The sequence below is a fragment of the Hyaena hyaena genome, unplaced genomic scaffold, assembly GCF_003009895.1.
Source record: "Hyaena hyaena isolate Hyena2069 unplaced genomic scaffold, ASM300989v1 scaffold_32, whole genome shotgun sequence".
In the NCBI taxonomy this organism is placed as follows: domain Eukaryota; kingdom Metazoa; phylum Chordata; class Mammalia; order Carnivora; family Hyaenidae; genus Hyaena; species Hyaena hyaena.
In genome coordinates, this window is record NW_024080663.1 from 5,801,198 (window position 1) to 5,912,046 (window position 110,849).

General features: G+C 37.3%; 1 protein-coding gene across 1 annotated transcript; it reads left to right on the plus strand.

Annotated features, from left to right (window-relative positions):
• Nucleotides 1–34,295: 34,295 nt before the first annotated feature.
• ARHGAP29 (Rho GTPase activating protein 29) lies at nt 34,296–100,982 on the plus strand. Its single transcript, XM_039228469.1, has 23 exons — nt 34,296–34,368; nt 39,362–39,598; nt 55,049–55,183; nt 66,246–66,342; nt 66,692–66,764; nt 69,472–69,520; nt 70,145–70,282; nt 71,403–71,467; nt 71,851–71,961; nt 72,062–72,142; nt 72,576–72,764; nt 73,845–73,982; nt 85,058–85,215; nt 85,746–85,885; nt 86,372–86,476; nt 88,672–88,770; nt 89,785–89,924; nt 90,189–90,377; nt 90,632–90,769; nt 94,990–95,222; nt 96,456–96,786; nt 96,907–97,015; nt 99,084–100,982. The coding sequence occupies exons 2-23, from the start codon at nt 39,394–39,396 to the stop codon at nt 99,572–99,574; spliced, it is 3,414 nt and encodes a 1,137-aa protein (XP_039084400.1). The 5' UTR covers nt 34,296–34,368; nt 39,362–39,393; the 3' UTR covers nt 99,575–100,982.
• The last annotated feature ends 9,867 nt before the right edge of the window (nt 100,983–110,849 follow it).

Consider the following 110,849-nt stretch of genomic DNA (forward strand, 5'->3'; position numbering starts at 1 on the left):
GCTGCACTAGTCCATCTTTTAATGGACTACTGCTGGATCTGCCTGACTTTATAATTTGGTGGTACTAAATTGACCCAACTCATCGTGGATAGGTCTAGATACTAGGTACTTGGTATTCCATGGTCAAATAGCTCACGTCTACTAGGGCTCAGTAGCACATCAAGCACTCTTTCTCAAAAGGTGTATAATGTTGACATACAGATGGCATGACTATGCTCCAAAATTCCAGAAGCCTACATTGTGACTTTCCTCCTGAGACTTACCATAAACTCTACTTTTCCACTGCTGACAACTTGATCATCATAGATCTGTTGGAACATATAGCCCGAGCAGCTCAGGTGCTTATTTTGGACCTGGTGTAAAGCCATTTTCTGCTCTGGTCCCCACTCAAAACTAGTAATCTTCCAAGACACCAGGATATGGACTGGCACAATTTTTTAGGCATAGAACGTGTTGCTTCTAGAACCCAAAAGTGTTATCAGGCATAGTGTTTGGCTCCTTGTAGCAGAGGATGTAAGCTGCAGTTACATGTGCCTTGCATTGGAGGCTTATCCCAGCACACCCCTGACCATTGGACCCTGAAAACTTTATCGAAGTGGCAGATCCCTGAATCTCCATACAGTTCATTTCCCATCCTCTGGAGTGCACATATCTTACTGAGGTCTCCAGGATGCTAATCACCTCTCGGGTTTTTTTTTTTTTTTGCCTGATCAGCATGATGTTATCAATGTAATAATGTTCTGAGAGAAGTCCAGCTCTCTTCTTCAGACTATATTGTGATAAGTGGGGTAATTAGCATAACCCTGGAGCAAAACTGTAATATTGTTTTTTGTCCCTTGGCTTTCTCCATCTCCAACTTTCAAGTCTATTAATCTCAATTATACACTTGAGAACAAGGGAAATGACCCCCATTTGGATCTATGGGCCCAGTGGACCCACTGCAACTGGGCTTTAGCCAGGACTCTAATTATACAATCAAGCACCTACCTATTACTTACTCATTTGTTTACTTATGTCTCTCCAACTAGAATACAAGCTCTTTGAGAGCCACAACTTTGTAGGTTTCAGTCTCTGCTATATCTCCTGTACCTTCTATACTGCCTGGCACATAGTAGGTGCCCAATATTTTAAAAAATCGATTGTATTATTATTTTAATGTGCATTGCTTCAGTTATGAGTAAGATTGTATTGCTTGTTCTGTAAATTGCCTTTCCCTCACTAAAAATGTGATAATAATAATGTTAATAATAATAATAATGATAATAAAATGTGCTTCCTCTGTTCCTGGCCATGAGCGGTTGCCACTTCAGAGCAGTCAGAAGCGCTGATCCAGTGTAAAAAATCTGGTTATCTAAGGGTGAACTTGGCAGTAGTTTGCATTACTGAGAGACCTTGAATATAGCCCAACTCCTTGTGTACCTTTAGCATCCCATCAGCTGTAACGAGGCACTCATATTGTATTATAATTGCCTTTTTTACTTGTCTGTTACTAGTACTAGATTCCTTAAAGAGAGGAATTTGTCCTTTCATTGTATATTACCAGCACCTAGCACAATCCCTGACAAAGAATGGGAAATAAATAAGTTAATTAAATGAATGTTCATGAACAAATGAATCAAGTCAGCCTGCCAGGGCTAAACAGCAAATAACAACTTTAGATAAAAACAGATTCCTTCTGAGCTTTCCTCCAAGATGATGTACCATATTCAGGTACCACAAGGAAAGTGATTCAGTTGTGTAACTGGATCAGGGCCAAATCAGAACTCAACTCTGGGAGTTTTGAAAAGGACCCTTTTCTGGACTTTCACCCCAGGGCATTCACCCCAGGGATATGTGATGAAATATCTCTGTCTTTAAAAATAAGCATTCATTACCTCAAAATAGAAAAAAGAAAAAAAAAAAGGGTTACACTCTGTTGACAGGCTTGAAGGTTATTGCAGTATGAAAAAAATTTTTGATCTTCTTACATATGCATATGTATGTGCATTTCTATGCATATTATGTATGTACATATATGTACGCATAGATGCATATGCAGGTATATATAAATAGTTATTATTAAAGTTTAGTTTAGCTTAGCAGGAAAATAAGAAATGAGAAATAATGGCCCAGAGATTTGTCTATATTTTTACTATGGAGGATAATCATTTGGTAGTTCTTTTTTGTCATTAATGTTTTACTTATTTCTGAGAGAGAGAGAGAGAGACAGCGTCAGCAGGGAAGGGTCAGAGAGAGAGAGAGACACAGAATCTGAAGCAGGCTCCAGGCTCTGGGCTAGCTGTCAGCACAGAGTCTGACACAGGGCTCGAACCTGTGAACCATGAGATCATGACCTGAGCTTAAAGCCAGGAGCCCAACCGACTGAGCCACCCAGGTGCCCCAATCATTTGGTAGTTCTAAGTGGACCTGCTTTAATTAAATATGCATTGTATTCATTTAACAAACATTAATATTTACCATATTCACAGGATATCTGTGGCCCAGGCACTTTTCCAGAATTTGTGACATATTAATGAGAAGGAGAGAGAGAGGAAGAGAGAGGGAAAGAGAGGAAGAGAGAGAGAAATTTCTGTCCATGTGGAAACACACATTAGACATAACAAAATTACATAGTATATCTGATGGTGATAAGTGTGATGGAAAAAAAGTTGAGCAAGATAAAATGATTCAAGAGTGCTGGTGGAGGGGGTGCAGGTTGTGGCAGGAGTGTGGGAAGGTGAAAGCTTGCAGAGTTAAATGGCATGACCAGAGCAAACCCCATAAAAGAGGTGAGATTTGAACAAAAACTTATATATGAAGGAGAGGGAAGTAGTAAAGTGGACATCTTTGAAATTAACATATCAAATATTGTCTATAGGTCTTGCCATATAATACAAATGTTTTAATTAAATGAAGAGTTTCAATGGCTATATTTTAAATGAGTATCTAAATTAAGGCAAAGTTAATTTTAAAAATCAAAATATGAAACAAAACTATAATTAATAAAATTTACTAATCATTCTTTTCTGTTCATCAAAAGAAGCCTATGTTTAACTAAAGCTAACACAGGGTAAAAGTAACTAAGAATGAGGGAAAAAGTAACAAAACAAATATTAACACTGCCAGTATGCCAAAGAAATGCAGTTACATCATCTAGTAGCTTGAGTATCAAGGTCTCCTATTATATAGTGAAGACTGGGGTAGCTCAAAGGAATTGCAATAATCATAATAAAGTCAGGATAAAATCTTAGATTTGTTTGATGTCAGAATCCACCATTTCACTCTTGACAGTGTACTCCACTACATCCTACTATTATATTTGTGTCTAATGTGGGAGATAAAATGTAAGTGAATTAAATCTTCACAAGAACAGAAGAGAAATATAAATAAATAGGATTTAATAATCACATTGCACTGTTTAAGAAACAGTGACTTAAGGACATTATGGCCATAATTCACATTCCTGTGGATCCACTATTGCCTTTGGAAACCAAGGCTGTAAAATTGCATCTAAAGTGAGAACATACCAACAAGCACTTTCCAGGATTTGAGATTACTAGCGCACCTGTTGAGGATCTAAGATAATCCCATCATGCCCCAATTCTACACTTTAGCAGGCCACATTATTTTGAGGCTCCATTGTAGAAAGAAAGAAAGCCAAAAAGAAAATGCTGAAGAGGCAACTGGCCTATTTCTTAGCTAGAGAAGTAATCTCGACTCAAGAGACAGTGTTGCATAAGCCAAAGTGAACCAAGCACTGAGGATGGCATGATAGGATAATGCAAAGGTTCCTGGATTGAAGACAGAAGATCTGAGTTCTTGTCCTAGCCCTGATATTAACTCAAGTCACTTCACCTCTATGAGGCTTGGTTTCCTCATGCATACGAGGCCTAATGCTATAAAGATTAAAGAATGCTGATAGGTGTATTTCCTTTTGGGGTTAATGACAGGGTGTCACAAATAATTTATTTGTATATATTGTCTCTGGAACCAGAATGTTTGACTCAGAAAGCTGAGAATGGAAAGCTGGGGAGGTCCTGAGAGGTAAGCTATCGTGAATTTAGTAAGGATTGGCTAAAAGGAAATCTACTGACCTCAGAGTCTTTTTTAGAACCAGAGTTAGGGGAATAAGTTGGTTTTCCCAGCATCACTCTGTGGTCTACACCCTGAACTCCACCTCAGAGCAGAAGAAAAGAAACAAAGGCCATAGCACTAAGAGGGCCAGTTCATGAAGTGGGGGGAGAAGAGAGTAGAAGGGCAGAGATAGTATTAGGTTTCAGATCTATACAGTAAGCACAGGAAAAGTTAGACCCTATCTAAGGAGAGAGATTCAGAATCCCAGTAAAAGCTCTGATAATTCCTAACTTGACGGAGGAACAAGGGGGAGAAGAAGGGGAGAAATGGTGGGGGAAAGGGAAAGAGGCAAACCATGAGAGACTCTTGAATGCTGACAAAAACTGAGGACTGATGGATGTGGGGGGGAGGGAGGGATGGGCTTGGAGGAGGGCACTTGTGGGGATGAGCACTGAGTGTTATGTGGAAACTAATTTGACAATAAACTATTTGTAAAAAAAAAATCTAAAAAAAAACCTGCATTGCTAACAATACAGTTGTGAAAAATATATTTACGATAATAAAGTTGAGAACCAGGAAAAAAAAAAAGCTCTGATAATTCCTCAACATACTCTGGAGGGGAGAGAGTATTGATTCTGTTGAGAGCTGTTTTTCTGGAGTAGCATGGGCTTCGGGACTTCTCAGTCTTTGTTTAAGCAGGAGGGAGCCTGGGAATAAGCATTACAAAATGAGAGGAATGACAGTGACCAGTTTCCATTTAGTGCCTGGCATTTGAGCCTTGACCCACCCACTGCTCTGGCCACGTAAATTAGCCTGTCACCCCTACTACTGTCACTACTAGCTTTACCTCAACCAGCCCTTCCTCTCATCGCATTTGCCTGAACTCTGAGTAGGTTTCGGGTTCTTTTAATCAAAACTAGCTTGACTAGAAAGAATAACACCATGTGCCTTGCCTGCTGATTCATAAAATAGACCGGAAACAAGAAGAGTGTTTCTTCCCACTTTCCTTACCTCTGCTTTCCTGGTGCTGTGCCAAGTCTGTAACAGCTGCCAGAGTAGAAAGGCACCACACTCTTCTCCTGCATTTTTGGACTTTGGCTTCACACAAGAGACATCTCTTCACTCTCTTGGTTTTGGTGTTCCCCGTTACTTTTGGTGAGGTAGCCCCTGGCCCAGTAGCACTAAGGAAAACCAGGTACCCCCAACTTTGAAGCAGGGTGATTTAGATAGTCAGTAGCAGGTCTGAGGAAAAAGCTACCAGGGCTTGAGTAGTAGGCAGCAACAGCACGGAGAAGAGATCCCATTTGTGTGATGAAAGCACTGTGGTAGCTCCCAATCAACTGACAATCTAGAACTGGGGAAGAGCATCCCATAGTGAGATGATCGGGACATTCTAGGCAATAGCTGATAGTTTGTTTCTTAGAGTTTCTTCAGATCCGAGTGGCTGCCCCTATTCTCCACATTTCTTCCTAAGGTATGTCTCTGGAAAGGATTTGCTGGAAAGGGATGGTCTGAGCCTGAGCTGCCCATGTTCAAGTATTCTCTTTATCTTCTCAGAAGAAAACTGAGACTGGAGGAGTTAAAATATCCTATTCATGTGGCTCCTGGAACAGGGCCAAACCCAGGAGGAGGCAGGGCCCTTAGGAATGCTGGGGCATCCCTGCAAGGACAGCTTATGGATACGCTCAGAGAGAAGCCAGACCAAACCAGTAATGCCAAGGTAGGAGGGAAGAGCCAAGTGGGGAAAAGGAATAACATATGGTGGGCCACAGGCCAGAGGGAAGGTCAACCAAGGTACTGATGCCAGAGATGGAGCTTAAATAAATGGGAGGTAGGAAGGACCAAATGGATGTGGAGCAGGGAAGGGATAAGTTTGGGGAGTGGAACACAGTTTATTAAGATGAAACTGGCAATCTGCCATAGCCCTTCAGTGCTTATTTAGTCCACTCCCTTAAGCAAGGCCTTGAGCTCTCAGCTTCTCACTGGACTTGCAGCACACGGGCCAGGATGTGCTGGGAACAGAGAAGAAACCCTGAGCCAAAGTGAGAGAGACTGGCCAAAGTCAAGGGCAAAACTAGGGCAGAGGTGGCTTCCCAGAAGAGAGGATGTCAATAAGAGACCCAGACCAAGCAAAAGTATAGAAAAGACTGGCCCATCTTGTAGATATCAAATTCAAATGGATAACTAACACAGGGGAATTGCTAAAGGGAATGGCCTCAGTGGCCTCTGGCAGAGACCAGGAGTGAATGGGATGGAAGATTGTTGGGATGTAGGATTATGAAATATAGACCTAAATCTTTCAAGGAAATCCATTCAATATGAGGCAGGAAATAGCAAGAGATAACCCAGTCCCAGGAAATGGGGCAGGCAAAGTGATGCAAGGAAAGCAGATACCAGCTTGATTGTAGAGTACAAGCTGGGACTTCTCTGAGTGAACTCAAAAGCCCCAAAGAGGAAGAAGGCTATAGAGGGGTACCCAGCGACATCCAGGGAGAATCACTGTCCAAAGACATCCAAGCACCTGGGGCTTATTTCAGCCTGCGAGTCAAAGACCATTTCCAGACTCACACTGACTAGCAGGGCAAAGGTTATTGATGTTCTTGCTGACCGAAGCCTTCCCACTCTTGGGATGGAAGAGGCAGGCTTTGAATGTCTGGATGCCGATTAAAAACAGTGGAGATGAGATGAGGATCGGTATGGAACTTAACAAAGACTCAGGGAGGAGCCAGCAAGAATTCCATCGTTCAGTGGGACTTATGCTAACTCATGGGAGAGAGAAATCAAATGACATTATGGTGACATGGCCATTCTGATACGGCACTGCAAAGACTGTGAATAGTTATATTCTTCCTGGGGAATATATGTTGAAAGATCCATGAAAATATGCCTAATCCAAAACTTCCATTTTTTTCGTTCCTTTCCTTTCCTTTCTTTTCCTTTCCTTTCTTTTTTTCTTTTCTTTTTTTTCTCTTTTCTTTTCTCTTCTTTCTCTCTTTCTCTCTTTTTCTTTCTTTCTTTCTTTCTTTCTTTCTTTCTTTCTTTCTTTCTTTCTTTCTTTCATTCCTTCCTTCCTTCCTTCTTTCTTTCTTTGTTTCTTAGAGAGAGAGAGAGAGAGAGAATGAGAATCTCAAGCAGGATCCATGTCCAGCTCAGAGCCTGATGCAGGGCTCGATCCCACAACCCTGTGATCATGACCTGAGCCAAAATCAAGAGTCCAACACTCGACCAACTGAGCCATCCAAGCACCCACAAAACTTATATTTCTAGGGATTGGAATGATACAGGTGCACCCGGGTGGCTCAGTCAGTTCAGCGTCCAACTCCAGCTCAGGTTATGATCTCATGGTTTGTGGGTTTGAGCCCTGCATTGGGCTTTGTGCTGACAGCATGGAGCCTGGAGCCTGCTTTGGATTCTGTCTCTCCCTCTCCCTCTGCTCCTCCCCCACTCATGCTCCATCTCTCTCTCTTTCTCTCTCTCTTTCTCTCTAATATAAACAATAAAAAGGATTGATACAAACTCAGCTTTATGTACAAGGAAGCTCACTATCTTATTATTAATAAATTGGAAGCAATACAAACATTCAATGGTAGGGAACTGAACTGGTTATTTTGTAAGGAACTTCTGAAAAATGAACTATATGTGACCATACTAAATCATTTTTTGACAAATCCTAAATGGCATGGGAAAATACTTATGTCGTAAAATGCTAAGTAGTAAAGCAAAAGCAAAACAAAACAAACAAAAGTAGAAAGTGGTATATATAGGAAAATTTTGTGAAAAATTTAAGAAATATCTACAAATGCACAAAGAATAAATTGAGGAATACTAAGACATTAATAATCACTATCTTGAGTAGAGAAGTTATAGATTATGTTAAAATTCTCACCAATTTTCTAAAATGAAGCTGTGTTATCATACACGGAAAATAGAAACATACTATGTAATACCCAAGGGGGATTAGGGCATGCAGTGAAATTCATTACATTGAGGAGTTCTGTCTCTTTGTTTGACACTCCATAATTATACCTCAAAAATCACACATTTGCACATGGTCTGCAAGACTTCTAACATCTTCAGAGCACTGTTGTTTCTTTCTTTTTTTTAAGATGTTTATTTATTTTTGAGAAAGAGAGCATGATAGGGGGAGGGCAGAGAGAGAGGGTGACAGAGGATCCAAAGCAGGCTCTGTGCTGACAGCAGGAAGCCCGATGCAGGGCTTGAACTCACCTGAGTTGAAGTCAGACAGACGCTTAACTGACTGAGCCACCCAGGCACCCCGAAGAGCACTGCTGTTTCTGATTGCTGAGAAACCAGACATACAAGACCCCAAATCTTTTACTTCTAATTGCTGATATCTTTAATTCTGTTGAGATGTAGCAATACTTGACCCATATTTATAATACAGTAAAGACAAATGAGACCCTACCTTGTTGAAATAAACACAAATGCTTATTACTTCATCACCAAATGGAATCAGTATTATAGCCCATGTGTCTTGACTTATGAGGCACCCAGAGCTTCTGCAGCAAGTATATTGGCAAGGGGAAAGAGCAGAATAGAAGTAGGAAGGATTAGCCACACAATGTAATGAGCAGTCTTAGTGTCAGTGTCCAACAGTGGACTGGCTACTCAGGATCACTGTGAAGGTATCCAAGAATTCTAATTTGATAGGACTCAGCAGTGGCACATGATGGTTTCATGGCCTGGTGTTTCAAGAATAGAGATGTATTTACCTTAGTTAAAGGCAGGAGTTGGAGGATAAGAAGGGGGTGTTATAGGGATGAAAGGTATAAGGCAGTCAGGGAGCCCTCCTAACGGCTGCACAGCTATGCCTCACAGACTGGAACAACATTTAAAAACTAGAGGTTGCTTTAGAATACAAGGCAGCTTGGGTTTTCCTATGAGACCCTGGGTACCTCTCAGCCTGACTATAATGCTCCGTAATTTTTTTTTTTAAATATTTTTATTTATTTCTAGGAGAGAGAGAGAGAGACAGCGTGAGCTGGGGAGGATCAGAGAGAGAGGGAGACACAGACTCTGAAATAGCCTCCAGGCTCTGAGCTGGCAGTCAGCACAGAGCCCGACGCGGGGCTTGAACCCACGAACTGAGAGATCATGACCTAAGCGAAAGTCGGCCGTTTAACCGACTAAGCCACCCACGCGCCCATATAATGCTCCGTAATTCTTAAAGTGACACGGCTACGCTTGGTCTTTATTGTTACTATTCCTGCCATTTGCTGCCAACTTCATATATTCTTCTTTTTGTTTCATGGCTTCTGCTCACTAATGGCATCTGTCACTTTCACGGCTTCTACTTTCTGTGTATGTTTTTTCTTTCCAACTTCTGTCCATGCTACCAACAGTAGAGGTTCCCCAGAGACAAACTCTCCAACATAGAAGGTTTGGTTAGTGCTGCTTCTTACCTTTTTCCTCATTGGGTAGAGCTCTCCTGCCCGATTACTTCACAGAACACTACAAATGGGCTGCCCTTGGATGAGACATGCAAATGTGGTAGAATGTGCATCAAGGTAGCTGAGTCCAGGATATGGAAGCTGGACTAGCTTTCCTCAGAATGGACAGTGGTCATTCTAGGAATTGAAAGTATAAGAGATTTCTCTCCGTTGCACAGAGTCCATCCAATTTGAGACAGACCCTAGCCAGAGGGATCTGCCCTTAGAGAAATGAAAGCTGGTGAGGTGGGAATTATAGTCCCGCAAGGAAAACTGAGTCACATGCCAGTGTCAGATGGGCACACATGGCAGAGAATGGGAAAAGACTACCACACGCACTCAAATGTCTATGGCTCGTCCTAGCCTTATGGGATTTCAGACTTGGGATAATGTGACAAATGGCAGTAGATTGATTAGATGGACTTCCTATCGCAAGTCTTGGTCAAGATTAGCTCAGAATCAGCCACATGGACCCAACACACTGGATGCCTAAGGGCCTCTGCTGAAATTCCACAGATGCTTTCGCATTATCTAGGGAGGGTATTTTGCCTCTCAGAGGAATATATTCTTCAGCTAACAGTGTGTTAGGAAATACTTCCTGAACTTTTAACTTGGAAACTCTGAATTTAAATAGTCAACACAGATTCCTCCATTCTATTCTGAATGGGCATTACAATATTAAAATTTTTTTCTTTAAAAATTTTTTTTAATTTTAATTTTTTAATTTTAATTTTTAATTAATTAATTTATTTTTAAATATATATCCAACTTAGTTAGCATGTAGTGAAATAATGATTTCAGGAGCAGATTCCTTAATGCCCTTACCCATTTAGCCCATCCCCCCTCCCACAACCCCTCCAGTAACCCTCTGTTTGTTCTCCATATTTGTCTCTTATGTTTTGCCCCCCTCCCTGTTTTCATATTAGTTTTGCTTCCATTCCCTTATGTCCTTCTGTTTTGTACCTTAAATTCCACATGAGTGAAGTCATATGATATTTGTCTTTCCCTGACTGACTTACTTCGCTTAGCATAATAGCCTCTAGTTCCATCCACGTGTTGCAAATGGCAAGATTTCATTCTTTTTGATTGCTGAGTAACACTCCATTGTGTGTGTGTGTGTGTGTGTGTGTGTGTATATATATATATATATATATATATATATATATCACATCTTCTTTATCCGTTCATCCATCAATGGACATTAGGCTCTTTCCATACTTTGGCTATTGTTGATAGTGCTGCTATAATCATTGGGGTGCATGTGCACCTTTGAAACAGCATATCCGTATCCCTTGGATAAATACCTAGTAGTGCAATTGCTGGGTCATAGGGTAGTTCTATTTTCAATTTTTTGAAGAAGCTCCATACTGTTTTCCAGAGTGGCTGCAGGAGTTTGCATTCCCTATAGCAGTGTGAGAGGCTTCCTCTTTCTCTGCATCCCTCCAACATCTGTTGTTGCCTGAGTTGTTACTGTTAGCCATTCTGACAGGTGTGAGGTGATATCTCATTGTGATTTTGATTTGTATTTCCCTGATGATGAGTGATGTTCAGCATTTTTCCATGTGTCGGTTGGCCATATGGATGTCTTCTTTGGAGAAGTGTCTGTGTATGTCTTTTGCACATTTCTTCACTGGATTATTTGTTTCTTAGGTGTTGAGTTTGATAAGTTCTTTATAGATTTTGGATACTAACCCTTTATCTGATATGCCATTTGCAAATATCTTCTCGCATTCCCTTGGTTGCCTTTTAGTTTTGCTGATTGTTTCCTTACAGTGCAGAAGCTTTTTATTTTGATGAGGTCCCAATAGTTCATTTTTGCTTTTGTTTCCCTTGCCTCTGGAGATGTGTTGAGCAAGAAGTTGCTGTGGCTGAGGTGAAAGAGGTTTTTGCCTGCTTTCTCCTCTAGGATTTTGATGGCTTATGTTTAGGCTTTCATCCATTTTGAGTTTATTTTTGTATATGGTGTAAGAAATTGATTCAGGTTCATTTTTTTGCATGTAGCTGTCCAGTTTTCCCAGCACCATTTGCTCAAGAGACTGTCTTTTTTCCGTTGGATATTCTTTCCTGCTTTGTCAAAGATTAGTTGGCCATATGTTTGTGGGTTCATTTCTGGGTTCTCTTTTCTGTTCCATTGATCTGAATGCCTGTTTTTGTGTCAGTACCATACTGTCTTGATGATTACAGCTTTGTAATATGTCTTGAAGTCTGCCTCCAGCTTTGGTTTTCTTTTCAAGATTGCTTTGGCTACTCAAGGTCTTTTCAAGTTCCATACACATTTTAGGATTGTTTGTCCTGGCTCTGTGAAGAATACTGGTATTATTTTGATAGGGATTGCAAAATTTTTTTCTTTAACATATGTATTAGGTTCCTGTGATTGCTGTAACAAATTACCACATATTTGGATGTTAAAAGCAAGAGAAATGTATTCTCTTACAATCCTGGAGGCTTGAAGTCCCAAATGTAGTATTGGCACGGCCATGCTCCCTCTGAAGGCTTTAGAGAAGAATCTTGCTTCTTCCTAGCTTGTGATAGTTACCAGCAGCCCTTGGTGTTCCTTGGTTTACAGCTGCATTGCTCTAATTTCTACTCATCTTTGTATGGCCATCTTCCCTCTATGTAGGCCTCTGTGTCTCTTACTCTTCTGATAAGGATTTCAGACATCAGATTAGGGCTCATCCTAATCCAATGTGACCTTATTTTAATAAATTACATATGCAAAGATTCCTTTTCCAAATAAGGTCAAATTCTGAAGTTACAGGCAGACATGAGTTTTAGGGGGACATAGTCCGTCCAGCCCAGTATAATATGTTAAACATTCCCCAATGTTTCGTAATGTAAAGAAAATCCTATGCTTTTCTTAATCTCCATTGGATGAGGTCTAATTCTTACTTATATTTCTAAAATGGATACAGGACACAGAGATGACTAAGAGTATGAAACTGTAAATCTCTGACCAATTCTGTAGCATCACCATAGATTCTCAAGCAATCTGAGCAGAAGGGACACCTGGCAAATGAACACTGCTTATCACTAACTGGACTTTGGCTTTAAACTTCCAAGGGGCCTCCCATTCCAGGATTTGGACTGAACCACTTGTCTTCTGGTCTAAACCCCTAAGTAAAAGCAAGAAAATATCTTCTTATAGACCCAGAGTCAAGATTATAATTTTTCATAGTAACAAGAGGTCAAAAATGACTCACTCAAATGAAAAAAATGTCCCAAGGTGCGGGTGGTGGAAAGTTGATCTCTCTATGTTGGGTAGCAGCAGACACAGGGTAAAGGCGTGTGATTTGGAGTCAAGTTTTTTTTTTTTAATTTATTATTATTATTTTTTTTAATTTTATTTATTTTTGAGAGAGAGATAGAGACAGCATGAGCAGGGGAGGGTCAGAGAGAGAGGGAGACACAGAATCTGAAGCAGGCTCCAGGCTCTGAGCTGGCAGTCAGCACAGAGCCCGACGCGGGGCTCGAACCCACGAACCGTGAGATCATGACCTGAGCTGAAGTCGGATGCTTAACCGACTGAGCCACCCAGGCGCCCCTAATTTATTATTTTTGAGAGAGAGAGAGAGAGATCACGTGAGCAGGGAAGGGGCAGAGAGAAGGGGGTGGATAGAGCATCTGAAGCAGGCTCTGTGCTGCTACCAGAGAGCTCAATTCAGGGCTTGAACTCACAACCCATGAGATCATGACCTGGGCCAAAGCCAGATGCTTAACCGACTAAGCTACCGAGGCATCCCTGGAGTCAAGTTTGACATGAGTTCAGATCCCAATTTTGCCACCTACTAGCTGGGTGATCTTTTTCTAACTAATTGGTCTTTTTAAGTCTCAATTTCCTCATTAGAACAATGGAAATAGTAGTATCTTCCTCACAGAACTATTGTGAAGAGTAAATGAGATCATCTATGTAATGCATTTAGTACATGTGAAGTGTTAGCTATGATCATTACTAAGGCTACAACAACTGATCAAGCTGTTCATATCAGGCCTTTTATCTCATGACGCCCATGCTGATTTCCACTGGAACGTCCTAAAGCAAGAAGGCCTTTCTGTATAGGAATCACCCAAAGAACTTTTCTCACCAGCCAAATGAGAGAAAAATTCTTCAAAAGACAAACCAGAGAGCACTCTCATATCACTTAGGTGTTTTAACCTAGAGGTTGCAAACTAGCAGTTTTCATGGCAGTTTCCACCCCTCATGAGTTTTCCCCTTCTCCTGGACAAAGTTTTTACAAATTTGGAATTTGTTACCCACATTAAAAATCCAAAGATGTTCTTTAAAAAAAGCTCAACTTTCTGAGTTGAAAAATCAGAAGACCAGGCAATAGTATGCCTAAATTTTCCTTGACTTGAGTGCCATATGTTATATTTTACAAACTGGGACATTTTTGAGAGCCAGAGGAGGTTCTATTCATAATTATGCCTGAACAACAGGCATCAAGTGAAACTGCCTGAGGTAAGTAGGGATATGTGGTTGGTCACCCTACCCATGATCCCAGCGGTCTGGATCTAAGTAGAAATGAATGCCTGTCACCTGGCGCTCTCAGTTAGCCACTACCTCTACCTCTAGGGTTTTGAATTTTCAACCTCTATTTTATTTTTTTTTAATTTTTAAGTTAATTTATTTCTGAGAGAGAGAGAGAGAGAGACAGTGTGAGCAGGGGAGGGTCAGAGAGAGAGGGAGACACAGAATCCGAAGCAGGCTCCAGGCTCTGAGCTAGCTGTCAGCACAGAGCCCGATGCGGGGCTCGAACTCATGAATAGTGATATCATGACCTGAGCCAAAGTCGGACGCTTAACCGACTGAGCCACCCAGATGCCCCTCAACCTCTATTTTAATACCTTTGTATATCATGCGTAATAATTTGCCCTGTGTCGCCACAATCAAACATCTGTGACATGGGCTTCTGTCATCTTCCTTCTCTAAGAAGGAAAGAGTGTGAGGTGAGTCATCAGTCAGTCATTGCATACGCTGGACTTCATTCAGGTGCTATCAGGGATTCTTACAGAATTTCCAACATCATAGTAACACCTGTGTAATGTCATTAATGCTTTGTCATTATCCAGTGTCTTATTAATTAGACCTTCTCTTAATTTAAAGGGCATACATCATTGGGTTATGTCGTATATGTCACAATAATCTAGAGACATTGTAAGATTCTTGACGAGCCCCCTGACTCATAAAATGTTTGGTTTAAGAGTAACATAAACTAATTTTTCAAAAATTCTGAACTTTTAAGGAGTCCCCATCCATGAATGGATTGTGTTCCAAAAATTTACTTGTAAGTCTAGCATAAAGATTCAAAAGACATATTCCTATAAAACAATGCTGTCACCTTTCCACCCCTCACATACATATATATACCCAAAATAAAATGAATTATGTATGTTATAAAATAAATACGCCATAGTATATCTAAAGATTAGTACTGGGTAGTAATCTATCCCTTGGAATTAGTAGTTTGAATTCTATTAGGAAGAGAAGTATCTCCTAAGTATTCTTTTTTTTTTTTAAAGCACTCCCTCTTTAGGAAATCTGAACCAAGGTCAGTGGTGGGAGAAGTGATTTACTGAAGGGGTTTTGTGGACATTCTCTTCTTCTGCTCACTTGTATGTACAAAATGTTTATTCATGTAGTATTTGTAAAATAGGCACAATATATATAATTAATGTCAAAGCTCTTTATTACCTGGAATGTTCGATATACATAAATGTACATAATACAGAAGTATAGAGTAAATGTCATTCCTTGATGAAAGTAGCTTATTTGAAACTTACAGTGTGCAATAAGACTATTGGGCTGGTGGGTGAGTTGTAGAGTCCTGCTTCAGGTGAACTTGCTTTGATTTCAGTCTCTGCTATTAACTGATTGTGCAACTTTGGGTAAATAGCATACCCTCATTAAGAGACAGCTTTCTTATCAGAAATCTGAATAAGAATGATGACAATAATTCATATTTCGCAGACTTGTTTTGAAGATAAAATTGAGATAATAGATGTGGTGGAGCTTTGTACACTATGAAATGCTGTGAAAAAATACCCAAAAAGTAAATTAATACTTATTAAGCTCTTTTAATGAACCAAAAACTGTGATGGAATTACTATTATTAACTAGCTACCAATACTAATTGCAGTGGAAGCAATGGCATCCTTGAAATTGTCAATCTAAATCATCCCCTGTTAGATACAAATAAAGAGACCAGAGCATCCCTTCTACTCTGAGCAGAAACCAGTCTCCTCCCACTGAAAATGCTCACAGAACACCAGGCTTGTAAACATCCTGCCTTCTGATTTTAATGACAATATTACAATGGCAATGATGCTGCATCCTGGCCTACACCCTAGAGTAGGAGTGACAGTGACTCACTGCAACTTGTGAATATTATGAAGAAGACATACCTTAATGGCAACTTTCCGCCAGACTTGGACTTAATATTTCAATGGGGTTGGAGAAGGGAATGGTCTTGAGCCAAACTAGAACCCATTAAGCGTACTGTTATTTGATTCCCAGAACTTAAATGGTGTTAGCTTGTATGTTAGTTTGCTACAGATGCCATAACAAAGTCCCAAAGATTGGGAGGCTTAACAGAAATTTATTTTTTCACAATTCTGGAAACTAAAAGTCTAAGATCAAGGGCTTGGTGTGACTGGTTTCTTCTGAGGCTTCTTGCAGCTTGTAGGTGGCTACCTTCTCTCTGTGTCTTCTCATGGACACTTCCCTGTGTGTGTCTGTGTCCTAATCTTCTCTTCTTATAAGAATACCTGTCATCTTGGATTAGGACCCACACTAATGGTCTCATTTTTAACTTAGTACCTCTTTGGAGACCTTATCTCCAAATATAGTCACATTCTGACATGTGAGGGGTTAGGACTTAAATATGAATTTTAAAGCAACAGAATTCAGCCCATAACACTTTGTAAGATAAATCAGCGATCTACCTTGTTCTCCAGAAATTTTCCCTGTGCTCTCTATGTCCTTTATTTTTTCCTCTTCCCCATGGGCCTTCCCTGCCCCCACTACCAAAAACATCTAGCCCCTTCAGTTGCATAGCATTTCAAATACTAATTCATGAATAGAACACTGCTGTTGGAATTGGCGGCTCCATTTAACTGACTTGGTATTCAAGAAAAACATGTGTAAAGTACCAGTTCTCGGTGGAACATCTTCAAAGAGTCCTTCTAGAAGCCATTCTTCCTTGACCCACATCCTCTGTGTCTACTTATTTTAGTAGCTAAGTAACTCCAAGGTCTATATCAAGACCTCTTCTCTACCGGTCTACTCATTTCCTTAGATTCTGGTTTCTTGGTAAGTTTGTTTTGTCTTTTAGTCATTTTTCCAGAATGGAACTCTATTTTTTTTTTCTTTTGATCCTTAGTCATTACCCAGAAGGAAGTCATTAGAAGTTCGCTTAATCTTGTTCATTCCAACTAAGAGTATTTATCTTTATCTAGACACAGGAGAGATCTAAAGCATGTTTCACCTTGTAGTGCAACTCGGGCTAACTCCTAAGCACGGCAACTTACTGACTTGATGCCTTGTTTGCCACTCCATTTGTTCTCCACCCTGAATATACTAAGCTGATGGTTTCAGTGATGTTACATAACAGGTATTTCATCAGCTTTCTGGCTAGTAGCATATATGGTTATATTTGTGACCTCATATACTTTAGGGCCATGTAGCTCCCAGACAAAATTTAATTACACTGATGAGCATCCTAAACTGAATATGTCATCAAGCATAATAGGAATATCAAATCTGTCGTTGGCTAATGATATCAGTCCATCAATGATAATCAATTAATATTTTCCATGGTCTTTGAAACAGAAGTGTTTATACACATTTCCAGAGACCAACAGGAGTAAATAGAATTATCAATTCATAGAACTCTTTTTTTTCCTAAATCTTTTTCCTTCTAATTTAAGCCCCAGCTATTGAGATAGTTTCAGAGTAAAATCATTTAAATCCAGATATCTAAATGACTAGATAATAATAGTTCTTCTAAAGCTATGGAATGCAACCTCCTCTTGAATAAACTTAAAAGGACACTTTGTTGAAACAGGTTTGTAAAACTAAATATTTTTCAACTTTTACAAGCAGCCACTTCCCAATCCTCTGGCAAGCATGCCACAGGCAGCCACCCCTATATAAATATGCAGTTAGAAAGATAAACACTCATTAAAGTCCCTAGTGGTAGCATTGTTTCTCAGGGTTCAGTAATATTTGTTCAGTGGGTAGATAAAGAAAGAGATTAGCAATGTTTCCATTGGGCTTTACTCCTTCCTAAAACCAGCCAGACTTCTCCCTAGGAGAAAGGCAGTAATCCATGCATGTGTTCCAGAATATCTCAGAACAACTTTCTACTTCAAGACCAAACCAAACTCCTCACTGGGTCCATGCTAAGCCACCCATTTTTTTTTTTTTTGAAGGCCATTAATTTTAGTTACTTAATAGGTCAGACCTCCAAAATAATAGGAGTAACTTTGTAGAACAAATTTCCTATTTAAACATGTTCGTATAGCTTAAATATTTACACATGAAACAAAGAATGAGTTGGGTAGGTGCTCCAATATCATTTCATAGACTTACAGATTGTCTAAAAACGTAATCTATCAGTTGGTATAGAAAGACCTCTGGTCTTGGTTCCAGTCTAATCAGGGCAATGACTAACCATGTGATCTCTGGGAAAGCTGGAAAGCGGGGTTGGGCTTTCCTTATGGAATATGGGAGAGATGGACTAGTTGAACTCTAATATCCCCCTGACTCTGAAAATGTATAATATTCTCTTGGGAAAAACAGATCTCATCTTCCTATCTCATAAGGTTTGGGTGAGGATCGAATAACAGGATGTACTCCACAACATAATGTCATCCATGGAATAGAATGTACAGGTGAGAGGTAGCTATATTTGCTTTCTTATCTAGTCAGCATTTGGCAGAATAAATGAAAGAAAAACAATAGTAGAAAATGTTTGCCCCTCCACTTTAAAGAAGGAAGGAAATACTTTTAGATTCTAGAGTTATTTACGGCTCTTTCAGATAGAGATTGGGTGAAGTAATTAAACTTGTCATTTGTTAATATGCTGGTTTTAAGCAGCTAATGTAACGTCTTTGTCCAACAAAGCAGTATGGTTCTCCTATCAGATTAAAAATTTCAAAATGTTAACAAACTAATCTTTTCAAAAGAGAAATCTAGTATGTAGGCATATGCTATTTTCTTTAAACTTTTTCATGTGTTGGTTGATTTCAAGTACTTTTCCAGGGGCTGGGGATACAATAGTGAACAAAACAGGCACACTCCCTTCCATCAGGGAGCTTACCTTCCCACACCAGTGAGGAGAAATTAAAACTTGTAAAAATAAACTAATAACTATACTAAATTGTAGAGGGGTAAGTGCTATTGTAACATTTTTTTAAGTTTGTTTATCTTGAGAGAGAGAGAGAGAGCATGAGCAGAAGAGAAGCAGAGAGAGAGAGGGAAAGAGAGAATCCCAAGCAGGCTCTACACTGTCAGTACAGAACCTGACATGGGGCATGAACTCACTCACTGTGAGATCATGACCTGAGCGGAAACCAATAGTCAATGATTAACTGACACTTAATCAACTGAGCCACCCAGGTGCCCCACCGCCATGGCAATGTTTAAAACAGGGTAAGAAAGATGAGGAGTATCAAAGAGGAGACATACTGTTTTCTATAGAGTGATCAGGGAATATGTCAATGATGTGGCACAACAGTAGAGGCTGGGAGAGAACAGAGAGGAAGTCATGTAGATACATTCCACGTACAGGGAGCAGCAAAGGCAAAAGCTCTATGCAAGAGGGACTTTGGCGGTATCTAGCAAACAGCAAGAAACCCAGAGTGGAAGAGGAAGAATGAGAGGAATGATTATCCATTATCTCTTTCAAGGAAAGAATGATCAAACTTATCTTCATCTTAATCACGGGAATCTACTCCCAAAGCCATGCGCAAACTGTATGTTAGCTAACCTGACAATAAATGATATTTATATTTAAAAAAACTTATATTCATCTTAACATCAGCTTTCATTAAGTCCAGCAGAAACTCTTTATTGAACTTTTGTTCTGTGCCTCAGTTTTTCATTTGTAAAATGGGGATGATAATAGTACCTCATAAGGTTGTTGTGAGAAGGAAAGGACTTACTAAATATAAAGAATAATTAAGACAGCATCTACCACCAAGTAGACCATGGAGGACTAGTTTTATCATCATCATCATCTCTTTATTCACAATATTGTCAATAATTCAATTTTTGAGACCAATGGTATTATTTTGTGCCAACCACGAATTGTTGGGAGAGTTTCTTTATACGTGTTCTGAGGACATTAGGTAGGGTCATGGTATGTGGTGACTCAAGCACAGAGGTTCATCTCATCAAATGTCTTACAGAGACCTTAACATGAAAAAGAACTGAGGTTTGAAATTTAAAATGTTAATTTAGACATAAAATGAATATGATACATCTGTGTACTCACTTGAGTTTTTCTTTCTTTCTTTTTTTCCCAGTCAACCATAGTTTCCTCTCCTTGTGACAACACAGAATTTTTGGATGTTTGCAATCTCTTTCACATTCATTTCCAGCATGTGGTCTGAATTGATTCCTTGTTTCTCAATTACAACCATCATGGAATCAAGATTAATAACCTGCTTGGTGAGTTTTGTACACTTTGGAATCTGGAGCCTTTGTACTCACTGTGGCCTGTCGGGCTCTCTGTGGTTCTTTCTAAATGCTCCTGCAGCAAGGGTCAAGGACAATAGCAAAGAAGGGTAACATACCTGCCTTGGGGCCACCGCTACCAGCTTCCATGATTTCTTCTCTTCTTCCAGGCATTTTAATCATGGATGAGGGGAGTCTGGAAGTGGATTTAAAGTTCATTAATATAACCCCTGTGCTTAGAACAATGCCTGGCATATTGACATATTGGATGAACTCACTAAGTATTTGTGGAATAAAGAAACATAGGATAGGGCTGGTGGACCATGCTGCACTCTCCTAAACAGACCATCACCGAAGCATGACCAAGAAGTATAACAGCTGTTTATTGAACTCTTTTGTGGGGGATGGACTCTCATCTCCACTGGCCACATGGAGTATCCATCTTCATTATCAGGCCCTTCAACTTAGGGCAAATGGTACCTGGAATAGGCTTTACTTTTAGTGGCCATTGCAGTTGATTTCACTAGTTCCAACAGGTTAAGCAGAACTTATGGCAGAAAAAAAAAAAAAAGGAAAAAGCCTCTTGGAAGGATTTTTATTCTTGGGATGACTGATCATTCACTCAACATTCTTCCAGAAAATACTTAGTAGGGGCCCTTTCTGTATTGGACAGAGGCCAAGGTAACATAATACTGTAGGCCTTCATACTCTAATTAGTATAAATAAACAATCAAGTAGTTCATGAGAATCATAAGTGGCACAAAAATAGAATTCTATGTATCATGTAATGTCAAGTTGGATGATTGATTTTCAGTGAGAACAGGAAAGCTTCAGAACAGAAGTGGTAGTCTCTTTATCATGGAACGAATGAAGAACATTTTAATGGACATAGTGGTTATGTGTTATTAACAAATATAATTATAAAACAGAAATACTACACCATCTGTGAAAAGTTCCATTATTAATCCAACATCCAATATGTCTCTGACTTTTTGTCTGTGACTCTTTGTGCTTCAAAGCTGTGATTCTGCCCCACCATAATGTTTCTTTAACCAAGAAACATTTAGAGGTAAAAAAAAAAACACCTCGGCTTACAAGGCCATGTTCTGGGACACTGTTGTAGGATTTGGTGGAGGTATTGCCCTTTATTCCTTCTTTTATTTACCAAACACATAGCCGTCTGTCCCAGATTGCAGATTTTTGATGCTCATTCTTTCTTAGTTAAAAATTGTATTTATTGCTGAAATGAATTACCATCTTTCTCTGAGAATGCTTTCAAATATCATATTTCTCCAGACCAATGAGGAAATGTGGAGACGATGGCAGGTGTTTATTGTATTTTGAAAAAGATTTAAAGGGAGGATGAGATTGAGGGATTTTTTTTCAAAGTCCCTTCCTATAATTTTGCCCATTTATTTACCTAGTATTCAGGTGCCTGTTATATCTCAGCATAGATGACAGGAAGGGTATTCCCCATAAGATGTTAGGTGTTACTAATTTACACTCTATTCAATAGAAACTCTGTACTTTTTTCATATATGATGTGTGATCCAACATCTAGATAAAGTCTTTAGTTTTGGTTGTTGTTTCTTCTACAGCGTTGATGAGTCCCTCTCACTCAGGGGGCATCTAACAGTAAGAAGCAAGGAACATAATCAGGGGGACATACATTCAGCTAGTATTTAGTGAGCAACTTCTCTGAGCCAGGTACTATATATAAATTTTAATGTTTTGAATAGTTTATTTCCTGACCATGACAATCAGTTGAAGATAGAAGAGCGTGGGGTCAGTTTTAAAGTTGAGCACAAAATGTATTTTTGTTCTGAAGGAGAGAAAGAGGGTGTGGGAAGAAGGCGGACAAAGCAAGTTGAAGACCAGAGTCCCAACTGGGAGAAATTCAGTGCCCACCAAAGGAATGTCCACTTAAACAAGAACAGAGGACCAGCTACCTGCTGCAGGATGCAAAAGGTGTCTTGTGCCTAAGGTTCGCTCCGCCTGTCGTGCCGCAAGCTGCACCAGGTGGCCAACACGTCCTGCATGTTGGGGACAGACTGCCTCCTGGGGCCCAGCTGACAACCCAGCGCCCAGCGCGCCGGAGCTGGCAGCCGCCCCCACCTGCGGCGGGGCGCCAGAGCCCCGCCCCCCGGGCCGCGGGCCAATGGGCTGGACTCCAGGAGGCGGGCCGCGGCTGGGCGGGAGGCGCGAGGCCTGGGGGCGGGGCGAGCCGGGCAGCGCGGTGGTGGCCGTAGCTGCTGGGGCTGCGGCGGCGGCGGCGGCGGCGGCGGCGGCGGCGGCGGTGGCTTGGCCCGGCGTCCGCGGGCCGTGGGGGATGGGGGCGGCGAGCTCCAGCCCTCGGCGGAGGCGGCGGCGGCCGTGAGTGTTGGGCGGGCGTCCGCGTCCGGGACGCGGGATGGAGCGCCACGGTGAGTGTGGGGCGGCGGTGCTTGCTCCGGCTGCGGAGGCCGGGGCTCCGGGCTGGGGGTCGTCTGTCGTGCTGCCCGCCAGTTGCCGTCCAGGGTGTGGGCGGCCCCGAGCTGAGGCGGCTGAGCGCTGCGCGGGAGGCCCGGCGCGTGTCCTCGGTGCTCCTGTCCTCCCGGAGGGGTCCGACGGGGCGAACGGGGCGCGGCAGGAGCGGAGGAACCGCGAAGGGCGCGAGCAGTCGCTGCACTGGCACTTCGGACCCCGGATGGGTGTCCTGAATTAGGCGATTCCGCATGGCCGCGGGGCAGAGGCTCGCCGGGCCGACTTTCACCCCATTCCTGGTGCCCCTGAGCGTCCTGCAGCCCCTCTTCGTTTTCTGGCCACACGCCCTCATCGCTTCCGTGCGCAATTCAGGGGTTCCTTTATCTTTACCCCGTTGGGACTGCACTGGGACTTCACATTCGTCTTCGACACTTGGGATCTTTTGGCAGTTTGATGGCATTTGCTGAAATTTCAGTCTGACAAATGGAAACGATGAGATAAAATAACAGACATCTCGTATTCTATATCTACCGTTTCTTATCACACTTCACCTAACGTAGGCCCAGGCTGTTTATTATTTGGGGAGGCGGAGGAAGAACGGCAGGTAGAAAAACACTCTCCCTTTCTAACTTGAGTGCCCTACTCGTGCGTATCTGTCACTCTCTCCACACCACTCCCCTCCACTCTCCCTTCTCCCCACTCGTCTCTTTTCCCTCAATAACTGTCCCTTCACCATCACCTCCTCCATCCACCTTTTCCCAAGCCTTGGCTCTAGGACAAGTCCGGTGCTCTGCAAAATGGAATTGACAGGCGGGGGCTTGCAGCTAATAGAACGTATCCCCGTGAGTTTGTTTCCCTCGATGTCCCAGGACCCTGTGATCAATACTTGGTGCCTGGGGGCGGCGTTCCTTTGACCTGAAGAGTAGCCAGACACCTTCCTTGTCTTTGAACCCCTCTGACATGTCCAGGGTCTATCTCGCTTTTTCACTACCGCACCTCTTTACAGACAAGGGTGAGGTGTTTTTTGTTTTTGTTTTGACCACTGTTTTCACTACTACCCCTCCAAACATTGGGTTTTTAAAAAAAGAATTTTTTTTTTGACGTTCCTCTGTCTTCTAATGTTGAATCTTTTGGGAGTGTGTGTGGTTTTGTGTTTTTGTTTTTGTTTTTAATTAATTTATCTTTTGGGACTGTGAAGAAGTGTTTTGTGAAAGTTTCAAGACCGCGATGGAGCTAAAATTGCCAAGGAGCTTTTTGTTCCTCATCTCTCGTCCTTTCCTCTTCCTTTATGGGAATTAGCTTTCCCTCTTTATTCAATTTGGGGAAGGATACCCCTTGGGTATCTTCTTCAAGAAAAAGAATTCACCAGTAAAGGAGTCAGAACAAATTATGAGAATCTTGGAGACTTAGATTCCTTTCTTCAGAGGTGTCTTTAGGCAGTTTGCCAGAAATACGTAATTAGAAATGCTTCCTGATTGTAGGAAGGTGCAAGTGAGGAGCCTTGAGCTTAACTTCTACTAGCTTTATGGTACAAATAGCTCTGGTCTCCCAATTCTGAGAAGGGTTTGAGAGTGAACTTGAAGGAAAGTTAAGGTAGTCCTGGGTAGAAAATGTTTCAGTCCCCAAGTTGGTAGGAAATAGAACTTTGGCTGAGATGAAGAAAGCACTGTTCAGCACATCTGTGGTGGCTGGTCAATTCCCACCCTGCCCACCTGCCTAAAATAGAACATCCACCTAAATTATGGGAGCCTTCACTTCTCAGCTGTAGAAGCCCTTGACCTAGGAATGTGAGCTTCTACAAGTACTGCTGTTGGTCCCAGGAGTGAGCACTATGTTGAACAAAGCTCATACCCAGAAGCCTCCCCCCCCCAAGGATTTGCATTCCTGTGCTATCGGTGATTCATTCAGTATTCACCCAGAAACTTTAGTTTCATCCCACTCTGTTAGAGTCCTGTGGATCCTTTCAGTCTACTGGGTAGAAGTAGGTAATTTCAAATAAACAGGGCCCAAGGCATAATATATATTGGGTTACCCAAGAAAGTATATTGAATGTCCTATAGGAAAATAGAAGAATGATTTGTTTTCAGTGGCTTCTTGGAAGAAATGACGTTTTGTGTGAGAGTGAAATTAAGAGAATGATTTTAATAAGCACAGGCAGAAAGGCTCTTCTGAAGAGAATTGCTGGTTATCTCTATGCTTACCAGGATGCCACGGATTCTGCCATTTACTTACTTACTTACTTACTATTTTAGAGAGAGAAAGCATGAGCAGGGGAGAGGGGCAGAGGAAGAGACAGAGAGAGAGAGAGAGAGAGAGAGAGAGAGAGAATCTCAAGCAGGACCCACGTTTAGCACAGAGCCCAATGTGGAGCTCAAGACCACAACCCTGGGATCATAACCTGAGCTGAAATTAAGAGCTGGATGCTCACCTGACTGAGTCACCCAAGCACCCCCAATACATACGTAAGGACACATTCATGTGTAAAGAGGCAAGGAGGTTTAAAATGGGAGTAAGGAACTAGAATTTATGCTTTATCTTTATCATTACTCTGATTAAGCAAAAGAGCCATTTGATTATACTGCCTCCCTAGATAAGAATTTTTCTTAGAAAATGTTTCATATTTGTCATTGAGAAAGTTTTCAAGTACCATAGTCTTCCATCCTAAGGAAGAAGAAGGAAAATATTTTGAAAAGTGTTAAGGAAGGGAGTGAGTTGAGTTTGAGGGACTATTCAAAAGTAGCATTCTAAAATTTTATAATTTATGTATCTGATACTCCCATTGAGCACTAGTATGCTATTAGGTTTTTATACACTTTGAGTGAGTTTTGACAAATGTGTACACCATGTATTCACCTCCATAATCTAGATACTAGAATATTTCCATCACTCCAAAAAGTGATGAGCACCCTCATGCTCATTTGGAACTCCCTCCCATTCCCCCATCACACCACAACCTCTGTCCCAGGCATCAGATGATTAGGTTCATCTTTTCTAGACCTCATGTAAATGGCACTGTACAGTATATATTCTTTTGTGCCTTCTTTCATTTTGTATACTTTTGAGATTCATCCATGGTTTTGGTTGTATCATGGGTAGCTATTGTTAAGTAGTATTCCCTTGTAAGGCTGTAACACAATTTGTTTATTCATTCATCTGTTGATGGACATTTGATTTTTCTACAGTTTTTTACTCTCATGAGGAAAGTTGCTATGTACATTTGTGTACAAGTTGTTGGATGAATGTATGTTTTCATTTCTGTTGAGTTGTATGGTAAATGTATGTGTAACTGCATAAGAAACTGCCAGCCTGTTTTCCAAAGTGGTACCTTATGTAGCAGCAAAGTGTGAGAGTTTTAGTTGTTCTACATTCTACCCCAAATTTGGTATTTCAGTCTAAAATAAAGAATTTTAGTAGATATTTAGTGGTATCTCACTGTGGTTTAAATTTGCATTTCCGTGGTACTAATGATGTTGAACACTATTTCATGTGCTTATTGCCCATTTGTGTATCACTTTTTGCAGTTTCTGTCTAAATATTTTACTCATTAATTTATTGGGTTGTTTCTTATTGAGTTGTAACAGTTCTTGATATAATTTGGATATAATTCTTTTGTCATATATTTTTCCCAGTTTGTGGCTTGTCTTACATTTCTTAAGTTGCTTTTCAAAGACCAGAAGTTTTAATTTTCATGAAGTCCAATTTACCAATGTTTTCTTTTGTGGTTCTTGCTTTTTGTGTCTGTTTGATAGATTGTTCTCTAGGTTTTCTCTCATGTTTTCTTTAACAGAGGGATCCTCAATCATTTTCTGAAAGGACTAGATTATAAATATTTTAGGCTTATAGACAATAGCACCTCAACTATTCAACTCTTGTTATAGCTCAAAAGCATTTATTGACAATACATAAACAATAGGAATGGATGTCTTCCCCCAAAACTTTTATTTATAAAAACAGGCAGGGGCGCCTAGGTGGCTCAGTCGGTTAAACGTCCAACTTCGGCTCAGGTCATGATCTCATGGTTTGTGGGTTCGAGCCCCACATTGGGCTCTGTGCTGACTGCCAGCTCAGAGCCTGGAGGCTGTTTCAGATTCTGTATCTCCCTCTTTCTCTGACCCTCCCCTGCTCACGTGCTCGCGCTCTCTCTCTCTCTCTCAGAAATACATAAAACATTAAAAAAACAAAAAACCAGGCAGCCGCCTGCCCCTTTTGAATATTGAACTTTAAAGGCCATATGTTTAGGCCTATGATACATGTTGAGTTTAATATAAGGTGTGCAGTAAAGTAAGGGTCTAGGATCATTTGTTTTTCATATGGAGATCAAATTATGTCAGCACCATTTATTGAAAAGACTATCTTTTCCTCATTGAATTCCTTTGACACCTCTTGAAAATCATTTGACTGTATATATGTGGTTCTATTTCTGGACTCTATTCTGTTGGTCTGTCTTATATCAGTGTAGTGATCTCTTGCCTACTGTAGGTCTATAGTTAAGTCTTGAAATTAGGCAGTATAAGTCCTCAAACTTGCTCTTTTTCAAAATTGTTTTGGCTGTTCCAGTTCTTTTATTTATTTATTTATTTATTTATTTATTTATTTATTTATTTTTTAATGTTTTTATTTATTTCTAGGAGAGAGAGAGAGAGACAGCATGAGCAGGGGAGGGTCAGAGAAAGAGGGAGTCACAGACTGAAACAGGCTCCAGGCTCTGAGCTGGCAGTCAGCACAGAGCCCGACGCGGGGCCCGAACCCACGAACCGCGAGATCATGACCTAAGTGAAAGTCGGACACTTAACCGACTAAGCCACACAGGCGCCCCCCAGTTCTTTTATTTTTATACATTTGAGACTCAGCCTGTCAATTTCTACAAAAAGAAAAAAAAAACAGGGAGAATATTGTTTGGGATTGCTTGAAACTATATGTCAATTTAAGAGAAATTAAAGTCTTACCAGTAGTGAGCTTTCCAATCCATGAACATGGTATACTTGTTGATTTAATTTCTTGTTAAAGAAATTTCTTGTAATTTAACTTGTTTCTTTAATTTCTTGTATTAGAATTTGGTAGTTTTAAATTTAGGATCCTGCATGCATTTTGTTAAATATGTTCCTTAAAAATCTTGTTTTTTGATGTTATTGTAAATGGTATTAGTTTCTAAAATTTTATTGTCCAATTGTTTGTTGCTAGTATATAGAAGTAAAATTGATTAGAGTATATTGACTTTATATTTTATGACCTTATAATATTCATTTTTAGGTGTAGTAGTTTTTTTATAGGTTCCTTAGGATTTTCTAGGTACACAAACATGTCAATGTAGAATAAAGTGTTTTACTTTTTCCTTTTCAATCTCAATGTGTTTTCTTCTTCTTTTTTTTAATGTTTATTTTTTAGAGAGAAAGAGACATAGCACAAGCAGGGGAGGGGCAGAGAGAGAGAGAGGGACAGAGGATCCAAAGCAGTTTCTGTGCTGACAGTAGAGAGCCCAAAGCGGGGCTTGAACTCACATCCAGGAGATCATGAACTGAGCCACCCAGGGACCCTTCAATATATTTTGTTTGTCTTGTTATAGTGTACTGGCTAAGACCTTAAGTAACAATATTAAATCCTTATCTTAAGCAGAAAACATGGTCCTTCATCATTAACTATGATGTTAGCTATAGATTTTTTGTAGATGCCTTTTTTCAAGTTGAAAAAATCATTTTCTATTCTTTGCTGACTGCTTTAATCATGAATAGATGTAGAATTTTGTCAGATGGTTTTTCTCTATTCAATATTAAAATAAGCTTATATTCATGGGACAAACCCTTTTTGATAATAAGGTATTATTATCCTTTTACATATATTGTTGGATTTGACTTGCTAATCCTCTGTTAAAAAATTTGGCCTAAAGTTTTCTTGTAATGTCTTTGATTTTGTTATCAGAATAATGTTGAGCTCATAAAATGAGTTAAGAAATGTTCCTAGCTCCTCTATTTTCTGAGGGTTTTTGTAGGGTTATTTTATCTGGTTCAATAGACTTCATCATTGAGGCCATCTGGGTCTGCAGTTTTCTTTGTGAGACATTTGAAATTATGAATTCAATTTCTTTAACACATAAGGCTATTCAGATTTTCTATTTCTTGTGTTAGGTTTGGTCATTTGTGTCTTTCTAGGAATTTCCCCATTTCATCTGAGTTGTTGAACTGGCAACTTGTTTGTAACATTCCTGTTATTCTTTTAATATTTGTATTGTCTATATTGGTGTTTCTTCTTTCACTCATGATATTAATAATTTGCATTTTCTCCCTTTATTTTTTAACCAGTCTAGCTAGACATTTATCTGTTTAATAGATCTTTTCAGAGGCGCCTGGGTGGCTTAGTTGGTTAAGCGTCTGACTTTTTGCTTAGGTCATGATCTCGCGGTTCGTGGGTTCGAGCCCCGCGTCGGGCTCTGTGCTGACTGCCAGCTCAGAGCCTGGAGCCTGTTTCAGAGTTTGTGACTCCCTCTCTCTCTGACCCTCCCCTGCTCATGCTGTCTCTCTCTCTCTCTCCTAGAAATAAATAAAACAGTAAAAAAAATAGATCTTTTCAAAGAAGTAGTTTTTAGTTACATTGGTTTTTCTTTTTCGTTTGTTTTCTATGTCATTGATTTCCACTCTTTCCATTATTTCTTTTCTCTTACTTAGTGTTTAATTTGCTCTTCATTTTCTAGCTTCCTAGAGTGGAACATTGATTTTTAAGTGGATCATTGATTTTTAAAACTTTCTTTTTAAAAGCATCTAAAACTGCATATTTATCTAACTGTTGCTTTTACTGTGTAACTTACACATTTTGAAATGCTGTTTCATTTTCATTCAGTTCAAAATACTATTATTTAAAGGTGTATTTTATAATTTCCAAGTATTTGGGGGATTTCCAATTATTTTACTGTTATTCTGAATTTAATTTTGTTTGGGTCAGAGAACATATACTATGTTTCCTTTTTCTTTTTAAGTTTATTTATTTATTTTTGAAAGAGAGAAAAAGGCAGAGAGAGAGGGAGACAGAGAATCAATCCCAAGCAAACCCTGTAGTGACAGTGCAAACTCACAGACTGTTGAGATTATGACCTGAGCCAAAACCAAGAGTTAGATGCTTAACTGACTGAGCCACCTGGGGGCCCCTACACTATATGTTTTTGTTTCCTCTTAAATTTATTGGGACTTGTTGAATGGCCCACATATGGTCTATTTTAGTGAATAGTTCATGTACATTTGATTACAACGTGTACTCTGCTATTGTTGGGTGGAGTTTTATATAAATATAAATATCTGTCAGGTCAAGTTGGTTGTTAGTATTGTTCAAATTTTCTATATCATTACAGATTTTCTGTTAATTGTTTATCAGTTAATGAGAGGGGATTTAAATCTTAACTATCATTGTGATTAGTCTATTTTTCTTTTCATTTCTGTCAGTATTTGTCTCATATATTCTGGAGATTTTTTTTAGGTGCAAACATTTGTAGGATTGTCTTTATGATGAATTGAGTCATTTATCATTATGATACTCTATCCCTGGAAAATCTCCTTGTCTGATGTAATAGAGTAACTTCTGCTTTTTTATGATTTGTATTTTAATGGTATATCTATTCCTTTTGTTTTGCTTTCAATCTATCTCAGTTGTTATATTTCAAGTCTGTTTCTTATAGGCAGTATGTAATTAGGTTTTACTTTTCAATTTGATAATCTCTGCCTTTTTATGGGGGTGTTTAGAGTATTTATATTTAGTGTAATTATTGATATAATTGGGTTTAGGTCTGTCCTCTTGCTGTTTCTTTTTAATTTGTCTCATTTGTTTTTTCTCTCTTTTTATTCTTGTTCTGCCTTCTTTTGGATTAATTCCTTAAAATTCCATTTTTGTCTTCTATTGGCTTCCTAAATATATCTCTGAAGACTTAAATAAACCTTTTTGTTTCCCTGTTACAATTTTATTATCATATACCTTTAAATGATACTATACTACTTTACATATAATATAAGAACCTTATTGTATAGTTTCATTTCCCTCCTTTCTTACTTTGTGTTACTATTGTACATTTTACTTCTGCATGTCCTGAATGCCATGACACATTGTTATTACTTTTGTTTTAAATATTAATTTTTTTAATTTACAAAATGAGGCTTGTTTTAAAGCTTTTTTGGGGGGGTGAATCTAGAATACCATTTTTGGGGGTCTGGGTTAGGTATGCTTCTAACACTTGCCCTTTTGGGACCTATTCTTCAGTGTTCATCAGGTCTCTCAGTACTGGCTGGTGAAAACTCAGAGCTCAGTGGGAACCCTGGGAATTGTTCACTTACAGCTCCCTGGTAATTTTTTGCCTATCCTTGTGGGGTTTCACGCATACAGATGGAACTTTGTATTCAGCAAGAGGCTTCAGCAAGAGTTGCCTATGCAAATTTCTGGAGCTCTTCTTTTGCCTACCTCCTTCCTTTTTTGTACTCTGTCCTAATGATCCCAGCTGCCCCAGACTGCTCTGCTTGTCTTTCCATTTCCTGTGCCATGGTCTAGGATGTGTCTCCAGGCAGAATATTGCAGCAGTTGAAGGTCTACCTCATTTGTTTGTGACCCCATATCTCAAGGATCAGAGTTTTATGCTGTCTGTAGTCCAGCTCTGAAAAGGATATAGTGGAAGGACAAGTCTGGTTTCATTTATTCTTGTGCTTGATATATCTAAAAATTTAAGTCTTTTTTAACTTAGAGATTTTCTTTCCATCTTTTTCCTTGACCCACAGTCTAGATTTTGCTGGGTGAATCCTGTGATATAATTTAACATGTTCCTCTGTTTTCTAAATTGCTTATAAAGTAGTAATTAGGCCTGTAGCAAAGTTTTTCCACCTTGACATTATTTCTCAAACTTGACACTATTTGAACCTGACAATTCTCTTAGGAGTGGGTATATAATGGTTGGGGGGTACGCTCCTGTGCAAGTAGGATGGTTAGCAGCATCCTCGTTCTCTACCCACTAGATGTCAGTACAACCCCCTCCCCAGTTGTGACAACCAAAAATGTCTTCAGACATTGTAAAATGTTTTTAGACCCATGTTCTGGTATGAAAAGTAGGCTACGTAAAGTACAGAAATAACTTCAGGAATACAAAGACAGATATGTAGCAAAAATAACAATGATGACTATGTTAACCCTGCAGAGGACACATGAAAAAGATTTTAACAGTATGCAAGTTGAGACTTTATAGAATGGCTGACTCAAGAGCAGATTATAGAGGATATGAGTTTCTCTTTCAGAAGGAAAAAGCACTAGAGACAATAATAATGTAAACTGGCAAAAACACAAGTGGTTTATTCTCAGTTATGTATCTTCCATGTTTCTTCTGCAACTCGTTACACATTTTAAGATGTTGGACTTCTACAATAGATATAAGATGACTTTCCTTTTTCTTTCTTTTTGTCCCCGCACTTTAGAATTCATTAAATCAAGAATTTTGAACTTACAAAAAGATATTATTTGTGTGATATAAAATTACCTAAAACAAAATGCAAACTGGGGGAATTAATAAAATAACCCTTTTGATTTTAAGGTGAACCAGCATTTTTACAAATGTTTCCAAATGTTTTTATCCTTACTAAGGAATAAGAGTGAAGAAGATGACAGATAATTCATGTATTTTTAAAAAGATGTAAAAGGAGGATTAGGATTGAGAGACTTCTCAAAATTTCCCTTAAATAACCTTACTTATAATTTAACTGTCTAATATTCATTGAAGACTCACTTTTCACCCTGGGTTCTTATATTTATCTTTTTCATGTAACAACATAGAGGCCTAATTGGCATCACTTTCCTAGAACTGTGAGAGGTGGCCCTCATCCCTTTATCAGTTGGTAGTTTGTCAATTTTTCTATCACCTTTTTAAAAAATCTCTTTTCTTCTTTATTCTGTCTCCATCTAAATTCTTCCTTTGCCTCCACTTGTCTCTGCACCTTTCTCTGTTTTCTTTTCCTCTCTGCCTTTCTCTCCTCTTCACAGTTGTTTTTCACCTTCTCCATCTTTGTCTCTCTTCACTTTTTCCCTCCCTCCCTTCTGTGTGCTCCTTACTGTTTTTGTCATACCTCCAACTCCTCCTCACACACCCTTTTCCCCAACAGGATCTTATTCATGACATTGGCAGTGAGGAAACCTCCTTATTAAGGGTAATAGTGGATAAGACAGCACAGAGTAATAATATAGTTTAAAATAGATGTAAGGAGATGTTTGAGGTTGCATGGGTACCTCACATTTCTTCCCCTAAGTCTTATGATTTAATCAGTGTTGCACTGCTCCAATCCCCTTTTGGCTTGGGGACTCGGCCTCTCCTCTTACTAGCTGTTTCTCTTAGGGCATCATCAGTTTCTGTGATGAGAGTCCATGGTGCGGTTTTCTTTTGAAGTGTGGTTATAAGGACAGTTTGGTTTTGAAGCTTCCTGAGTATCCCTGGCATGTCCTTAGTACTGCTGTGTCTGGGGTCTTAAGGGGTACATTTGTATAGGTTGAGTCTGAAAAATCCAGTGCACAGCTAAAGAAACGAAGGAACTGAGCGTTTTCATATTTATCTTTTCCAGGTAGCATCTGAGGGGCCACATTTGCTTTATTTCCCCAACATTGTTTTCTCCAGTAGGAGTTCAAAGATGCACCACTTTTCTTTGTCCATGAGTATTTTCTCCTTCTCTCACTACTTCATTTGTTGGCTCTATCATGCTCACTTCTTTTTTCTAAGTAGGTAGTCTCTCTTCCTCCACTCTTTTATTTATCATTCTTATTTTCTCACCACCTTTTCTGCCTTCCTTTGTTTTTCCTCACCCTATGTCTGCACCCCCATTTTCTTTCTACTTTTCCTCCTTACACCCTCCTGTGTCTTTCCCTGCTTTCTTACATGGTGATATTTTTTCTGTCTTCACCACTACCCACAGCCACCTGCGCCATGTGCCTTGTGTTTCTCCATCAGTTCTTTCTAAATGTTCCAGCACTGAGACAAAGGACATTGCTTGTTCCAGTGTGTAGTAGGATATGGAAGCTTACCTGCTTTGGGCCCTTGATGCTTACTGTAATTATTCCTTCTTCCTCTGACATTTTTTTCTCATTCTGAGTGAATTTTGAGATTGTAGTTTAAGAAAGTAATAGAAGTCTAAGTGGAAAATATTTTCCTCCTTAGAGGGGACTTGGATCAGGCCTATGTTACACTTTACCTGTATGGAGCCCTGTTTTTGTTTTTTTCTTAAATGCTTTGGAGAGGTAAGAAGACGTACCTTAAAAGAAATGTAGATTGCTCCTCTGATAAACTCCTTTTAACCAGATCTAGTAATCAGGTGATTTGTGCCTGAGGTTCGCCTGTCGTGCTGCAAGCCGCACAGGGTGGCTAACACGTCCTGCAGTGTTGGGGACAGACTGCCGGCTGGGGCGCAGCTGACAGCCCGCACCCCGCGTGCTTGAGCTGGCAGCCGCCCCCCACCTGCTGCGGGGCGCCGGAGCCCCGCCCCCCGGGCCGCGGGCCAATGGGCTGGACTCCAGGGGGCGGGCCGCGGCCGGGCGGGAGGCGCGAGGCCTGGGGGCGGGGCAGCGCGGTGGTGGCCGTAGCTGCTGGGGCGGCGGCGGCGGCGGCTTGGCCGGGAGTCCGCGGGCCGTGGGGGATGGGGGCGGCGAGCTCCAGCCCTCGGCGGAGGCGGCGGCGGCGGCCGTGAGTGTTGGGCGGGCGTCCGCGTCCGGGACGCGGGATGGAGCGCCACGGTGAGTGTGGGGCGGCGGCGGCCGGGGCTCCGGGCTGAGGGTCGTCCGCGGTGCTGCTGGTCAGTTGCCGTCCAGGATGTGGGCGGCCCACGCGGCTGCCCGGAGCTGAGGCGGCTGAGCGCTGCGCGGGAGACCGGGCGCATGTCCTCCGTGCTCCTGTCCTCCCGGAGGGGTCCAACGGGGCGAACGGGGCGCCGGGCGCGGCAGGAGCGTTGGTCCAGAGCAGAGGACGATTAAAATTAAAGCAGACACATAGCCCGTCCCACCGTGCACGTACTGTTAAGAGTGCTCCACATTTTAACTTCTTTAAGCTCGCGACAGGTCCGTGATTGTTTAAGTCATTTTTTTATGCGGAGAAAATGAGCTTAACCTGCTGGAGCACACAGGCTAGTAATTATCAGAGTGTGGGTTTAAACCCAACTGCTCTAGAGTATGTACTCTTGACCGCTAAGAGTCTGGTCTTGGCTCTGACCCGGCCTGCTCCCACCTGTCCTGACAGCAGTCCTCACTTCAGCTGGGTCCCATTCCCGAGACATTTTAGGATTTCCGTGGTGCATTGTTCTCGTCTTGGTGTTTTGGGCTGAGGAGGGCTCTGTCCTTCTGAGGCCTCAGTATCAATGATTTTTCCCAATTCCGTTGTTTTGGGCTTGACTGTCGCTTTGGGCGTGACTTGTTTTATTCTTGGTGGGTGAGCTAAAGAGCCCTAGTGACTGACGGACGAGCCTTGTGTCTCCGTGTTAATCTTTTTCTACCCTCCTTCTCAAGAAGGAATTGGCCTCACACCATTTGGGAGGGCAGGACTGTTAGCTGCTAAAGGCAGGAGCTGAGCACCCCTTCCCCTGTCTCCAGCCGTCTCCGTGAAGGCGTCTCTTGTCCGTCGCTATCCATGTCCGCTGCCCTTTTTAGTTGCTCCATTTCCCCGCTCTGTATTTAAATATGACGATGGGGAGCGGGCTCTTTGGCATTGAGTAGTTTTGGCTGGTCAAGAGAGAGCCATGCCTGCCAGGAATGCTAGACATTCTGGAGGCGTGGGAGGTTGGGCAGCTTCCTCTTTTTTAAACGTGCTAGGTTCTAACTGCACAGGAATGAAGTATATGTGTATTGCATGCCTTTCTTTAGAAATTACAGTTATTTGCATATTAATGATGAAACCTTTTGACATGGCCATATGCTGCTTTTCTGGGGAGTGCTTTACAAAAATATAATCAAAGACCTCCAGAATGAATTTTTCTAATTTTTAAAAGGCGTCTTTAAGTAGATCCTTACCAAATCAGAAATTGTGCTGAAATAGCAGATTTCTGAAATATCTGGCAATTTTTCCTGACATAGGAATAGTAAGATGGGAGCTAGTAAGTAGATATTTGCGGCAGTTTTATACTTCTATTAAACAGCCTAGTGCCTAAAATGAAAACACTTCTGTAATGATGTGTTTTAGGGAGGATGTATATGGGGCATAGGACATTTGATTAATAGAGGCTACTCAGGTCTTGGGAAAGTCACATTCCAGGGTACTGGGAAGTTTGTGTTCACATTTTTAATGCACATATTGCTTAGAGTTTACAACATACAGAGAAAGTAGTTTTACATAGCAATATTTTGTTTGCTACAAAGTTCTTTGCTAAATGGTTAAAACATGTTTTAAATGTTGATGGTTTGAAGTTCGAAGAGAGGCATGAGAATTAGAGTTTCACAAATACTTTGCTCAACAGTCTGTTTACATAGTTCAAACTTCACTTGGAAGCCATTTAGTAGGTTTCCACAAGTCAGTTAAGTGTCTGGAAGTGTTTCCAGTGCTATATTTCTTGCTCGCAATCTATAGATATATTGTGGTAAAGCCACATCTTGTTCATTACTTAAGTATGTTAAAAAAAAAAAAACGCACAATCTGCCACAGTAAAGCACAGCTAGTCATAATGGCTAACAGTTCTTGAGTCTCTGTGATGAACCAGGCACAGTGTTAAGTGCTCTTTATATTATTACCTCACTTAATTAAATTGCCTGTTGCAGTATCTTATGTTAGTAACTACATTTTACGTTACCACCAACTAGAGGGTATTCATTTTGGGACGTGGGAAAGTAGTATGATCTTGGAAAGTGTGTATCTTCCAAATTTTTTCACTATCATAGTTCAGTTTTATGAAAAGTTGAATAAATTTTGTTCATATTTCCTTTCTTGTTCAGTTTGAAATGTGAAGAATAGTAAAGTGTATATAACAGAGTTAGTACATTACTCACCATACTGCTGACCAGAGGTGGAGTATAACTCTTTTTAGTTCCTTCTCTCCCCACCATCCCCCATTTTGTTTGCTTATAGATTTTCTTAGTCTTGAGTAAAAATGTTTAAGCGTTTTTGAAACACTTTTTACAACTTTGGGTTACTAATTTGACATGTGAAGATGATGAAATAGGTGAATTGCTTAGATAACTGAGGTGTTTTATTCGAAACTTATGATGTATGTCTTTAATAACCATGTTTTTACCTTTTTTTTACTAAACTAAAAGCTGTCAGAATTAATCAGAGTGACTTTAATAAGTCAACTGCGAAAGTGATGTTAGGAATAGTCTTCTCAATTAGTGATTTGTAAAAGCTGCCCACACAAGGTACTGTTTTGTTTTTATTGTTGATGGGAAGACTTATATATAATCATTGTACTAAAAAAATTGTTCAAGGCTCATGTTAGAAATTATTTACACATTCAAGGATTACTGTTAGATAAGTTGGAACTAGCTTAAATGTAGAAATCACCTTCTCAGAAATAATTTGAGATTAACAAAAATATTTAATAAAGGAGCCTTAAAAGCTAAGAGAGATGGGGAAACCTTATTTAATAGTCAACAGTAGGGAAACAAGAATAGAAGTCCAACTTTGATTCCAGTTTTGTGTAATCTTGCCTTTATTGCCTTTATATACTTGTTTTTTTCTTTTTTGAAATATACTTTTTTAAAGACAGATTTTTAAGAAATCATATATATTTTCCATTTAAAACACTGCAGTAATAAAAAATTAACTGTTTTTGTTTCTGTAAATATTAGTTGCAACGTTACAAATTTATAAGCCCAGTCAGTATTCACTCTGCAAATTCGTTTTTTCTGCAGATAGTTTTGAGCAGTTCATCCCTCCTGTGCCAAGCAGTGTGCTGTGAGCAGAGAACACCTGGTTAGCAAACTGAATCCTTGATCCCTTGAGATTATAGTCTAACTAAGAAAATATGAATAGTCTATTTGAACTTTGATAAGTGCAGTGATGAAAAGTATAAGATGCTAGCATGCATCTAAGAGGAGATTCTACTGTAGTTTGGTGGTGGTATTTACAGGGGCAGTGGTGGTCCAAGAAGATTTCTTTGAGGAAATGATCTTTGAGCTGAGGTCAGAATGAGTAAACAAAGGGGAAGGAGTACCCCAGGCAAATGGAACTGTATATAGACAGGACCCCAAGTCAAATAGTCAGTGTTTTTTAGGTCGTAGGGCCATGACCCATTATGAGTGTAAAACCAATTTGATGGGCTGCAACCAGCATTTAAAAAATGAAATGGGACAGAATAGTAAACATCTGAGTATATCACCTGGTTCCTTAGTTAGAATCTGTTTTATGTTTTATGCATTCCAACACACATACCACCTAGAAACATTCACAAAATTCACCTACTATAATAGTACAGATAGAAGTAGATAGATTAAAGATACTATAGATGAAAAAACTCTCTAGAGAAAATCTAGAGAGTTAAGTGAGGTATAGGAAAGAGTAAAATAAATCAACATGACCTGGAAGTGAATATTACATAAAACTTCCCACTGTAAATTTCACGGAAGTCCTTAGTAATTCTACCATTCTGAAAGCATCAAAATATTACAGATGAAATATTTGTAAAATGCCTTAATGATATGCTTGAGCTAACTTAATTTCTCCAGTAATTTCCTTTTTGATTTTAAGAAATGTAAACAAAATTAGGACTTTCAGTTCTGGAAAGATAAAATGTGAGGATGAAGCAGAAATAAGCTAAGATTTTCTTGAGTTCCAGAAGTCTTTTAATTTTGTGTCCCCTTTTAATTCTCACACAGCCTGTAAGCAAATTGTACAGGTCACATGTTTAGAAAGGATTCATCTAGAAGTCGAGTCTAAATCTTTCTCATTTCAAAAGATTGTGTTTTTACTATACCATCCTGAAATTAACAAAAACATTGCACCGAAATTCATTTGTTCAACCTATTAGGGTGTATCAGATTAGTGGACACCCTTAGAACTTGTTTTCAACAAAAAAATGTTCTTGCTGAAAATTTATAACCTCAAGTGTGTGTGTGTGTGTGTGTGTGTGTAAGTGTTATTATTGAAAACTAACTATAATTGAACTTCTTTTATGTGTTGTACACTTCTATACCATTGTCTCTTTTAATGCTTCCCATAATCTCACAAGGTATGTGTTGTTAGAATGTTATTCCCATTTTATTAATAAGCATACCAAAATTAAGAGATGATTAACAGGACACACATAGTAAGTGATGGGGAGGGGATTTTGAAAACAGGTCTTTTCTTTTTTCAGAGCTCATACTGCATCTTTATTTTTGAAGCTGATGTCATGGTGGTAGAATATGTTCTTCTAGCAAATGACATTTCAGAACAACTTTTGCAATTAAAAAAATTCTGTTCCCTAGAAGTTAAGAGGAAGTTATTAAGAGAATGGATTTTGGCAACAAGGCAGATCTGGGTTTTAAGTACCAGTTCATCATATTTTAGCTGAGAGCTGAGACAAATTATTTAACCTACAATGCTCAGGTTGCTTATTCGTGAAATGAAGAGAATAGTAGCTTGCACATCATAGAGTTGTCAAGATTACTGGCACTTAATAAATGGAAGCTGCTGCCATCAGTAGTACAGTGTTCTTAAAAAAATACTGAGGTGGGCTATGGGCTATTTGTGAAAACCTAATATAATGTTTCCCCTGGTTGATGTAGTATTTGTGTTTCTCTCTTTTATTTTTTCTCCCTTCTGCTTAAGGAATTCAGTTTTTGTGACTGCTCTGTGAAAGGATGATTGCTCACAAACAGAAAAAGACAAAGAAAAAACGTGTTTTGTCATCAGGCCAACTCTCTACTGATGTTACAACTCCTGAAATGGGGCTCAAGTCTATAAGTTCCAATTCCATTTTTGATCCGGATTACATCAAGGAGTTGGTGAATGATATCAGGAAGTTCTCGCATATGTTACTATATTTGAAAGAAGCTATTCTTTCAGGTTTGTCAACTGTTTTCTCTTGGCATTCTTACTGGATAGTTGGTAAAATTTTAAATGCCAGCCTAGCTTCAGGTAAATGCTTACACAGTGGTAGCAACAGGGTATTCTGCTTTAGTTACTTAATGGCTTTTCCCCCCACAGATGTTTGGCATTTGATGTTCGATGTTACGATGTAAACTATTTTATTATCACATATAGTATAATACATATTAGAAACGTTGGTAGGTGTGAGGAAATAAGAATACAAAAAACAAAACTCAGTCTTTGCTTCTTAGCAGTTGGGCCCATTTGACATGGAATAATTTTGGATCATTGGAATTTTAACCTCTTATTGATGGTAGCATAGTGCATTGATTGGTCTATAAAAAGCAAACTAATGTTTATAATTTACATTTTTGATACTTATGCCTAGATTTAGTTTCCTATATTGTTCCTAAAACTTAATCTAGAATGTCTGCATTTGGGTGAATTTTTTTCCTCAAAAATCATACTTAATTCTGGTTTGCTATTCTATATAACCTATTTAAAATTTTTTTTCAATGTTTATTTTTGAGAGAGAGAGACAGGGTGCAAGCAAGGGAGGGACAGAGAGAGAGGAAGACACAGAATCTGTCAGCACAGAGCCTGAAGCGGGGCTCAAACTCCCGAACCACGAGATCATGACCTGAGCCGAAGTCAGAGGCTTAACCGACTGAGCCACCCAGGCGCCCCTCTCATGTATAAACTATTTTAGAATTAAGGGGTGGTCACAAAATTTATTCTCTGCCTAGTTAGAAACGGACAATGAAGCACAAGACTGGATTTTCCTAAAGAGATACACACATCTACATTCCCCAACTTGATCTTAGCCCCTAAATCTTTTAACTTTTAATGCCTGTTTTATATTCATATTTGATGGTAGTGATAAAAAAGATAACAGCCCCTATTCTTTTGTGATAAATTGTAAATTCATTTCCATATTCATAATGGTAGATCTGGATGTAGAAAATGAAGATTCTAGTTTTATTTATATGAGACCTCCTTGGGGTTCATAGACATGAGTTTAATAAATATTTTTTGTATATATGTTAAATATTCATTTTCTGATATATGTTCTAGAAATATAAAATCATATCTTGTACTAAAGATGCTTTTAGTACAATTATGCTGCTTTTAAGAGTTTATTTCTAACCTAATTTTCAATTTGAAATGCCCATAATAACTGGACTTGAATTGTAGCCTCAAAATTTTAGTATTTGAATTTTCTTTGCAATCGCATAAGTCATGTTTTTGAGACTATATATATTATTATAAAATGAAGTTGCCTTCCTGTGCATTTTAATAACTTGATTTTCAAGTGTAATTATGTTTGATTAAATGGTAATAAGGTTTTCATTTATTGTGAAGCATTATACTGGGAACAAATTTCTCCCAAAATGACACTATCTGCCATTTATTTAAAGAAGCATAGCTTTTAATAAAGGCTTATTCTTAATTGGGTTAATTGTTTTAAATTTGTTTTGAAGTTTCATATAGTAAGAGTCATTCTTTTTGATGTTAAGTTCATTAACTGGGTTAATTTTGGAAGTGAAGTTTAAAATGATGTCTTGGTTGACAAATCATTTACCTCAATTTAGGGTGAAGTATGATTTTCTTTAATGTATCAATTTAAGTAAGTGTTCATTAATATAAATAAGATTTTCAGTTATGATTTTTATTTGTTTTTATTTGTGTTTCTCAGGAGATTAATATCATTTAAAAATCCTGATCTTGCATGTTTATCCCTTGTCTCACAAATTTAAAATGATAGTAATTTAAAACAAGTTGCACAACTCTTTAACTTCATTGTTTATGTGAGTTTTAATTTGTTAATAGACAATTCAGAGACTAGGAAAGAAGAGGATTGAAAGTTGATTCTAAGTGAAAAAAGAGAAAAATTTATAATAAGTAAGATGGCAAAAGGAGGCTAACCCTTGAGATGAAAGGATGCATATGGAAATACAGTTTCATGGACATTTAATATTAAAATTTTGTAAAGATACTATCTCTTTAATAAGAAAGCCAGTACTTCACAATTTAAATACTCGACCTTATTGCTAATAATAAAAAAGCTTGCCATTTATGGCTGATAATTAATTTTTAATATGTAAGTACCATCCTTTGGATAACCAACCCTCATTAGTAAGCTGTGGCCAGAGAATTTTCATTATTTACCTTGGATTGATTTTAATGTTTGGTTCTTCAGTCAGAGTTAAGAGGATATGTATGTGCTATCTCAAAATAAATCTTGGATTTAACAAGAATTTATTTTCTGTATTTGGATCACTGTTATCAAAATCCAGAAATATACTAATTTTGAGTTGATAGAAATTTTTTTGTTTGTTTTTCTTAAACAAGGGACTATATATAAAAATATAAATTCACCTCTTTATATATAATAAGAATGCTACATAATATGCTTGTCTAATTTTGATCATGATTTCTAGCTTGTTAAAGTATCCGACTCTTCTTTAATAGAATTATTACATGAGTCACACAAGATATAATCTTCAGGAAAGCAGATAAAACATTGAAAATTCTGTAATTATTTAAGATGGTATTATCATATACCTATAGGCTAGACATGGGCCATGCTTTTGTCTGCTGTGTATTGAGAAATTTCCCTGGACTTCTCCCGTTCTTTATGCCACCACAGTTGTAAACTGACCAGACAGAAAAGAGCTGTTTCACTGTTTTCCTTTTGAGGTGAGGGAGCCTTGTCAGTGGCCTTGTCAATATTTTGTCTTTTGCCTCCTTAAGAGGAAGGATGCCAAATTTTTGGCATTATTACCCTTTAATTCATGTCAGTTGACTGTTAAAATTGCTGAAAAGTTAGCTTTATTAAAAAAATTTTTAATGTTTATTTATTTATTTTGAGACAGAGAGGGAGAGAGAGAGGGAGACACACGCACGGGGGAGGGACAGAGAGGAGAGACAGAATCCCAAGCAGGCTCCTCACCATCAGTGCAGAGCCCAATGTGGGACTTGAACCCATGAACTGCGAGATCATGACCTGAGCCAAGATCAAGAGTCAGAGTGCTTAACCAACTGAGCCACTCGGTGCCCCTGAAAAGTTAGCTTTTAAGAATATAGAATGTAGGTATACAGTTAAATCACTTTTTGGTTTAATCTGAATACCATTTTCTTTATATACGTTACCTGTAGTGAGTCAGTGATATGCAAAATCATTTAACTGTTGCTTCACGTGTTCATATTTTTGAGGCTAGGCTTGGGTTAATAGTTTTATGATTGGTTTATAGCCACATTTTCCTTTCCTCAAACTAGTTATAGAAATGAAATGTAATTATATATGGTGCTTTACATTCTACAGAGTACTTTTACATACAAATAGCATTAAATCACAGAGTTTTACAAAAGCAGGTACTTTTTTTTTTAAACAGTGATTTGTATCTTATTAAGTCACAGGGAATTTTATTTTTAATATTTAAAACAAAAATTTTTTAACGTTTTTTTATTTATTTCTGAGAGTGAGACAGAGAAAGTGTGAGCAGGGGAGGGTCAGAGAGAGAGCACAGTCTAGGACCACAGAGAAAAAATTGATAGATTAGGGTACCATGAAACAAGAAAGCTTGGGAACCTTTGGTCAGAATCCTCCATTTTATTTAAAATATTTTAATTATTTCTTAAAGTGTTTATCATTCCAGTCACATCTTCTATAACTCCTTTTATGAATCTTCTATCACAGTTAAACCGGTCTGTGCACAATCCCTGTTTAATATCCGCCTTATTATCCAACTTGTTACTGTATTTTTTTAATTTAAAAAAATTTTTTTAATGTTTTTCTTTATTTCTGAGAGAGAGAGAGAGGCAGTGTGAGCAGGGGAAGGTCAGAGAGAGAGAGGGAGACACAGACTCCGAAGCAGGCTCCAGGCTCTGAGCTGGCTGTCAGTACAGAGCTCGACGCGGGGCTCAAACCCACAAACTGTGAGATTATGACCTGAGCCGAAGTAGGACGCTTAATCGATTGAGCCATCCAGGCGCCCCTATTTTTAATACTTTTTAAATGTTTATTTGAGAGAGAGAGAGAGAGAGGGAGCACGCGCGGGCGCGCGCAAGCAAGCATGCATGAGTGGGGGAGGGCAAAGAGGGAGATAGAGAATCCCTAGCAAGCTTTGCACTATGAGAGCGGAGCCCCAGGCAGGACTCAGTCCTAAAAACCATGAGATCATGATAAGAGATGAAATCAAGAGTCTGATGCTCAATGGACTGAGCAAAGTACCTGCCAGGCACCCCCCAAAGGCAGGTACTTTTAGCTCCATTTCACAGATGAGTTGTATGTATAACTTAGGTTGTATGATTTCATCAACTTCTCATTGCTGGTATATAGTAATTTCATTTGCAATCTGGAGCTTATAAATGCAAAATGGTGTGTTCTTTCCATGACATCTCAACTGCTTCACATGGCAGGTACTTTAAAAATACCACTCAGTCTTCATTATTTCTTCATTATATCATCAACCAGTTCTGTTTTTAGTGGGGATTATCTAGACCTACACTATCCAATATGGTAATCTCTAGACATGTGGCTATTTAAATTTAATTAAAATAAATTCAGCTCCTCAGTTGCAGTACCCACCTTTCAAGGGCTTATTAGCCACATGTGGCTAGTGGCTATCATCTTGGACAGTGAAGATACAAATATTTACATCATATCAAATTTCTGTTAGATGGTGCTGGCAGAGACATTTGATCTTTATCAATCTCAAGAATAGTCAGATAAATTCTTAAACTATAAATATTTTTTATTTCTATAGCATTAAAAGAAACCTAGAAACAGTTATCAGAACAAATTTAAGAAAATTTTATGTAGAAATCGGAACTCTTAGAGTCTATTTGGAATCCTTTTAAGTTGCTTTTGAAGTATATAGCTTTCATGTCCTTCTACAATTTGAACCAGCAGATCAGTTTCCAGCCAGTTCATACAAACTGATAAAATTGGTAGTAATGGATGGCAGAAAGAGCTCTGGAAAGAGAATCACATTTTCGAGGTTCTAGGCCTTGTTCTGCTACTGATTAGTTTTGGAATATGGTTTAAGTCATTTAATGATTTAAGAATAAGATGCTATACCAGATGCTATCAGTTTTATAATTCTGTGATTCCCAAAATTTGATTGGAGTTGGAGATTCTACATTGTTCTGAATATTAAAGAATTCAGAGCTGGAGAAGACAGCTAAGTATGTGTTTTCAAACTACATAATGCATTTTAGAGGATGTCTGCCTCGCACCAGCCTACAGGATTTTTTAATTTTTATTAAGTTCTTTTAAGTGTATTTATTTTGAGAGAGACAGAGGCACAGTACAAGTAGGGGAGTAGCAGAGAGAGGGGGAGAGAGAGAGAGAGAGAAAGAGAGAGAATCCCAAGCAGGCTCCATGCTGTCAGAACAGAGCCCAATGCAAGGCTTAAACTCACGAACCTTGAGATCATGACCTGAGCTGAAACCAAGAGTCGGACACTTAACTGACTGAGGGCACCCACGTGCCCCTATAGGATTTTTTTAATGTGTGAGTTTTATGATAACTCTCTTATGTGTGGTATTTGTGAAAATTTCCTAAGTGAGAATGTGAAGCTCATAACGCCATAGTTGTTGAGGAACTGATGAGAGAAATAAGCGTCTACCAGAGAGCTCTGTGGTAATGCATAGGTATGCAGTTTGTCTCTGCTCTTTTTATTTACAAATAAAAATCGAGAGTTTAATGTGGGACATCAGAGGACTGTGAAAACACATGCTTTGATAGGATGACTGTTACAGTTTGTTGCTTCTCTGACCACTGTTTATTTCCAGGAGGAAGTTACCCTATAGTCTTGTGTAAGTAGCAGATGTGGAATTTAAAGTTTTAGATTTCTATCCAGTGTCATCAAGGTGCAGTATGAATAATTACAGGGCCAAATTTTACATTTTATATTTAAAATGCTGAAGGCACTCTCTTATACATATACTCTCTGTGTTTAAATATAACACTGCAGATTAACGTATGTGCTGTATAAACCACTTCAAGTCCACTGCTGTCCCCTTAAGGAATAATGTGTCCTGAATTCCAAAGAAAAGATTCATAAATGTTGTTCTAGTTCATATGATAATCTTAAACTCTGTGACATGCCTCCTCATTTCCAGGTAGAACACCATTCAAGGAGGCTCAACAGTGAATTTGAAAGGTGTAAGGGTTTTTAATTGGATTAGAAAGAATAGTGCAAATTACTTAATTTTTCTGTACCCAGTGCTTAGAAGTGTCCATTGCCACTGTAAAATATATTTGAAGGAAAATCAGTAGTTCGTCTAAAGCTTCTTATATCTTTTTTATTATATAACATTATTTTAAGAATGGATTTTAATAAAAGTTTACTGTTGTGAAAGTGGTGCCTCTGTTTTGTTTTGTCTTTTGTTTTTTTCAGATGTTTATTTCTGAGAGAGAGAGAGAGCAAGCAGAGGAGGGGCAGAGAGAATCACAAGTAGGCTCCCCTCTGTCAGTGCAGAGCCCATTGGAGGTCTTGAACTTATGAACCGTGAGTCATGACCTGAGTCGAGATCAAGAATCAGATGATTAACTGACTGAGTCACCCTGTTTTGTTCTTTAAATAGGCTAGGAAGGGAGATAAAACTTTATTATCAGTTTCGAATAAAGTTATCTTGTTTTAATAAAAGGCTTTCTAATTTAAGGATGTGTCACTTTTATTTTATAAAAACATAACTGAATCTTATAAGTGATAGCTTCTGATGAATTCTGTGTAGGTCCTGAATTTGGCAGAACTATAGTCACAAGAGGTATGTTAACTCTTAAAGTTAATTTAAAGCAAACTTTCTTGAATAGAGAAAGTTAGATAAAAAATTTAATTCTGGGGCACCTGCGTGGCTCAGTGGGTTAAGCATCTGATTCTTGATTTTGGCTCAGGTCATGATCTCAGAGTTCATGAGTTCAGGCCCTGCTTTGGGCTCTGATAGCGTGGAGCCTGCTTGGGATTCTCTCCCTCCCTCTCTCTCTGCCCCTCCCCTGCTCGCTCGCTCTCTCTCTCTCTCTCTCTCTCTCTCTCTCTCTTTCTGTTTCTCAAAATAAATAAACTTTAAAAAACTTAATGCCAGTAAGTAATACATTCAGTTATGACAGGGAAATTTTGCATAAATTTTCAAAGTTTTAATTGAGATCCTGTCCTGTTGATTAAGTTTTCCCCAGGTGAATATATAGGAGAATGTATAAATCTTTAAACCAATATCAATGAGTGATAATTTCACCATTGATGAATATTTATATTTAACTTAATATTTATTATTTAATTTTCATCCTCTATATTGTGCCAGAAATTTTGTGAAATATTGGAAACATTAGGTTGCTAGTTTCAGATATGTCCTCCTGTGCTCTTTTAGAAGGAAACCTCTCCAGAAGTGAATTCTAATGGATATCACTTAGGAGAAGTTCAGGTAAATGTTGATAGGTTTTGACTTAGAAGTGAACCTTTGAGGTATGAAGAGTGCAATATAGGTAGCTCATTTATGACACATGTGCCAGCTCTTAGGAGACTGTTTTTTTTTTGCATTTGCCTAGAATGGTTTGTATAATTTAATACCGCTTTTAATAGTAACTGGCATATTTGGTTTTTTTTTTTAATATTTTTTATTTATTTCTAGGAGAGAGAGAGAGAGACAGTGTGAGCAGGGGAGGGTCAGAGAGAGAGGGAGACACAGACTCTGAAATAGGCTCCAGGCTCTGAGCTGGCAGTCAGCACAGAGCCCGACGCGGGGCTCGAACCCACGAACAGCGAGATCATGACCTAAGCGAAAGCCGGACGCTTAACCGACTAAGCCACCCAGGCGCCCCGTAACTGGCATATTTGATTAGAAGTTAAAGCCTGTTAAATCACAGACTACAGAGTACCAGTCATTAAGCTATAACTTCTTTAAACATGTTACTGTATCCTAGTGATCGAGAGCACAAATTCTAGAGGTGGGACTCTGAGGTGGAATCCTCATTCTGACACTTGCTGGTTATATATAACCTTGAGCAAGTTACTTACCTTCTCAGTGCCTCAGGTTCTTCATCTGTTGAAAGGAAAAGATAGTACCCACATCACTGAGGTGGTGTGAAGATTAGAGTTCATATATGTAAAGCTCTTGGAATAAGTGTTTTAAAATGTCAGCTCTTTATTTTATAAGCCCCAAGTGGCTAGATAAAGAAAGCTGCTGTTCAGGCTTTGGTTTTATCCTGTAAATTCAAAAGTCATTACAGCAAAAAAGGGGAGTTTCCTAGTGATAAGTTCTGAAACTTATTTTCCTCCTTTTCATTGCTTTCCCAGAGAGGTTAAGCTGAATTAACAAGACTAGTTTTAAAAATTATTGTCAGGGTTTTTTTTTTAAATCAAGGAAAAGACCACAGTTTTTCCACTTATTTACTTAAGCATTTCCATGAAGTGTTTGCAATATAAACACCGTGGTATTGTGTTACTACATGAGAACCAAAAAATGGAGCTAGCTAATCTGTTTTCACTTGATAAGCTGAATGAGGCAGAAAATAAATGGCACAAATGAGCAAAACAATAAATTAAAATTCAGATTACCATATTACAGAGATGGTAGATAAACAAGCAAACATTGGGATATAGGAGTTTTACTCTTCTAGATAACTAGTATTAAGGTTTTGGCCAAATGTCATAATAATTGAATATTGAATGTCTTTGTAGTATAAATTTCATTGCATTTACAATGTGGGCACTATGAAACTTAAAAATGATCTTGTATTCCTTTATATGACTAAATTCAATACAAAAATAGAAATATTTTTATAAAATATATCCTTAATAATAACTTTATTTCCAGTTCACTTTAATTCACTAATTTAGACTTTATGTATAAAATGAAATTGAAACTTAAATTTTAATGTCTCTTTTCCATTATCCAAAATATTGTAGGACCTTGCTATAAGTGTATTTGTTGTTGAATGTAATTCTGTGTGAGACGAATCTATTGTCAAAAGGTATTTAGTTTGGCCTACAGGTGAAATAGAAATAATAGCTATTTATGTATATTAAGTCAGTAAAGCAGTTTTGTTTTTGTTCATTTATTTGATATTCACAACAACAGAAAGTAGCTAGAACAGGTGTTCTTATTAATTCTGTTCTATGGATGATGAATCAGGGATCAGAGAAACTAAAAGTTGCATGTGGTTATTTCAGGGAAGTGGAAGATCAAGCTTTGGAACCCAGGTTACTTGATCTAAATCCATTCTTTTTTTTTTTGGAGTAGGCACCACACCCAACATGGAAAATCCTGAGATCAAGAGTTGCATGCTCTACTGACTGAGTCAGCCAGGCCCCCCTAAATCTGTTATTTTCTGTCATACCAATCAGCCACTTAGACCTTTCTTTGTATTAGGGAAGAACAGTTACTAACTTCATTTTCTGTGCTCATTACTGCCACTGTTTTGGGGGAAGAAGAGGGTGTGGAGTGAGAAGAGTATTTACTTTTGGTGAAAAATCTGCTTAAATTCCTTAAACCCTTTTTAAAAAGTTACATTTTCAGTTTAAGAGGCTTTTTGCTTCATAAAAATAGAGATAGTTTTAGTCTATTATAAAGGAAAAGAACATTTGGTAAAAATGGATTTTTTTTTTACCACCTATAATACACAGTTAAGGCTTGCTAAATTATTAAGTCCCATTTGAAGTATTATCAGGACATACTGATGTTCTAGTAGTTAACTCATCTACTTAGGAAAGTTTATGAATTCTTATAATTAACATTTCTAAAAAGTAGCTGTCATGTTCATTTCTGTTGATTTATAGGCTTCAGAAATGTGTTCAACTACAAGAAATTGAAATTATTTATAGGGTAATTTGAGATACTTCTAAAATTTATTACTAAATAACTCAATTGCTGTTTTTTAGTAGTTTGATTTGAAACAACTTCAGTATCTGTTTATAAAGACTTCCTTATAGGATGAAAAGAATTTCAAGTTGATAAAACATTTATGTTAACAGCTATTGGAATGTTTTGCAGTGATTTTTAAGAAAAACCATAGTAGGGATTCTTAAGACCTCTTACACTGTTAATTATTGAGGATCCTGAAGATTTTTGTTTATGTGGGCTGTATCTGTTACTATTTACTGTATTAGAAATTAAAACTAAGAAATTGAAAAGCATATAATAATTTTGAAATAGATTTAATTCCACATATTCAATTTCCTTGGCTCTGAAAAGACCAGAATTTATTACCAGGTACCTTGGTACCTATTATTTAGGAACTTACGCCATTAGTATTTTGTAGTTTTTGCTTACCACCCAACACAAATTTTGAATACTGATGGTTGTTGACACTACAAAATCCAGCTCTTTTGACCTGAGACCTTAAAATAAGGCTAAGTATTCTTACAGTATTCCCCAAATGTATTAATATCTGTAGATTTTATTGTGAAATATCAAGAGTACAGGATAGAAATAACTGGCTTTCCTTTCTCTTTTTTAGGACTAACAGGTTTTATGATATTAGGTCATTATTCAACCTTGATTTTGATAAGTAAGCAGTAGTCTTACCATCAACTAGCTTTGTGTTTTATACACTATTTTTAAAAGCTATTCAGGTTAGGGGCGCCTGGGTGGCTTAGTTGGTTAAGCGTCCGACTTTCGCTTAGGTCATGATCTCGCGGTTCATGGGTTCGAGCCCCGTGTCGGGCTCTGTGCCGACTGCCAGCTCAGAGCCTGGAGCCTGTTTCAGAGTCTGTGACTCCCTCTCTCTCTGACCCTCCCCTGCTCATGCTGTCTCTCTCTCCTAGAAATAAATGAAACATTAAAAAAAATTTTTTAAAAAAGCTATTCAGATTATATTATTTTCCACAACTTTGTTTTATTTCAAAGTTATGAGGTTCCATTTCAGACCTAATCTATGTTATTAGCCTATTTCCACTATTGCATACACTAATAAAAATAGCTGTAAACATTTATGGAGGGCTTACTATGTTCTGGCTACCGTTCCAAATGCATTATGTGTTTTAATTCATTTAATCCAATCCTATAAAGTAGCTACCAATATCTTCCTTTTATGGGCAAGGAAACCGAGGCTCAGAGGGGTTAAGTAATGCACCCAAGGTTTATGAACCATGGAACTGAGGTTCAAATTCAGGCAGTCTGGTTCTAGAGATAATATTTTAACCAACCACTAAGCTGTACTGTTTCAACTAAACCTACTGAATGAGCTAACATCCACAATTATAAAATAGACCATACAGTGATCATTTAAAATAATTCTTTAAACTGCATACCACATTTTCCCTAGAAATTAAAACTTTTAACTATAAAAGTAACATGGGGAAAATTCCAACAGTATGTAAAATTCCTAATATTGCCCGTTTGTATTTCTTTTTTTAAATAGACCTTATTTTTTATTGTATGTATGGTATTTATTTATTTTTAATTCATTATCTTTAATTTACATCCAAGTTAGTTAGCATATAGTGCAATAATGTGTTCAGGAGTAGATTCCAGTGATTCAGCCCCTATATATAACACCCAATGCTCATCTCAAGTGTCTTCCTTAATGCCCCTTACCTATTTAGCCCATCCTCGCTCCAACATGCCCCTTCAGCAACCATCTGTTTTCTGTATTTAAGTCTCTTATGTTTTGTCCTCCTCCCTGTTGTTATGTTCTTTTTGCTTCTCTTCCCTTATGTTCATCTCTTTTGTATTTTAAATTCCTCATATGAGTGAAGTGATATGATATTAGTCTTCCCCTGATTGAGTTACTTCGTTTAGTGTAATACCCTCTAGTTCCATCCACATGTTGCAAATGGCAAGATTTCATTCTTTTTGATTGCCGAGTAATACTCCATTGTATGTGTATACCACATCTTTATCTATTCATCCATAGATGGACATTTGGGCTCTTTCCATACTTTGGCTTAAATAGACCTTATTTTTAGAAAAGTTCTTGATTTACAGAAAAATTGAGAAGTTAGTATTGAGTATTCCCTCATATGCTTATACTGAGCTTTCCTTATTTATTAATATTTTACATTAGTGTAGTACATCTGTTAATGAACCAATATTTGATACTAGTGATACATTCTTATTGATTAAAGCCCATAGGTTATTCATACTTCCATAAATTTTCCCTAATGTCATTTTTCTCTTCTAGGATCCTATTATACTACATTTAATTCTCATGTCTCCTTAGGCCTTCAATGATTGTTACAGTTTCTCACACTTTCCTCATTTTGGATGCCCTTGACAGTCATTTTATTTTATTTTTTATTTATTTTTTAATGTTTATTTTACTTTTGAGAGCGAGAGACAGAGTGTGAGCCGGGGAGAGGCAGAGAGAGAGAGGGAGACACGGGATCTGAAGGAGGTGCCAGGCTCCAAGCGGTCAACACAGGGACAGACACGGGGCTCAAACCCACAAACCATGAGATCATGACCTGAGCTGAAGTCGTATGCTTAACTGACTGAGCTACCCAGGTGCCCTGATGACCTTGACAGTTTTAAGGAGTACTAGTTATTTTGTAGGATGCACCTTGATTACAATTTGATGTTTTTCTCGTGATTAGATTGGGATATTGAGGAAAAAGATAACATATGTGAAGTACTGTTTCCATCATGGATCATATCAAGAATAATTACTGTAAACATGATATATCATTGTTAATGTCAACCTTGATCACCTGTCTTAATAGTAAAGTTTCTCTACTTTAAAGTTACTCATTTTGTCCACCTTACTCTACTGTATTCTTTGAAAGGAAGTTACTATGTGCATACTCCACATCCTTGAGGACAAAATATCTATATAAATTATTTGGCATTCTTCTGTACAAGAAGTTTCTCTCTTTTCTTCCACTTCCATTTATTTGTGTCAGTATATACTCCTTTATATTTATTTTATATTTTGTGTTATAATCCAGTACTACTTTATTTGTTGCTCACATTTTTCTAGCTTTGGCCATTAGGAGCTCTCAGTTGGCTCCTGTATACTCTTGGTATACCTTATTCAGTGTGAGGGTTAGTTTTTTTCTAAGCTCTTACTTTCTGGTTCTGCTTCTAACTCATCTTATATGTTTCCTGCCCCAGTCCTAGAATCATCCATTTCTCTAAGCATCCCAGATTTCTTTTATTAGAGATCAGTATTAGAAACCAAGTTAAGGGTGGTAGGTTTCATTTCTTTTAGGCCCTTTGAGCGGACAGAGCAAAGAAATATATGTGTGTATGCTAACCTGTGTTAATACACATATTGATAAATATTTCTATATTAGATATAGCTACCTGTGTCTCTATTAAGCTAAACATGAATTCTTTTATTTAAGATTTTATTTTCAAGTAATCTCTATACCCAACATGGGGCTCAAACTCACAAACCCAAGATCAAGAGTTGCATGCCCCACTGAATGAGCCAGCCAGGTGCCCCCAAACATGAATTCTTACTGAAGTATCCAACTGTAATCTACCACAATATGGATCATTATAGCATCCTTCTCCTGTTTGTTTGTGAATTTCTATTCCAACAGCGAGATACCTGGTTCCCACCATCCACCATCCATTTACCCAGTTGTTCAATTCTAGTATATGTGTAAAGCAACATCAGAATCATTAACCTGAAGCGTCATTGGAAATACTTTGTCAACCAGAGTATAATACTTCTGTGCATTTCATTTGCTTTTAGTATTAATAGGCTCACTCATTTCTAAGGCTACTTTGGCCAGCACCTTTATTTCTGTCATTAAAATTTACTGGGTGAATGAGTCATGTTTTCTCCTGAAGATATTCTGTTCTCTTTGCTTCCATCACTCCCTGAACTATTGTTTGCCTCTTCCACCTCCCCACCTTGCCTACACCTCTTATCATACATGGAATATTTGATGGATGATGGTAGAGTTTTTTTTAATTCTAAAAGACAGTTTTTCTTTCTAATGGTTATCTTTTTAACATATCTGAAGAATTTGTATAATTACAGGATGACATTTTATTTTTAAAAGTTTTTTTTTGTTTGTTTTTTAAGCTATTTCACTAGGGAGCCAGTATAACATTAAGAGCATGGTTTCTATAATTATACACCCTGGGTTTAAAATCTGGCCCCACAGTTTCTGGCCCCACAGGTGTATGCCTGTTGTGCTGGCATGATTATGGGTAGCATTCCCCTTTTTACTTGCTTAGAGTGTTTTGGTTTGAATGATAAATCATATGGCCAGTATTTATAGGGGGTTGGTGAACTTAAGTGTGCCTCAGTATTCTCAACTGTGCAATAGGTATTTTAAAATTATCTACCTAATTAGACTGATATGAAAGTTAAATGAGATAATACCTTTTAAAGTGCTTTTAACAGTGCCTAGCACCTAGGAACCCCTTAATAAATGTTAACGATTATTAAACACTAGGGCTATATGTAAGGTTACAGAAAGGGAAATTACATCAGAATATTGCATTTAAGGTAGTTGTGTTTTTAGACGTTTAGGGATTACTTGAGGGATTTTAAAGTTCAGGGTGATTATACCTTCTTATTTGCCTAGGATGGCAATCCAGGAATATGCCTGTTGTGCTGGCATGATTATGGGTAGCACTCCCCTGTTCACTTGGTTAGTGTTTTGATTTGAATGATAAATCATATGGCCACTTTATTTCCAGGGGGTTATAAAATCCTGCCTGCCTCCATCTGCCCAGAGTTGGTTTAAATGAGTAGAGCGGGCTGGGGGTAGACAGGTAGGGGCTGGGAAGGAGGGCGTACCTAATGGACAGGTAGGGACTAGGAAGGAGGGTGTACCTAAGGGAGCAGTACTGCTTTGTTACAGCTGTTTATGGCCAAGGAGGATGTAAGCCCACTATAACCAAGATTTTGAGTTTTCAAGAGAATGATGTCTCAATTTTTCATCATGACAACTAACTCAGTTTTTCTGAAAGTACACAAATTCATTGAACCATATAAAGATCTGTGTATTTTATCATATGTAAATTATATAACAAGTTTTTAAAATGGCCAGTTTAAATGGTAATTCTTATATGAGTTTTAATCTAATAATTACCTAATACAAAGAAACAATTTTAATGTGGAAACTTGACATGTAAGTGCTCTTTAGTATTAGTTAATATATTAGACATTGTAGAGCTTCAATTCTGTTACCATATATATTAAAAAGCATGGTATAGTCGAAACTATAAAACAGGAAAAACTGACCTTATAAAGTTGCCTCGAAAGAAATCTGGAGACATATTTAGACTGGGAAAACTGAAAAAAGGTGGTACTATACTATAACTGAAATCTTTACTGATTATGAATTTTTTGAAGGCTATATAAACTGCATATACTGATTGCAATGGTGCAAACACAAGTGAACATATAGTAGGCAAAAATTGTGGGGCCACTGCTTCTACTTAAAGTGTGCTTCAGAATCTGTCATAGTTTGCATCCCTGAAACTTGGTGGGAAATGGATATTTTTTTTTCTTTAAAGATTGTTTTAAAGAAGTCATTCATATACGTCTGGACGAACTTCTCCGTGTTTTAAAGTCTGTAATGAATAAGCATCAGAACCTCAATTCTGTTGATCTTCAGAATGCTGCAGAAATACTTACTGCAAAAGTAAAAGGTAAGAAAGCTATATTAAAAATGGGTTGGTGGGGGCAAAAAGCATCCAAGTGATACATTTTGGTCCATAATGACTAGAGTGCCATCTCCCCATATGGTATTGGTGTGATATATATCAGTAGTAGTTGTGTGTACTTCGATGTGTGGATATTCCCACGGAGTCACACCTAAAACTCTCTTCCTTTCAAAACTTAAAACTTACTTGGCAGGAAGCAGTCTAAAAATACTACCTGAAATAAATGAAATGATATTTAAAATTTTTGAGTTTTTTGAAAGAGTACATGCTCTTTGAAGTAGGTCATTAGTGTACAAAAAGTCTTTGTTTTGTGAGGACAATCGGTGCTGGCAAATGGTCATTTGTAGTAACTCCACTTAAAGGAGGGAGCTGAATAGAGAAAAATACTTTTTCTTTTTTTTAAATCTAAAAAAATGAAACTAATCATTTGTATGGATACACACCCACCCACATGTGTGTATTACATATGTTAATGAATCAAGAATTGGGATTTATCCTCTAATGAAATGTCTTGCCACTGAAAGTGTTAGAATGTATTTTGCTGAACTACGGTGTATAAGAAGGATTGAGGGTGAAGGGAGTACTTGAGAAGAATGAGACAGGGAGTTCAGTTAGATTAGTAGAAATAAGGAACTGGATGTGGATTGGCAGTCTGATCTAAGGCAGAAGCTTGAGTGTGGTGGAGTCGGAATGTGGTTGTTATAGAAGAGGAGAGAGATGTTGATTTGATGAAATGCGGGTTGATTTGATGTGGGTTGAAGGTGCGGACTTGAAAGGTGTGGTGTGTAGGTGGTAATGGAAGAGTAACCAACTCAGACTGTGCAGAGTATATAGGCTGAGTAGGAGATCCCAGGGACAGAGAAAGGATAGAAGAACCTGATGAACACCTACGAAGTAAGGAGATGGTCTGGAGAAAGATGTCATGAAATTTTAAAGTGGTTGTCAGTGTTAAATGTCATTTATAAGTAATATGAATTCAAGTAATGTTAATTCTAGAAAGAGCTTCACTGTGGGTAGAGTAAGGAAAGGAAAGGATTCTTTGAGGAAGGGGAATTACTTGTTTTGAGTCTCAGAGGTCAAGCGGGCATTTCTGGGTTGGGGTAGGCGGAGGTTGGGGACTGTGATTTGGGGCACTTGCACAAGAAAGCTGGATGTGAAGAACATGGTACAATTGGTGAACACACTGCTATCCAGAGAAAGCAAAGGGCAAGTGTCAAGGGATGAGGCATGAGGACGAAATAAAAAGCTTCTCAATAAAATATGGTCCATATACCTGAGAAACACTTCCTCTGCTTTTTGACAAAGATTTATTGTGTTTGTGTGGGTGTTTTTCCTTCTGTATTTCAAGCATTGAAAAACATGTAGATTGCTTTAAATGAGAAACATGTATAGTTTCTGTTGTGACTTTTGAAAATGTGCTTAGTAACCAAATTTGTTTTTAAATAGATTGTTTATAAGTGTCATTTAACTTAACTTAGATAGGGAAATTTGCGTCTATAGATAGTAAAATTTCCATGCTTGGAAATAGCAACCACAGTTCATTCAATTGTTGTCAGTAGCTATTGTGTGCAGTCAGGATGTCCTGGGGAAGGAGTGTGCCTGTGTGTAGTTGGTGTCCACATTCCAGAAACAGACTTGAAGACAGTGGCCTCTCAGCTGCCTTGGAGATCTTTTTTCCTTTGAGGTAAAGCAATCTTTTGAATATTATCTCCCACTCTGACTGTCTTTACCCTTGGGATATCTGTTAGGATTTTACTTTTGTGTTGGGTGAAATTTAAAAGATTACTTTGTTGTGCCGAAACTTAACTCAGTTTCAGTAAGGCTCCATGAGACCAGACAATTTTTAAAATTGTAGTTTCCTTGGTATAAATTTATGTTTTTAAATAAAACCTTTCTGGCTCACCCTTATTGTTGAGGCCATGTAAGAATATCACTGATACCTCAAATGAAAAATATTCAGTGACCTGGAAAGTTGAGGTCTAACTTAAACTTATTTAATTTTTTCTTTTAATGATAATTTAATTTTAATTTAAAGGCAAGAAGGAGGTAGAAACTGTTTTTGAATTTCTGTTCTCTAGCAATCTAGATGCTTTGCATTTGCTGTCTATTTTAATATTTTCAAAAAAACCTATCAAAGTGCATTTTTTTGTTTCTATAAAAGGGGAAAATGTAAAGAAAAAAAGCTATCATACATTAGGATGAGAAAGCTGTTAGGAATGTGGAGATCATTTTGTTTTAAACTCTTGATTACATTTAAAAGACAAAGGTGACATGACTTGCTCTGGATGTCTTAAGTGTTGATGCTTTGGCAAATATACCAAAACATTAAAAGATAACATATACAGAATAACTTTAGAATCAGAGAGGTATAATCTTTTTTGTGCTACAAAGGTGTTAGTGCATTGTCTGTCCGCTTCCTCTGCATACTAAATGGATTGGAATAAAATTGGAATCTTTGACTCCTTTTACTTTTTATTTTAACTTTGGAATTTACCTTTTAATAGCTTTAACAGAGCATTTTAAAACCTTAAGTCAAATTAAAAACTTTAAAAGATAAGGTTTTCCCCATTCATTCTAGTAGTGATTTGTATTTCCTGTGTCTCCTCCTGTTTCCAAGCAGGAAGTTCAGTCTGAAAAAATATTTGCAATATGGTAAGAGAGATACAGCTTATTTTTGAAGTAGATAAAAGACATCTTCAGCACTCAGTAATTTATTATGTACTTCGACAATTATTTTGGTCAGTCTTACTTGTAATATAAATTAATAGGACCATTTATTTAGGTTTTTCATGATCTGTATTTTGCCCTAGATGTAAAAATTGACAAAAAAGAAAAACTTTAATTTCATATCTAAAATTATAGAAGCCTCATGTCTTCTGTTTTCAAAACTTAATTTTTTAAGAGTCAGGCAGTACATTTAAATGGTTCATAATGCAAATAGCATAAAAGTATTCACAGTCAAGTGTCTTTTTTTTAATTCAGCAAGTATTTATTTTTTCAATTTGTTTTTTATTAAAAAATTTTTTTTAATGTTTTATTTATTTCTGAGAGAGAGAGACAGCGTGAGCAGGGAAGGGTCAGAGAGAAAGGGAGATACAGAATCTGAAACAGGCTCCAGGCTCTGAGATGTCAGCACAGAGCCCGACGTGGGGCTCGAACCCACGAACCATGAGATCATGACCTGAGCCAAAGTCAGACGCCCAACTGATTGAGCCACCCAGGCGCCCCTCAATTTATTATTTTTTTAATTTACACCCAAGTTAGTTAGCAATAGTGCAACAGTGATTTCAGGAGTAGATTCCTTAATGCCCCTCACCCATTTAGCCCATCCCCCCTCCCACAACCCCTCCAGCAACCCTCTGTTCTCCATATTTAAGAGTCTCTTATGCTTTGTCCCCCTCCCTGTTTTTATATTATCTTGGCTTCCTTTCCCTTATGTTCATCTGTTCTGTGTCTTAAAGTCCTCATATGAGTGAAATCATAAGAATTTGTCTTTTTCTAATGGACTAACTTTACTTAGCATAATACCATCCAGTTCCACCCACATAGTTGCACATGGCAAGATTTCATTCTTTTTGATTGCCGAGTAATAATTCATTATATATATATATATATATGTACACACACACACACACACACACACACACACTACATCTTCTTTATCCATTCATGCATTGATGGACATTTGGGCTCTTTCCATACTTTGGCTCTTGTTGATAGAAGTATCTTTTTTATCTCAGACACTTAGCTACCCTTTCCTATACCTAGATAAGCAACAAGTATTACTGATTTTTTGTATATCTTTCCAGAGACATATTATGCATACGTAAACAATACAATATGTTCTCTTCTTTACCCTCCTTTTTATACAAACGGTAGCATTTTGCTCCTTGCTCATTGTTCTGAGTTATGTTCTGTACATAAAGGGTTTTCTAACTCTTTTGTTGTGATTTGTTCTTTTTTTTTTCCAAAGCTGCATGATAATCTTTTATATTCATGTGCTATAATTTATTTAACCAGTTCATTAATAGATGTTTGGATTACTTCCAGTTTTTTTCTATTACATGTAATGCTTTGATGAATAGCCATATTCATTTGTATTTGTATTTTTGATATTGCTAAACACCCTTTGCAGTGGTTCTGCCCTTCTGATAGTAGGGCATCAAGGCTGATTTACCACCACACAGGTGGTTACCAAGCTTTGTTATCCAGTCTAATAGTAATCTAGAGTTCTAAACTACTCATTTTGAGTTCAGTTATCTTTTCAAATGCTTTAGAGACATTTATATATCCTTTTATGTGAACTGACCCTTTATTTTTTTTTTGATGATTGGTCTTTTTTTCTAGTTTGATTTGTAGAAACTATGTAAGTGAAATTTATCCTTAATCTTTGATATAAGTTGCAGACTTTCTTTATCTTTTGATTTGCTGATGGTGCTTTATTTTATTTTTGCATTTAAATTTATCAATCTTAGGAGTCTGGGTGACTCAGTCAGTTAACTGTTCCAATTTCAGCTCAGATCATAATCTCACAGATCATGAGTTCAAGCCCTACATCGGGCTCTCTGCTGTCAGTGTGGAGCCTGCTTCAGATCCTCTGTCTCCCTCTCTCTCTGCCCCTCCCCAGCTCTCTCTGTCTTAAAAATAAATAAACATTAAAAAATCCATAAATTTATCAATCTTTTGTGTGGTTCTTGGGTTTTAAGTAATAGGACTTAAATAGGACTTCCCTACTCTGTAATTATAGTAGTATTCTTCAGTGTTTTCTCATTGAATGTTGTCATGATGTCATTTATTAAATTTAAGTCCTTGATACATTCTAGAGTGTTTACATGTCCTGCTTATTTATCAAATGATTCATCTTTTCCCCACTGATTTGAGATGCCATTTTTATCATAAATACACTGAACTGTCACATACACTTATTTCTGTATTTGGACCTTATTATTTCCCACTGATTTGTTTACTCATGTGCTAATACCACACTATCCTTATTCTAGTTGTAAAGTATGTTTTAGTATATGGTAGGGGTAACTCCTCTTCTATTACTTTTTTTGTTCAGGATTTTATTTTTCCATCAGGAGTTTTGAAAGATATCTATTGGTATTTTTGAGCAGATGAGTAAAGTTTATAAATTTATAAACTTTAAAGTTACGAACTAAGGAGAGGTTACATACTTAGCATTTCTGAGAATACAGTATGCATTTCTTCAAGTTGTCTTTTATGGTTCTCAGAAGCAACTTACGGTTTTCATTTTGTAAGTCTTACTGCTTTTGGTTTGTTTGGTTTTTCACCTAAACATTTTTCCCCCATGAATATGGTGAGTATTTGCTTTCATTATATCTTTTAATTCAGTGGTTTTCAATGGAGGGCCCTGATTTATGACATCAACTTAGTGAATTGTGACCAGGATTTTTAAAATATGAAAAAGAATAAAAAAGAAAAATCAGAACACAACACTGTTGTATAAGATGTAAGGATGTAGGGTACCTGGGTGACTCAGTTAAGCCTCCTACTCTTGATTTCAGCCCAGGTCATGATCTCACAGTTCGTGAGATCAACCCCTGCGTCAGGCTCTGTGCTGACAGTGCAGAGCCTGCTTGGAATTCTTTCTCTCCCTTTGTCTTTGCTCCTCGCCTGCTCACTCTCTGTCTCTATCAAAATAAATAAACTTAAAAAAAAAAAAAGACATAAGGATGTTTCAGAAACTTTATAGGTGTTAATGTAACTTAACAACTATTACATGTGTATAGTATACCTGGTCATGATATAATATATATGGATTTCTTACTCAAGATTGTGGTCAGTAAAGTTTGGAAGTCACTGATAGATGATATGTATGAAAGCTGTTCATGTGATTTCTTAAAGAGTACTAAATGTGTCTTAATGCTTAGTGACTTAATAGAGGACCCAAGGGAGACAATTGTTTAAACCTTGAGCAAAATTTTGACGGAAGTTTGAAGAATGTCTAGTAGTGAGAAGAGAGTGGAGACAGACACCAATTAGCAGGTTGTTAAATAGTCCAACTAGAGGTAAAATGTGGCCTTTTGAACTAAGTGGCAGTGGGAATGGAAAGGAAGAAGAAAATATTTTGGAGGCATTTTGAAAGTAAAGATAATGAGCTAAGGAATGTATGGAAAAGAGTTGACTCAAAGGGCAGACTAGAAGAGAGTTCAGTTAGGACATGTTGAGATTATAATGCTGGTGGGTAAAGCCTGGAAAGTGGAAGGAATATACCAAACAGACCATTGGAAATGTGGATCTGGAGCTTGGAGGTTAAAACTAGACAGGTAGTTTAAGGAACGATTTACCTCAAAGGTATGAAAGAGGATGCGGTTCTGTGGACATTAATGTATAGAGAAGAAAGCCAAGGTGAGAACCTCAGGCTGAGTGGGAATGATTATATTAAGTAAAATTGTCAATAGATATAGAACATGAGTGCACCATGTTCACCATCAAGCACTGTACTCTAGGTGCTTTCATTTGTTTTCTTAGTTGTTTCTTTGAATATCACACCATTTTACAGATGAAGAAATTTCAGTGAGATGATATTTCCAGAATAACACAGGAAGTGGCAAAGGTTATATTTGAACTAACATCTGAAGACTACCTCCTTCTAGTTACTGTATATAACAAATTGCTTCTAAGAGTGCAGAAGACTTCAAGATGGAAGCAAGTAGTTAATATTTGTGGTAATCATAGCAGACATTATTGAGGATGTACTTCCTGTATGCTAGACACTGTTAAATTTTGCTTGGATTGTCCCATTAACCCGCACAGCAAATTTTTCAGGTCAGTACTATTGTTCTGTCAACTCCTATTTTGCAGATAAGGAAGCTGAGACATAAAAAGATTTGTCCGAGGTTCCACACAAATTAAGTGGTAGAGTTGTTGAGAGTTGCACAGTGGTCGGGTAGGATGAAAATTTGGAAGAAAAGAAGGCTCCAAGTTTGACCAATAGGTTTTTGTTGCCAATGTTGTTCTGTAGTTTTGAGTGAAAATAATAACTAACATTTATTGAGCATTTTCTGTGTAACGGGCACTGTTATAAGTTCATTCAGTTTTTATATCAGTTCTCAAAATACATTTATTGTTCATATTTTATAAATGAGGAAACTGAGGCACAGGGCAGTTATGTTATTTAACCTAGTAGAAGACAGAGTTAGATTTAACCTCGTCAGACTGGCTTCGGGGGCCCATCCTCTTAACCAGGCTCAGGAAACTACTTCTGGTGGGCCAAATCTGGCCTGCCTGTTTTTGTAAATAAAGTCTTATCAGAGCACAGCCACTCTTACTCATTTATGTATCACCATATCCCCTTCATTTATGTATGGTTCCATTAGGCTGAGTTGAATAGTTACAACCTATTATATGGGCTGAAAAGTCTAAGATATTTGCTATCAAGCCCTTTATAGACAAAGTTTTTCAACCTCTGATAACCTTTAAACTGGATGAAAAACCAAATCCTGGTGAATTTAGTCCTGACTTATTTACAGAGGTTTGGCAGTGAAAAAACAACAACAATAAAACCGGTTAAATTGGATGGTAGCTTTAAGAGAAAATATGGTAAAATTAAAGTTTTTTCACAAAGGAAAAATTTGAGTATGTTAGTATCATAAGAAGAAATGTTGAGTTGAGTGGGAGATAATAAAACTATGGAGGAAGGTGGCATGGGGTTTTGGAGAATGCAGGAGAAAGTGGGAAGATTTATTACTGGAAAGGAGCCAAAGACTTTTCTTTGAAATACTGAGTAGAAGCAAAAAAGAGAAAGGATATTAGAAATATAGAGCTGTTTTGAATTGGAGGGAAGGGCAATAATAGGAATTTTCATTGGATGGCTGTAGCCTCATTCAAGTAAGGATGAATAAAGAAGGAAGATGTTCAAATAAGAGTCTTTTCACTATTCATAATTACTACTTATTAAATCTCCCAGTCATCCTTAGTGCTATGAAAAAATTGTAGGAAAGAAATAATAATTACCAAATCTGGCATAGTGTCAAAAGGTATTTTTTTTTTTAAAGTCTAACAGGTTAAGGTTAGGAAATATAAGTAAGCTTTTACATTTTTACTGGTTATAAGTTGATTTAAATATACATTTAAATTACTATTTAGAGTGTACTTTCCAGTGAGATTTTTAAAGCAGGATATAATTGATATGCAAAAAAGTACACATATTTAAAGAATACAATTTGATCAATTTTGACATGCATACCCTTGTGAAACTGTCATAATCCAGATAATATGTGCTCCTTTGTAAACTCTCCTTTCTTTGCATGCCTGTGGCCCCTTTCATCAAATTTTTATTTATTTATTTATTTTGAGAAAGAGAGAGCATGGGGAAGGGGCAGAGAGAGAGAGAGAGAGAGAGAGAGAATCCCAAGCAGGTTCCACACTATCAGCACAGAGCCCAGTGCTGGGCTCCATCCCATGAACCGTCCGATCATGATCTGAGCCAAAATCAAGAGTCATGCACTTAACCAGCTGAGCCACCCAGGCACCCCCCCCCCCCACCATCAATTTTGGTATGCTGTGTTTTCATTTTCCTTGTGTTCAAAGCATTTTCTAATTTCCCTTTTTCTTCTTTGACCCATGGGTTAGTTAGAAGTGTGTTATTTAGTTTCCTGATGATATCTGGGGATTTTCCAGAGATCTTTCCATTATTTCTAATTTAATTCCATCTGGTCACAGACATATTTTGCCTGATTTAAATCTTTTTAAACCCATTTTGACTGGCTTTATGAAGCATAATATAGCCTATCTTGGCAAATATTCAGTGTGTACTTGAAAAGACACGTGTTCTGCTCTTACTGGATGGAGTGTTCTATAAATGTCTGTCCAGGAGAGGTGGCTGATAATATTGTTGAAGACTTCCATATCCTTGCTGGTTTTCCATCTTTGTGTTCTGTCAGTTATTGAGAGAGGGCTGTTGAAATCTCTGACTGTGAGTGTAAATTTATCTATTTTTCATTGCAGTTCTACTAGGTTTTGCTTCCTGCATTTTGAGTTGTTTATTAGGTGCATAAACTGTATAAAATTATGTCCTTAGTTAATTGACTCCTTCATTATTATAAGATAACCCTTATCCATAGTAGTTACCTTTGCTGGGAACTCTACTTTGTGTGATGTTAGGCAGTAAGCTGAGGCTATTATAAGAGCATCCCATGTTTGTTTCTTGTCTGTCAAGATTATTGTCCTTTGTTGCCTGATAACCAGTGTCTTGAAAATTTTTGTTTCAGTGTATTTTGTATGAGTTTCTTTTAGTTGTTTCAGGCAGAAGTATAAAAGTGATTTTCCATCTTGGCCAGAGCATAAGTCCAAAAATAGTTTTAAAATCATTTATTGTGGTTCTTAACTTTCTGTTTGTATTGGGGATACTTAGAAGAGTCTAATGAAAGATACATACCTGAGCCCCTCATATCTACAAAGGCTTATCCATGTAAAGCTTGGTTGTAATTTCATGAGGTTTTAGAGGCTTGAGGTTTCATTCGTCCTTACTTTCCAGCAAGCATTTTCAATCCCAGCTGCACATTAGAATCACCTGGGAGAGCTTTTAAACAAATATCTATGTTCCATCAGACCTTTGAAATCTGAAATTTTGATGGTAGAGCCCAGATTTTTGGTTTTTTAAACCTCCTATATAAGTCTGTCTTGCACCCAAGCTTTAAAACAGCTTGTTTTAAGCAAAGGATGGCTTCCTCTTCACTTGGTCTCTTTACCTTTTCTTTATTGGCTAGGATCCTAGGGAGGAGTGGATACAGAAGCCAGTTGCTCCTTAAATTCAATCTGAGTAGAAGGGGTTAGTTTAAAAAAAATTGCCAATTCTGCCTTCAGGTTTTGTCTTGGTAAATTATATTTGGGCTTTTTACAAAGGTGCATAGAGAAGTTACAGTAAGAAACTTCAGTTACATTTCACAATTTTCTTTTAACAAAATACAGAATGTTGGACTATCTCTCTGGCAAACAAGAGACAGAAATATATATCATATTAACATGAACCTCAGAGCCCAAGAGCCTGTAAAAAAAATAATAAGGCTATAAATAAATAGGAACTTAAATTTTCTACAGCATTGGGTGCTTATGTTGTATGCTTTGTATGTAGGATTTATGCTATGTCAAATGTACATATGATGTCAATTATTGGTCATTCTCAGTGAAAATATAGTTTATTGGACTAAAGTGGGCCCACAGTGCACTTAGCTATTTTTTAAAATGCCATAAAGCAATAAGCAAAGAGAAAATAGCACAGGGTGCTCTTAATGAGAGGTCTGATGTAACATGGACTCTGTGACTTCAAGACAGATTGATTTCACATTGCATCACTTTTTAGGTGTGTCAAATTATGTAATGCATGGAGTAGGAAGTTTGGAATGCCAGTTACTTTTATGCAAGATGATACATTTGTGTGATTTTTTAATGAAGAACTTGAACATCATATTCATTTTTCTTTTATGTTTATTTTTGAAGAAGAGAGAGAGAGACAGAGGATCAGTGGGGAAAGGGCAGAGAGAGAGAGAGGGAGACACAGAATTGGAAGCAGGCTCCAGGCTCTGAGCTGTCAGCACAGAGCCTGATGCGGGGCTTGAACTCATAATCTGTGAGATCATGACCTGAGCTGAAGTTGGACACACAACCAACTGAGCCACACAGGTGCCCCCATATTCATTTTTTATTTTAAGCTTTTCAGTTTCCAAATCTTCTAGTGCTTCTAGAAGTAATGGTGAATTTTTAAGACATTAAATGACTTTATATAAATCTAGTTCAAAATGTTCTTCCTCAGGGTGCCTGGGTGGCTCAGTTGGTTAAGTGGCCAACTCTTCATTTTGGCTCAGGTCATGATCTCACAGTTAGTGAATTTGAGCCCTGTGTTGGGCTCCGGGCTGGCACCGTAGAGCCTGCTTGGGATTCTGTGTCTCCCTCTCTCTCTCTGCCCCTTTTCTGATCATGCATGTGTTTACGTGTGCTCTCTTTCTCTCTCATAAGCATTAAAAAATAATTAAAAAATAAAATATTTTCTCCCTCATTTATTATAACCAACCTTTTCCTATAGCTGTGAACTTCACAGAAGTTAATGAAGAAAATAAAAACGATCTCTTCAGAGAAGTATTTTCTTCCATTGAAACCTTGGCCTTTACCTTTGGGAATATGTAAGTAGAGACTGTCATTTAAAGGATTTGGGGGCCTGGGTATCTCAGAATATGTCACACGATACAGTGGATACTTGGAAAGTAAATATTAACCAATATAAAATACTATCACAGTACTGGAAAAGCTACATTCATTATTGTTTTATTACTATATTTGGCAGTGTCTTTAGACTGTTCAGAAGCAATCTATTTGCAGGTGACTATGTGAATAAGTTCCTAGGAGTTTATTTCTAAGGTTCTTCCTTAAAAAAAAAAAATTTATTCTAGATGACATGTTGAATGTAAAGCCCATGACGGAACAATGTAATGACTTATCTATTCTATTTCTTTTTCCTCCTTCCTTGGATAGCCTGACAAACTTCCTTATGGGAGATGTAGGCAATGATTCATTATTGCGACTGCCTGTTTCTCGGGAAAGTAAGGTAAGCCAAGTTTGTGTGAAAGCAGAGACTTTAATAGTTTTAACATAATATTTCAATAATTTCCTGATTTTAAGCTCAGAATTAGTCTTTGATAGTTTTTGAGTTGAGCAAGGAAAACAGATCAGTTCATTTTAAATATAATTATGGTCAGTTTCTGGAGCAAAAATTTAATTAGACTTTCTAAGTGGAGCTATAATTCTAAAAGAATATCTCTGATAGTTTTATGGTGTTTCATATAATGAATCTATATGTCATATGGTCCAAAATTTTAGTAATTCTTAACCGTTTTTCCTTCCTGATATTGTCACAGATCTTAAAGATTGGTGGAAACAGAAAAATAATGCACGAAGTAGAGAGATTGTTAATCTTCTTACACAGCCTCTATAGTTCATTACCATGAAACACTGATTAGTAGGCCTGAAGGTCTTAATTCTGCCTAAGAGCAGTACGTCAGAGGATTATGGTTCTGATTCCCAATTTGAAGAAAAATTGCTGCAAAATAATAGAACATGAAGAATATTTGTAGAATATTGCTTTAAAGATGTATAGTAATAACATTTTTATGTGACTAAAAATTGTTCACTAAATGCAAGAAGCTATTTTTTATTTATTTATTTATTTTTAAATATTTTTATTTATTTCTAGGAGAGAGAGAGAGACAGAGTGAGCAGGGGAGGGTCAGAGAGAGAGGGAGACACAGACTCTGAAATAGGCTCCAGGCTCTGAGCTGGCAGTCAGCACAGAGCCCGACGCGGGGCTCAAACCCACGAACCGCAAGATCATGACCTAAGCGAAAGTCGGACGCTCAACCAACTAAGCCACCCAGGCGCCCCAAGAAGCTATTTTTTAAAACAGCAATAAGGGAGCACTGGGTGGCTCAGTTAAGTGTCCAACTCTTGGTTTGAGCTCAGATCCTGATTTCATAGCTCAGGTCCTGATTTCATGGTCAAGGGATTGAGCCCTCATCAGGCTCTGGGTTAACAGCGGGGAGACTGCTTGGGATTCTCTCTTCTCCCTCTTTCTCTGCCCCTCCCTCACTTGCTTTCAAAAGAAATAAATAAACGTTTTTTAAAAACTGCAGTGAGTACATGTTGATCATTTCTTGTTAAGGATGTTCAAATCCAAAAGAATTTCAGCAAATATTTGAAAATGTGCCAAGTATTTGTATTACATCAAAATAGTATAAAAACTTCAGAGCTTTCTTAAAATGATACAAAATATGAATGATTAATTGAAGCATTTGTTATATGTACAGTAATACTGAGAAAACAATTATGACTATTGCTGAAGCTATCCATTGATGAATCATGGAGGATAATGTATAAACTAATGAATAATTCAGACTAATTAGACCAATGAATAATTTTAAGGTCTTTAATTATTTTGGTATCATTTATAATTTTTCTTCAATTTTATCTTTTCAAGCATAACTACTAATTCAGAAGATACAATAACATTGTATCTGTGTGATAAGGCTCTCGACAATTAAAATTTTACATGTGAATCATATTTCCTGTTTCTGTGCCTCTATTGTGCACACTTATTATAATAATTCTTAATAGGAAAATATTTTTTCCTTTTTTCTTTTGTACCTTATTTTCCTTTTTGCAGTTTTTAATCTGAGATTGAGCTTTTAAAGCCATGATGATAGAATTCTAATAATAAAATGAAGTTACTTTGGGGAAAAGTTTTGAAAAACATCTTTAAATACTAGTTGCTATTTATTTAATAGGGTTTATTATGTACCATGCACTCTGCTAAGCCTACATCATCTTAATCCTTAAAACTATAAGAAAGTAGTGTTCTTATTCCCATTTTACAGAATGGCAAGCCAAAGTTACCTGAGCTTTAACATTTAGCCCAGTGTCCTACAGCTACTAAGTGATAGAGTTGGATATCACACCCAGGTCTCTTTGATCCCTTTTGCATTGAAATACTGCATAGTCTGTATTGCCCAACCAAATCAAATTTGTTTGAGATCTCACAATTTTGGTAGATATGTTTTCCTACACTATTCAGTAAGGTAATCACTTGCCACATGTAGCTCTTTAAATTTAAATCAATTAGGTAAAATTAAAAATATATTTTTATTGGGGATGAGCACTGAGTGTTATGTGGAAACTAATTTGACAATAAACTATTTGTAAAAAAACAAAAAAAAATATATTTTTAATTTATATTAGCCACTTTTCATATGCTCAAATAACCACATGTAACTAGTGTCTACCTTATCGTACAGTGTAGGTACAGAACATTTCCATCATCATAGAAAGTTCTGCACTAAGTTGTTCACTAGACCTTTAATGAAATGCTTATTATATGATAAAATGGTAAAAGATGGCTGGAAGAAACAGGTCTTTGTGTTCTGTTTAAGTGGCAGTCTACTTAGATTGCTTCTATAACTCCCTAATATTTTTGAAATTTGCATAATTTAAAGTTTTGAATGGATTTATTAATGTTAATTAATGCTGTTAGCAAACAATGAGATTATTTATTCTTGGATCTTGAGAACTGCAGTTGTAAAAAGGTATATAATTGTTATAAGATGTCATAGCATTTAAACAGATTTCTTAGGCCCTTTGAGTTCTAAATACTTGACATTCTTTAACAAATTATGTCACAGTAACAAAATACAGTGAAAAGTTTCTGAAGCAAAATTCTGTTAGCTTCTGCTCTAATCTTAAGTTTGTTTTCTTCCATGTGTAAGTCTTTTGAAAATGTTTCTGTGGAATCGGTGGACTCATCCAATGAAAAAGGTAATGCTTGAAGTACTTACAATCTTAGTCTAATTTTTTGTAATTACTTTTCATAAGTGTTTTGGATTATTTAGTGTCTTCTTGCTTAGTAACCTAAAGTGTTCATTTTTAACACAAAATGATGTGTAAAGCTTTACATAAAAACTTAAGGAAAAAACCTGCTAGAGTAGATAGATAATGGAGAGACTGATCAAGAACTCTGTAGGGCTTGGGGTACCTGCATGGCTCAGTCAATTAAATGTCCAACTTTGGCTTAGGTCATGATCTCAGATTTAGGCCCCACATTGGTCTCTGCACTTACAGTGTGGAGCCTGCTTGGGATTCTCTCTCTGTCCCTCTCTCTCTGCCCCTCCCCCACTCTAGCTCACACTCTCAAAATAAATAAATAAACGTAAAAAAATTCTATAGAGCTTGTAACTTGATGAATAATAGAAATATATATTAGGATTAAAACATCATTATAATTTGAAACCATTTTAAATTTACACTGTGACCTTTACATTTAAATTTGTCACTTGAATTTTTAAAAACAGTTTTCAATGAAGAACATACTGGGATTTGAGTGCTTCTTTGTTTAGAGTTATGTGGTGATATTTAATACATACTTGATATTTTTATTTTCAGGAAATTTTTCTCCTATAGAACTAGACAGCGTGCTGTTAAAGAACACTGATTCTGTAGAATTGGCTTTGTCTTATGCTAAAACGTGGTCAAAATATACCAAGAACATAGTTTCATGGGTTGAAAAGAAGCTTAACTTGGGTGAGTTGTGCTTTGGGACATCTGATTAGCTTTGGAGTGTAAGAACTAAATTGTTCGCACTTCGGGGCGTGTGGGTGGCTTAGTCGGTTAAGCGTCCGACTTTCGCTTAGGTCATGATCTCGCGGTTCGTGGGTTAGAGCCCCGTGTCGGGCTCTGTGCTGACTGCCAGCTCAGAGCCTGGAGCCTATTTCAGAGTCTGTCAGTCCCTCTCTCTCTGACCCTCCCCTACTCACACTGTTTCTCTCTCTCTCCTAGAAATAAATAAAACATTAAAAAAAAATTTTTTTTTAAATAAATTGTTCGCACTTCATTTTCTACAGGCAATGACTAATGTGATTCCAAATTAGCTGTTTTATTATAGTGATTAAAATCATTTCTATTTTCTCTTCTTGAAATAGGAAAGACTCTTATGATAAATGTACTTACTGAACATTACTGTGAGCCAACCACTCGATCTGGGGACACACAGACAAATAGTATACTGTCTTTGCCTTTAAGGAAGTCATACTCCAGTGGGTGAAAAGAATTGCAATCAGATAATATGGCTAAAGGAAATAAAAGCAACAATAGTTGTATGAGCACAGGCAATGGAAACATCTTAATAGCTAGTTTTTATTACCAGTGTTTTACAGTTGACAGAATACTTTCACATCTTGTACCTCATTTAATCCTTACCAAGACCCTGGAAAGAAGGCAAGAAAAGAATTATTCCCATTTTACAGCTCAGCAAAAAAGACGGATGATTTGCCTAAGGTTAGATAGCAGATTTGCATAAGATTATATAAGTAACCGGAAGTATATAGAATGTACCCAAAAGCTGTGCTCTTTCTATCACGTTGTTTGCTTTTAATAGGGAATGCCCATCAGAATCACCTGAATAACCTTATAAAAGGGCAGTACATAGGCCTAGGTTGCATCTCCTAAGAATTGGGGCCAAGCAAGTATATTTTGAAAGTTTCCTAGTTGGTTTTGACAAGCATTTCTGATTAAGAGTCACAGTATCATATGATGCAGACTAGTACATGTGCTCACTCTTTAAATTGGGAATTACAAATAATTTTAGAGTATAGGGAGAAAAATAAGTTAATTAACCTTCTGATGCTTTCATTGACCTTTTCAGAATTAGAGTCCACTAGAAATATTGTCAAGTTGGCAGAGGCGACTAGAAGTAACATTGGAATGCAGGTAAGTGTTAGTGAACTCCTAGGGTGTTATACCAAGAGGTTACCCAGATGAGCTCCTGATAGTGCCTCAAGAAATCAGTGGTTTGGCAAAATAAAATCCTTTTAAACTTACATAGATATCCATTATGGAAAAAAATGAGGAAATTCACAATTTTATGCAAATATTGATTGCCTTGTTAGCCATGTTAGCCACTAGTTTTGCTACCTAGTCTTATAATTAATATTCTTCTGTATTTTTTCATATAGTCATATTTATGACTAGTCATTTTTCTGCCAAACAAATGTCTAAACTTAAAATTTCTCCTTCTGAAGAAGAGTAATAGGAAATCTAGAACTTTAGTGCTATTTCTATTGGAAAATTTACTTTTCAATTTTAAATTGTAGGAGTTTATGCCACTGCAGTCTCTCTTTACCAGTGCTCTTCTTAGTGATATCAAGAACAGTCACCTTTTACAACAAACAATTGCAGCTCTCCAAGCCAACAAATTTGTGCAGGTAAAATGTATATGTGTAATACACATTTTTTTTTAACAACAGCATACCTTTAGATAACAGTTTTTTTTTCCTTTCTTATTTTAAAATGCTCTTGACACAGCCTCTACTTGGGAGGAAAAATGAAATGGAAAAACAAAGGAAAGAAATAAAAGAACTTTGGAAACAGGAACAAAATAAAATGGTTAGTATTATAATGGAGTTTCATCTGTCTACTTGTGAATATCTAAAATCATCTGCTGTATATAAGCATCTGTCCTGGAAGATGCATACCTTACTCTGTAGTTTTTCTAAAATGCTGTCTTAATTAACTTGTTGAATATGCTAAGGAAGGGGTGTCTGGGTGGCTCAGTTGGTTAAGCATCTGACTTCAACTCAGGTCATCATCTCACCATTCATGAGTTCAAGCGCCGCATCGGGCTCTGTCCTGACAGCTCAGAGCCTGGAGCCTGCTTCAGATTCTGTGTCTCTCTCTCTCTCTGCCCCTCCCCCACACCCGCTCTGTTTCTCTCTCTCAAAAATAAGTAAACATTAAAAAAAATTTAAAAACATGCTGAAGAAGCTTATATATTAGGGTTTGTTTCTTACTCTGTATTTAATAGTCTTTTTCTGTGTAGCTCGAAACAGAGACTGCTCTCAAAAAGGCAAAACTGTTATGCATGCAACGTCAAGATGAGTATGAAAAAGCAAAGTCTTCCATGTTTCGTGCAGAAGAAGAGCATCTGTGCTCAACTGGTGGATTAGTCAAGAATCTCAACAAGCAGCTAGAAAAAAAGCGAAGGTTGGAAGAAGAGGCTCTTCAAAAAGTAATCATCTTTTTTATTTGCAAGTTGAATTAGCAATAATCTGCTAAAGCTTTGGCTCTCAAACTGTTAGCATACATCAGGATTGCCTGGAAGGCTTGTTAAAACAGAGTTTCTGATTTAGTAGCTCTAGAGTTGGCCCCAGGCAACTTGCACTTCCAACATGGACCCAGGTGCTGCTGCTGGTGTGATCCACACTCTGAGAATCAGTATGCTACCAAGTTTTTGCCTACCTTCTAAATCTTTGGGTTTGTTTATGAAAGAGTATCTTAGAGAAAGCAGTAGTTTAATATTTTGACTTGATTGTTCAGGAGGTTCACCTTTTAGGTAACTGTGTGTATATGTATATTGATTCCAGTATCTGATAGCAAAGCTAGGCTGGAACTTCATATAGTTCATGAAATATAATTTGATAAGTTCTATAAGAAGATTATAAAGAAAATGGTAACTATAAATAAGAAAGGCTGTGAAATAGAAGTAAACATGTATTTTGTAGACAATATACTAATTTTAAGTCCTACTTGACTATCCATTAAAGTCAAGTGCCCATGAATCACTGACCAGAACAGATTATTTGTTATCTTTAGAAATATTCTCTTTATAGTATAAGGCTAAGCAAAGTAACTCAGTGAGAGAAAGACAAATACCATATGGTTTTACTCATATGTGAAATTTAAGAAACAAAACACACACACAAAAGAAAAAAAGAAGAGAGACAAACCAAAAAAGAGACTCCTAATTATAAAGAATAAACTGATGGTTGCCAGAGGGGAGGTGGCTAGGGGGCTGGGTGAACTCAGTGATGGAGATTAAGGAGTACACATATGATGAGCACTGGGTGATATATGGTATTGCTGAGTCATTATATGGTACACTTGAAACTAGTATAACATTGTAACTATACTGGAATTAAAACTAAAAAATGGAAAGAAAGAAAAAGAAATATTCTCTTTAAAACAGTATTTCAAATTTTTGTATGAAAAGACTTTTCAGTTATTTAAATTGAGTTTTATTATAATATGTATTTGTTTTAAAATATAAATTCTAGTGATCAGTTTTTTTTTTCCTGTGATATTCCTGAAGGTAGAAGAAGCAAATGAACTCTACAAAGTTTGTGTGACAAATGTTGAAGAGAGACGAAATGATCTCGAAAATACCAAAAGAGAAATTTTAACACAACTCCAGAAACTTGTTTTTCAGTGTGATCTTACCCTTAAAGCTGTAAGTATTTTTTTTTTTTTTTTTCAGTATTTTGAAGGCCAGGGGCAAAAAAGAATTTAAATAATCTGCAGAATGGAGAGGGATGCTTGATGGGTCATGATTCTAAGGGATTTAATTTCTGAGATTAATGAAACATTTAGAGTTTGAAAATTGACTTTTAGTTTTTCATAGCAGTATATGGTTTAGGTTACGTTTTTTATCTGGACCCCACCCCGTAGACTGATGATTTGTCCAATTAAAATTGAAGTCTGAGAGTTTGAAAATGCCTCTAAGCCACGGTCTTTCTTAGCTTGGTTGACAAAATGGATTTGACCATTGAAACTTGTCACACTATAAGATGTATTCTTCAAAATTTGAGTAAACTAAATATTAAAATTGAACCCAATGATTTGTTTGGGGGGAAAAAGCATCCTTCCCTCAAATATTTTCATTTGCCTCTTTAAAATGTTTGGTTCTTTATAAAAAGTTTATATACAAAATACCTTTTTTTGGTGTACATTTCATAAGCCTTAACACATGTATAAATTTATGGAACCACCACCATCATAATCAGGATTCAGAACAATTCCATTACTCCAAAAAAGTTTTGCTCACGCTGCCCTGTTGTAATCAGACTCTCTCTCCACCCCTGACCCATGGGAAATATTGGCCTGTGCTCTGTCTTTATAGATGGGTCTTTTCCAGAGTGTCATATAAGTGGGATCCTATAGTATATAACTGCAAGACTAGCTTCTTTTACTCAGCATAACGTCTTTGAGATTCATCGGTGCTATGCATGGATCAGTAGCTCGTTTCTTTGTATTGCTGACCAATATTCCACTATATGAATGTACCACAGTGTTTATGCATTTATCAGTTGGACATTTGTGTTGTTTCAAGGTCTGGGTGATTGTGAATTAGAGCTGCTATGAATATTTGTCTACAGGTTTTTGTGTGAACATAAGTTTTCATATTTCTAGGGTAAGCACCTAGGCGTGATTACTGGATGGTATGGTAAATGTCTGTTTAACATTGTAAGAAATTGCCAACTTGTTTTTCAGAATGGCCATAACATTTTTCATTCTAACCAGTAATGTATGAGATCTCCAATAGTTCTGCACCCTTGACAACACTTGTCAATTGTTTTTATATTTTAACTGTTCTAACATGTGTGTAGTGGTAGTTGTTTTAATTTGTGTCTCTGGAGTGACTAATGCTACTGAGCATCTTTTCAAAGACTTATTTGCAATTTCCATTTTGCCAGTTTTTAAAACTCGAGTTCTTTGTTTTCTTATTGTTGAGCTTGCATATTTTGTCTTCCAGTCTGAAACTTCATTCAGATATCAGTTTCTTTCAGGGAACAAAAGGTTTTAATTTTGGTGGAGTCTAACATATGAATTTCCTTTATGTGTCATGCTTTTGGCATTATATCTGAGAGTGTTTAACTTAATAAAAGGTCACAAAGACTTCTCTCCTATGTTTTCTACTAAAAATGTTATAGTTTGACATTGATACATGATCTATTTTGACTTAATTTTTATATAAGGCATGAAATATAGATTGAGGTGTATTTTTTGCATACGGATATTATATTAAAATTATACTCATGGGGGTTTTAATTTATGGAAGTGACTGATGCTGACATAGAGAGGTCAATGTTATTGAAAGATGAATTGCTTACTTACATTTCCCAAGAGAAGGGGACATGGTGTGCCATGCAGGGTCACAGAAGTACCCACTTTGGTGAAGCAGAGACAGGAGTGAGGGGAAAGCTGAGTACAGAGCCTTTATTAGGTTTTCAAGGGAAAAGCAAGGTAGGGCAGGATGAGCAGTATAGGATTGGTTGGCTTGAATAAGTCCGGTGTGCTTTGGAGTATAGGGGCGGTCTCGTTGCCTGGCACGTGGCCCTGGCATGACTCAGAGCAGGAGAAAACATCGACTTGGCGTGTGAGAGTTAGCTAATAGGGTTGTTCAGGTTTTATATGAAAGACGTGCCCCCTCCACCCTCTGCCCCTGGGCTAAGAATTAGTCCTGATTAGTCCTGGGAGGAGCAGACCCTCCCCAGCTAGCAAGCTTTTTAAGATATCAAAACATTAAGGGGCGCCTGGGTGGCTTAGTCGGTTAAGCGTCCGACTTTCGCTTAGGTCATGATCTCGCGGTTCGTGGGTTCGAGCCCCGCGTCGGGCTCTGTGCTGACTGCCAGCTCAGAGCCTGGAACCTGTTTCAGTCTGTGACTCCCTCTCTCTCTGACCCTCCCCTGCTCACGCTGTCTCTCTCTCTCTCTCTCTCCTAGAAATAAATAAAAATATATATATATATTTAAAAAAAAGATATCAAAACATTATAAAATAAGGAAAATAAAAAACATTATTACAGGTGTCCACTTGTTCCAGTACCATTTGTTAAAAACATTGAGCCATCTCCAATGATTTGCCTTTGCATCTTTGTCAAAAATCAATTGACTGAACTTTTATAGGTCAGTTTCTAGACTCTCTATTTTGTTCCATGGATATATGTGCCTTTCCTTTGGCCCAAATTCTACTGTGTTGATTACTATTGTTTTATATCAAGTCATTTTTTTACTAAAATTTTTTAATGTTTTATTTATTTCTGAGAGAGAGAGAGAGAGAGAGAGCGTGAGCAGGGTGGGGGTCAGAGAGAGAGGGAGACACAGAATCCGAAGCAGGCTCCAGGCTCTGAACTAGCTGTCAGCACAGAGCCTGACGCGGGTCTCAAACCCACAAACCGTGAGATCATGACCTGAGCCGAAGTCGGACGCTTAACCAACTGAGCCACCCACGTGCTCCATGTGTATCAAGTCTTAAAATCAAGTAGTGTAAGTCTTCAACTTTATTCTTTTTTAGAATTGTTTTGAGTATTTAAGATCCTTTGCCCATAAAAATGTTGGAATCAGCTTGTCTATATCTATACACAAAGCCTGTTAACATTTTAATTGGAATTGTATCAAATCTTAGATCAGATAGGAAGAATTCACTGTATATGTAGCATCTTAAATATATACATAGAGAGAGTTGTTCAATCCATGAAGACCGTATGTCTCTCCATTTATATAGAAACATGGTATTTTTTTAAATCAGAATTTTGTATTTTTAAACATAAAAGTTTTCCACGTGTTTTGTTAGATTTAAACCTATGTATGTTTGGATTTAGTTGGACGGCTATTGTGAATGGGATTGATACAAATAAATAGATTAAATACCACATCTAATTTATATGTATGTATCTATGCATAAACATTTCTTTCATTTCAAATTTCAATTGTTCATTGTTAGTATTCAGAAATACAAGTGATTTTTGTATATTGACCTTGTATCTTGCAACCTTGCTGAAACTAAATAGTTTAGAACTTTTTTGTAGAATCATTGGGGTTTTCTACATAGAAAATCATGTTATCTACAAATAGGGACAGTTTTGTTTCTTCCTTTCCAGTCTATATTCCTTTTATTTCCTTTTCGTTTTGTACTGACTGTGGCTGTGACAGAAGATAACTTTGTCCTATTCTGGATTTTAAGGGCAAAGTACTTAGTCTTTCACCATTAAATATGGTGATAGCTATAGATTTTTTGATGATGCCCTTTATCAGGGTAAAGAATTTCCCTTTTTCTAATTTGCGGAGAGTTTTATCATGAAAATATTAGTTTTTTTTAACTGTTGAGAATTTTTGGATTGTTATTGCAGCATAAGCTGACAAAACTGTCTGCTATAGCATATATCTAATCTATGTGTATATATATTCTAAATTCCTTTATAGGTACCCTTATACACGATTTCATGTACACCTGCATATGGAAGAAAAACATATTTAGAACAAATAATTTATAAGCAAAACTTACAAAGTTTAAATATGCAATATTTGCTAATTAAATTATTATAAACACTTATAATTGTGTCTTTGTTTTTAAAAAAGAGATGATAGATTTCATCAAATGAATTTTTTTGCATCATTTGATGTGATAATACAGGGGTTTTTTTTGTAGTCTGTTAATATGATGGATTATATTGATAGTTGAGGGTTAGATTTCTAATCTTTTATTCCTGGATAAGCTGCTTTTGGTTGTGATGCAGTTCTTTTTATATATATATATTGCTGGATTCAATTTGTTAGTATTTAGTATTTTTTTCTTTTTCTTCTCTGTTAATGAAAGACATTGGTATGTTGCTATTGCTTTCTTTCCCCTTTCACTGTCTTTTTCTGTTTTTATATCAGGGCAATTCTGGCTTTATAAAATGAGTGGGGAAGTGTGCCTTCCTATCATTTTCTGGAAGAGATTGTGTAGAATTGGTGTTATTTCTTCAGTTGTTTGGTGGCATTCTCTGGGCTTGGGAGTTTCCATTTTTGGAAGGTTTTTCTTCTTTAAAAAATTTTTTTAATGTTTTATTTATACCTGAGAGAGAAAGAGACAGCATGAGCAGGGGAAAGTCAGAGAGAGAGGGAGACACAGAATCTGAAGCAGGCTCTAGGCTCTGAGCTGTCAGCACAGAGCCCGACGCAGGGCTCCAACCCACAAACCGTGAGATCATGACCTGAGCCAAAGTTTGATGCTTAACTGACTGAACCACCCAGGTGCCCCTGGAAGGTTTTTCTTTTTTTCTTTTTTTAAAGTTTATTTATTTTGAGAGAGAGAGACAGAGAGTGAGTGGGGGAGGGGCAGAGACAAAAGGAGAGAAAGAATTCCAAGCAGGCTCTGTGCTGTGGGCACTAAGCCTGATGTGGGGGCTCGAACTCACAAACCGTGAGATCATGACCTAAACTGAAACCAAGATTTCGACACTTAACTGACTGAGTCAACCAGGTACCCTGTGTTTTGTTTTGTTTTGTTTTGTTTTGTTTTTCACTATATATTCAATTTTTATATAGGCCTATTTGAGTTAATTTTTCCTTTTGGAGTGATTTCTTGTAGTTTGTGGTTTTCATATAATCAGTCACTTTTATCTCGGTTGTCTAACTTATGTGCAAAAAGTTCATAGTTTTTCTTTAACCTTTCAGTATCTCTGTAGACTGTAGTGATAACCTTTGATTCCTGATATTTGTAATTGTGCCTTCTCTCATTCTCTCTCTGATTAGTCGGGCTAGAGGTTTATCATTTTGATTGACCTTTTCAAAAAACTAGCTTTTATTTATTTTTGATTTATTTAACAATGTTTATTAATTTTTGAGAGAGAGAAAGAACATGCATGTGTGCACATGAATACACAGGGGCACATGGGCGAAGAGCAAAGGGAGAGGAGGAGAAAGAGTCCCAAACAGGCTCCACTCGCTGTCAGGACAGAACTTGACGCAGGGCTTGAACCATGAGATCATGACCTGAGCTGAAATTGAGTTGGATGCTTGATTGACTAAGCCACCCAGGTGCCCCAGAACTAGCTTTTAATTTCATTGATTTCTCTATTGTTCTTTTAAAAATTTCATTTATTTTTGCTTGCTTTGGGTTTATTTTGCTCTTCTTTTTAGTTTCTTAGAGGTGGAAGCTTAGGTTGTTCATTGAGACCTCCCTACTTTTTTAATACAAATATTTATTTATTTAGATTTCTCTCTCAGCAATGCTTACATTCTACAAATTTTGAATTTTGTGGTTCTACTTTTGTACAGTACAAAATATTTCCTAATTTCCCTTGAGACTTCATCTTTAATGTATGGATAATGTAGAAGTTGATTGTTTAATTTTGAAGTATTTAAGGAGTTTCTGGATATATTCCTGATACTGATTTCTAGTTTAATTGTGAGAATGAGAGAAATGAGAGAAATATTTTGTATAATTTCACTTTTCTTAGATTTGTTATGGTTTGTTTTATGATTCAGGATATGGTCTATCTTGGTGAATGTTCCATGAGTATACTTTTAAAAATGTTTATGGGGTATTTTATGTCAATAGGTTGTTGTTGGCTTATGGTCCTATTTATTTTTCCTATATCTTTGATGATTTACTTTATCAATTACAGAGAAAGGAGTTTTTTTTTAAAGGTTTTATTTAATTATTTTTTAAAATGTTTGTTTAGTTTTGAGAGAGAGAGAGGAGGGGGAAGAAGAGAGGGAGAGAGAGAGAACCCCAAGCACAGAGCCCAACATGGGACTCAAACCCACAAACTGTGAGATCATGACCTGAGCTGAAATTAAGAGTCAGATGCTTAATTCACTGAGCCACCCAGGAACCCCTAAGTTTTTATTTAAATTCCAGTTAGTTAGCATTCAGTGTAATATTAGTTTCAGGTGTACAATATAGTGATTCAGTAGTTCCATACAACACCCAGTGCTCATCACAACAGGTGCCCTCCTTAATCCCCATCATCTATTTAACCCAACTCCCACTCACCTCCTCTCTGGTAACCATCAGTTTGTTCAGAGAAAGGAGTTTTGAAGTCTTCAACTTCCTGTATATTTTTAGTTCCATCAGTTTTTGCTTTATGTATTTTGAAACTTAATTGCTTGTGCATTAATGATTGTTACATATTCTTGATAAAGTAATCCTTTTATTCTTACAAAATGTCTCATTTTATCCTGGTAATTTTTTTTAGTCTATTTAATACTGATAAAGCTATTTCAGTTTTCTTTTAGTTATTTTTATCATGGTATATCTTTTCACATTCTTCTACTTTTAGTTTTATCATTTTATTTATTTATTTAAATTCAAAGTAATTAAAAGTCTTGGCTTCAGGAGCAGAACCCAGTGATTCATCTCTTACATATGACACCCAACGCTGATTCCAAAAAGTGCCCTCCTTAATGCCTGTCACCCATTTAACACATCCCCTGACCCACCTCCCCTTCAGTAACCCTCAGTTTGTTCTCTGCACCTCAGTTTGTTCTCTGTATTTAAGAGTCTTTTATGCTTTGCCTCCCTGTTTTTATCTTATTTTTCCATTATATTTAAAGTGAATTTCTTATATAGCATATAGTTCAGTCTTGATTTAAAAAAAAATCTGTTGATAGTCTGTTCTTTAAGTGAGATACTTAGACCATTTCTATTTAATGCAAACGTATGTTCAGATTTTTTTCCTACATTTTTTTTCTGTTTGTACCTTAATGTTTCCCATCATTTGTTTCCATTTTGTTGCCTTATAGTGGATAAATAGATAATTTTTAAAAATTACAACTAACCTATATTACAGGTTTAATCTATTTTTGTTTATGTATTAGAGTTATATATATATTTTTTTAAATGTTTAATTAGAGAGCAAGGAGGGGAGGGGCAGAGAGAGGGAAACAGTATCTGAAGCAGGCTCCATGCTGAGAGCAGAGAGTCCCATTTGGGGCTCAAACTCATGACCTGTGAGATCATGACCTGAGCTGAAGTCAGATGCTTAACTGACTGGGCCACCCAGACACCCCTCTCTTTTCTTTTGGTTGTTGTTTTATTGATCTGTCATCGAGTTCACTGACTCTTCCCTTTGTTATTTCCATTTTCCTGTATAGTCAAAATAGTAAATTTTTTTGTTTGGGATGTTATATTTTTCAGTAGTAAATTTTAGTTTTTAATAATCTTCCATTTCTCTGCTGAGACTTCAGTCTTACCATATTTCAAGATTGTTTGCCCTTACTTATTTAAACTGTCATAATAGCTGCTTCAATGTCTTTATACGATAACCCAATAGCTGTGTCATCTCAGAGTTAGTGTGAGTCTGTTGTCTTTTCTCTTGTGATTTGAGTTTTCCTGGTCCTTCATGTAACAAGTAATTTTGGATGATATCTTGGACTTTTCAGTATTACCTTATGTGACTTTATAACCTATACTGAATGTTGATTGTTAAAAATAAATTTAGCAGGCATTTGATCTAGTTAGGTTCACTTCATAGCTCCTAAAGAATCCCTTCCAGGTTTTCTAGCTGTGAAACCTAGTTGGCCTACTCTGCTGCTTTGAGGGTCAAGTAGGAAAAGTGTAAAGACAAAAAAGAATAGGGATATCAAATCCCTCCCTCTTCAGATCACAATTTATCTGATCACAGAGATGAATTCCCCTCAAAGTTTTAGATGCCTGCTCAGCTGCTCGTGCCACCACTGCCACAGCACTGCATCTCTGTGCTTAGAACTTGCTTTGGTGCTGGGGGACAAGAGAAAACAAACATACAGAAGAAACCAGGAGGTTCCCCCCCACCTTTCAGTCACATGTCTTTGAATAAGAGTTTAGTATTGGCTGGGAAGCAGCAAAAGAAATACAGGAAGTATAGCACCGGACTGCTCATACCTTGATTAGTAGTTTTCTTAATGTTTATGTATGTAGTTTGAGAGAGACAGGGATAATGTGAGTGGGGAAGGGGCAGAGGGGGAGAGAGGGAAGGAGAGGGAGAGAGAGGGAGAGAGAATGAGAATCTCAAGCAGGCTCCCTGCTCAGCACAGAGCCAGATGCCAGGCTCAATCCCAAAACTGTGAGATCATGACCTGAGCCAAAATCAGGAGTCGGGCATTCAACCGACTTAGCCACCCAGGCGCACCTGTTGTTTCTTTCTACCATCTTCCTGCTACTGTTTACTTTTCAACATTTTCAGATGGTTTGAGAATTCAGTGGGAGACTGGGGGCAGTGAGCCTATTCCATTTGAATCAGAAACTCTCCATAAAATGTTCCTGAGTATTTAAAATTGTATCTCATTCATTTACCAATTTCCAATTAATGTGTGATTAACCTATAGAGTCAATTTTAGTAAAATAATTTTAAAAAATGATAAAACCCCAGGAATTGAGATTACCTTGTGAGTCACTGAGGGTAACCCTTTACATTTAATGAGTCTTTTTCACCTCAGACAGTAGCTGATGTTAGCTAAGATTGAGTATGTACCTGCCAGTGTATTAAGTTCCTGGCCTACATTAACTCATTTAATTCTCACACAATTCCATTAAGTAAATATAACTGTTTTTAGCTCCATCTCACTGGGAAAGAAACTAAAGCTTAGAAAACCTTTCTTCTCAACATGTAGTCCTTGGGTCATATTCTCATGATGTTGGGAGCCTATGAGAAATGCAGAATCTTAGGTTTCAATTCAGACTTTTGGAATCTGAATCTGCAGTTTGAACAGAATCCCCCATATGATTCAGTTGCACATTAACTTTTTTGAAGTATTTGCTTAGAGAAGTACAAATAACTTGATCAAGGTCACCCAGCATGTAAGGTGTAAAGCTAGGAGAGAACTTGGCTGAATGACTTCAGAACCGGTGCTCTTAAATACTGTGCTGTCTTGCTGGATGATTATTTGGCCTGGGTGTGACAACTCCAAAACAAATACAATGTTTATACTGAGCAGAAAAAAATCCATGTTCTTGTGGCCCTTTTATAGTGTACTGTGATATACTCCCTCTTCTACAGAATAACACTTTAAATATTTAAAGATAATTGTTACCTTCCTTCCCTGGATGTGTTTTTTTCAGACTAAACACTCACAAATCAGATTTTGTTTCATACATCATAATTTTAAGCTCTCTTACAAGCTATAATCTTATTTGCCTACGTACCTCTTAAAAAACGATGCTATTTGGTGATCCAACAATTATGATTTCCTTTAATTTGAAGTAAATAATAGGTTACTTAATTTTGAATACAGCATGTACGTATTTATTAATGCCCACTATGTATGTAAAAGAAATTTAAGTCAGATATCTGCTCTCAAAGAGTTTTTCATATATTTAGGAAGAGAGAATTAACCCATGTGAAAAATTGGAGAGCAATACCTATCAGTGTATGAAGTAGACTTTCAAGTTAAAGTCTCTCAAACTTGGACAAATCCCCAAACTTAGAAAAATCTCTACAGCATGGAATGTATAGAGACAGCTAATGTATTCTGTGTATATATTTGTGAAACAAATGTCTTATTGGCTAGAGTTCTTTTGAACCAATTTAATTGATCAATTTTAGTTCTGTCTAGTATTTATTCACATGCAGATATAAACAGATACCAAATCCAACATTTAGTTTTTGGATATAGATATTATTTTCTAAGTAAGAACCATGACTTTCTCCAGATTTCATTATGCTCTCTTCTCCTCCATCAAGAGCAGAACTTAGGGACTTTGGTGACTTCTTTTTCAACACCATCTCTCAAAATTTTTTTAAATTTTATTTTCATTCTAGGACATACTGCATTTTTAGAGATTGTAAGAACAGACAAATTATTTGAGATACAAAGATGCTAGACACTCAGGTTCTCTCACTTTCTTAGAAAAGATACACAAATGACATTTATATCCCAGAAAAATTATAAATTATATCATGGACATCAAAGATTACTTCTGAATATCTGAAATTGTCTTGAATTATGAAGTATTGAAGGGTATGGGATAAAGATCATAATTACATTACTGAGAGGAAGAAGAAATGACCAGGTTAGTCATTAAAGACCCAACCAAATCAATGGGCTTTGAAGAGTGAAAAGAATTAGAACAAGAGTTATTTTGCTTCGTTTTTTGTTTTGTTTTAAAGTACATTTAAGAAAAATTTGTCTTTAAAAAGATACAGGGTAGAAAATTACACTGAACAAAATTGATTTTAGATTATTAATAATTTGTATGAGAGAAATATTTTTCCTTATTTGAAATTAAGTAAAATTCTATTTGGACAGCTGTCATCAGGATTTGCTCTAATCCAGGTACCCTGGAATAACTAAAAATTTGATGTAGGTGATGAAAGCTGGGCATGGAGTTTGAAGTCATGTGTGTTTGAGAGAGCAATACCAGAAAATGTGCAGAATTACAGAATGCCTTGGCTAATAACACTTCCTATTACTGTTCATTTGGTCATTTCCCCTTTATGAAGCACTTAAGACACTGTGCTACCATAGAGGACCCAGAAGAAAAGGACTAAGTTCCGGCCTCAGGGAGCAGATTGGGAGACAAAAAAAAGATTTGTACTTTTCAGTTTAAAGCCAGTTTGCTGGCAAGGATTACTTCTCAGTGTTGGATTAAATCTGGTTTGGTTTTTTTCCCCCCCCTAGACCTTGCCCAAAGTCAGGCATAGCATGCTTAAAATGATACTCAGTGTTGTATGCTTCCCAGTGTGGCCTTTTTCTTGGTGCCAGCACTTGAAATAAATGTATATTTACAAGGCATTCTGGATCGCATAAGTTATTTTGCCTTTTGTCTCTGTGACCATAGGTAACAGTTAACCTCTTCCAGATGCAACACCTACAGGCAGCCTCCCTTGCCAGCAATTTACAGTCTCTCTGTGATAGCGCCAAACTCTATGACCCAGGCCAGGAGTACAGTGAGTTTGTCAAGGCCACAAATTCAACTGAAGAAGAAAAAGTTGATGGGTGAGAACTAATGTATAGATGAAATTACTTTAAAAGATAAAATAAGTTTTTATCTGGTATAAGGTGGTGTCTTTTCTAATGGCAGAATTTCTGAATTTTTTTAATATCCAGATGTAACTCATGTAAGAGTAAAGCTTTTCAGTTTGAGACAAGGCACAGTTCTTTGAGATTTAATAATCCTCTGCGATTGACAAATCGTGGTCATGTCAATTTTGAATGCCCACAGATCAAACAGCCTCCATTTTCCGCAGTGGTTATATTAGAAACGTTTAACTATGACATGAATTATTGGCCATACTTTTGCTCCTCTTTTCCATGTTTCAGCTGTAACATGTTTGAGTGATTAATAAATTTTATTCACATCTGCTTTGAGAAGCTGAACCCTTATAAGAAGGTTTATTCTTGATATTCAGTTAATTTAATTAAATTACTCTGTTCATTAAATTAAGAGATTTCTCTGAAAATAGAATAAAATAGGCTGATTATTAGTTATTCTCCTAAATGATGAGTTTTATTTGGGTTTTCCTTAGGAATGTAAATAAGCAGTTAACAAATAGTCCTCACACTTCTGGATATGGACCCACCGACTCATTAGAGGACGTAGTGCGCCTTCCTGACCCCTCTAGTAAGATTGAAGAGGACAGATGCTCCAATAGTGCTGATGTAACAGGTAGCATTTCACATTAAAGAGAGTGTTAATTTATGAAAGATCAAATTGTTTAAATGTGATTATTAAATGAGTTGCAGCTCTGAACTTTAAAAATCAGGCTTTGAATTATAACTCTGTGAGACCTTAGTCAAAGTTGTAAGCACTGTGGCTGTCTTTCTTTTCTTCTTCTTCTTCTTCTTCTTTATGTTTATTTATTTTTGAGAGAGAGAGGGTGTGAGTGAGGGAGAGGCAGAGAGAGAGGGAGACAGAGAATCCAAAGAAGGTTCTGTACTGACACACAAAGAGCCCGGTGCAGGGCTGGAACTCATGAACTGTGAGATCATGACCTGAGCTGAAATTGGAAGCTTAACTGACTGAGCCACCCAGGCGTCGATTGTTAATCACTGCCAAAGAAATTTGACTTGTCTTGTTTTCTCTAATGTCAGTATTTTCCGTTATGAAATCCTTCTGTAGCCAAGTTTGACTTTAAATATTCTTTTCTTAAAGGTCCTTCTTTTATAAGGTCATGGACATTTGGGATGTTTAGTGACTCTGAGAGCACTGGTGGAAGCAGTGAATCTAGATCTCTGGATTCTGAATCTGTAAGTCCAGGTATGTAAGTATTAAAGTCTAGCAGAGAAAATTCAATGAAATGCTTTTTGGGGATATATTTTAGCTACACTATTTTTATAATGAACTGTGTCCTAGAGTATATATATATATACACATACAGTTTAAAGAAAAATAATCAAACAGATCCTCATGTGTTCACCACCCAGCCTATAAGAAATAAGAGATTATCAGTATATGAGAAGGACCCTGTGGACACCTCCTTGAAAACCTTGCCCTGTTGCCCACCAGAATAAACCATTATCCTGATTTGTTAATAATTCTGTAGCTGTTTTAAATGTTTTAGTGCCTGTATCTACTTAAGCTTTTCCCTCTTTGGAATGTTATACAGATGGAATTATATACTATATTTTGTGTGTGACTTCTTCCATCTTTTTTTTTAAAGATTCATATTGATGTGAATAGCTGTATTTATTTTATTTCATACCATTTCTGCTATAGTATACTATTCTATGAACATAACTGTAGTTTTTAGATTGCTTTGTAGTTAATTGCTAAGGTGAACAATATAGTTAACACCAATTTTTGTGCCTGTAATTACTTATTCAGTTTTTATAAATGCATCTTAAAAGTCACTTTGATAAAGAGAATCCAGGGCTCCTTAGAGAGGCAGGATAGATATTTTAAACTCTTCTTTAGTGGCTTCAAAGAAGATAACTTGCTGTACATAATACAGCCAGCAGGACAAAAAGGTGGCATTTGAACCCATAAGATTATTACTTCAAACCCATGAGATTCTTACTTTGACATTCTTTCTCCTCCACTCTTTTACCAAAGACTGCTGGAGTCCTGTTCTTCCTGGCCCTTCTCCTAGGTTCTTTGGAACTGTGGAAGATACGTTGCAAGATTTAGCCTACCTCAGAAGTCGAAGACATTTTTTAATAGTGTTCTACATATTACAGAAATTTTATTTACATAAATACATCTCTTGATTTTAAATTTAGAAATAACTTCCATGCAGCATTGGGATTTGTAGGCTTACTTTGTGTCTTCCTTTAAAACTAGCTCCGTTCAGGTGACACCCTGGAGATATGAGCCTAAATACTTCATATTTCTAACTAGCTTTGTAAAAACAAGATGGTTGTAGCTATCCCCCAAAATTAAGACCCAGACTAGGGCATGCCCTAAGTTATTTGGAATCCTATAAGACTTTATGTGATAGAGACAAAAATTTATAAACTAGTCACAAGATAGATGGTAAAGACCTGGGGATGCCTGCCTGGGAACAAGGACACTTGGGGACATTACAGCCGTCCTCACATACTGGAGTGTGAAGGGATTACAGGGACAGGGCTTGTCTGCTGCTTTAGGGAGACGTACCAGAGGCTGGGATTCAGGAAGCCATTTTACAGTTAGAATAGTTCTAAATGGAACATGTGACCCCATGATTTCTCAGTCGCTGAGAACACATTCAAAACAAAAACTAGGTGACCACCTATCTCTTAAGCATATTTTGAAGAGGAATCTTTTAAGGCAAAAGGTGTTGGTTTAAATCATCTCTCAGCCCTAAGATTGTTAAGGCCTTGAGGTGAGTGAAATCTTCCACTTACATATCGCCCTGTTTGTCATATCAGCAGGGAGCAGATAAACCTCATTACCTAGTCGGGCTGCTCTGATACCTGCACAATATCCTTTGCTGATGTACCTTATGTCCTGTGCTCTTACCTCCCTGCCAGGGATCTTTATTCCTACTTCCTCTTTTCCCATCTTCCTGGGCAACATGAATGTGATATTACTGTTGTATTGCTGTATTCATAGATTTTTATATATTTCAGACAGCTTTAGGTTACATTGTATACATTTCTTTGTAACTCAGTTCAACAAGTATTTAATAACAGTTTACCATTGTGCCTGTACTCCTTGCCCTTGTAGAGCATAGGGTCTCTAACACTTACTATCAGAAGTTGACAGTAAGGTAGTCTCATTGGAATGTTATGATTCCTCAATTTTAAATTTATGTGGGTAAGTCAGGTTTGGTTGAATTCTGTCACGTTCCTAGTAATAAATATCATAATTCCCCATATCCAAAGTCTGCAAATGGAAACAGCTTTTTCTATTTCTATTTGTTCTCTTGGGCAGAATAGTATGGCTTGTGTTATTCAAAAGGTTTTGTCATTACCCATTTCTTAAATTCTACACTGAATAGTCAGGTGACTGTATTCACAATTTTCTTTTAGGAGACTTTCATCGAAAGCTTCCACGAACTCCATCCAGTGGAACCATGTCTTCTGCAGATGATCTAGATGAGAGAGAGCCACCTTCCCCTTCAGAAGCCGGTATTTCTTTCACATGAATCAAATACCCACTAATCCCTTTGAGTCAGCAGCACTGCATGATATTAGGAAAATAGTGTAAAGAATTACTTTGCTGTGTATTAAAAGATATTATAATGACAAATATATCCCCAAAAATTATATATAAGTATGGATTGATAATGTACCAGTGAAATGTTACAATTAAAAGAATAAGCAACAAAACTACTAGATCTAAAATATATTTGATGCTAAAATAGGCTAGTTATTTTGATCTTTTATAAACCTAATACAGTGACTGAACTGTTAAAAGGTTGCAATGCATGAGAAACTCTGAAAAAGTCTTTAAAAGAAATAGTGCAAGAAGCTAAGCAAGAAAAGTAAATTCTTGAGGACAAGGAAAGTTATGGACGTTGACAGATATAAAAGATATCAGTTACCTTAATGACTTGACTTAGACTCATATAAATTAGTTTTGCACATTTGAGAACTTGATATACCTTTTTGGGCATCATTTACTAAAATAATATGGAATATCTGACCTCCATTTGGATGCTGATAGAGAACTAGCTAGTATTATCTATAATTTTATAATGAATTAAGAGTAAAAGTAGCTCTATCTTTAAATGCAAATAATACTCACAAACTAGTCTCATACAGCCAGTTTTCTTTCAAGCTTTAATAGGGGCATTTTCTAAGAGTGTAGTGCCACCTCCATAACACTCTTCCAGGCACTGTGAAGAGTCTATTAATGCCAGTGTAGATTTACTGATTCTGAAAACATTATACCATGCTATTTTAGAAGTATCTTACTGGTTTGGTGGTGATTGTGACCCATTGCTCCAATATTTAATAAATGTTTACCTTGTAAGAGATCTATAAATTGAATGCTTATTTTGATGTTACAGACCCAAAATAATAGCTTTTGGTAATGTATGAATTGTTACAAATTCTAAAGATATTTTTTAAACTTAGTATCATGTGTTATAATTTTTATGCCATTTTATAATTCTTATACTAATTTATTTCTATTTCAAGGACCCAACTCCCTTGGAACATTTAAGAAAACATTGATGTCAAAGGCAGCTCTCACTCACAAGTTTCGAAAATTAAGGTCCCCCACAAAATGTAGGGATTGTGAAGGCATTGTAGTATTCCAAGGTGTTGAATGTGAAGAGGTAAGATCTATCTGGAATTACATTAGCTCCTTTATGCTTTTTGCTGTATACTTTTGTTACTAATTTTATTGATTGAGATCTTGCAGCTATATTTTTAATAAATTAAAATACAGTGTACTTTCTGTAATCTTATATTTCATTTAGATATTACGTGTATTTTCAAACACCAGTGCCTTTTAAACTCGTTTTTGTTATGTTACCACTCTACCTAGTTTGCTCTGTTGTTCAGTTTTAAGGTGAGTTTTAACTGTTATTTTCTTATAGTGTCTCCTTGTTTGTCACCGAAAGTGTTTGGAAAATTTAGTCATCATTTGTGGTCATCAGAAACTTCCAGGGAAAATACACTTATTTGGAGCAGAATTCACACAAGTTGCAAAAAAGGAATCAGATGGCATCCCATTTATACTCAAAATATGTGCTTCAGAGATTGAAAATAGAGCCTTGTGTCTACAGGTACATTGTAACACTTAAAATTAAGTTTAAAAACATAAATGCCTATGTGATTTGCTCTAATGGTGAGACTTTAAAGGAAAACAATGCTCTCAATTTTTAATAAGTAACTGAATTTATTCAGATTTATTTGGAAAATAGTACCTCATTTGGCCCTCGTTTTTTCCTTGAATTGAAATAGACAATCAGATATATTTATATGTCTGCATTTAACCATTGGTACTAAAGGAGAATTTTGCCCAATTTTTTCATTTAAGGGAATTTATCGTGTATGTGGAAACAAAATAAAAACTGAAAAACTGTGTCAAGCCTTGGAAAATGGAATGCACTTGGTAGACATTTCAGAATTTAGTGCACATGACATCTGTGACGTCTTGAAATTATACCTTCGACAGGTAAAGCTTTTACCCTTGAAATGTACCATTAAACAGAAAAAAAAAATAGGACTTGTATTTTGCTGATAACATTTGCTACATATATATTTTCATTGACCAAATCACTGTGTCTCTAATTATTGTACAGATCAAAGAGGATATAAAATACAAGTATAAAGACCAATAATAATAAAAACATTCATTTCCCATCACGCTTAAGAAATTAGAACATTACCCTGTAGAAGGCTCCTGTGTGCCTTTCTCAGGTTGTAGCCCTCAACTTGGCCCCAGTGGTCTTTTCTTTTTTTTTTTTTTTTTTAAATGTTTTATTTATTTCTAGGAGAGAGAGAGACAGCGTGAGCAGGGGAGGGTCAGAGAGAGAGGGAGTCATAGACTGAAACAGGCTCCAGGCTCTGAGCTGGCAGTCAGCACAGAGCCCGACGCGGGGCTCGAACCCACGAACTGTGAGATCATGACCTAAGCGAAAGTCGGACGCTTAACCGACTAAGCCACCCAGGCGCCCCTCCCAGTGGTCTTTTCTAACCTTGTTAATACCTCCTTCTCTTTTCTTAAAAGTTTTAATACCTCTTGTATATTCCTACATGATGCATTGTTAAGTTTTAGGTTCCTGAGAAGAAAGCATAAATCTAGCTTTGTAAGCAAAGGCCATTGTCCAACTTCACCTTCATTGATACTCTCAAATAGCTAATGTGGGAGACCAGTGGGCAAGATCATGAATGCATCCTGGGAACATGAAGTTCAGTGTATCTGGGGCATCATGCAGGGCTTTCAAATAAGCTGAGTACTGGAGATTAAGCAGGAATATGGTCAGGGGTGGGCTGCTCTGTATTTCTTTTTATGCTCACTGTTGAATCTGGGGCTTTTAGGAGTAGATCCAAAGAAAACACTCCTATGGAGTAAAGTAATAATCGGCCTTCGTGGCTTCAGGCAGCAGCTCATGGAGGGGTTGCAGACACAATCAGCACATTGTCATGGTGAGCCAAGTACAAAAAAGATATGGGTCAAGTGCAGCTGCATTCTGTCCCTGAGCAAAAGTGAAGAGATTGTCACAGAGAGCCTAGCAGTGATGGTCTTCACCATTCCCATCTCTGGAGTTCTGTTCTGCATCCAGATCCTTTTTAAGTATTGTGAATATCTGTCATCCTGAGATCTCCCTTCTCCACCTTCTCTCTTCTGAGGGGAACACCTGTCTTCTGTGTCTTGTCTTCCTGTTCATGGTTTGTGCTCCTGTTTTGGTCGTGCTGTCCTTGAGCAAGGTGGAGGAAGACTAGATTCTTGAAATCGTATTTATCTGTAAATGTCTTTATTCTACTTTCTTGAATGGGAGGGAAGAGTATGGATAGTGTGTAAGGTTATAATAGTCTAGGCTGGAAATTCTTTTTCTTCAGAGTTTTGAAGGCTCTTTTTTGAGACATTTTTTTATTGTTCTCTTTGAAGCCTGAAATCTTTCCCGTTTCTGCTTTTTTGTATGAGGCCTGTTACTTTCTCTGAAAGCTTGTCAAATCTTCTTTTTCTCCCCATTGTTTTAAAATTTCACAACCTACACCTTGAGTGAGTGTATTCTCCTATGTCCTTCCAGGCATCCCACAAGCTCTGTCCTCCCTGGTCTTTTGTTCTTGGGACCTTAATTTTGTTGCTTATTTCCTCCTCTCTATTTTCTCTGTATTTTCTTTCTGGAATTTAAATGTGTATACTTGACACCTCGTGCTGGTTCTCTGTTTCCTCATCTTCTCTCTGTTATTCATTTCTTGTTTTGTTTTTGTTTCAACACTTTTTAAAAAGATTTCCTCAGTTTTATCTTCCACATCTACTGTGATCTATTTAATTTCTGAGACATGATTTAATTTCCAACAACTGGGCTGTCTTTCTTTCACAGCATCTTTTTTTAATGAATGTAATATCTTACATATCTGAGATATTCGTAGCTTTTTTCTAGAAAGGATTCTGTTTAGCCTATAGTGCTGTTCAATAGGAATATAATGTGAACCCTATATATAATAGTGAAATTTCTAGGAACCACATAAAAAGGTGAAATTAATTTTAATATTCAACATACTGAAATACCATCTGAACATCTAATCAGTATTTTCAAATTATTGGAAGGAAAGGTTACTGAGTCTTTGAAATCTGGTGTGTATTTTTCATTTAGAGCATACGTCAGTTTGGAATAGCCACATTTCCAGTTCTCAGTAGCCATATGTGGCTAGTGATTACAATATTGCCAGCACAGTTCAAGACCTTCAGTTGGCTTTTTGGAAACTTATTTTGATTTTTGTCTTCAGTGATTGTCTGCTTGAAAGAATTAGAAAGTGAAATCTCTGGAAGTTTTTGAATACATGAAAGCTTTAAAGATTCTGAGCTTTAGTGTCATCTAGAAAGGCTGTCTGGGAAACAGCTGATGTCTGTATCTCTAGGTCTGTGCTCTCAGGCTCACTTGATACCTCACAGAAGGGTCTATGCCTGCCTGTAGATGTGGTGCCAGAACTCTGTGAGCCAAGTTGGGTAAGAAGCCCCCAAGGGTCTCTGCCTCAGCATGCATAGTCACTAAACCCCTATCTGTAGAAGTTGACCACCTGTTGTTTGTGCTTCACATTGCCCATCCAGAGGCCCTCTGTTTTATACTGCCCAGAGAAGAAATCCTCACACTTCTGGGGAAGAGGTTGGTCAGAAGCATGGAGTTGAGACAAGGATCTGGAGATCTAATACTTCTTAAATAGTCCACCCTTCTTCAGGATCAGACTACATAGTGCTGACAGTCTCTGAGTCTCCTATAAATTGTATTGGTTCTCATTTCACCTTTCTCAGGACTGCTGTCATTGCTTGTTTATCTGCTCTTCAGTGGTGAAATGTTGCTTTTCTGCTAGTCTTGAGGGTTTAACTGTGTTTTAGTGGTACAAATGTTGGATCCGCCATGTTAGCCCAGGAAACTATTTCTATTTCTTTTTATAGGGTGTTCACATTTTGTAGAATTAGCTGAAAAATGGAGACAGAGTATCTCTCAATGGCTTTTAATCTCACAATGATTCATCCTTTCTCTCATCTAGCCAGTCAGGGAGAGGAAATAAGTGGGGTCAAGTACTATTCCATCTCAGGAATACTATGGGACCAACACTTTAGTTTGGGGAAACCATGCTCAATTCTTACAGTATTAGAGAGTAGTCTTCATTTTACTTCTATATGGGAAATCTGAAGGCTCAAGAGGCTAAGTGACCTCCTTTAGATCTGAGAGCAGTAGAGGTAAAAATTAATGTCAAGGCTTCTCTTCTCTGGGACCAGCTGGGACCAGGAGAGGTGGGAGCCAACCTCACCACAGATAGTACAGGACACCAGCTAGCCAGAGATATGCTGTTTCCATCACTGAGCAGTGGAAACATTAAAATCACTTATGTCAGTAGGGAGATCAAGGTGGCAGAGTTTGAGAGAGGAGCTTTTTCTTTAACCCACTTATGGCAATTCAAGTTGTACTTAAAAATTAGATAAAATGTTGACAGTGTCTTTCTTGTAAGCCATATTGTCTTATGCCGGTCTTCAATCTGGCCAAAGTAAAACACAAGGACCCCGTAGTAATTTGTTCTCTGTCTACCCCATACCCATAAAATTCAGATATAAGCTTTTTCGAATTAATGTTTTTAATAGGACTTTTAATATGGCTTTAATAAAACAGCTGAAGATCTTGCTCACTTTGGGGCAGTCATGAATGTAATTGGTATAGGATATAGCAGAGTTTTAAAATCCCATCGTGCAGCTTTAGGTTTTAAAAAGTTTTACCCGGGGCACCTGGGTGGCTCAGTCAGTTACACGTCAGACTTCGGCTCAGGTCAAAACTCATGGTTCGTGGATTTGAGCCCCGCATCAGGCTCTGTGCTGACAGCTCAGAGCCTGGAGCCTGTTTCAGATTCTGTATCTCCCTCACTCTCTGCCCTTCCCCCACTCATGCTCTGTCTCTGTCTCAAAAATAAATAAACTATAAAAATTTTTAAAAAAATAAAGTTTTACCAATTATGAATTAAATCATATTTAATATAGGTGTAATTTTTGGCAATGTTGTCAGATTCACTTTATAGATCGCATCGGTAACAAACTATATATTTATAATGAAGATTAACCTTAAATCCTGCGAATCTGAATGGACATGCTGAATCACTCCGTAGTATTCAGTAAATTATTAATGAGGGAAAAATGGACAGATTGATATTCCTAATGTAATTTTATTTCTTTAGCTCCCAGAACCATTCATTTTATTCAGATTGTACAAGGAATTTATAGACCTTGCAAAAGAGATCCAACATGTAAATGAAGAACAGGAGTCAAAAAAGGATAACCCTGAGGACAAAAAATGGCCAAGTACATGTATAGAAGTAAACCGAATTCTTATAAAAAGCAAGGACCTTCTAAGACAACTGCCAGTGTCAAATTTTAACAGTCTTCATTACCTCATAGTTCACCTTAAGCGGTAAGAATTTTGTACAAGACAGGCATTCGTTAGTGGGTGGATTATTGATCCGTTTTTTGGTTTTGCTTTTTTTGGTTTTTTAAAAAGTGTAGCAAAATACACATAAATTTACCATCTTAACCACTTTTCAGTGTACGGTTCAGTAGTATTAAGTACATTCATATTGTTGTGTTTTTAAAAGGAACATCTTATTTCTAATATGTGTTAGGGAAAGGGAGACATTGAATATACGTTCTTGCAGCTAACATCTTTCCCTCAGATGCCTCCTATGTGCCAGGCTCTGGCTGGGAAATCAGCATGAGAATGTAAGGTTTCTGTCATCTGTTGTGCTTGTCAGCTTGAGGGCAGACCTGCAGACAAGTGCAGCTGCATCATCATTCTTGTCCTAACGGAGCCATGCACAGCATGCAGAGGGAGATGGGGGGGTTCGAAGGTCGTGACTCAGAGAAGGTAGCCCCTTAGCCAGACGTGACAAACAGGGTGGTGGTTTGGTCCAAGAATCTGTGAAGGAGCATTCCAGGTAGAAGGTAACAGATACAGAGACACGAGATAAGCTTGCATTTGGGAAGTATAGGTAATTTGGTTAGGCTAGGACAAAGCAAGCAGTAGCTTGAAGTGAGTTAGGCAGAGGCCTGATAAAGTCATACATACCTGCCAGATGAGCTGACCGTCTTCCGTCTGTACCTACTGAAGAATTTTGAGCCAGGAATTTAACATGTTTAGATTCGCTTGTTAGAGCTTTCTGGCAGCCAAATGGAGAATGGGTTGGAGAGGGTCCTTTACTGCAATTCAGAACTTCTTGGGTAGTCTAGAAGTGAAAGGTGTAGAGAGCTTGAGCAGAGCCAGAGCAGCGGGAGTGGTGATAGGGCAAAGAGATCTTTAGGAGGCAGAATCAAAAGACTGGTTGTGGCAGTGAGAGGGAAATTGACAATGTTTACGTTTCCAGCATAAGCATCTGGAGGATGTGCTATATACTAAGATGGGAGCAGCTTTTAGGGGTTGTTTCTGCTTTTCTGCTGGTGAAACTTTATTAGTTCTTTCTAGTTACTTAAATTTGATCCTAATACTATGAAACCCAATTTGGTATGTGGTCAATATCTAATCAAATAAATATATCCTTTTTCTAGACTTCTACCACCCATTTTTCCTCCACCCTTCCCAACCCATAGTAAACTACCATCAAGGAAATCCAATAGGCGAATCCAAGACAGCTTTCTGTGTTCTGTTTCACAGAGTCGTGGATCATGCAGAAGAAAACAAAATGAACTCCAAAAATTTGGGGGTGATATTTGGCCCAAGTCTCATTAGGCCAAGGCCCACAACAGCACCTGTCACCATCTCCTCTCTTGCTGAATACTCAAATCAAGCACGGTTGGTAGAGTTCCTCATTTCTTACTCACAGAAGATCTTCGATGGGTCCCTACAGCCACAAGATGTAGTTGTGTGTAGCATAGGTGGTGTTGCACCTCATGTCGATCAAGGCTGTCTTCCAAAGCCTCTGTTGTCACCAGAAGAAAGAGACCTGGAACACTCTACCAAGTCATTGTTTTTCTCTTCAAAGGAAGTGAGTTTTGACCTTTATGGAATTGTGTTGGAACTTTGTAATGTTTGTATTAAGTGAGAAATCTTTGAATCGTTTTAAGGTGTGTTTTACTTCTTACGTTTGAAAATTCTCCATCAACAGGATATGCATACTGTGGATAGTGAAACCAAAAGTTTTGATCCAGCTACATCATTTGAGGAATCAGAACGAAAGCAAAATGTGTTAGAAAAATGTGATGCATGTCTCACCGGTGAGTGGCCATGTAAAATACATGTTTGCTGACTTAAAACTGTGCCATTTAACTATGTCTAAAAGCCAAAATGAATGAAGTTGAGAGAAACCAGAAAAAGAAACTTCAGTAGTAAAAATGGATCTGTACTGGCCATTAAAAAGTTGCTGTTTACTATACCTTACATTTAAATGAATGTCGTTCTTTACAATAAGACATCTTGGAGTTCATAGTTATTTTTGTCCCTTTCCGAAAAATTCTTTTTCATTTTTGCCATCAGTTAAAGTGAAGGCTGGAAAGTGTTGAGCAGTATGAATTATCATATGTCTATTATAGATCATTGTACTGATCTAACTACTCATAACAAGTCAACTAGAATCCTAAAATTAAAAATAGACTCCTAATCGCTTCTCAGCCTTTTGGCTAAGATCAGGTGTAAAAATAGACTCCTAAAACTCCTAAAATTTTTTTCAAAAGCCTTTACCTGTCACTTTTCACATATTAAGCACAAATATGTGTATATCTTTTTTTATTTTCTTGACTACAGTCATTTTATTCACTGTATGATAAGTTTAGTTGCAGTGATTAGTAGCTGTCAAGCTGGTGAAAGGCTTCCATTTGTTACTATAATGCTATATATCACAGCATTATAAGTGTGATATAAGAACATAAGTTCCAATTTTTAAAAATGTAGTGATATCCATTAAATTTGATGTGTAATCCTGTATCAGTGATCATCGCCTGATAGGTACTAAAAAGTAAGGGCGCTAACATTCATTAAATATATGCCTGCTCTGTGCTGAGCACTGTGATTATTGTTTGATTCCGTATATCTGAGTTGATCTTCCTAACAGTTCTGTGCTGTAAGGTAGGTAGTATCAGCCCCATTTGACTCATAGCCTCTTAGTCTGAGAGAGGTTAAAGTCAAAGGTCATGCCCCTGATAAATTGTTTAGTCAGTATTTGAACTTATATCTGTGCTTTTTTCACTGTTGTGATCTAGGGCTCCCAATTAGGAACAGCAGTTCTCATAAATGTCATTTTTTGAGTGCATATTATATACCAGATAATTCTGCACATTTCTTATGACTACATCATTTAGGCAACACCACATCATCATAGATACAATTATGATTTTTTTTTCTTGGTAGATAAAGACACTTAGGGACAGTGACAGTGCCTTGGCCGGCAAGTGGGCTTCAGAGCCTGCACTCTTACCCATTGCACGATAAGTTAGTCCCTCGAGACTTGAACGTATTTTACTTGGTGTCCATAGCCCGACTACAGCCACTCAGTTCCCTTAGAGGGGCCCTTACATGTGGGGAGGAACCTGGGAAGGCAACACGAGACAGCGTTGCCCTGGAAGCCAGGGGCAGACGGGTCAGCGGTGTCACGTAAGGAAGAGGGTCACCCAACATGGAGACTGACCAGTGATTCTGATGGCCTCCTGTCTGCAAAGCTCTGCCCCAGAGATGTGGGGGGAGGGCCTGGCAACAGGGGAAAGGGCTGCATGCTGTGCTCAGGGCAGCTGAAGTTCAAAGCCAGAATGGTGCCGAGGCACAGGCTTGTTTGATGTTTCCCAGCAGTAAAGAGGAACATGAGCAGAGGGCAGGAATTTTCCAGAATGGGAATTTTTCGGGGGAGACACTGCAAAAAGGGACAAGGTTTGAAGGAGCTGCGCACTCTAGTTTGATGAAACGTGGACCATGGGTCCAGACTCTATAGGAGAGAAAAGAAAGTAAGCCTGGGAGTAAACAGAAATGGGGAGAATGACATTTTGTTTCTGTTTTTGTTTTTTACTAAAACCACAACTATTCAAACTCAGTTGGACAGGATGAATGTTATAGTGCATTTATTAGTTGATCAGATAAGAAGGGGCATCTAAGGCATCTAATAGGATATGTTTTCACTGTGGGTTGAATGGAACTGAAAATAGCAGATTGAACTCTGCATAGATAATTGAGAATAACTTGGAAAAATACGTAAGACTCTTGCTGTTCTGATTGGCTGTTCATCTATAAATGAGTTAGACCTCTTATTAACCACATGCTGTGAAGTTTGATTTTTAAATAAATCTTTTCCTTTTTTAGACAACAAAGTGCGTTTGCTTGTAGACCAAGAGCTTGAATCAGCATCACAGAAGATGGAAGATGTTTGTAAAAGCTCCAAGCCTCTTACTCTGAAATCAGATAGGGAAACAAACAGTGTTGAGAGGCACACTCCAAGGACCAAGATCAGACCTGTAAGTTTGCCTGTAGATAGACTGCTTCTTCTTGCAAGCCCTCCTAATGAGAGAAATGTCAGACATATGGGAAATGTAAATTCAGACAAGTTTTGCAAGAATCCTACCTTTGAAGGAGTTAATAAGAAAGATACTCCTACTGTTGGTTGTTCCAAATTGGATGGCTTTGAGCAGTCAATTCTACAAAGCCCTCAGGAGAAACAGTGGGAACAAAATGGCCTAACTGTAAAGACTGCAGTGACTGTGCCCAGCGTGTTCCAGGACAGAGGCCTGACCACGAGCACCAGGACCACTGGGGGCCACCCAGTCAGTGCCGCCCAGCCCAGTAAGCCATACTAAGAACCAGTGAGGCCAGCGAGACAGGTGTCCGGAAGACGGTCCTCTGACTCCTGCCCTCCTGCTTCCGTCCGAGCGCCCAGAACACTGCAGCCCCAGCATTGGACAACGTTTTATAAACCACGTGCTCCCACGGGTGGTGCCAAAGGGGACGAGGAAAAGCCTGCAGCTCCCTCCCCAGCACCGCCTCCCAGCACAACTCCTGCTCCCCAAGGGCACGCGCTAAGAACGGTGCCAGACTCTGAAAGTGCCCCAGCTGCCCCGGGGCAGCCCACCGGGAAGCCTAGAGAGAGCCCTGAGGAGCGGGACTTGCCCGACGTGCCTCCTGCGTGTCAGAGACCGAGGCTAAAACGAATGCAACAATTCGAAGACCTTGAAGATGAAATCCCGCAGTTTGTGTAGGATTGTCAGAATTCAGCTTTTCTTTTTTGTTGTTTTGTTTTGTGGTATTATGTTTTGTGAAAGAAACTTTTGACAGGGCTCCTTTTGTATAGTATTGCCAAATCATGGATTTTGCTTTTTGTGGTCGTACTACATTATACTGTGTTGGTTATATTGAATGGTAGATTGTTTTCATAGGGCCCCATCTGTGCCTCACTGGAATTATCTGTATTTTTAAAGTTGTGAATAAATAGGTGGACTCGTGTTTTTTAAAGTTCAGTTGATTTTTCCCATAAAATGGTCCATTGAAGTGCATCCCTAATATATGATATAGTTCTCAGCTAATAGGTGCAATTGGGGAAAATCAGCTTTATTTTTTGAAGTGAAACTACGTTGCTTATTTATAAAAGAAGTATTTCTGAATGCAAGTGCCTGAAAGATCTTTGTTTGGTATGATTGTTTTGTTCACAGAATTTTATAGTGTGTCTTTGACCAATCATATGGTATATATGTAACCTTCTATTTTTCAATTGACAGTTCACTTTTTAATATTTACATAATGGCCAAAAGGCTTGCAAATCTCTAATTGCATTTTGGTTAATTGCCAGATTTTCCATGTGGTAGTCAGTTGAATTGTACAAAGAAAATGCACTTAAGCTTGTTTCTAAATTACATAGTTCAGCTATGCCTTATTTGGCTTTAAATGGTTTTAATACATTTAATATTTTTTTACCTCTTGGCTTTGTTCTACATAAACTTTTGTTGTTCAACAGTTCTGAGCCCTTTGGTATTTTATATAATGGTCCAAAAATGTTTTAAAATTCAATGCATTTCCTCTTCATATTGTCTGTTCTTTTTTTTTTTTTTTTAAACCACTCCTTTGGTATGAAATGTTTTCACTTTTAAGTAATTCTGTGTACTTTTTCTATCAGACTTTTAACCATTGACAATGTGTGTTTCATCCAAATCAGGCAAAGATTTATTTAAGTTCATTCTAAGAGTATAGTTCAGTAAGAATATAGTTCATTCTAAGAATATAGTTCAGGCTCATTTGGAACTTGAGAGAAGGGGTAGATGATTGGATGGATATATTTCATTTATAAAATTCCCAGTTTTTAGAACTAATACAGTTCCGTTATTTTCTGGGTTTCATCATTTTGCCTAAAATAGGATATAAAAGGGACAAAAAAGTAAAATATCCTCTTTTTCTGTGTGAATTCTATTTGTAGTAAATGCTTTTATATGACTGTGTTATACTTGATAAAAAAAAATACATGTGTGTGTGCGCACAGGCCTGTTTAATGATTTTAAGTTCTTGTGGCTTCTCTGAAATTGTTGCCTCATAGGGTATGAGCCTTTACATTTTATTAACCATTGGCTTAGTGGTCAGCCCTTGGGCTTATACATCCCCTACTGTATAACATGGAATGCATTTTAGGATGTTGCTAGTATGACATTAGAGACTAGGGAGAAATAAGTAACTCACTCCTTTGTTCTGGAGCCCTGTTTTTAGTCTTTATTGTACAGAATATAAAAGAATTGTATTGCAACAAAAATCTAAAAAGTAAATAAGAGCCAACATTTATTGATCCTTCTCTTTGTGCCACGAACTCTGCTAAATTCCTACATAAATGATTTCATTTCAGCTTCACTGCAACCTAAAGGTAAGTACTTTACTATTCCTGTGTGACAGATAAGGAAACTGAGGCTCAGTTATGATGTGCTCTAGGTTCCATGGGTTCTTAAAGCAGGGCTGTCAGACTCTTGGTGGTTAGTCCTCTTACTGTGTTATTACTAAGTAATATTAGGTAGTATTTAACAATAGAAAATGCACCTTAAAATTTTTTTTCATTGTAGTAAAATATGTGTAACATAAAATTAGCTATTTTAACCATTTTTAGGTATACAGTAACATTAACTACATTCACATTGTTCTGCAACTGTTACCACTATCCCTTCTCCAGAATTTTCTTATCATCCCATACTGAAGCTTAGAAAATCTACGTTTAAACTCCTTTAGCTTTCTTTTAATGTATTCAAACAACAGAGTCAAAAAATATGACGTAGAATCAACTGGCCTCTCTGTTTCCTTTTTTTGTTTTTTATTAATGTTTTTTTACTTATTTCTGAGAGAGAGAGAGAGAGCACATGAGCAGGGGAGGGACAGAGAGAGAGGGAGACACAGAATCCGAAACAGGCTCCAGGCTCTGAGCTGTCAGCACAGAGCCCAACGCTGGGCTCAGACCCACGAACCATGAGATCATGACCTGAGCCAAAGTCGGATGCCCAACTGACTGAGCCACCCAGGCGCCCCTCCTCTTGCTGTTAAAGCTCACATGTGAGAGTTCCACTTGGGCCTTTCTGTCTTTAGGGCCCTCCAGCATCTCATCTGGCTTCATCTGTCTGTCTACAGGTGCTTCTAGTTTCCTGGGACATTAAACAGGTATCTCCTGGGAAGGTGTTGCTGTTTCTAGAGTACTCACTGTGTCCTGCTTTACTCAGTAATGTGGCAGCAATTCCTCATAGGAAGTTGTTTTATGATACGGAAAGAATGTGAGTCAAGGGAAAGAGGAATAGTGGAAAGTCCTTTTAGAGCTGCCACGCCACCAGAAAGGTTTGTGGAAAGCATTCAAGTTTGCAAGAAGCCATTTGTGAAGGGTTGGTCCAGACTTTCTTAGATAGGCTTATTTTACATGCTGAGAAGTTCATTAGCATCTATAAATACTTAAAGTCACTTTTAGTGCACTTCAGGCAATGTATTGCTTTTGATGTAGAGATGAAGAAGAGATGATCCCTGTGAAGGACTTGTCCAGAGATCTCAGAAGCAAATGAAATCACTCCTCCCTTCCTTGAGTGATTAAAATTAATTTAAACATGATACTAAAGCTACACCATTCCCAGCTAACATTGTGTTGCTTACAGCATTTGTACAGCTATAAAAATCTCTTTAAATGGCAACCGTTGTATATTCTTATGATAAGTTATCATCAATGTAATCTCTGAGTTTTTCTTTCCTAGAGGCAGGAAATTGTTTTGCTGTGCCAATATGATAATATATGTGGACAGTTCAGTAACATCTGGAGTTTAGCAGAGTTGCTACATTCACAATCAATATGCAAATGTCGGTTGTATTCCTACATATCAGCAACTAATAGGCCATAAAAGTTTTCAGAAAGATCTCTTAAAATAAATTTGAAATACCTAAGAATAAATCTCACAAAATGTATACATGATCTTCACGGATACAATTTAGACTCTATCAAGAAGCATTTAAAGAGATTTTGGAAAAAATGGAGTGTTCTGTGATGTGCATGGATTGGAAGCCTTGATATTGTAAAGGTGTTCATTTACCTTCCATTTATCGATTCAAATGTAAGTCTCCAATATAATTTTGAAAGTAATTTGCAGACATGATTCCCCATTCTCCTTAAATACTTTAATGATATTTCCCTAAAACAAGAACACTCCGATGTAATCACAGTATGGCAATCAAAATCAGGAAATTAACATTGATGTAGGACATCTAATCCAAAGACCACATTCAGATTTGCTGATTGTCCCATGTTCTTGGCTCCAGCACCCTAATGCATGATCAAGTGGTGCATTTCGTTGTCCTGTCTCTTACCTCCTTTGATCTGGAACAGTTTTTCAGTCTTTTCTTTCATGACCTTGATTTTTTTGAAGAGTATAAGCCAGGTACTTTATGTAGCATGTCTTTCAGTTTGGGTTTATCCAATTTTTCCTCAGGATCTACATTTTTTTTGGAAATGGTATTCTTCTCATTATATCCTACAAGGAGATACACAATGTCAAATCGTTCCATTGCTGGTGATGTTAAGTTTGATCACTTGGTTAGGATAGTATCTATCAGTTTTGTCAATTTAAAATTAATAAAAAGAACTTTGTGAGGAGAGTTTTTGAGACTATGTGAAGGGCCTGTTTCCCATCAAATTGTCACCAGTTTGAGTCTATTCACACCTCTTGCCTGAATCAATTATTTCTGTTCTGGTTGTCAAATGGTGAATTCATCATTGCTTATGCTTTGGTTGATATTCTGTGAGGAAAAGCAGTCCCTTCTCCATTCATTTATTTGTTTATTCATTTATATCAATGTGGACTCATGAATTCCTCCTTTATTCATTAATTCCTCTATATGACTCATTTATTTTGATACTGAACTTTTTCCAGATTTGGTCTATGGGAGTCTATTCCACCTTGTTTCTATGTCCTTTAGATTTAAAAAAAAATTTTTTTTAATGTTTGTTTATCTTTGAGAGACAGAGACCGAAGAGTGAGCATAGGGGGAACACAGAAAGAGACAGAATCAGAAGCAGGCTCCAGGCTCTGAGCTGTCAGCACAGAGCCTGACATGGGGCTCAAACTCACAAACTGTGAGATCATGACCTGAGTCAAAGTAGGACGCTTAACTGACTTGAGCCACCCAGGCACCCCTGTCCTTTTGATTTTTTGAGCTCTTCCTTATTTTTTGGCACATTAAGGTATCCCAAGCTTATCTTGTACTTTTTCCCGAGCAACCTTGGTTCCTTTAAATGGAAAGTAGTTTATGGAAACCAAGACCTGAGAAGTGCTCATTGCTTCTGGAGAGTCATTGGTTTTAAGCCCTATTGGCAGACAGATCAAAGAAACGTGTGTGCACACACAGACAGATAGCTATATGTATATCTATATGCACATATATATTGAAAAACCTTGACATTGGTACCTTCAATTCTAATTCAATACTTCACAGTTTAATCTAGTATTTCCCTTTCCATATTCGTAACTCTTTTCTCTCATAGTGAGAAATCTGGCTCCCATAATCCTAATTCCTGATGGAATGGTCAGGATTGACATCATTAGGGTCAAGGCTCAGCTGGCCTGGTCCTTATGGTTGAGACTAGGGTTTCAACTGGCATATTAGAGAGTGGTGTGGTCAGGACAGTGCAGTGGTGGGTGATATATTTGACATATTTGGAGCTAGGTGGCCAGTGCAGCAGCTAGTACTGCCGGGAGGTTGGAACATAAAGAGTAAGCAAATAATCTGGCTGAATCTTCCACCCCAACCAGAAGGAAGGGAAAGGACAAATTCATGATCTTTTGATAATGAACAAGTTAATAAGTATTTGCTTACCAAAGTCACTAGGAAAAATCTGCAAATGAAAGGTTCTACATATCAGAAATTTTTAAACATGCATGGATATATTTATGACATTTATAGAAAGTTTTAAATTATTTTAATATCCCTTTTTGTTCCCACTCTAATACTTGCAAGTAAAATTTAAATATTAATACTTCCTGTAATAACTAAGCCATATTACATATTATGCTGTTTTTTAATGTCTTTACAACTAAAGTTTAATTACCCTATATACATAAAATTTACATACTTTTCAGAAAATAGAGAGAAAAAGACTATTTGCCCATGTTTCTGAGTTACAATTGTGAACAGACCAATGCGCTTTTTCCTTGTCTAGAGATTGCTAATTGGTAAATGAACGTGGCCCTGAAATAAAACTCAGGACATAGAGCAAGTATGGTGAGATCTTATTTACAGTTGTAGCCACAGAGCCTGACACATTATGGTTGCTCTCCACTAAATTAATCATCTGTATCTCATTTCATTTTACACCGGAAATTTGCTTTTTGAGAGCTACTTCCAGTGAATTAAAAACTTTCCTGCATCCAGCTGTTTTCTTCAAAGTTGTGAGAGTTCATGTAGCCAGGTGTCCATGAAATCAGACCGTGCTGTGATTCAGCACAGAACGCCATGAACCTGTGAATTCTCCATCTACCAGTGCAGATACATATGTAACTCAGATTCACTGGGAGATTTAAATGGCTTTTTGTTTTAAATTGAATCATAAACGCGGAAGTGTGCAATCTATGTGTGTCACTTAAAGAATAAAATGAACTCCCAGTACCCACTTCAGCGAATGTTAGGGAGACAGCTGAGCAGCCTCCCTGATCACATGACTGTCTCTCCCCTCCTTCTCCTCCAATACACACGCCCTCTCTGGTGTAACCTGTGTCCTGAATTCTATGTTCATCATTTCCTGGCTTTTAAAAAAATTTGCTCTCTATGTATTATTTAATTTTGACTGTTTCTTTAACCTTTTACAGGTAGCGTCATTGAATCTTCTGGGGCTTTTTTCTTACATTAGTGTTTTTGAGATTAACCCATATAAACGTTTGTAGCTGCAAATCTATTTTTCCTTTTGTAAACTACTGTAAAGTATTCCTGTGGTAAATTTACCCAGCAAATAGTCTTAACTGCCTTTTTCAGATGAGCAAATAACTTCAAAGAGATTAATTAACTTACTATATGTTATGTATATTCAAGTGCTAACACTTGAATCCAGATGTCTTTATTACAAATGCTGTCATTTCTAAATTACTTCATCTTCAATTTTTAAGCCAGAAGCTGTCATAAATAATATACTTTCAGGCTAAAGTTTTTCTTACTAGTTGCTAGGATACTGAAATTTAGGGTTATATTCTGACTCCAAGGTCATTTTTAGCATATGTATTAAAGTTTATTCATTTCTTAAAACCACTGCATCTGAAATTGATGATGTTTTTCTGGGTTGCAGTCAGTTTTGTAGGTTAAACTTTGCTAATGAGAGAATAACAGAGCAGTGATGGAATAAACAAAACAATTCTACCCCTCCACACTCCATTCCAAAAGAGTAGTTTGAAAAACAGTGCTGTAATGGGAGGCTATTGAGGAATTTAAGCGTATAGACAATAGTGTTTGCATGAGATCTCCTAGCTTCTGTTTGTTATCAGGAAGAGTCAGCAGTCCAGGTGAGAAATAGGCCCTAAATTAAGCCACTGACCTAATTCCAATTTATTTTTAGGAACATAATTGACAGAGATTAGTGACCCATTATGAATGTGGAGTTGGTGAAGGTTGAGGGTGGAGTTGGCAGGATAGAGAAAGTGATGCTTACCGTGGAAGCTGGGAACAGAAAAGTTCTTTTTAGATACTATAAGTGAAAACAAAGGATTGAAGCTAAATATCTTACTTTCTCCTTAACGCAGAATGAGGTCCCATGACTGGTAGTAAAACAGAGGCAGATTTTGTTTCAGTGCTGCCTAAGGGATCCATTTATGATTAGAACTGTTTATAAATGGAATGCATTATCTCGTCATTTGGTGAATTCCTCAAAACTGGAATTCAAGGCAAACACTAACCTACAAGGATTATTACTAGGGAGGAAGTTGGGCTAGATGATCTGTAAAGTCTTCAAGCTCTGACCTTGAATTTAAAGTGGAGGAGATGTTTCTAAAATCACTGCATTAAACAATTTGAGTATTTTCATTATGCCCCTGTTATTAATGTGGGCAAGAAAGCATTATACCTCATTAGAGACATAATTTAAGACCTTTTTAAAGTGCTGGAGAGAAAAAGTCAACCCAAAATTCTATGTAGAATAAAAGTATCCTCTATAAATGTGAAATGTAGATGTTTTTGACAAAAAAAAAAAATTAAGTACTAGCAGGGCTGCGTTATCTAAATTCTGTTGACAGATCTTTAGGCAGAAGAAAAGTGATCCTAAGTAGAAATATGGAAATGTAGGAAGAATGAAGATTTTTACAAAAATTAAATGTGAATGAATATTGACTGCTACAAAACCATACTAACAATGGGAAGTTTAAATTTTTTGTAGAGTTAGAATACATGGTAACAATAATATGGGAAAGGTGAAAAACACAGCAGAATAAAGTTCTGGTATTATCAAGGAAGTGGTAAATATAATAATTTGTATTAAATTTAACCCCGATGTGCATTGTAACATCAAAGAGAGTAATCCAAAAGAAGACAAGACAGAAGAAAAAAGGTAAATGAAACAATGGGTCAGATAGAGGACAAGTCGTAGGATGGTAGGTATAAAATCACCTAAATCAGTAATTACATTAAATGAAAATGGATCAAATACTTCAAGTAATAAGCTAATGTCAGACTGTGGAAGAAAACAAAACCTATGTACGTCCAATTTACAAGACACATTAAAGCTGCACAGGAAGTACAAAGATGGCAGAAGATCAACCATAACTGCTAATGAAAAAACAGGTGTAGCTATAGAAATGTCAGATAAAATGGATTGAAGTCGGGAAGCATTACTGGAGAGGAAGAGGAATATTCTGAAATGATAAGCCAACTTACCAGGAAGATTTCACAATTATAAATAACATTATTTCAAATGTATAACGTAAAAAATAGACCACTAAAAAGAAAAGTGGACAATCTGCAATCATAAGGATTCCTTTAACTCAGAACAAACAGACAAAAACGTAGGATAAATAATAGATCTGAAGAACAGTTAACAAACTTGATGTGACTGATATATAGAGAATAATGTTAACAATGACAATGTATATTTTTCTTTAAAAATTTTTTTTAATGTTTTTTTATTTCTGGGAGAGAGAGAGAGAGAGAGCATGAGCAGGGGAGGGTCAGAGAGAGAGGGATACACAGAATCTGAAGCAGGCTCCAGGCTCTGAGCTAGCTGTCAGCACAGAGCCCAACGCGGTGCTAGAACCCACAAGCCATGAGACCATGACCTGAACTAAAGTCGGACGCTTAACCAACTGAGCCACCCAGGTGCCCCTATTTTACTTAAGACCATATTTAAAATTTACCAAAACTGACAATAAGAAGGCCATAAAGAAAGCCCCAAAACATTTCAGAGGATCAAAATAATTCAAAATATGCTGACCTCAGGGAAATTATGCTAGAAATAATAACAAAAGATCACTTTAGAAAATCCTCATGTGCCTGGCAATTAAACAGAACACATTTCTAAGTAATCCATGGAACAAAGAAGAAATAAGGGGCTTTAGAAAATACTTTAAGCTGAATGATAATGAAAATGTGCCACATCAAAAATCGTGGGCTCCTGCTAACACAACGCTTAGCAGTGTACAGCCTTAACTATGTTTCCTATAAAAGTTGAAAAGACTAAAATTCATACTTCATCTCAAGAAGGAAGAAGAGTAAAACAAAGAATGTAGAAAGAAGAAAGCAATAAAAATTAGAAATCAGGGGAATAGAAAACAAAGCTAAGGGCACCATTAAAAAAAAAAGAAAATGAAGTTAAATAAAAGCAATAAGGCTAAAAGCTTGTTCTTCAAAAAGTTTTAAAAAATTGGCAGACCCTCATTAAGACATCAATAAAAAAAGAAAAAGTAACATCAGGAATAAAAAATATATTCTCATTGGAGACTCCACCAACAGTGAAAAGATGTGATGATATAATGAACATTTAACATCAGTTTGAAAATGTGAATAAGGACAAATACCTCAAAAAATTAAACTGACAAAAGAAAAGGAAAATCTGGAGAATTTCTTCTGTTAGTGGAAATTGAATTAGTTATTAAAAGCCCTTCCACAAAGACAATATAAAACCTTTTAGTGAGTTCTTCCAAATTTCTTCCATTTGAGGAAGAAATTACCTTAAACAAATTCTTCCAGTAAATAGAAAAAGGAAATACTTCCAAACTAAGTCCAGCCTAATCGTGATACTAAAACAAGACAAAGACATCACAATGTATAGGAAGGGGACCTGCAAAAGGTAAAAAGCATAGTATCTCACTACTAAGTAAGATTAATTCTCAATGTATGCCAAATGTGGCTTAACATGAGAAATCAGTGTAATCTGCCACGTTTTCATAAAGGGAGAAAAATACAGTTATCTCAACTGATGCAAATTGGAAAAGAATTTGATGAAACTCAGCAGCCATTTATAACAAAAATTCTTAGCAAAGTATGAATAGAACTTCCATAAACTGAGAGAGACACACTCTTCAGCAGACATATCTGGTGGTAAAATACTGAAAGTTTTGCTCTTGGGAACAGGAATGATACAAGGATTCCTACAATCACTTCTTTTATTCAACATTGTACTAGAGATCTTTGCCATATATAATAAGGCAAGAAAAGGAAATCAACAGCATAAAGACTAAAAAAGAAAGAAAATAGTCATTTGTTTGCAAATAATATGTACATAGAAAATCCAAATGAATTTACCAACTATTAGAATTAGTAAGCAAATTTAACAAACTGCTTAAAAGCTCAGCACTCAAAAGTCACTTATATTTACAAATCAATACCAAATAGAAAATGGACTTTATGAAGTGATACCATTTAAAATAACACTCAAAACATCAAAGAGCTAAGAAATCTAAGGAGAGATGTGTAGAGGTATTTATTTCTATACTGAAATACACAAAATATTTTTTTATATAAAGAACAAATAGAAGAATATTCCATTTTTGTGGATTGGAAGATTAAAAAATATGAAGATAGTAATTCTCTCCAAACTGGTCTAGACATTCAACCCAGTTTTACTGATTCTTGTTAACTTTTTACAGATGTGCTTTAAGGTCCGTTTATATAGGCAGCCTTATGATCCTCAGAGAGACAGAATACGTGTTGTGAACTTCCTTTAGTGACCTCAAAGAGGATAACTGCCCATAGGTAATAGGGCTTGCAAGAGAAGAAGGTAGCACTTGAACCTGTGAGATTCTTTTTTTTTTTTTTTTTGACATTTTCTTTCTCCTCCACCCTCCCACCAGACTGCTCCAGTCCTGTTCTTCATGGCTCTGTTCCCTCCTCCTAGGACCCCAGCACTGCATAAGGTACAGTCTAGGATTTAACCTACCTCAAAGTCCAGAACTCTGTGTGTGTGTGTGTGTGTGTGTGTGTGTGTGTGTGCACGCGCACGCACATGCTATGTATTACAGAGGTTTTACTCATTCAAATAAAGCCCTTGAATTTAAACTTAGAAAAACCTCTTCATGCAGCACTGGGGCTTATAGGCTGACTGTCAGCAACTACTTTCGTCCTACGTTAAACAAAGTGCTATTCGAAGATGGCGGAGAAGTAAGGAGCTCC

Bases quoted from the DNA above. Each gene is read 5' to 3' on its own strand.
- ARHGAP29 (XM_039228469.1), top strand. From the start codon at position 39,394: ATGATTGCTCACAAACAGAAAAAGACAAAGAAAAAACGTGTTTTGTCA. The intron at 66,343-66,691 runs GTAAGTAGAGAC...TTCCTTGGATAG, and splicing joins GCCTTTACCTTTGGGAATAT to CCTGACAAACTTCCTTATGG. The intron at 85,886-86,371 runs GTAGCATTTCAC...CTTTTCTTAAAG, and splicing joins CAATAGTGCTGATGTAACAG to GTCCTTCTTTTATAAGGTCA.